Below are 144,179 nucleotides of genomic sequence, written 5' to 3'. Positions count from 1 at the left end.
GTGGGCTCTGCTGCGGCAGACGTGCACAGAGATCCAACGCACTCACACTCAAATCTGACCTGCTTCCCCAAAATAGATCTTCATCACCTTTACAGAGCCATCATTGTCTAATTACAGATCCCCAGGCATGGAAGAACATGGGGATGGGTAACTTGGTGGTTGTAGTTAGTGTGACCAGAGGGAAAGGCTGGGGAATGAGGTGGGGGACACTTCCATAGCCAAGTTGTGCAGGAGGGGGTCCTCAGCAAGGAGCCTAAACCTCATTGTCCATGTTACTTCCTCTCATCATGCCATCGGAATAAATCTATCCTGGCTGGCTACTAGCAGTTGCCCACCCCTGCAGGGTTAGCTGACAGGGGGCTGGATTTGTTCCTTGAACTTCCCACCACAAATGTCAGGAAGAGATCAAGATGTTTGTCGTTGACTGTTTTTCACATTGGTACAAACTTAAGAAATAGAGACTGTCTTGTTTGTAAATTTTTCTCCTTTAAAAAAAGAAAAAAGTAAGACAGGAATCCTGCAAACCCCTCACAGGTCGTGTCTTTGCCAGCCTCTAGGCGAGGCAAAGTTAAAGCACAAATAGTTTCCTAGAATCATGGACATTGAAATATGCACAGAGAAATGCTGCTAGTGCTGGACCCAGCCTTTCTTTTCTGCTCTCTCCTCCATTGAAAGTTGCTCACATCTAATAGTCTTTAAAAAACAGATATGTGAGATCAACAGGAAGCCTCAGCTAACAGACAATCAATATTCAACATGTGACAAGGCCACTATCCCTTAGGTAGCACCAGTGCTTGGCCTGCAAGAACTAACATTTTCCTTGCCATTACAATGATTTTCATAGAACACACATTTCTCAGTGAAAGCAGCTTCCCCACAATAGCTCCGGCAATGGTCTTCAGCAATAAAAATGTTCTTTTCTTTGTGTTTTTCTGAGCCCTGATCCAAGACTACAGTTCAACACAAGGCTACCTTTAAGAATGCTTCTGATTGAGAGACTGTAACTAAGAGGACTGCAAGTGGCCGCCCTGTGACAAGGACTCTGGGTTTCCAAAGCTCCATAATCAGGTTTCTTAGAAATAAATATTTCTTGGAGCCTTGACTCTGAACACAATCTTACATATTTTGACTAATAAGACTTGTGTCTGTGAGTATGCTCAAGTACTTCAATACTCCAAGACCTTATTCAGTGCAGGAGTTACACTCAGGTTGAAAAACCCCAAATCTTTTCCTACATCTCAAAGTTCTGACAAGAATAGCAGTAGGTAGTTCTGATGGGTGCAACCATGTTAAACTGACTCATTATCCCACAGGCTCAAGTCTGCAGAGATTCTTAAAACCACAATGACCAAACTTCTGGTCTCCAGCAGAGGTGTCCAACCAAGCTAAAGCTGGAAAAAGGGTTTGGGGAAACCCATTTCACTCAACTGCCACCTCTTCTCAAAACAAAATTCCCAGAAGACCAGCTGAGTTTTTATGGAAAAGTCATTTGCAATTTCCTCGGCTGTGGAAAAATATTTGTCAGCATATCACAACTACAAGGGGTAAGGATGAAACTAATTGCTTAGAAAATTACTTCACAAAATTATATAAAGGCATTTGTTTCAACTCAGTGAGCACAAACTGCCTCTTGAACGAACCATCTTCTGTTTTCTTCTTTCTGGTTAATGACTGACCAAATTGGCTTGTTTTTCAGTATGTAGCCAACAGCTGTAAATCATCATGGTCCCTTGAACTAAGTCTTTACTCTCTGTATTTCAGCCCAGAAATCGATGACAAATTAAGTCTTATTTTCTTACAGGTGGCTGCAAATCCTTTGACAAGAGATTTATTCACTGAGATATCCTTGGTCTCTCTCTAAAGCTGCCTTGGACTCTAGTGGTACAAGTGTCTACTTAACAGATCTGTTTTATTGTCTGCTGCTTGGTTCCATATGCAAAAGTGGTTTGTAACATGCAAATGCACCTGCTAAAATACAGCAGACATTGAAGAAGGTGAAAAGATTCACACAGAAATAGTTATAACATCAAAAAAGTTTTAGGTGCAAGTGGGACACATACCATTTGGGGGTTGAGAGCCCTTCCTGACTTGTCTCTGCTGGCAGGGGGTGATGTATTGCTGGAAGGTGTGATGACAGACATTGTTAACAACCCTGTGCTGGGGTCACAATTTTGACCATCCATGTCTCTTCCAAATGGGGAGTGCTGCAATGCTAGACTGTTCCTGGAATTACCAAGAAACCCCTTTTCTCCCAGTGGCCAACATGGGTTTAGGGGTTTTTCCTAATAATTTTAAGGTGTGCACAGATGACCCATATAGACATAGACACCTTGTCATCAATAGAAAACTACTTATCTGATCCAGTAAGTGCTGTGTGAAAGTCGAGGAAAGCCAACTGGGATCACTAGGGTGTTTTGGGTGGGCTGGCAAGTCAGGAAGTGCACTTGGACTTCTGCTGACAGATTTTGGTTGAGCTGACAGGTGTTAGCTGTAAGATGAGGAGGTGGCAGCAGTCAGGAACAGTTGATCAAGAAGTGTTTACTGCTTAGAAACAAAATACAATAGGGTAGGTAGGCCTAAACACTTGAAAACCCCAATCCTTTTTAACTTTCATTGAGAACAAAGGCAAATTTTAATGTAAAAACAGACCCACAACCCAGTCAGAACTTGTGTTGGTGTTACTAGCACAGAAGTGAGGCCACATTTCTCCCACTCAATCCCTGCTCGGAGTACATCTATACATGATAGGTGTTTTACCATGCCAGACTTTTGGGTTGGGGTCATCCAAACCCAAAACATCCATACAAAGTGTGAGGGATCTGGACACTGATGGAACACATACTGCCTGAAATTTCTGCTGCCTCCACAGCTGACAGGCAGCATCCCAGCAGTGGCAGCTCAGTCCCCATGTCCACTGGGGGAGGGCATCAGTTCTCACTCATCAGCTCTGCATTTCTGTCCCACCTGCTTGCAGAGCAGCACTTGAAAACATGCTCTTACCCCCACCCCAAAAAGAGCCAGGCATTTAGTATTGTTTTCTTGCTGAGGAGATTAGGATGTTTTTATGGTGTAACAACAACTCATAGTTTCAGGCAAAGGATGGGCTGCCTCACGACTTTGAACTCTGGGAGCTGGCAAGGTGGCGAGGGTGAAGAAGCTGGCAGCTAACTCTGAGAAATCAGCTGCCTTTTCCCCTCCTCCCCTCCCACTCATTCCCTGCACCAGATGTCAACTGCTACATGCTGAAATGCCTGCCATCCTCCCAACTCTCTGCCTGCTGGCTTATGGCACAGCCTTACCAGCTTCCCAGCACTACCTGCCAGCAGGTCTTCTCCAGAGACAGCACTCAGTGCATTCTGAAAAGGCATCTGTGCTTGTTCCTCCCTGCCTGTTATATACTGCAGAGGTGACTTTCAGATGTGATAGCAGATACGCAAAGAGCGCATTAAAAACATGCTAAATGGAAATCCTGACAGGGAGGAAGAGCCCCAGAGGAGCTATAGCAACAAGGGAATATTAATCATTTCCAATTAAATAAAGCCCAATGAAATCCTGACTTCCTTGCAAAGCAGCAGGGTTTCCCCTTTTCTCCTTCCTGCTTTAAACATTGTACAGTTGGGTTGCTTTCCTACCAATAGAAGTGCCATGCTCAAGGACACCTTCAAACCCTCCCCAGCCCACATGAAGGTGGGCATGTTCAACAACTTTATAGGGCAACCCATGAGAGCCTGATGTTAATTGAAAATATTTCAGCCAAACAGTGAGCCTTCCATGCTGTTTTGGACACAGGGAGCCTCAGCAGCAGTGTTGGGCAGAGCCCATTCAGCCACACCAGCCTTGCATCATCCAGGGCTGAGCTCTTGCCACGCTTCATGGAGAGAAGCACATAACCCACCAGCCTCAAGCATTTCTCTACCATGGGGACCACAGGTTCCTCACTACTCTTAGACTGGGAAGGCTTTGAGGATTTTCCATGATGAACAGAGATGCCCACAACTAGATAGTTTTAAAGGAGTGGGATTTTCCAAAACTGCTGGGCACTGGCCCAATACTGTCTCCAGAAAGGTCAGCTGGAGTTACACACCTGACTCCAGTGGAACCTGCCAATGGTTTGTGCTTTCCAGACTCCTTCCTTGAGGTTAAAAACATGCTATCCTCCTGCCTCAACACCCCAAATATGGGGAACTCTGCACAGCATGGCACTCAGAGGATGGGATTTATTCCCTTCCTCCAAGGCAGGGAGAAGTTAAACTGCTGAATTCCTCTGGGACCAAAGCCTAGATTGAAGCTTTGGCTTGTGAGCCAGCCCAAACCCAGCACCAGAAATACCAGCGAGGGAAAAGCTGAGTTTGACAGACAGTATACATGGTCTGTGGCTGAGGAACTTTAGTGCCTTTGTCCTTTTGTCTTAAGGGAACAAGCCAGACTTAGTGCACAGCTCTGAAGGCACAAGGGGAGAAAGCAATCTGAGCATGCTTCATAACAGTATTCTGCACACAGGGAGTTCAAAAAAACCCCCAGCAAGCAGAGCAGGGAGAGAAAGTCCATCTCTGAGCTCACCCGAGATGGGGGTTATGCTAAGGCACCTCTCAGCATTTTGTCTAGGTTTCCTACTCACTCTGAATTAAGTTGGAAGTCCAAGCCTGGATAACAACACAGAATGAAGAAATAGCTTCCCCACCAGATGTCAGAGGGTGACAGAATTGCAGAGAAAGTCCAGCACTTTCTCTCCAGCTGTCATCACTGGTGCCTAAAAACAAAACTTCCCTGCACTCTACAGTTTTCGGAGTTTACTGTCATACAACCTGTATCTCCACCTACAGCTTCTTCAGCCTTTCTTGCCATGCAGTTTTATTCTAAGAAAATTATTTAATCATTCTTGTTAGAGATTGGTTTTAATTATTGTATTTATTAAAGATTATTATTTCTGAAGAGAAAATAGACCAGAATGTGATTTTGAGCAGGAATCATATTCAGTAGGAACATTTCTCCATCAGCTACTGAGGTCACCCCGGTATGCCCTGTACCTGAAGGCAGCCTGAGACAAAAACATTTGTCTGGCAAATGCACAGAACGAGGAACAGCTCAATTCACTCACACATCTAAGAGGTCAAGATCTGCCAGCCACAAAACACCACCACACTGAAGGAATACCATATATACTGTTTGTTATCTAAATGCCTCACAAGGGAAAAATAACAGAGAGAGGGAGAAAGCCTCTGTGTTTTGCCATTTTGTCCAGAAAGAGGAAGCACAGCCTTGCTGGGGCTGCTTTTCCCCACAAGCAGCAACTTAAGAGCTTTGCACCTTGTGCCCAGCAAAAGCCCAGTTCTATCCATGCAGGGGTGTGGGACAGGGACCTGGTCCATGGACAGAAAGGCCTCGCGTTGCAAGCTCTTCCTTTTGCCAGGAGCAAATTGTCACTTCAGAGAGTCACGGTGTGCAAGGACAAAATATTAAATGGATCCCATCAAATTCTGCCTGCCTCCATCCCACCCTGCACAAGTTAGTGGAGAAGAGCAAGGAGAAAGTGGGAGAAGCAGAGGGGCTCTGGAGGGAGGCTGGTACTGGTTACTGTGCCTGCTGTCTCTGCCAACCACCACAGCTTGGCCCTCGTGTTTCAAAGCTGTGATTTAAGAAGATGCCATTTTGGGGGATGCCCAGCATAAACACTGCAAAAAGATCAAAGTTTCAGGGGGTTCTTAGTGTTTTGAGAAAGCCTCCAGATGGCTGCCCAAATGAGAAACTGCAGTGTTTTCTCTTTTCTTACTTCATCTTCACTCCTGGCTACCTGGCAAGATCATGCAAGGAACAGATGCACAGAAAAATGAAAAACAGTTGGGAAAACACATATAAAAATAGCAGCAGTGTCCATTTTGCAATACAGAGAGCACAGCTATGTGAGGAATACATTTTGATGCCAGCAAAGAAACTCAGACAATCCTGTTAATTAAGAAACATCAATACCCAACTCCACTCTCTTGCTCCCATGACAGGCAACAGCTGCTCTGGCTCTAGAGCAGCACCCAGCAGAGGAGCCCACCCAGCAGAGTAGAGAGACACAGGAGGGACAAGTTTAGTGGCCCTTGAGCACCAGCACTGCTGCCTGCTTCAGCTTTCCCATCTGTGAGATACTCCTCTGTGCTGCAGCACCTCTGAGCTCTGCTGCTGCAGAGCTACACACAGCTAGTAACTCTGGAGGATCACCGTAGTAGCAGCGACAATGCAGGTAGGTCTGGTGAGTTCCTAGCTTATTTCTCAGACAGCACACATTTTTTGAAATAAAGACTCCTGAAACACAATCTCACTAAACCTTGCCACAGGCATCTGGCTTCTCCCATAGCTTTAAGTCAGCTCAGAAGGGCCTTTGCTTCCCTGCATCATGTTTGCAAACCCAGTATCTCACTGCTTCTGATCCAGTCTGTTGGGAAGCACAAGCTGTCCCAGCTCTGCCAGCTGTGCTCAGAAAGAAACCTCCTAAGGCAAAGCCAGCAGCTCTGCCTTTTGGGTCTGGCTGTCCCTGCACTTTTGGTTATGCCAGTCATGCACCACCTTGTGCAGGGCTGAGCTTTCCCTGCATAAATGGTAAATAATGCTCTGGCCAGTCACCAAGTGGCACATTTATCTCCCTAACAGCTCATTCATCAGCTGCAGCTGAGCACTGGCAATGCTCCAGACCAAGGACAACAACCTCCCTGCAAGAGGTACTGCAAGAGCTCCAGTTATCTATTCACTGTAGGGTACCTCAAGTGTGGTTATGTGGGAGGTGGGAAGCACATCCCTGGCAAGCCCTGGGGCGCTAATGATAGCCTGACCAACCACCTCCATGCTCCCTGCCTCAGCTACTGATGGGGAACAAGGCCCAACACCTGGAGTCTTCGGTCCTGGAGAGAGGGGACAGCATAGGCTGGCTTTTGCTGCTGTCTCTGCAGGAACCAGACCCCCCCCAGCTGAATCATTGCACTTCGCTTCTTTTATTAGTCTCTTAAAATCATTCAAGCTTTTCCTCTCTGAAGCAGCACTTTGGGATGCTATTCCCTTTCCTACTCTGCAGAAGTAGTAAACCACACCATGATGCTGGCTGGACACAAGCAGCTCTGCTCATGAAGAAGGGTTGCAATACTCCCTTGAGAAATGCCTTGTTCCTCTTCCCAAATCACACCATAGCTTGGGTTTGCCATATCCTTACACACAGGAAAAGTCGAAGGATGAAATGACAGTTCACTTCACCACCGCGGCCACAGAGGAGGTGACAAGGGCAGCAGGTGGAAGCAAAAATAGCAAGTTTTCCTCAGCACAGCAAGCCTGGTGATGGCTGCTACTAAACCCCACACAATCAAAGCAGCCTTGCTGACAGCCCTGCTGACAGCCCTGCCAGTGCATTGCCCCATACATCCCCCCACGCTCCCTGCCAGGACTGCCTGGGGGTGTGTGCGTGTCCCTGCATGGGGATGGAGGTAGACAGGTGTACTCCAGCTCCCTCTCTCCTTTCCTAGAAAGGTTTTTAGAAGCCCCCAAATTCAATTTTGTCTGGAATGATTGAGGGTATGATGTGAGTCAACATGAGTGAAACAAGTAAATGAGATTTGTCAAGGAAAAGACAAGCCAGGAAGACAGGAACAAAGTGCTTGGTGAGAATAAAGAGAAAGCCTCAGATCAGGCAATAAATTGGTAAATGAGGCACAAAGGACAGGGGACAACAACTAGCCTATTGTTGCTAATCCAGTCATAGTTTTCAAAGCAAGATCACGAGTAACCAGCCCTGTCAAGGCTGGAACAGAAAGCCCAACTTACCACATGCAAGAGCAGAACATCCTTTCTTTGGCAAAGCCAAGGGTACCTCATCTGTGGTCCTGTTCTTGGCATGTGGTGGCTGAAGGTCTGGAGTTAAATGCTAAATGGAGCTAAATGTTAAATGCATGTAGGTACATGCATATGCTATGGACACAGCAGGAAAGCTGGCTGGACTCACTTGCAGGACCCTCACTGCATGGAGGGATGCTCTGGGGGATAGAGGCTCCCCTGCCAGTTCAGTGCTGGGCAATGAGCCAGGCTGGGGCTGTGCTGTGCATGTTAGGGTTTCAGTCTTGCTAGAAAAAAATCCAGGACTTTTTCTGGGGCTTTCAATGAGGTGAGTGTTCACGTCACTTCCTTCTTGCTCCAGCAAGACTCAGCACAGCCTGAGCTCCCACCCAGCCAATGGTTTGGACTCTTTCCACAGCCCCAGGTCGTGGTGAAGGCTCTGATCCTGCCACTGGTGGCATGGGGAGATCTGTGCATACTCCAGGTCTGTCAAGGCCATCCCACAGGAGCCAGCAACATCTTCCAAATTATTCTTTGCCCGTCACAGGCACCTCACAGGCACTTCCAGGGAGGAAAGGGGCCTGTGCAGCTTCTGCCCTGTTTTGACACTTCCTTAAGGAAGTTCTGCTTTTGTGTTGCACCATGTGGAAAACCTAAAAACACATAGGCCATAACACTGCAGATGGTACAAAGAGGTGCCTGCAAAGATGCTGCCATTCCACTGCTTCATGAACCCAAAAGGAAGCTGTGAGCAAAGAGTGTTGGCCAGCCAGGAGGGCTGTACAGGCTTAGGGTTTGTTTCTCCCCTACTGTGCATGGCATGTTTTGGGTCCCTGAGCAGGACAGGGGAGCAGTGCTACTTGGCACAGTGCAAAGCAGAAATTTTGGCTTGCTCCAACAAAAGCCAGAGGTCTGTCTCCAGGCCTCAAGAACCCAGGCTGCTGCAGCAGGAGATGTGTTCGTATGCATGTGGAAGTGTAGGCGTCTGAGAAAGCAGCCACCACAAGGAAACGAAACCCTAGAGATGCACTGAAGATAATTTTGGGAAGCCAAACATCCTCTTGTCATGCAAATCAGTTAAGCAGCCAGGCAGTGCTCAGGGCAGGTAGTCTCTCACTTTTCAGCCATGGAGCATAACTCCCAATTTGGGCTCTGCAGTGTGGCTGGGGTGCACAGGGGCTGCCAACCTGTCAAACACCTCTTGTCAGCCAACAAGTTATACTACACCAGCAAAGCTGTGTGGATGGCTGCCCAGCAGAGCCTGCCAGTTTCAGGTGGATACCTTTTATTTTAAGCCCAGAAGTCATCATCATCAGGGCTCTGCTAGTTATAAACTGGAAGCAAACAGAAGCCTTGACTGTGTGCTCTGAGAGATGCTGTTGTGCCCTTTTTGGGGTGAAACAGAAGGACGGCAGGACAACACCTCACCAGTCCTAAAGCTGCCTGACCTCTAAGAAGTAGCAAGAGCTCTCAGCAAAATTATACATCTATAAAGAGTAAACACCCACCTGTTGGACATTTCCATTGCATGGATAAAGATGTTTCATTTGGTCTCTCACCCTGTGTCTCAGAAAAAGCCCTGACCTGAGTATCCCTACATACCTGGCAGAGGTTTTATTTCTGTCCTGGAAGATGGGATAAAAGAGATTTCCTCCAGATTTTAAAGGCTGCTGAGTGAGACATGGAGAGCCACAAGACCCAGAAGGAATCAGTCTCAGCTAGGGAACAAGGAGAGAGATCCTCCAGTCATGATTCTGGCACAAGCCTCTCCTGCCTGCAAATGCCCAATGGTGCTGCTTGTCACCATCTCTAAAGCAGCTTTGTTTAGGATAAAAACACCCAACTGTTACAGAGCCTTTGGAGACAGGTCACGACCACAAAACCTTGTCCTTCCCTGGCACCCCAAGGCCGAATTCTCTGCCCCATTGCTGCAGGGCGGGCATGGAGGCACAGCTCCTGATGCCTGGGAAATGGACAGGCCAGGGAGACGAGCTTTCTTTTTAGAAGTCACCCCATATGTCAGGAGAGATACAGGGTTCATTGACTCATTAAACAGGGTGAAGCTAAGCTCATCTTGCATCACCCACAGCTGGCCAATACCCTGTGGAGGCAAAAGTGGGGAGACTGATGTTTATTCTCTAACCCCACAGCTATTCAGCTTTGAACAAATGACCCCTCTGAGCGGCACGACAGTAAATTGCTTAAACAAATGCAAAGTTCAGATAGTTGCAAAGAACTTGTCCCAGTTGCCAAAAAAATTACAAAACACCAGTGTTTTCTGAAAAGCAAGGCTGTGCAGCTCGCTTGTGAGAGAAGCAACAAGATGCCAGGAGCCAGGGAGCAGGGCAGATGTGGAAGGACTCTGGTTCTTGCTCAGACAATACCTTTTGGAGCAGGGACTGATTTTGTGTTATTGCTCCTAAGAACAGGTACAAGGTCCCCTGTAGCCCTGCACATGACGTGTTTGTAAGGAGCAGGGCAGCAGAAATCCCATGGGCACAACAGGTGAGATAATGTTCGATCAGAGTCTCCCTGAGCAGATTTGAGGGCAGCTCATTTCATCACCCTCTCAAGCCAGGAAGTTACTCACCTCAGCATGGGGTATTTCAAAGTCCCTTGTCCTCAAATCAGTAGCAACTTTCCATACAGTGATCCCAAACCTCTTGAAGGAAAGAGCCAGTAACCTGGCCAGCATCTCCAAGCTGTATGAAACAACCTGTATGTGCTCTTGTTCCCTGTGGACAGGCACGTGAGCTTCACCTACTGCAGCACCAAGCTTTGCCATTGCAATGTTTGAATAGAGAGACTGCTGCTCCTTTTTCTTTCCATGAAGACTGGAAAGAGGCATTCTTTTTTTCCCCCTCTGCACAACACCTAAGCAGCTGGTAGCTGTTGCTGTTCCAAAAGCAGCTTAAAAATATCACCCCAAGCCAGAGTCTAGAAGCTGTGCTGTGCACAAGCCTAGTAATTGAAAACTTTGCTAGTCAAAGAGTCACAGCCATCAACTCCAGCACAACTGCTTGTGTTCAAAGGCTCAAACCAGTAAGAGAATTTCACTCCAAAATCTCACCCACCCTTCACCATTCAAAGTATTACGCTGGAAGCTCTTCTTTTACTCGTTTAATGTGAGGAAAGAAATAAAGAAGGGAATAATGAAGCCTCCAGAGGCCAGAAGGCCACCAAGAGTTTGCACAGCTGCATGAATCAGCTGGGCCAGATTCAGGTGAAGTACTGGCTTCCTGAGTTCAGCTGCACAGAATTAAGCACCCAGGTACACAGCTCTTGCACACCCCTCACTCAGGAGTGCTGCACTCTTCAAGTGCTCCTCCAGTCAAACTGCATTCCTAGGGTTCCATACATCCTCCCAAGGCTGTTTTCTGAAAAATTATTTTCAGCCCATTTTGCATGCAGAAAATTGTCACCCTTTACATCCTTGTGAAATGGTTTCCAGGTAAGCCACAAAACATCTCACCACACCATCCTGCCCTCCCTCCCAATACCTGCCTAGACAAACCTTTCTAAGCCATGTGCCAGCTAACCCACAGCAGGAGAGATTTAAAACCTTAACCCTCACCACTTCAATTTACCACCAGACTTCATAATCTTCTTTTTTGGTTTCCACTGCAGTGATAACAACCCACAGGTATATTTAGAAGGTAAGCATGCTGTGAGAGGAGATCTAACACAACAGCTTACAGCCCAAATCTTTCACAAATAAGCACTTACAATAAGAACATGAGCACCTAAAATTTTAGGGTTTAATCTACAGGAAACAAAAATGGGAAACAGCATGCTTTGTTTAAAACCTTACTTTTCTTTCTTCTCTGGAGCATGATTTACCTGCCATCCCTGCTCTCAGATACTGAATGTCTTCTGAGGTCCCTGGTACAATATGGAACAAACCAGAAACACATCTACAGCAACAAAACAACCTCAAACTCCTTACCTGGCAAAGGGCCCTATATTACTTGGCCCCACAACTGGCAGCTGCTAGGGATTAAGCCCCAGCTGAAGGAAATCAGCAGTAACTCACTATTACCACTCCAGGAAGGTGCTGGGGTCTCTGTGCCAGGAGAGGATGGATGCACTGAGCCAGAAAGCAGCAGGAGAACACCCTGACCCCACCAGGATGGAATGGGGCTGGGTTTCTCTGTGCCCTAAATCTGCTTAGTCCCTCTGTAGCCCCTAGAGCAAAGCCCATTAGGAGGCAAGGTCAGCCTGTGCTACCTGATCAGTAAAACCAGGTAGATGGTAAAATGGCAAATCATGACTGACATTGTGATACTCTGAAAGATCTGATCTGTGTGCTAGGCTGGGAGCCTAGCTGCCCTACTGCTGCCCTCATGAGTTGAGGACGTATTTGAGTGTCCTGTTGTGCCAGGGATGGGTGTATGTGGGTTTTCTCAGCCCTGCCAGAAAGGGAGAGGGGAAGCAGAAAGGGCTGGTAGAGGGGGAAGGCAAGGCTGGCTATTGCCTGCCAGTGTAGGGAAAGCAGGAACATCATCCTGCTGCCTGGTGTGCTCCCTGCCAGCTCTTGGGTGCAAAGGCTTTGTTGAGCCCAGAAAAGGTGATGTACGAGGCTTGTGAATGCCATCTCTTTCCCACTGCTGAGCAGGTGGGCTAATTAAACAGGCTGCTAAATGTGCTGCTAAATGGTAGGAGCACATTGAAGTTGCATGATTTGGATCAGCCTGACAGATGCCCAGCGGGGCCCAACACATCATAAAATTGCAATTGCTTTTCCACTTCTGCCTGGAGAGAACATCTTCATGGAGCATCCCCTGTGGCACCTGCCACCAGTGACTGAGGGCCAGCGCATGAGCAGCTCCTGCCACCAGCACTGCTTTGGCCCGCTCCCTCTTACAGGCAGGTGGAGACAGAGATTTGGGAACATTTACAATTCCAGAGGGATGATTTGAACTCTCAGCAATGTCTGACTTAAGGAAAGCATCACCAAGGATTAAGCCATTCAGGCTAAGCATGGGCATATAAAAGATGGAAGCATCCCAAACCAGTAACCATGGCAGAACCTCTCATCCCACACCTCCCCCGGCCAGGCAAGGGCTTGTTCAGTACTTTGCATCCGCTTGTAGGTTACGCTGACTGAAGCTGTAACACCAGTGAGAAGGAAGTCAACAGGAACACAGAAGAAGAGGAGGAAATTCCTGTAAACACCACTGGATACTGCTGTTAAAAATAGATGGGAAGGGTGCTGGTTCCTAATTTACTACTCCTTCCTGTGACTTCCATCCACCAGGCTCATCCCTGCACTGTGAGAGCTGGGATGGGCAACTTTCCGTAGCAGCTATTCCAAGACAGCAGCCAGCTGACGTTGCACAGCCTGTAGATGTGTTTTTGAAGCTATTTGGCTTCCCCTGCCCATGCATGCTAGTTAAGATAACCAGGGCCAGCACTGCTGAGAAACCCCATATCTAAGCACAGAGCAAGATTGTGGTGTTCTCATCCATGATGGGTATCTCAGCTGTCTCCACTGGGCAAAGAGACCATTTCCCTGCATGAGGAGCAGGAAGCTGGGCTCCTGAGGAGGTGATGGAGAGCAGAAGCAGCACTGCTGGGAGCTGGACATGCCACAGCAGTGCCAGCTATGTCCCCAGCTCATTGGAAGGGGAGCTGTGCACTTGCTGGGTGAGGATGGGCAGTGGAAAGCAGCTCTGGTACTCAGCCCAAAGGCTGGTGACTCAAGCTGCATCTTGCTTCACCCAATGATTATCTAGTAATTGGTTTTCAAAGACATTTTTCACAGGCTGTTTCCTCCCTGAGGTAGTAACTCAGCATTCAGAGTTGCCAAGAAAATGGCATTCACCACATTATTCCCTTGGCTGCAGCCCTGCTGGCTAGGGAGAGGGACACACTCCTCTTCCAGGAGTTGATGAGAAGCTGCCTACTAATAGCTCAACCTTCCAATACTTCTCACTGCTCTGTGCTCCCTGTCAAGCCTGGGAAGTGACCACAGCAGGGGTTCAACAGCAATCACTGGTGTGGGGCAGCACTGTCAAGAGGCACTTCTTGCCCATGCCTCAGCCACTGGGGTCTCAGCACAACCCAGCTTCTTCAGGGTTTATTTGGCTGCACACCTACCAAATCTGCTTGCATTTATACTGTGGGGAAGCCCAGCTGTAGGGCTCTGAGAAGCCACAGTCAGGGTTTGCAGGGCTGTGGAGAACAACCCCAGCTTTCCCCCCATCATGTTATGTCCTTGAGGATTTCCCTTTGCTACATGCATGGAGCAAATCCATTCAGCCCATGTATGACCATTACAATGCCTTTTCCCCTGTGATGTTCTAAACCAGTATGGGATGGTCCAGCGCTGCCTCTGTTCTGCTCCAGCTAGCCTTATGATTTCAGGGCATCCTCCTTTTGGCCATGAAGGTCTTCTGCCAGGATGTATTAAGGCAGAAAGAAAGTTGGGAAAAGGCTGCTCCACCCATGCATCCTCCAGCATGTAACCCCAGGCAGCACTGCTTTCTTCTAGCCCTAATCCCCCACACCTCCATTTCAGTGCAAAGCCAGGAGAAAGACTAATTATTGAGAGCATTGTCAAGAACCCCAACATGCCCAAAACCATTGTGCTGTTTTTAGCATCTTCCATCCAAGAATCTTGCAAGCGTGTGACTGAGGAAGTATTTTTACCTTCCTCCCTCAGCATTCCAGGCAGGACAGCTGGTGCCTCTGCAGTGTGAGCCACTCACTGGTGGCTGCTGTGAGCCAGGACCAGCAGCTGGGCCTGCTGCCAGGATTTCAAACTTCCAGCTCCCAGCAGCCTGGGACCCTGCCGCTGAACCAACCACTCCATTTCCCCATGGGGTTTCGTCTTTGGGGTCAGAGGCACAGCAGTGTGCTTGAAAATCCTCCCCCAGTGCTTCTGTAAACAACATCAGAGAAGATTAGGAACAGCAAATTTGAATTAAGGACAAAAACTGCAAAATTCTGTGGGGTTTTATTCAGATACAGTATGTGAAGGCTGGCTACAGCTCTCCTACTGTGCAGAGTCTTTTCCATACATGCCCGAGCTCCTATGCCCAGAGCTGGGCTCTTATGGACCCCTCCAGATGCAGAGCTGGCCAATAAAACAGCAAATGAGAGGCAGGGGGTCAGACCTCAGCCAGCACTCAGAGCCTCAAATCCTCCAAATTCAGCCTCCCTGTCCCCATGCTGCTGTCCTTGCTGTGACAGAGAAAGCCATGCATTGCAAGGGTCCTTGCAAGGCTAATTCCTCACAGAAAAATCGGAATAGTGAGGCCAGCAGGACCAGGGCAGTGATTGCTGCCTGTACTCAGCTCTGGTGAGGCCACACCTTGAGCACTGTGTCCATTTCTGGGCCTTGCACTTTAAAAAGGACACCGAGGGGCTGGAGCTTGTCCAGGGAGGGCATCAAGGCTCTGAAAGGTTTAGAAATCATGTCTGTGAGGAATAGCTGAGGGAGCTAGGCTTTTTTAGTCTCAAGAGGAGGAGGCTCTGGGGGCACCTCATCGCTCTCTCCAAGCACCTGAAAGGAGGCTGTGGCCAGGTGGGGGCCGGTCTCTTCTACTGGGCCTGCAGTGAGAGGGCAAGAGGGAATGGCCTTAGGATGAGACAGGGGAAATTCAGATTAGAAAAAAAATTCACTGTTGGGTGGTCAGGCATTGAAATAGGCTGCCCGGGGAGATGGTGGAGTCACCATCCCTGAGGTGTTTAGAAGGCACCTGGATCTGGCTGTGGGTGATGTGGATTAGGTGTTACAGTGGCAGTGCTGGGTGGGCACATGGACTGGATGATCCTAAATGTTTCTTCCAACCTTGACTATTATTCTGTGATTCTGTAAGAGTCTCTCTGCACACCTATTCCTTAGTAGGCACTGCCCAACCCATGCTGGATGCTAGTTCTTTCAGACTGATATGTGGGGAAACAGAATTGGCTTTCTTGAGAGGCATCAAAATAAAGCCAAGGTCTGTGAAAACCCCTGGGGTTTCAGTCAGCCGAAACCCTTCTTTGACAAAGCAATAATCCTGAGGAAAAAGATGCAGCCTCCTGACTCTCATTTGGACAAAGCCAAAGGCCAGCAAGACTGTGGCAGGAAGGATGATGTTTGATGCAAGGGTGACTACATACATTGCTAGAGAACAAGAGCCTTTTCCGTCTTTGGGATATATTAATAAGGATATCTCTATTTTTAAGACATCAGCTAGAGCCACTCGAAGCACTCAGCCTGAACCAGCAGGGAGTTAATATCCCTGACAGAAATCCCTCCTCTGGGAAATCAGCCTTCAATGAAAACACAGCACGCCATCCATCCTTTCATGGCGCGCAGCAAATCGGCTCAGGGCGCTGAAAACCAAGGTGTGTGCCCGTCCTCCGGCTCTCCTCCGGGGCTGGGCACAGCTGGCAGCGCAGCCGGGATGCTGCTGGCGGCACATCCAAGGGCGCAACAGCGGTGCCCCGGGACAAGGTGCCCTGCAGCGGCCTGAACTTGCGGTGATTGCTCCTGCTCTGGCAGCTGCTGCTCTGGGACGCTGGAAGATGTGGCAGGAAGGGCAGGCACCAGCGCCCAGATCTCGAATGAGGTCAGTGGAGTTGTAACATCTGGCCCCGTAGCTGCCTCTCTGCCGGGATTAAGCACAGGCACCACTCAGGCACTGCAACATAAATACGCCGGGCTGCAGCTTTGGGGGCCTGGACATCTGTGCTCTCCCTGTGGCCGAGGGGCTTGGGGGCTCCCTCCCAGGAGAGAGACTGCGTTCACCTGTCCCATGGTCCTGTGCCAGCCATGACTGCTCGGAGGGCACTGCCCTGCCCCGGGCCAGCCGCTGGGTCAGTCACCATTGCAGCACCATGGGAGGAGTTGCAAACGTGAGCAAACATTCCCGGGAAATTGGGAGAAACTGCCAGAAAGGAGGCATTGTCCGAAAGAGCTACACAGGAACTCAGAAAAACTGACTTAGTCACGGGACAAGGCCATGGGCAGGGGGGACACCAGCTGCTGAGGGACATTTGCATTGACCATGCAAAACCAGGGCCAACTTTTTACATCTCATGTATAAACACAGTGTCTCTATATAAACTTACATAAATAAAGACATACAGGACATTGCTCTTGATTAGCATTTTAAGCAGAATCAAATTTCCTTGTTTCTCAGTCATGAGAAGGCAATTAGGCTTTCTGTGTTGTTTTGGTGGTTTGGTTTTTTGGTTTTTTTTTTTTTTTTTTTTGACTGCACAGCAGCAGCAAGCAACACTGTCAGGTGGTCCCTTCTTGACATTCTGCAATGCTCTTGTCAGCCTGGGCTGCTCTGTGTGGCTGTGGATTTCAGGCCAGTTTAGTTCAGGGTTTTGTCTTTGCCACTTCCATTGGAGCAACCTGAGGGGCACAGAGTAAGGCAGATAGGATCATGATTTTATTTCAACCCCCTGCTCAGAGTAGGGTACTCAGTATGCTCTATCCAGCTGGGCTGTAAAACCTCCAGGGATGGTGCCCTCACAGCCCTCTCAACCTCCTGGGCACCTGCACAGCCACCGTGAGGCCTCCCTGAACTCGCTGCAGTCCATTGACATCCATCGGTATCAGTGAAATGTGGAATGTGGTATCCACGTGTGGTCTAACAAAGTGCCAAGTAGAGGCAGAGAACTCCTTCCCTCAACCTACAGGCCGTCGTGCTTCTGCCCACAGGGCTGGGAGGTGCTGCTCTCCATCGCTGCCAGGGCACACTGGGAGCACACACTCAGCTCCTGTCCCACCCCCAGGACCTTCCACAGCACTGCTCCCTGGCCAGTCCTGCCCCAGGTGTGCTGTCCTTGCAACAAGTAGGAAGGAGCAGGTTTAACACCTGCTCCTGCCTTTTCTGAATGTGAAAATTAAATTTCTAAGTACACAAGACCACTTTTTTTGCATGCTTTCTCAATGCAACTGTATTTCTCTAGCTTCATGTGGCTAGGGATTGTCCCTGTAAATGGAAAGACAGGGAGACTATATATAAAAACCTGGAATTTAGGAAGAACAATGGTTAGAGGAGGTTTCAAAAAGGAAAAGTTTAAGGCAAATGGAAAAGAGCAGTATGAATCACACACCAGAAATACAACCACAACAAGAGCAGAAGGTGAAATAGAAAGTGGAAGCAGGTCTATTGCCAATGCCCATAGCAATCCTCACTGCTTACAATCATAAGTTGGCCTCCTCACCCAGATCAAATTAAATCCCCTGAGCTTCCAGGCATTTATTGTTGATCATCTGTCTTTACAGACAGAAATATTTTAGTATCTCTTAAATCAGTGTCACGTGTGTCTCTTCTGCAATTTCCAGGAATTTCTGGGCTGCCTTTACTGTCTGCACAGTTACAGACATAATCTTTGTTGTACCACAGTCTTGTGATCTGACATAATTCTCTGGCTGCTTCTTTCTCCATAATAGACTCACTTCATTTGTTTGTTCCTCTGTGTTTAAAACAATATATAATCTTACCTCTGGCCCTCAAGATTCTCTGTCAATAAGAAGAGTTTGAGAGCAGAGACTGAGTATGCTTCATAAGAGCACAGATGTAAGATGAAGACAGCACATAGAAGAAATTACTGGGGTTCTCTTTGATTCATTAGAAATCATACAATTAAACCACTTGGTCTGGACTCAGGGCCCTCCTATGCCAGGAATATCATAATTTTGGGCTTCTTCGAGCAGCTTTCATTTAAAAATTAGCTTTAGCCTTCCCCACTTAGAGATAAATCCCAAATGTCTGTCCCCATCCCACCAGACTGAGACTGAGCGAGGTGGTGAATGACGCACACAGAAACAAACAGTGAATTGGGTCAGTGGGTCTACAGAACCTTTTTTGAGAAGCTGAGGTTCAAAGATGCCTGAGTTGGGCTGCGGTCTTATGAGTTTGTGGTTCCAAGGACTGCAATAAAGCCACCATATCTCAGGTCTAATCACTGTGATATCAGAGTTGTGCCAGGATATTTCAAGATAGGGCTTGAATTCATATTTACAAGTGTTTTGTTAGTGGCCCACAAAAGACTTTAGAAGCGTACTGAGATTTAGCAGTGGGAGCAGAATGAAAGCAGCAGCAACACCCTTTAAACAAGAGACATGATGCTTCATTAAAGGCAGTATGAACAAGACACATAGAGTCATGCATTAAAACATCATTCAGGAGGGTGCCCAGCTTGTAATCAGATGCATCCCAAACATATGGGACTACAGCTCTGCTACCTCCCTTCTCAGCTTCAGGACCTCTCCCTGCAGGCCAGAGCCAGCCTTGGGAGAGCTGAGCAGTCCCTGTGCCCAACAGCTGGAAAAAGAAGGTGGAGAGCTGGAGTGCATGAGGAGCCATGAACAGGAGCACATGAGGGCTGAGCACTGCTTGCCCAGCACTGCAGTCCACTCCCAGGTGGCTTTCCCTCATTATCCCCTTGCTCACTCGAGCAACAAAACCCTCAGTACAAGGAGCTCTTGCAGGCACAGTGAGGAAAGATGAGGTAATAGCAGGAGAGGACAGTGGGGAGATGGTGGAGAAGAGCAGGATGTGTGGGGAGGAGGCAGCTCAGTGGGGTCTTTTTCCACAGACACATTAGTCACTGTAGGAGCAGGAGAAGAAGAGGCTGGGGCAGGAGAATCAGGGCATGACCACAGGGAAGGCAGCAGGAGGCTGGGGAAACAAGGGCAGGATGAGGAAAGTCCTGGGGCTCATAAAGCTGCTCTGCAGGGAAATGCTGGGAATAGGAAAGCAGAGATGTTTTTCTCAGTTGCTGATTTGAGAAGCCACTACAACATACACCTGCTCACATCCTTGTATTTAGGGAAATCTTTTTTTCTGCATTTTTCCAAAACCTACTAAAGCCACCATGTAGGGAAAGCATTTGTCAGTACACATGGAGGCATTCCTGTGTGCCTTTGCATGATTTCTCCAATTACTAACTGACTTCAAGTTACGCTCAGTGAAGGCCATTCAACCCACAGGGGAAGAAACACCTTCTCTAAACAGGAACTACAACACAAAAGTCCAGATACTTTCCTATTATGCTTCTGCAGACTTTCCTTTGGAGGTACTGGCAAGGTGCTCCCAAGAAAGGCAGAGGCTGCAAACAGAGCCTGAGGTTTCTCTTGTTCCAAAAAAGGGAATAAACCCTTCATAAAAACCTAAGATGGATATCATCAGGCAGAGGATGTTGCCACCTGCTGCTTAAATAAGGGCAGACATCAGTTCCCTATGGTTTGGGTCATTCCTGGGATATGAATTTTTGTGCAGGGACTAATGGGTTATTTTTTTTTTTTTCTGCTCATAACTTAGGTGCTCACTGTACTGTTGGCAAACACAACAGACCACAAAACATTCCTTTCTCTGCACTCTTCACTGTAATCAGGTTTGCATATCAGGTGGGCTACCACATCAAGCAAATATCACCTGAAATGCCTTCAGATGAGCCCAGCTGTGTACTTAGTTGCCACTTTTCCCCTGCTGTCAACCAAGCATGAGTTGCAAACCTTTGGAGAGAGCCAAATTTTGAGCACTCAAAAGCAAATTAAAGACAGAAGTGACTTTTAACATTATTTTCAAAGAGCTGTTAAAAAGTGTATGGCCTACACACACTAGGAATAGGAGTGAAACCACTGCCCTTATTTGCAATTCAAAGAATTAGGCTGTAACATTGGGAATTAGAACATACATTCTTTGTGCAGGATTAAATAAAAATGCTGATATTTCTGTGAGACAGTAGCTTGGCAGACTATGAGAAGTGAAATAAAATGAGCCCGGGTTGCTCTGCAGTCAGAGCTGATGAAAGAGCAGCACTGAATTTCTATTCCCCCTGGTAAAATGCCTCTGGGGAAAAAATCTATTAATCACAACCATCTGGAAGGGAGCCTCAGCTGCAGATGCAGTTGGGATACTGGGGACAGGGCTGAGCAGCCAGACCAGTGGTTGTGGCCAGGAAGGAACAGCAGGGACTATGCTACACCATCTGTGGGGTGAAACCCCACCAGGGTCCAGTGCACAGGAATGGAGATGCAAAGCCTTGGGAATTATGCTGATTAATCTGAATTTAATTTCTGTAAGGTTTCCAGACATGATGAAATTACTCTGCAATGTTTGTTTTCTGGGGGCTCAACCAGTTCCATGCAGGGTCTAAAATCACCAACACAGCAGCAGAAAGGGAAGGGAGCCCATGCCGTGCCAGGTGACCTGACAGTCGTTCACTGGAGCTGGCCAAGTTAGCTTCATCTACTTTGCCAAGACCCGTTTGCCCTAAGTCTCCTACAAGTAAAGAAAATTTTGCTTTTGCAGAGAGGCACAAATCTCTGTTTCCAGAGGGGAAACTGAGGAAAATTACAATTTTAAGTGACTTTCCAAAGTTCTCAGAGGCCTTTACTAGTCATGTGAAGGCCTGAATGCTGTCAACACAGTTCTCAGGCATGGCACATACAAAGTAAGCTTTCCTCTTCACCAGGAACCATAGAATGGTTTGGGTTGGAAGGAAACTTAAAGCCCATCTAGCTCCATCCCCCTTTCACAGGAAGGACCACCTTCCACTAAGCCAGGTTGCTCAGAGCCCCATCCAGCCCGGCCTTGAACACTTCCAGAGACAGGGTACCCACTACTTCTCTGAGCAACCTGTGCCAGTGCCTCACCACCCTCACAGCAAAGAATTTCTTCCTAATACCTAATCTAAACAAAATCAGTTAAAAACCATCACTCCCCCTTGTCCTATCACTCCATGCCCTTGTTAAAAGCCCTCTCCAGCTCTCTTATGGGTACTGGAAGGTGCTCTAAGGTCTCCCTGCAACCTTCTCTTCTCCAGGCTGAGAATCCCCAACTCCCTCAGCCTGTCTTCACAGGAGAGGTGCTCCATCTTTGTGGCATCCTCTGGACTTTCTCCAACAGGTCCATTTCCTTCCTGTGCTGGCATCCCAGAGCTGGATGCAGCACTGCAGGTGGGGTCTCACCAGAGCAAAGGGTCAGAATCCTCTCCCTCTCCCTGCTGGCCACACTGCTTTGGATGCAGCCCAGGAAACGTTTGTTTCCTAATCCTTCTCCTTAGGGCTGCTCCTCTGCCCAGCCTGTATTTTGCTTGGGGCTGCCCCAACACTTGCAGGACTTCAGATGAGTCAAGTCTGGGGAGAAATAATTCCCCAGCTCCCCAAGGAGAGAAAGAAATTCTTAAGGTTTCCAAATGAGAAAGTCTTGAGAGCAGACAAGGGATTCCTCTTGCCCCTCTGTAATCTTGCTGCACTACAAAAATCTGGTCACTGTGACATGACTGCTTTTTCCATTTCCTTTCATTGTGAAAGGCAGACTGGGGCAGGGGGTATCTGAGAAGCCAGAGGAATTATATTCCCTTAGTCAAGCAAAAGCATGAGTTTTATCTCGATCTATGTGGTCGAGCTGTCCCAGGGCAAGCTGAAATATGATCGCCTTCATTAAAAAAAACTGCCTTGTCTGCACAAAGCAAACATCTTGGCTGCCTCAGAAACCTCTCCAGATGACAGTGCAGAAGTGATATGTTACAGAACCAGAGCCTTCTCAACCAGGAGGGGAATGGATAAAAATTTTGACTTTTCTGTCAGCCAGCAGTTCCTTATGATATTGCTCAAAAATCTGTTCCACTGGTCATCCCCTTTTAATAGTGCAAGGGAAGAGAATAGGGTGCAGCATGCAGAAATTATTTGCAGCTGCAGCCACCACAGCAGCACTGCCTGGCACCCCAGGCCACTTGCAGGTCCCCCAGTGCTGCTGCGGGGTCCCCACCTGTGGTCTCAGGTGCCTTCCTGCTCACACAGAGACACCCCAGGCAGCTGTGGATACCCAATGAATGGATCAAACTCTCCAGGCTCACAGCTGGGACCACAGCAAGGGAAGGCCTTCTGTTCACTGGGTTTCCTCTCTGTTGCCCAGAGCCAAAGTACAGCCAATAATCTCCATCAACCCAATAAGATGGGAACAGTGCTTTTTTCCAGCACCAGCAGGCATTAGATCCGGGTGTGGGGGAGGAATCCCATTGGCACCCCCTGAAGGTGACCTGTGCCATTTTTACTGGGATATAACACACGCTTCTAACGATGAACACTTGTGACTAGTTAGAAGCAAGGGAAGCTGCCAAGAGGAACAAACTGAGTAGTTCCTGGGAGAAGTAACTATGTGGTAACAGGAAGGCAGGGTGGGAAAACCCATAGCATAGAGCAAAGCTCCAGAAATGCTTCATTCCTGAAGGTGCTGGCAGGGGCAGCCCATTTGCAGGAAGACTAGCACAGCAGAACCTGCTGTGAGGAGCAGGCTATCCTGATGGTGGCCACCAAACCCACCAGCCACCGAGGAGAACAGGATACTCACCAGAATGTGGGATTGAGGCAGATATGGGTTGTGGAGAAGGGAGCAACTGCCTTTGCTGAGCCTTAAATGGCATAACGTCATGAAACAGAGATGTTGGCAGTGGAGAAGCATCAACTGCATTGAGAGGCTTGTAAACACCAAGGATTGGAAACCCAAGAATTGTGTGCAAAAACAACCTCATCAGGTAATCTGCAGGGAGAAGTACATCCTTCCCTTGGGCACTAACAACAGCCTGCCCTCACTACCCACAGACAAACTGGCCTGACAATGCTACACAGACAGGAAAATAAACCCTTCATGTATTGGCCTGCTCCACAAATTCAGCTACACTTTCTGCTTATTACTCAAAGCATGAACCAGTGATCCAGCCCAGTTCTTGACTTCTATATTGATTTATCTGTATTGAAACCTCTAAAAGCATTATTTTAAGACATTTATATTTAAATTAGATTGAGGGGTTTTTGGCAGCCTGACCACAAGAGCACTCTGGTGAAAGTGTCACCTGACCCAAAGAGGTCCACCATATGGCCTTTCAAGGAGTCAGGGCATCAGCAGCTCACTAGGCTCACTGCCTATCAAATGGGAAAACTGCAGTGAAAGCCAAAAGAACTACATCACTCCCTCAAAACTTTGTATTTCGTGCTGGAAGCAGCAATTTCAGCATCTTGAGTATCAGGATGCTGAACCTCCATTGTGGTCAGCCAGATAAGCTACCCACTGTGGGAATGTATTTTACACCAGAAGAAAATCCTAAGTTTGTAGTCTTTACTCACTTCTTCCTATGTAAAAATATAAATGCATTTTCATACCTGTATCTATCTAAAATGAAATATACCTACCCCCCATATTTACGTGCAATTGCACATTCAACAGGGCTGTTTGCAGTGCCATGCTTGCCAGGAGCAGGATTATTTTATCTCCCTCACTACCTCTTTCACAGAACACACACTAAGCTGAATGGAGATCTTCATTCTCATATGAAAGTAGCAAAATTTCCAGCCCCACAAGTACCTGGTACTATGTTATTGGAACAATTCCCAATACAGAAATGCCCCAACAGATGCACAGAACTGCTCCTTAACAGCTCTCATTCTGTGCCTCTGCAGAGCAGGCGGTGTTTCCTGCACACTTTAAAAGAAACAGGAGACAAGTCCGATACTATCCAGTGACACGTGGATGCAACAGGTTTCTGGCTGATCCACATACACACCCAAAACCTCTGCTGCATGTGCTCAGAGTTATGACACTAATTCAGGGAAATTTTATTACCCAAATATTAGCAAGTAAAATGAGTTTTGGCTTTGCAGAAATAACACATTTAAATTATGTTTTATTCAATGGAAGAAAAAAAAATTCAAACCTGGGCTGTCTCATAGTGCTTCTTTAGCTTACAAATTTTGTACTGGCTATACAGCTACTATTGCAGAGGTTCACACATCATTCTCAATTTTACTTTTTTAATACAAAAGACCTAGTGCAGCCCAAACTCACCATGAAAAGCCAAAGCATCTAAAAAAAAAGTTGAGGTGACAGAAGCCTTCCCCAAAAGGGCAGTGCTGTTTCAGAAGAGAACTCCAAACACATGCTCTGCATTTTCATTCATATACAAATGCTGTGTAATAGATTATATTGCCTGGAGAAGCTGTGGATGCTCCATCCCCGGCAGTGTTCAAGGCCAGGCTGGATGGGCAACCTGGTATAGTGGAAGGTGTTCCTATCCATGATGTGGGAGCTGGAACTAAACTTACAGAACCCTTCCAACCCAAACCATTCCATGATTCTATGACTAATACAGAAGATCTAACGAGCTTATACAAGTTTCTGATCACCCTGAGTGTGTGCGAGAGGCTAGACTGTAAGAGTGAGGAGGAGAATGAACACAAACATAGTGAAACCAAGCTTCCTGATAAATGACATCTCTATTTCGGAGCAAATGGATTCTAAAGTACCAGCATATACTCACATAGAGTGCATCCTCAGTTTTGTTGAGTCCAAAAAGCAGTTCAGAATTCTGTCCTAGATGGTAACTGTTACATGGTTATTAAATTATTCAATTTACTGTATTAAACTGAAACTTGAGGGGTAGATGCAGGCAATGTACATCATCTGAAATGTATCACAGACCAAATTTTGCAATTCTATTTACTTGCAAGGGAAAGAAATGTCCACTTACTGATACTCAGTGTCTTCTCTGAAAAAGAGATAGGCAGAATATCTGAAATGAGTTACAAGGAGGCCTTTATGCAGGCTACTGAAAATGCAATTTCTTTGCGAAGCTAGCGGAATAAATCATATTTCTGTAATCATAACTCATGTAAAAGAAAAATGAACAGAAACAGAGTAATAATAGGGATAATACAGGGAACATCTGCAAAAAATTGAGATATTCTTCATTTTTCCATAGGCAAAGAGACATAAAAAATCCCCATCAATTTTTAACAACTTACAATTGTGTTGTTTCCCACCCATCCACCAGATCCTCCTAAAAGCTTGCAGAAGGCAGTAAGAACAGTGGGAAAAGCAGGACTGCCAGAAGGGGAGCTGGTGGGACACAGCACAGGGTGTGCAAGCACTTGGTGCCCTCTCCTGGGCATGACACAAAGATCCTTGTTTAGCCAATTCAGAGCATGGCCATGGAAATGGGGTCTTCTACACCTTAAACTGATTCCTCAGATGAAATCAAAGACACAGGTCAATCAGAGAGAAAGTTCACACATTTCCAGAGAAGTACTCAGCTGTTCAACTCCATTACAATTCCTGACACAGCAGCGTGTTACATCACAACATTGTTTATTATGTAACTTTTTACAATACAAACAAAAATACAGAAATGCAGTATATGAATACAGCTAAATGCAAAATGGTGATGTTTTTCTCGAGGCCATATTCCCATTTCTAGTAAAATAAAGAAAGACTGCACACAGGTAGAAACAGGTTGGTAGTTAACTCCACAATTTTGCCTAGAAATGACCTATAAATGCGTTTTCCTGCTACTTACCATAAAATGTAAAAAGGGAGTTAAAGGAAAGATTTACTCACTGATTCCTACCATATGAAAGAAGCTATATTCTATTTAGGAGGGCCAATATATGGAAAAATATCTAAATTAAACATTATTACAAAAAATGAAGCAGTAATGAGATCCTTCTGGCTAAAGAAGTTACTAAATGAGAATAGCATATATTTAAAGAATCCAAAACATAAAAGGGTTGTTATAAAAAGCTTAGGTGCACTGTAAGCTTACAACTTTTGTTTTTCCATGTGTCCTTTTAAAGAATGGAAGTGTCAAAAATAGGGTCAACTGTGTTAGACTAAATTACATTATTGTATATGCTGCACTGAATGGAATTTTTATTATAATAATAGAGAAGCATTGTTTGCATCATATTATGGCAATTTATCCTCACTAAAAACCGTCTAGAGTCCTGCATTTTTGATATCCTGTAAACCGTCAAACCACCAGAACATGATTGTACAACAGTAAAATGTTTTCTTTTGCATTAAAATGACACCTGTTTAAAAAAAAAGAATGAAAAAAGGTACTTAGAGCTGTTATTTTTCCAAGTACACAACACCCTAGACAATTCAAGGCATCTCATTCTCCATCAAAATTAACAAAAATTTGTCATGCTGTTAAATCCATTACTATGGATACGACTGGTGCAAAATTGGTCAAACGGATCCAACAAACACTGATGTCCAGGCTGGCATATTGGCAACTAATACATAACTGGTGGTCAAAATGATGCATTTAAAATATCTTCCCTTTCTTCTTATTCTTTTCCAAGGTTCTAAAATGACATTAAAAGTTTGTTAAATAATGCATACAGTTCTGATTTTTTTGAAAAATTATATACACCTTTTAAAACAGGCATTTTAATAAGGCTTTACTGGTTACAACGCAATGGATGAAACTTAATGAGTACACAGTACTTGTAATGTGTGAATCAAGCAATGCAGTTATCACCAGATTTTCCCTCCCAAGGACTGAGGGAATTAAACATTTTAATTCTCAGAACTTTAATTCCTCATCTCCCAGAAGTCTGATGCAACCTATCAATATAAACATTTATTTATTTACATAGATATATTTATGTGTGGGTATTATGTTTTTGCAGGCTAAAACCCACTTTAGAGGCCAATAATCTTCCCACTATTGCTGAAATATCGTCATTTGTAACTAAAAGCAGTTCAAGATTTTTCTTGGTTTTTAAGTGACACCTCCATAGTGGTCAACTACCATGGATGGACCATTACTGTCTCAGAAATCATCTTTGGGCAGAAAGCCACAGAACTTTTACTGTGAACTGCAGGACAAGACTCTAATTTACCTGGAAGAATTCTGTTGTTCCAAAATACGTTGTTGAGCCTCCCAGTTCGCTTTCTCATCCTCAAACTGACGACGCTTTTCCTCCAATTCTTTGTGTTGTGCCTCCAAATTCTTTTTCATTTGCTCATGGCGTCGCTGCAGCTGTAGAAGATTACAAACAGAATCAGTAGGTGCAGAAACACAGCAACTTTTGGAACTGAACAAACATCAGCAACTAAACTTACTAATGCAACAAAATTATGTATTCTATTTTTTTTCAGAGACAGTAGCTCAGACTAAAAACTGTCTGAGGTCATAGGTATTGCCAGTAACAGAAACCAAAAGATTATTAACCTCATAGCTTCATTTTACAGTAAAAAGAAAATACCCCAAATGCTACCCAGTTTACAAACAGAATTTGTAAACAGCTATGTTTATCAAAGAAAAGAAAATTAAAAAATACTTTGGTATTTGACACAAACATTAAGCAGCAAATTGCAGAGCATTTGAGTGTCACTAATGCATAAAAGAGCAGCATCATTGACTTTATGGGGGGGGTGGGGGGAACCCCAAAATACTGGTTTCATGCTATAGTATTAACTATATTGTGGATCTATTTGAAAAAAAAAAAGTAAATTAATTTATTCACTAATTAAATGAATTAGTATTATTGAGGAAGTGAATTGTCTACATTCCAAAACAGAACAAGAATTCTCTCCTGCAAGTTGATGGGACAGACTGATAATCATATGTGTTGTATGTGAGGGTGGAAACACTTGTCAGGAGAAGTGATTCCTTTCCTGTGATGTAATGTTTTTTTGAATTGAGTTAAAATCATAGAATGGTTTGGGTTGGAAGGGACCTTAAAGATCATTTAATCCTATCTCTCCTGCCAAGGGCAGGTACCTGGATGGTCAAAGTCCCATCCAGCCTGGTCTTGAACATGTCCAGGATTGGAGTACCCACAACTTCTCTGGACAATCTGTTCCAGTGCCTCACCACTCTCATAATAAAGAACTTTCTCCTAATATTTGATCTAAACCTACTTTCTTTCAGTTCAGAGCCATTCCCCTTGTCCTGTCACTTCATACCCCTGTAAATAGTCCCTCTCCATCTTTCTTGTTGGGTCCCTTCAATACTGGAAGGCCACAATTAGGCCACCACGAAGCCTCCTCTTTTTCAGGCTAAGCAATTCCAATTCTCTGCACTCTGTATGAGCCTTCACTCATACAAGAGCGGCTCCATCCCTCTAATTGTCTTGGTGGCCTCCTCTGGACTCACTCCAACAGTCCCACTTCCTTCCTGTGCTAGGACCCCAGAGCTGGATGCAGCACTGCAGGTGGGGGTCTCACCACAGCAGAGTAGCGGGGCAGAATCCCCTCCCTCGACCTCATGTCCACACTTCAGAGAAAGTGATATAAAACTTCATCTTTCCTTACTCTCTTGCATGACCCTGGTTTACACAGCCCTTGAAAGCCTATTTCCTTTTACACATTTTTATATGGCACTGTCTGTTGCCTACTTTTCTACATTTAGAAAAATACAACAGCAGTTTACAAAGCCATGAATTGTGAAGAAAAAAGAAGAATGAATTACATGAACATAAACTGGTATCACAGGATACACTCAGTCAAAAAGTCATAAGATAGTACATGAAAACCAGAAATATTTTTGTATTTCACATAACAAGGAGAATGTGGACGCCAGAAGTATTAAAGGGTTCAAAAATATTCAAGACAGAAATCAAAACCATGATCCAGATAAAACATATAGCTTTAAAATCCTCAAATTGCTGACTGGCATATCTTACTATTCATATCCCTATCTATTCAGTTCTCAAAAAAAAAAAAAAAAAAGTCAGGATTTTTCTCCTTTCATCCAGTATGCCTTGGCACTTTACAGTGCCTAGGCTGCCAAGCAGTTTAACTACCCTTCCAAGTTTCCTCATTTTTCCTCAGATTTGGAGACAAACTTTCTTAAGGATCTTTGACAGTTCTGAACTTCTCTATTAGGCTTCTTGTGAGAAACTGTTTTCCCAAAACTTAAAAAATTACTTAATTTTTTACTTTTACTTCAGAAGTTTTACTTAAACTTCTAATTATAATAGTCCCTTAAAAATATAATTTTCAGAGCCCCTCGAAGGCCTGTAAAAAACTGGTTTCACTGTGAGGACTTCACCTGGAGATGACAGAAATTAGAGTTAAATGTCCATAGAACACTGACAAAAACAAATCCGTGACTCTTCCTTAGCCTAGTAATTCTCATTTAGGTGATGCCCTATAGGAATTGTGTCCAGTTCCTGAAATGCTTTTTCAATATACACAACAAATTATCATTATTGCCTAAGCTTATGTAAGCCAAAGAAGTCTCAAGAACTTTTAAAATCACATGGAAGAATAAGCACAAAATATTTGAAAGAAAAAGGAGAAGAAGAGGGTAAGGAAGTTAAGGAGTATTTTAACATGCTATGACTTAAAAATAGAATACATGTGAATGTTAAATTATATTTTAAGTTCAGACTTATACCATTTCAGCAAAGGCAACAAGCTGAGGAAGAAGAACAGTGTTCTTTACACATATAAACCAACTATGGAATCAATTATGTTGCAAAGTCTTGGCAAGAAGTCCCATCTCTACACTTGTTCAGCCTCAAGTTATATTGGTGTTTAAAACATTTTGATTACCTCAGCTTCAGAGTCCTTCAGTTTCTGAACTTTTTCTTTGACTTTCATCTCAAACACCTGTTCCATTTCCATTTCCATTTTTTTCATTTTGGCTACATGCTCCCTCCTTTCCTCCTCCATCTGTGCCAACGGGCTCCTGCCATAAATCCAGAAGAAGCAGTTAGCTAGTAAGAACTTTTTTCCCTGTCTGTTACATTAGGACATCTGGAAAAAGCAAGATAAAAATGCTGAAGCAGTAACAGAAACACATTGCTGTAGGCACTGCTAGCTTAATTTCAATTTACATTATTATATTAACTGTTTAAATAAGCTTTACTCAAAAAGATATTTCATACAATGTCTTTTCCTCCCCCACAATTGGTTTATACTACATTTACGTTAACAGAAACTCTTGACTTTCTATATGTAGAACCACCTGGTCACGGGAAGAGAGGAAATCAATGTTAAAACAAGAAAAAGAAAATTAGCATTTTCCAAGTGATCCTTCAGGCATCTTTTTCTTCCCCATAATTCAAATATATTAAAAAATTAATGTACATAATAAGAAAATTAGGAGCACTACAGACTAAAGTTTTATTTTCTCTCTAAATCTTTGTTGTTCCCAAGTGAGCCCAAGAGACACTTAACATTGCAACTGTGTTGAATGCTCTGATCATAGTTTTGAAAAAAAGGTCTGGGCAACTGAACATCAGTATTTCAAAGTGTTAGTTGGAAGGTTTTCCTTTAGAAAGCTATTAATAAATGTAATGTATAATGTACATTATTTTTAATTTTTTCCATATACTTTATGGTATACTTTCCTGGATTGTACTGAATTTTTAAAGCTGTATAAGCCTGCTATCCATGTTATGGTGATATGGATTTTAAATAGTAGCTTTCACTGTAAACATCTAATAAAACAGGATGATTGAAATCTAGTGATGATTACTACAGAGTTTTGTTAAGACTCTGCTGTTCCACGAAGAGCAACCAAACCAAATCACTGGTCTCTTATTTCAGTTTTGAGTATCTACGGCTTAAAAGGACAAAGTTTTAACTACTGTGTTGGTGAAAATGAAGAACTGATTATATTTGGAATTGTTACAATCAATCAGCAGAGGATATCTAATGTGTATATTAAACTGAATCTGAATTAACAGATGCATGCTTGGACTTGTGAGCAAAATGCTGTATAATATACAGAACTGAAATTAATCTTCAGTTTAATTTTTACTTTAGTCCTTCAAAAGGCCAACTGCTAGCAATCTTTTACAAGGAAAAAATTAATGGTTAAACACAGGTGAGGTACAATAATACTAAGGAAGTGAAAGAAGAGGTGAGTAGCAGTACTTGTGAAAGCTAAGCAGCTGTCAAAACAGTACTATTTTCTTCAGAGATGTAAAGTTCTCAAATGCATCTGCTCTTCAAAAATTCATCTACAAAGTAGAATAAATATTGAGGAATCATCGCTGCAGTTTTAACTTGAAAGGGGTGCAGAACTGTCCTTTGATTGAAAACTTAGTAAATCCAATGGGGATGTCATGCAAGCTGTATTTGAGAAAGTAGTAAAAATCAGTCTGCACAGAAAATCTGATTAACTGACAAGTGAGCATTTACAGCTGAGAGCTTTACAACATAGGTCACAATTGGTTTTATTAGGTCCTAAGTATGTGACACAGGTAAAAGCACATCACACTGTAGTTCAGGACAAAATTATATGAGGGATTTAAACAAAAATGAACAAACAACCATACACACACACAAAAAAAAAAAAAAAAGGAGCTGAAGGGGAAAAATACCACAAACTACTAAATAAAGATGTAAAACATTTAACTAATTTCAGAGGACATGTGCTCTAATAAAAGTCCTCTAAGTTATTCTGCAAAAATAGATATGTGCAAAGGAGAATCTCTGCAAGCAGGTAATAAGATAAAATCATGGTCAGAAATTATTAAAGTTACTAAATCCCCAATTCAATGAAGAATTCTCAGGTATGGATAAAAATTCCACGAATTCTTTATAAGCATCTGTATAAAGATGACTGACCTATGGATAGAAACTGGGGGAATTCCATAATTTATGCACTTCTACTGATTTTTGAAATTTGACCAAATTTGACTTGAATCTTAGCCAAAAGGTTTCTAAAGAGAATGGGTTTTTACAGAGGTATTTGTCACTGTAAGCATTTATAAATGCCTAAAATTTACAGTAGCACAGCTTTAGAAAAAAAAAAAAACCAAACCAGCTGCTAGTGGAAAAAACAATGCCAAGAGCGGGACACCAGGAAATTGTTTTAAATTTGAAACATCAAACAGTGAAATCCTTTTTGTCTTTATAGAATTTTTGTCTTAAGCTTTTTGGAAAAATTTAAATCACCACTTACATGCCTTCAACTGTGTCAAATCTAAAAAACAAAAAATACAGAAGCTTAGCTTAGCATGCTTAAATAAAACCACAAAACCAAAAAGCAATAATTTAAAAAAGTAAATTCAATATTATTAGATGCCTAAAGCTAATTATGTGCTCCCCCAAAAGCAAATTTTTCATACTAAAAGGAAAAATTGTTAGTTAAAGCTTGTTATATTTATTTCAAATTCAGTTAGTTGATCACTACAACATGTCAATATTAACACAGATTTGATGTGCAGATGCTTTCAGGAATAATTTTCCTACAACATCTATGCTTTTAAAAAAGATTTTAAATATTTTAGTAACATGAACCACTGCTTGCTCTATACAAGGTTTTGGAAACCAGTGCCACCTGGAGGCTTATCTCCTCGTTTAGAATTTGTCAGCTAGCAGAGGCCCATGTATGGAACGCCCGGGAAAGTTCTGCCGCTGCAGGAAGAGCACTTGGCTCCCACGGCCACCAGAGGTCTCAGCGCCGGCTCGGCTGCAGTGTCACCTCCCCCGGGCACCGGGTTGCTGCACCCAGCGTGCCTCGGCTCAGCAGAAAACGGGCTGAAAACAAGCTCTCATCTCACCATCCTCTCACATGGGCTTCAGGGCATTAGGGCCGTTTCACAGAAGTCGCCAAGAATACAGGCAAAAGGAGCTGGAAGTGCTCCAGGCTTAGCAGTCGGAGGGACTCGAGCACAGTGTATTTTTTTACCCTGGATCACTGATGGATAAGACCCATCTTTAAGATGTGCAATATAACTTTCAATAAAAATAAGATTTTACTTTTAAATTCACTGAAGATAGCATCTTCGTATAGCAAAGCAAAGTCTTAAATTACAACATCTGAATTTCAGAGCAAATGCCAATTTTCTCACGTCACATAGTACACGTGAAACTACATTGTTTCATGTGAAACAATTACCACATGATTTAAAGAGACAAGTTATCTACATATGTGAAGACTACCTTGATATTTTATTTTTTTAATGGTTAGGATGATATTGAAAATTTGAAAGATCAGACTAAACCTAAAATACAAAAAACCCTCCATAACCTTGGAAAACACATGCATTGGATTGCTCCTAAGTTAACAAGTTACTTACAGAACAGTCATGTTTCACCAAATCAAACGAGGCAAATCAGAGTTAAGATTATTAACTGGACAGAAAAATGCTTCAATTCATCTGCACAGTATTATTAAAACTTGTAGCACATACTTCTATTTGTTTTCACATTAGCATTTTTGTCTAAAGAAATATGTTAACAGCTGCATGAAAAACTGAGAGCTGCTAGGATCATAAAAATACAGCTGTTTTAAAGCTACAAAAGGTCAGTCCAACAGCTCCAACAGCTGCCAGCAGGAGATACTTTTGGAAAAGTACAAGCACCACTGCATGTCTCCTGGTATGTCTGCCCTCCCAGTCTCTCCAAAACCAGCAGCTTAGGAGTTTCCAGAGCCAGGGGGTGTATCTGTGTTTAACCATATGTTTATAATACCACCAGACAGCATCGGAGCACGTCTCCATTCTCACACAGAGATACAGATTCTGTCTCCCATGCAAGAATCAATATTGCCCCAATTCGAGACACAGACAGTTCTTTCAAAAGGCCAGCAGGCAAGCATAAAATTCCTAAGGGGAGGCACAGATAAACTGTTAATATCTGTTCCTCCCCCTCAGTTTCCAGGAGGCACATAGTTATTAGGAAGATTCCTTCTATGCTGTTTCAACTACACTAGATTAAAAACCCAAAAGCTACAAAAACACACTGAAGTCAAAAAACTTGAAAAAAAAAAAAAGCTGCAACTCAACATATGGTTAAGATAAAAACAGAAAAATAGCATCAGCTGCTTCATAACCAGCACACACACTCAAGAATTTCATGTATTTACTTATTAAGTCACTCTGTGTTCTGGGGAATCAACTCTTACAAAATGTCCAAAATAGTCTTTGTAAGTTTGTAATAGATTTTGCCATTGCCATCATGGCTGAATCAAACTGCAATTATTTCCTTATTCTCTTGACCAAAAAAAAAAAGCCTGATAGCAAAGAGCACCAATTGTATTTATTCATCTCTGAGCTGCAGTACTGCAGTGCTCCAAGCAACAGATTTCTAAAGGAGAAAATAGTTCCAGAAGGCACATTCACCTGGAAATATTCAGGTGGGACAGCACAGTGATCTGAAGTGACAGGAGATGCAAAGTAAGCATGCTTCAGAAAGCAAAGTAATTCCAGACCCTCATAGTGGAGGTTCTGACTCAAAAAGAAGTATCAGGAATGCTATCAGAAACTGAGTGGGGTGGAGGGGTGAATGAAGGTCACAAAGAGTTTTGAAACCTACTCACAGATGTATTTTTGTACAAAATAACATCTTATTGTGTCTGCAATATGGGAATAAAAATAATTTAAAATAGTCACTCTGTTATTTTTAAGAATGCAGAATAACCAGTCCTCTTACACGGATGAGGTAACAGACTGAGTTTGTAGGTGCAGACTAACACAAATCTAAGCAGGCACACAACAAAAATGGTGAAAGTGTTGTCACCAAAACTCAGATTTTCCAAAATCTAAGGAAAACATACTAAGATTTTGAAAGGTATATAAGAAACCCCAGTATTTAACAACACACAGAAAAAAATGTTAACAACTTCCTTTGATATTCCAAATAACAATGGGGAAAAAAAGTTTCACTCTTCAGTACAGTAATAGCAAATAATAGTACAGTAAAAAGCACAGTAATAGCAAGTTGGAAGTCCTGGGGAAAATACAGAATTTTCTCTTCTGCACTCCTATTACTACATTTTCACCTGACATACTTGCTGTGTGCACTCAGAAGCCTTGAGTTACGAGTCAGGGATAACATGATGGCAAGAAACATGACAGTGAGAAGTAACCACAGTGTTATGGACACATATATTTGAAAATGAGTATTTTTAAGACTTGACCTCATTATAAACTCTATGTAAGTGCAAGTACACTTCTGAAGAGTTGCTATAACCGACATAAACTATTACATTTTTTGTCAGTGCCGAGCAGGGAAGTCTCACATAGACTCACACCAGATGAAACTAAATGACGTCCACTTAAATCATTCTCTCACAACTTTCAAAGCATTGAGAGTATAGAATAGACATTTCTTTAGTGAAAAATGGCTTTGTAGCTGTCAAATGGATGCAAATAGCAGGAATTTCCAACTAATTTCAGGGATCTTTTTCAGGAAGAACAGCTGTAACTTTGCATACCATTAGCTGAAAAGAATAGTACTCTGTATTTTGATTGAGAAATTTGTACTTAAATATAATACAAAATAAGAGCACCATTAATTAATAATTATTTAATCACTAATTAATGTTGATGCAGTTACTACATGCAGAGCAGGATATGTGAATGTAGCTATTCTCAAATAGCATTATACAATTCAGAATACAGTAGAGCCTATTTTTAAATCTTTCAGTAACTTCATCATGTTGGCAAATAACTTCTTGTCAGAGGTAATAAAAATGGCATATCAGAGTTTGGAAAAAAAGCTACAAAAGCCCCCAAAGACTGCATTGCAACTCCCTTCTCACAAAAGATAATGATGTTGCAATAATTCCCCTGCCATGATAAGCAGCCATATGAGTTGCTAGAGCAGCATTTCAAAGATGACAGTAGGTCTGCTTTTTCAGAGTTTCTAAATAAATATTAACCCATTCCTCTCAAAAACATCCCTGACACAATAGTATTGATCATTCACACAGAAGAACCAAAAATTCCACAAGTAACATATAAACCAAAATAGAAACTAATGCACAAAAACTTTGCAGTACCAGTGAAATAGAACTGAGTAAATGTAACAATTCTCTTCAAAACGAATCTATAATTTAATACATTCAGTGAAACTAGTGTAAACCTTAGTGGAAGAGGGAAAAAAAAACAAATTACAAGTAAACAAGAGGCATGTAGTTTCAGATACAGCAAAGAGACAACTGACTGAAGGTTAGATACATACAAACCCACCAGCACCCCTCCCCAAGAAACTCAAAACCAAAAATACCACCACACATTTCCAAAACCAGTCAACCAAAAAAAAAGGAGAGTAAAAAGATTAAAATTAAAGTGCAATACAGCCTTAACAGGAACTTACTTTGTTAGCTGCCCTTTATTTTTGTTGTTGTCAACACCGTTGTATGTAACAGCTGCCAGTTTTCTGCTTCTGTAGTTCTCATAATGTACATTGTTAGTAACATCCTTCAGGTCCTGCATATGAGTTCTGTCAATAAGTGTAATTTATCAGCTTAGTGCACAAATACAAAATACTATCGGAAGAATCAGTCCCTGTTCATTTTGCAGATTGGCTTGAATTAAATTATATCCCTCCATTAATGTCCCATTACCCACAATGTTTTTACTCTACCATTTAAATCTCAGCTCTCAAGACAGCAAAGGCATAGAAATAGTAGGTTATTTTGCACCAAACTATCTAAAGCCTGTAATATTCCAAACACTAACTTATAGGACCAGTCTTTGGAAAGTTTGAGTTCTGTGGATAAACTTGCAGGTATTTGATAGGCAGATAAGAAAACTGTGTATTACTACTGTAGTAGGTGAGAAAAAGCAGGTCAGGCAAGAAACAACAAGCCAAAACTTCCTAGTTTCTATCTTTTAGTTCTACAAAAGCTGAACATCAAGTTCAAGACTAAGCTAAAAGCATTCACATCTTTTCACGATTTTCCATTGTCAGCCTGGAGAAAAGCAAAGCTTAGGAATCAAACTAACAGTTTTTACAGCAGATGTCACCTAGTGGACTGCTGGGAGCACAGAACTCAGCACATAACACAACAAAGCAGACAGTCTTGCTTTTTTCAGTGTAAAGTTTTTAGAAAATGCCTACAACTAAGTACACATCAGCACTAAGAGATAACTCAGGTTCCTATGGACTAGTAACAAGTAACAGAACAAGTAATCACAAAAAATTCACTACCAACACCACTGCTTGCTAAGTATGTGGTTAAACAAGTTATCATAAAATGTAAGATAACAAAAATATAGGCGTTCATATGAACTCACTATCTCAAATTCCTTTTTCTCCAATATATGACTTCCCAATCTCTCAGATATACCAGAAAACTTAATGTTACCTGTCAGTTACTTACCTTATCAACATGTTCCTCAGAATTGTGAAGTCACAGTGTTCACCATTTTCAACTGCAAGAAGTAAGCTTTTGTTGAGATGTCAACCAAAATCTGTGCTTTACACAGAGATAAGATGTCACCCATCTACATTCATTCCAACAACAAATTACTCCCACAGCCTTGCCTTACTCAAACAACATGTGTGTTAACAGAAGGAAAGCATTAACATAACTATAATAATGTGTCTTACTAGCAGAGTTCCTATGCTCCCCTAAGCCATACTGGCAAACTGTACTCTGAGTCAGTGCAGCAGCATAAGCTACCACAACAGAAGCACAATTTTGCCAGTTTAACTGTTTGATCCTTTGGCTGCCTGATAGCACAGTTGTGTAAGGATCAGACACTAAGTGAAAATTTCAGTCTAAATCCAGCTATATCCAAAAACCTTTAAAAGACAGACTCAACCTGTTTGTCCCTACCCAATAAGTTGCAGAAGTCTTCATTTTAATTTTAACATGGATTTAGTTCTTCATTAATGAAGCAAAGGAAGGTTGTGTACTGAATTTCATGCACCGACCTACAGATCAAGAAAGAGCTGGCAGCTGTCATTAGATGCCACTTATTCCACTGTGCCTATCACCCCACTAAAATAGAAGAGGCTGATGCTGTGAGTGGCATTTCCCTAAGAGATCATGAAATGACACTGGAGAAAAATGCACACTCCAGAACTCTCTGATGTGCAGACAGAGAAGGCAACACACAAAGCTCTTAGCACACACAAAAGAAGGGCATAGGGCAGGTTCCAATGTGCCTCTGAACTAAAGACAGACACTGTCATGGCAAGGAGGGAAAAAAACAAGATGAAGGAATTAAAATAGCCCAAGTAAATTCAGTGAATCCTACAGAAAAATGCAGAACATTGCCACTTTGTGTGTTCATTCTTGTACCTGCACTCCTGCATTATTTTATTCCACAGTTTTACACAGATTGGTAAATTCCGCTCAGATGGTACATGAAGTCATACTCTCAAAAAAGCATCATCTCTGTCCTTAGCTGACAGACTGAAAGCCACTCCAAGAGGCTCCTTTTAGTTAGGCTAGCTCTTCCCTTCCAAAAGTCATATAATCGCGAACATGAAACCTTTCAGAAATTTGTTTTAAAATAAAGAAAAGCAGCACGAGTTTGCACGTCTCCAAATGCCAACAGAAGAGCCTGAAATAAAGCTTGATCGTCTATGATGCAGCTGGTTTTTACTTTCTGCCAAACCTCATTTCCTGCCAGACATGCACTTCAAAGTGTTACAGCATTCCTTTTTAAAGTATTGGTCCATACACTGCTTGTTGGCTGGGGTTTTTTGTCTGTTTTACACTGCATCCAATTTATAGTCCATTGCCCTTGGAAGGTAGAAATAGTGAGGGAAAAAATTTTCCCTTTATTCAATACATGCACAGCAAAGGAAAAAACTCAACGATCGTGGAAAAACAGTCTAATAGCAACTGCTTTACTACAGAGCTTGGTGCAAGTCATGCCATGTGGCATTTGAAATACATGAACGGCATTAAAGCACAAGAAATGGCTGCCAGAAGAACATGCAGTTATCTTCAAGTCTCTACAGCAATAGAAAGTAAGTTTTAAACAAATTTTAAAAAAATTTAGAAGTACTCTATTCATTACCAGGTACCTTTCTGTGCTACACCCTGGCACTTAAGACTCAGATGTTTTGGGAAAAAATTTATTTATGACAACTGAACTGATCAAATTAATATTTATAATGTGAATGCTCTAGAAAGAAGAATTTAATATACAGGTTTTAAATGAAGATAATTAAAGTAAAAAAGCTAGAAAACAACTGTCATTTAAGTCACATCATTGCCTGCAATAAATTACTACAGGTTTTACAATTTCTCACTGAAGCATCAAGAGAAATCTGCTTGCAAAGTCACATGTTGCCGAAACCTTTACCTTGTTCCAATATTGTCAGAATAACAAAATGGTATATTCAATTAATTTCCAGACCAAAGATCATTGAAATTAAGCGTTTCAAACATTTCAAATACAGACTCATGTCTAGTAAGTTTTAAATGGATTAAAAAAATCACAAGAAAGCCTTACCTTCTGCAACACCCCATGGGTACTGCCTTCCTCTAACTCTCTTGCCATTGACTTCAATGATCGTATTACTACCTACCACAGCAAGAGGTAAACGGTCCTACAAGATAAAGTATGACTTTAAAAATCAAAATCTGCTGCCAAAAGATACTGCAAGCATGCCCATCTATCAACTTGACATAAGTTAGGTCACTGCTGCAACACTGCAATGCAGCTAACCCAAAAGTGCAAGAATAGTGGTGTTTATTGACCTCTGCCCAGTTTAATGACTTATGTATACACACACTCCTCCTGAATTCCTTATGCTGCTGCATTCTGTAAATCTAGTTAAGGAACAGACACTACTGTTACTTAGTAAGCTATGCAAGAGGCAAACCATTTCCTATTTATTCAACTGCACCATTATTTACCAAGTCATATACCCACTGGCTACAAGGGCTGCTACTTTGACTGGATCTTGTACCCAGTTTTCAATGGTCTGGCGAAGAATTACGGCAAGTTCTTGTTTTCAGCTGAACTGAGAATGCCTCCAAGTGTAACAAGCAAGAAAGAAGCCAAGAGCAGCTTCAAGGGGCAGAAAGGGACAGACTACTAAGCTCAGTATTTTGCACTTTTGTCTTCACTTTTATTCTGCTCTCCTCCTATGCCAGAGGATCTTCCATTTTTGTCCTATTTGTGTTTATCTATCCTAGGAGATTTCCCCAGTAACAAAAAAATTTAAAAGCTCTTACAAGCTGTTACAGCTACTGAACAAACAGAAGCCAGGCTCAAGAAACATACACAACATGGACTCCAACATGAAAGAACAAACTGAAAACATGAGTAAACTAAGAAAAAGCCTTTCAACAGCCTGACAGTCCTTTTGATTTTCTTTAGTCATTTGTCTCCATTAGGGTTTCAGTGTATCAATCAGCCAGAGAGCTATTAGCTGTAATGCACACACTTTATGCCACTGCATACCTCTGTTTGAAAGAAAACCCTTGCCTCCTTCAAAGCTCAGAACAAAAAAAAAAAAAAAAAAAAAAAAAAAAAAAATAAAAAAAAAAAGGTAGGCTGTGGAGGGTGGATAGAAGTCAAATAAGGATGAATTTTAAAAAATTATCTTTAAGAGTTCATTAATGATCATGTGATCTAGTGCTCTCATTCTGAATTTTAGCCATTGAAGGACTTAGGTGACTTAATAATGTCATTCACTGCTTCTGATAAGGAACACTGACCCTTAGGACAACTTTACATCTGATTTCTATATTCGAAACACTTTGTGGGCTCTTCATTAATGACAGAATGCTTTTCAAACTTGACCTGCCCCCTTGCCCCTCCATAAGCACTTTTTCAAAAGAAAATTTGTTTACCTTTATCTTTTTAACAATCTTATTTTCTTCTTCATCATCTGTTTCTGGAAATTCATATATTTTAATTTTGTGTTCTTGAATTTCTTTCATTATCTAGAAACAAAATTATTATTTGTTTGAGGATTTCATACTTTATAACAGCCTGATTTTTTGCTGCAGTCTCATTTTCTTCCTTTTGTTAGATACGTAAAATCCTTTAGATTACCCTGACTTAAATTACAACATAACTTGCATGTTTAACACCCTCGGGTGACCCCCAAAGTGTTAACAGGGTGACCATCTCTCCTTAGCCAAGAGAAGACACAATGAGAGCTAGAGCCTCCCAGCTACCAGAATATTATTAACCAATACAAGAGAGCAAAAATTAATACAGTTTGCTACAACAAGACAAACCAGAGGTTTACTCTAATGAGAATTCTGCCTGCATATTAATTATAATTAGGAGCAAAACCTAATACAACAGTCAGACAAGTTTTGCAATTGAGTTCCTTAAAAAACAGATACTTGAATAGATAATTACAGGCACATTTTATCCCTTTGAGTTCCCACAACAGCTACTGCTGTCACTCCTATTCTTTTCTGTTTCCATCATACCTGAGCATCACTTGCTTGAAGCAGGATCACCTGCTTATTTTAATAAAGCTTGTGATTGATGGACTAACTCTAGCAGTTAGTACTGTTAAAAAACACTTGCAAGCAATAATGAAAATAAAGTGACTGTCCTGTTTCGATGCTCTATTTGTCTGAAGGGTATTTTTAAAAACAAGCTGATTAGTTTTGCAGAATTTTAGGATGAAAAAATATTAGACCATTTAGCTGACAGCTGCACTGCAGAGCCCTGGAGAATATTTCTGGCTCTCAGGTTTGCAGTCTTAGGAGAAGTTAAGTTTCCAAATCATGCAAGGACTTATTTTCAAAATTTGGTTTGGGAAAGTCTCCCCTATTTAACATCCACTCATTGATAAAGCTGCTTATATATTTAGAAATATTATGTGTCCTACCATTTTTTCCTGTAATCTAATTTTTAATCTTATCTAATTAAATCAAGAGTTTTACACACAACACCTCTTAATGCCACCTTCTTTTCAGAACTCTGCGTTCTTCTAAACTAGGACTGGACAGAGTTCAATAAAACAAACTTTATGTCTTGTCTTGTTCTGGGTCCTCCTTGTCCTCTTCATACAATACTACAAAGCTTAACTGTTCTACTCTGATAATATAATGTAGCTGAAAAGAAAACATAAACCACTTGTAGACATTCACAGCAAATACATTCTACAAATACAAAGACATTATATCAGTTGTATCAATGTTAGAATTACCTCACCATCTTTAAAATGCATTACCACACCCAAGAGTGAATAGGTTTACTGATTCTTATATAATACCTGAGGTATCTTTAATAATTACAGTGCATCAACATGGAAGTGAATACCTCAATGCCATCAGTAAAACTGTGATATTGTTGAATGCCTTTTTTTTAACACACTTCTGTTAGGCACCTATATCCAGAAAGGTTCTTTCCTTCCTTACTGATTTTTATCTTAGCAGTGAATTATTTTACTTGCCAAGAAACATACTATACTTGAAACCACTTCCCCTGAGGACAGAAACAAGATTATTTCACCAAGAATTATAATTAAATCTAGAGATATAAATTACTTAGCTTTGCTGTCTCAAGTTATTGCTTCAGGGTTTAAACTTTGCATGCAAGTTAAATCTCACAACTTCCATAGGGACCAACTTACTAAATCATCCTATGCTGTAAATATTAATTTTTACAACTCACCTGTTTTTTAAATTGTTGGCATTCCTCGGGTGTAAGTGTGTCTGCTTTGGCAATAAGTGGAATGATATTCACTTTTTCATGCAGGCGCTTCATAAACTCTATATCCAAAGGCTTAAGTCTGAAATACAGCATTAGAGCTTTGCAATTTATATTAATTAAACAAGATTGTACAAATGATCAGATTTGTCCAGACAACTACTCTTAAGACACTGATTTATGAGTGACAGATGACTGAAAATGAAAAGGTTACCTGCAATTATTATAGCAAATCCCCTAAATTGTATAATACAAGAGGAATAAGTGGTAAGTTAAAATTGCTAGCAGTCATGAGTCTTCTGCTAGCTGAAAGCACACTCATTTAAGCAAGAGGTAAGAATTTTCCTATGAAGGTAGTAACGTTTGTGTTATTAGCTGGAAGACAATCCCACTTAAAGCCTGACTGGTAAGAGCACAGTTGTGAATTATGGTCTGTTCAGACATACAGTTGCAGGTTCTGAAAGTCAAGTCTCAGTATGGTTCCTCTTGAGAATGGGCTAGGAGACTTTTTCTTTTAAGACTGCTGAAGATGGTAACCTCTGTGGCCTATGTACAAATGAATTAGAAATATCTCTAAATTCGTATGTAAAACAAAAACACAGTTATGAACATGGATGACAGTAACAAAAACTAAAGCATCATATGGGTATAGGGTGGCTGTGTGGTAGTATATTCACTGTCTGTCTGGACTGAAGTCGTCAGTATTTCCTGAAGTAAAACTAGAGAGGTTTAGATTCATTAATGATAGCAAGTTTAGTCAGGCTTAAAGGATTCACTTAGAGATTTAACAAGATTATTCTTCATCTAAAACAAGTTAGTATTACGAACATTAAAACCAGATTCATATTGTACTGATATTTTTGAAAACCATACATAAAATAATTAAGTTCATTTTAACATTTTCTACCTGTCACTAATTTCACCAGTTCTCAATGCTTCAAAAAGCTACCTAGGGCAGCAACACTGGGTTGAAGGGCAGCTGCCAAAGGAGAGTTGTTCAAAAGGTCTGCTCACCTAAGGACCTGAATTTTTACAGTGAAGACTGAAGCAGGAAAGCTTTACATGAAAATTACAAAATTGCAGAAGGAGTGTGAATTCCATCATCACCCCATTCACTTACCTGGAAGGCTCCTCCTGCCTCTCCACTCTCTCCCCCTGCTTCCACAGAAACCAATTCAATCAATTTCAGGTGTTTAGGGAATACTAGCTAAAAATGGTGGGATGCATTAAATGGAAGGACTTTAACTGTTTTGTTATTAATTTCTAAATTTCTAAAGCAGGCTTTTACAAATGTATTAAAACAACAAGTATGAGTAAGTTCACCTACAAATGCTTTAATTCAACATAAATATAATCATGCATTAAGAGTAAAGAAGACACTACTTGGTGGGTTAGATGTGCTGCTGTCTGCACAGGAAACAGGAGTAAAGACTGCATCACCACAAAAACCAGGTAGGAAGTGAGCTCTATCCTTTCAGAGAAGGCAGCATCTTAAAAGAGGAAATGAATGCTAAAAGCAGCTCCAATTTTCTTCATTAACTTCCTTACCGAGATGACAATTTTAAGCATTTACTCCAGGAATTGAAAAACAGCATGAAAACCCAGCATAATTTTACACCTTTTTCTCTCCTAAAAATAACATTAAATACCTGTTCAAGGAATATACTTTTACAGTTTTTAGCATCGCACATTTAGCGACCAAATCTTAATCCATTAGAAATGTTACTTTTCTTTTTCCTTACGAACAATTTGTACTTCCCATTGATTTAGGAAGTTCTAACAGACGTGGGGGTGTGCAGGGAAGACATTTTTTTTTGAAGAATCTGAAAATTAGCTCAGGAACAATTGACTAACACAAGGAATCATCTTCCCTTTATTTAAATTACATTTTGGATTTTGCACACTAGTAACACAGTATGTCAAGAATTCAAGTGTTTGCATTTAAAACTGATGTGCATGTTGAGCAAAACTGGCATTACAGTTTTGCTCAAAAAAAATAAATGTGCCTATTAAACAACAGCAAAATACTTAATAGACGCAAGTCTACATAAAAAAATCTCCACCCTCTGACATTTCTTTCCATATTTGGAAGTATCTGTACAGCTCAAAATTATTAGACTCATTCCAGTACGAGCTACAGAAGCTAAGTATAATAGCTGTCATTTTTTAGTGCCTGAGGAATACTCTTTAAATTCCTTCATCACTCCCTTCAACAAGTTTCACTACTTTTGACCAACACAACAGGCTTACACCTTTCTTTGTTTCCTTCTGGTTTTGAGGGTATAACTCAAGAGTTTGACGAATTTAGTCATGATACCATGATAAAAAGATGCACAACCAGTTTCAGATAGTTAATCTGTACCTAATACACCCTGGAAATGCAGTTCTCCCTGTCTACCACTAGATAGAAGTCTGATCAAGTAAAAACTATACAGAGGTGGAAGATAATATAATAACAAAAAAAATCTGCAATGCCTGTACTGGAATTGCCACTAGACAAAATACTACATACCAAGTGAATTATGGTATGTTTACAAGGATGCATGAAACTTCCCATCTTCAATTTACATTAATGGGAGGGAGGAAGAATGGAAAGGAAAATTTATTTTGCTTGACATGTGAACCACTTTCTCCTAATGTGATCTAAAGACATATAGATCACAAACAGACCTGGCACCTGTAAATGTCTTTGTATTTTTCATTGCTAGAATTCTATTTCTCTTGTTATGCAATTAATGTGCAATTGTATTTTCTGGTATTTGGCTTGCTAATGTTTGACAAGCCAAAGTAAACTCGTATTTGAAATTAAGCATGATCTGCAGGACATTGAGAAAATCCAATTTGGAACTCAGATTGACAAATTTGGATATTTATCTGAGATAAGAGACTGAAAACATAAAATACACTAATACAAACCCATGTCCTGAAGGAGCAATGAAGTATAAACAACACTGCACTCTATTATCCGGCATCTGGCGTCTGTTCACTCGAGATTCTGCATTCAGGTAGTCCTCAAATTTACTGTCAATGTAGTCAATAACTGGCTGCCAGCTGCAGAGATTACATGAATAAAAAATTGTAAGTTACATTATTTACAGAAAGAAACCTGGTTTTGCTAAGAAATCCCCCACAGCTTGGGGTGGGTTTTTTTGCTTTTCATTTGCTTTTCTTTAATTAAGGTACTTCAACACTGCAACTGACCAACTCCTCAAGCTAAAACTGAGTTATATAGTTCTGAAGATACAATGTGTGAGTCCACTGAAAAAAACTTTCAAACACAATCACCTTCATTGTAAAAGCATTAAACAGAACACTTAAGAACTGTAGCTAGAGTAATATGCTTCACTGATCACATCTTGTGAGAGCACAGAAGATGGTTCTGCACACTGCATGTGTGGAGAAAGAGCCAAATGCACCATTCAGTTTAAGGGGGAAAGGCTGACACCACTTCAGTCAAGTTATAAAGGTACTTGGAATTACAGTAATTAGAAGTTTTCAGCTAAATGAAAAGTTTAGAAGTGTTAATATTTTAACTGAATATTGAAGCCTGCATTTTAAAATATGTCACAAGGTATTACATCTCTCACACATACAAAATGCAAGGCAGAATTATCATGGGAGAACATACAAAGAATGTCTTACCAATTACTATTATCCACAGCATCTCCAAATCCTGGTGTGTCAACTATTGTAAGTAGTAACTGAACACCACCCTCTTTGATTAAAACTTTTGACTGCTCAACCTGTAAAATTAATACCGTAAGATTAAATTTTCAGCAGCTTAGTCACCTATCTTAAACACTGGGAAAAGCATTCAATGAATAAGAAGCCTGACAAAGAATTGCTAACTTTTCTGCTTCAGAGGTACACTGTGACTGTGTTCTGCTTATAAAATTCCAGTAATTTCACAATAATGAATATTTTTTTAAAGAAAAAAGTCATTATTTAAATAAAGTCAGTGATAAAAGAACCCTTTAAGTATATGGGATATCTTAATATTTAAATTCCTGATAAACAGAAAAAACCTTAACCAGGCATTAAACTTGATAAAGTTGCAAACTTGGTCACTTCAAAGAAAATTACACTTCTCAAAACTAATCCTCCCCACAAGCACCTTAGACACTTCTAGTCCTCTAGTCCTGTTAATGTATTTTTAAGAATACATTTATTCTTCAGATAGCATAATGGTTGGGAATGGAATCTGAAAGTGATGGTTTCCTATTACAAACAAAGTGAAACAAGTGATACAATCTGGCTGCAATCTGCTGAGCTAGACCTGTGTGACTGTAATGGATTGAGTTAGCTCAAGTCACTGATGGAAACCCGTCTCAGAAGGCAACTGCATCAGCACAAGGAATGAAGCAAGATCAAGGTGTGGGAGTTCATGCCTCCTATTGTGACCACCCATCCACAGCACAGCTCAGGCAGCTTGCAGTGAACATGTCACGCAACAGATTAGGCATGTCATGACAGAGAAGAACTAGGCTAAGCAGCACATGGACTGCTTCCTACTAATAGGAACACCCCCAGCACACCCCCTTCTTCCTACTGGTATTTCAGTAATTATTGATATCACCAATGTCAGGTCCATCTGCCTGGAAAAGTGCTGTACACCACTGTACTATCAGTGAGATGCACAGCAGTATGAAATGACAAACACATGTTGGCTTCTTTCCAATTGCTTAGACATTTAATCATCCTTTTTTTCCCCTGATATTAAACCAATTTGTATTAAATCACGAGTGACACTGTTTTCTAGATGTGGATTCAAGAAATCAGCCATGTAAGCCATTTATCCAGAACCACACGAGAGCCGAAAGACTCAAGGTGATGCCACCTTGTTGCTTAACATTCCTTAAGCATCATAAACCCTAACTGGGGAGAGAAAAGAAAGTTCTATTTATAATAAACCCTATCTGGATGGTCTCTTGACCAGTTCAAGATTTGAGAAATATCATATTAATGCTTCTTAAGCTCTTGCACATCTCTAATTGTTGTGTAAGTGAAGTAGACTCTCTCAACCACACCTGAACATTGTTGCAAACGCTCTGCAATCACTGCTTATGGGATGCAGTGTAAACCCACAAGACAAACTAACACTGCAGAAAGTCGAACTAAATCCCTCTTGCACAACTGACTTCAATTCAGAAGAGAATATCCAGAATCACAGAAAACAGTAACTACCTATAAAGAAAGCTTCATATTTAACCTCTGAGTATGCAGGATGCTGTTTTTATCTACTCATCAGTAGGGATCCTACCCAAGTCATATCAGTCCCTTTTGCTGCTAGTTCTCAAACAGTTAATGGCTACCAGGATACTGGTCACAGAAGTATCCAGGTTGGGCTGGACTTCAAGACCACCCAATTCAAACTCCAACATGAAGATGCCTTACTGCAAGGCTAGGAAGGTGTAAAAAAACAGGAATTAAAACCAAACAAACAAGACTGTACACACACACCAGCCTAAGCCACCACCAAGTTACTCTTTCACAAACTATACAACTCTCATCCTTCCAAAAGTGTGCAGCTGAAAGCCATGAGAACCTAGGAATATATGCACTGCTTTAGAAACGTACGTTTTAATTATGGTGAGTGTACTTCCCCCCATCCTCTGGAGTTCTATCAAGAAATTTTATTGTAAACAATTGATACCAGAACTCAAGACAGTAATCCCTTGCCATAGTCAACTCAGCCAAGAGCTGACTACTCACAAGCTTTAGCACACAAGAGATTAACTTCTGATTCCTTGCATTCTTTTGGCTATCTTGCATATAGTAACCACACAGCCCTCCTATTACCACGTTGTCTGCAAGTATACGAAACCCACAGCACTAGCAAAATACTAGAGATAATAATGTTGAGAGATGTACTCTTGCCAAGAGCTGCAAGGTATCAGCTTTATTCTCCAGCAAAAAAATTCCCAGAAAAAACAATTATTATGGGCTCACAGTGGAATGCTTTCACAAAAGAAGCAATTAATAAAACATTATCTTGAACATATGTTTATAACAAAGGAAAAGAAAGGTCAGGAGACCTCAGAAATGTCACACCAAGCATTCCCCCTGATTCTGCATGCTTGTAAAATCTAAGTGTGGCTGAATTTGTGAAGCCACCTTTTGATAAACTGTCTGCAGCAACTGAATCTCTGCAGACAGTGCTAATACATTACTGGGTTGTGAGGATTTACATTTTTTCTTACTTTTCATAAATTCATGTAGGTATCTTGCTATCAGAGCAGGGTTTTCATAAACCTACTGATAGGAAACAGTAGATGAAGACCCTGCCACAAAGCCTCTGCAAAGTTGCATTTTTCTAACCTAAATGGATGTGTCCATACATGGTCAAAGGCACAGAAAGCAGAAACATCTGGAAAAGATCCAGAAAATCACTGTAAACTAGTGTCATTCACAGTTAAGCATCCAAGTACATCCCATCATCTGATTTACAAGTATTCCCAAGGGATTCATTGAAAACATTAGTTCAAGTCTTGGAATTTAAGACTTTTTAAGAAAAGTCTCCTCCAAACAGCCATTTTCCCATGCACTCCAGTCAGCTGGGTCACACAGGTCTCCTTGGCAGTTATTACACAGTGTTCATCACTTGATGCTTGTTACAGCTTGACTGCTTTTTATTGGATGAAACATGCCTTTGCCATCCTGCATTTAAGGCAGTCAGATAATGATCAGAGAAAACACATTTAATACCCTGTCATTTCTGAGTATGCTTCCTTTGAATTCTTCTGACACCAAATCACTTACTCTCAACTGTTTTTCTGCATTTTCTATGAGATTAATGCAAAGAGCTGCCTCACAAAACAATTCCAAACTGCAATGGTTTTCAAGCCCAAACCACAGTTTGTGTTTACCTATGTGAGAGCCTCTTACACAATTCCTGATCAGTAAATTGTTCCCAACGTATAAGAACAAGTGATTATTACAGCCAAGATTTGAAGATGCTCAAGCGAGGTGGTTTCTCTCATCCCTACCCTACAAAACCCTTTCATCAATCGTCAACTTAAAAAGGTTTTTACTGGCAAAGAGTACAAATCCAGTGGATCCAAATAAGGCTCCCACTGCTTATTCTTTAATATTTGACAGGAAACACCTCCACATCATACACATTGCTACCACACATGATTTTCAAACTTGTAGGGGGAAACAATTTTATCCTCACTTACACTGACAATGAAATAAGATAGTTTCAGTTTCTTTCTTAAAATGCTACACTGACTTTTCATTAATCCCAAGGAACTGAAAGCAAAACTGCATTGTAAGTATATTTTTTAAAAGTACTTATTAGATAAAGTCAGATTTAGTTTCTAGAGGGGAAGACTATCTTTAAATCTATTTCATTCCCACCATATTATTCTCTACGTCATGTCAAACTCCAATTCACTATTGAAAATAGCTTTGGCAAGCTCTTGGCCTCAAGCTTTAGCCCACACAGTAGAAGTAAGAAGAAAATGCAATGACTTTTCAGCCTGAGCTCTGTTCAAGCCCTTTTCTTCCCCTCTCCAGCTTTACATAGGAAAAAAAAAATCATTAAGTGAGGCTTTCTGGAAAGTATGTCTTTTTCTTAAACCAGTAAATCAATACAAATCAAACCACCTCGATGGTCAGAATGAACAGCAGATCATCTAATCTTGCCCCTTAACAGATGAAAGTACTTAACTCAAATTCCAGAAATTCCACACAGATCTTCATATTTTTTCTTACACTGATGCATCTTTAACTAGGAGGGGAGTGTGTTCTCTGAAAGATGTTGCAGTTTGGATTTTTTGTTAGCTTGTGTACAAATTCTTCCAAAGATTTTTCCCAACTGAAAAAACTAAAAATCTTCCAATGACAGGGAATCCATCCCACAGTTATTTAAACTAAAATTCAATGAACATAACCCTGAATTGGTTTAGCTTCTGCTAAACTGAAATGTAATCATCAGTAATGAAATCATGCTACATCTCTCTTCCAGTAAAAAAGTCACCCGTCTATTTGGTTTTCCAACAGTCACTGATTGGCTCAGTAATAAGTATACTGTATGAGAGTTTAACTCTCTGCCCACCTCTTCCATCCCAGTTAACATCTCTTTGAAATAAGCAAGCTGTTTCAAGATCTTATTCAAATAACGGTCTGATGCCCCTAATAACAAGTTTTCAAGTCCGTTTTGTCAGCCGCTATGGTTTTACGTTAAACTGATAAAGCATGAACAGACATGAACAAAGCTCAGAAGCTATTAATATATTGTTAATCAAACTCTGGTTGTTCAAAAGCTTTTCTCAAATAAGAAAAATTGATATTTTGCAATGAATTTCCTTTGTAATAGTATTCAAGTTTTAATGTTGAGCTAACATAAGCAATGCAATTTAAACTTCTCAATATGGACAAAATAACTAACTTTTCCCTTCTACTGTGGTAATTATTCTGTGTTCTGACATTGGATTAAAAATATCTTATCCAAAACCCCAAACAAAAAAACTCAGAGGTCCCACAAAGCAATAAGGACAGTGGTTCATGGCACTGCAGCTTAATTACTTGATTCCAATGAGTAAAAAAGCACTCTATTTTACAGCTTCTGTTTAGCACATTGCACACCCTCCTAACTCAAAACAGGGATTAATCCCTTTATCACAACTCTGCAGTTGCCCAGTCCTTTCAGCCACCGTTGAATTTTGCAGCTGGAGGAACTCTTTTGGACAGTAGAAGCAATGGTGAGCACCCTTGGTCCTCACCTGTACAAAGTTAGATTATCACAAGCTATCTTCGCAAAAGTCTTAAGCAAATGCACATCAAGAGAGGTAAGCAGAGCTCATGCATCCTTATTCAGCTGCTCAGCTGTGAAGGCAGAAAGTACCTCACAAACACAGTGATTTCCTAAACGACCTATAGCATTATTATTTCATAGCATTAGGTAACTTACTTTTAGTAATCTTTTTATAACACAGAAAACATTTTTTTTTTTTTTTTTATGAGAAAATATAATTGATCAGTAGCAAGTTATTACACAAAACAAATGGATCAGCTTCAGTTTTCCAGTCTTTGACTTAATATTTCAGTTGCATCATGCACTTGCAGGAACATCCTCTTTGCCTAAGTCTAGTGCTTAAAGTCAGGCAGGCTCACCCTAGTCCCTGACGTCTCAGAATAACAACTTGTAACAGGTCAACAAGGTACCACTATGGATACAGGCTGCAGAAGATTCACAGATACTTTCATACCCAGGTCCCTGCCCTTCTGTCAAATAATTTAATATTAGGTCTCTAAAAGCCTGCCTTAGATAGATTTGCACATGTATGTATTTCTACAGATTTACTCACTATTTTAATTAATAATAAACACTACATTTTCAAAAAGTTCTGCACATATATGTGCTTTTTAATCTACAGGCAAAACCCAAAACACTTCATGGCTCCCACATTTCTACAGGCTACAGGTTTGAGAACCTGGAAGGTTTGCTGTTCAGATACACTGAAAGACACACTGAATATTTCTTAGTGGTTCATATCATGACTAAATGTATCTTGAAACTCAGGTGTTTATGTGACAACTGTACATCACCATACATTACTAAATTGCATGTTACAATATTCAGGCTGTACCTTTTTTTCCCCAGACATACCTGTACGGTCTTTTTAATTCTGTGTGAAGGACCTGGATACTCTGGGGAATACAATTCAGTTAAGAATAATGAGTTGATTAATGTTGATTTTCCCAGTCCAGATTCACCTAGAAGAAAACAGAACAGTTTCGGTAAAACCACAAGTATCACGTCAACTATAAACATTTAGATCCACATTTCAAACACTCTCTAAACATAGTACCTGAAAACATGCACTACACTCTAAGACTTTGAGAATCTATAATCTTTTCCAATTTCAAGGAAAACCTTTCAAATCCAACTGTCACTGTTGGGCTCTATAGACATTAATTTTTCTGATCATATTAAGTATTGAGTGCATTCAGCACTTTTGTCCATTTCTCCCATCACAACATACAAAGATGATATTACACTGGATTTTATACGTATACAAGCTATCTTCCTGGTATAACTCACCATAATGCCAAAGCAGATTAAGTTCTCACCTTTATTTCAAATATTATTTGAGAGTCTTTATTACCAGGGAGGGGAAAAAGAATGGGGGTGGGAGGGGGGGGGGGGGGGAGGGAGAAAGACTGAGACTAGATTTCTATAACTATTAAAGCCACAAGAGATAAAATGAAGTTTCAAACTACATGGCTTGCCTGGGAATTTTGTTGTTGTTGGGGTACAGAAGGGGCCTGGATTTTATTGGGCAGTTTTTTGATAATTTTTTCACAAGCAACAGTAGATCAGCTTTGCGGAACAATCTGGAGACACGACTGCCATGACAATCCAAGCAAATACAGCTAAACACACCACAGCAAAGATTACCCTCCATTCACAGCTGTACAGAGACAAGGGCAAGAATTTCAGATCAACTATTTATTATTTAAAATAAAAGTCTTTTGCTTAGCTTTTTTTTTTTTGTTGTTGTTAAGAAACAACTTCAACACAACAATTCACTCTGGCATGAGAGTAATGAAAAAGGTATTAAAAAAATGCTTTTTTTCTGTTTAGGTTTCATATGCAGTCTGTCAGTACATTGACCTAAACAGAAACAGACAGAAATTTGCTTTCAAACCAACAAATTTGAGGGCAAACCATGTACTTTCACTGAGGGAGGAAAATGAGCTGAACTGGGCCCATAATTGAAAGGCAATGCTTAACTAAATCACTGATCAGTCCAGCCCCAACAAACATTGCATTGATTTAGAGACTGAACTGAGAAAACTTCCAACCCTGTCTTGAGGTAAATGTCCTGGGTTAATGCAAGAGAGTTATGTAACAGAAAGTAGTTAGGAACTGTCTCCCCTGTAATAGGTATCTGGGTTTCCTACACGAGCTGGCTCATACACAGCAGCCATCTCGATTACAGTGGTGTAGCACAGAGTGTCTGCAGCACCGAGCAGAGCAATCTCATTAGCTACACGGTAAACGGATTAGCAGCTGATGAAACACTGCAACCAGAGCTCCTGCCGGCTGTCTGCGCTCTCAGTAGTGCTTGCTCTTCAAACCCCACCCTTTCAGACAGATGAGCTAACCCGCGCTGCGAGCAGCGGCTGCCCACAGCCAGGCTGATGGAAAGGGAGATAGATACTCAAAGTAGGATGTCAAGATAGCAATGAACACTAACCCCACCGGGACAGGTTTATGCAAGCCAGCAGGGGGACATGACTGCTGACAAGATTTCATCACTGCCCTGCAGATTTTGCCTTTTTCCGTGGTCAGATGCATGAGACACCTACAAACTATGCAGTAAACACAGTGCCTCCGAGTCTGGTTACAAAGGACACAGAATTTCTACTGGTTTGGACACAGGTTTTCTACTCTGCATTTGCAAGATTTAAAGGGCAGGGGTCAGCTGCAGCCGAGAGGCCTCCCCACCAATTCTGCAACAAAAAGAAGCTTCTGAAATGCCCAACTTTCCATTCTCATAGATGCATCTTCGTTAAAGCTTAACCTCCATGTCACAATCCTGCTCAAGAGATAGACATCATTCCAGTTAAATTGAAGGTCTTTATTCCACTCTACTGAAGCTCTCAAGAGGGTGGCTCTGGTTTTGAAATGGGCAAGTCATATCCTTTCAGATATCTTCATTTTTCAACTTGACCATAATCTTGTAAAAGGCACCCTACTACAGTATCGAAGGAAGATTTTAGCATCAGATTCTACTTAAGTATACAAGAAGGGTTGCCCCTTCTTTCACCCTTCTATTAGGGTTACTGCCAGTCTTAATATGCTGAAGAATTTCAGGTGAAAAACACCGTAAACAACCACTTCTCCTGAAAATGAGTGCCTGTCAAGCTGTTGAAATTCAACATATGGAAATAAGATTTTCTGCTTCAAAAGAGTGTAATGGAAAACCAGCAGTTTGCCCTAGATGGCTTGGGCATCTGTGGAACTCCATACCAAGCAGTCCCTGAACTGCTGAAGCATTACACCCTGAGAGATCTGAGGTTTGCTCCCCTCCTCACCCTTCACCGCCCTCACAGCTGCAAGGAAGTGAAGAAATTTTGAGCTGAAATTAGTGAAAAGAAACTATGCTAAGGATATTTATGCTCAATCTTGTTCCCAAAGGTGCCCAGCATCCTGGATAGCCTTACCCATCATGCTAACTTTAATCAACCAGTGCAGATTATAACAGTTTAAACTGCTTAACCGCTAGCAGCAATCACATGTAAGAGTGATACCTCAATTCAATGCACCAATCCTGGATGCAGTTGTGCCTTATATCATGTAAGGGTCAACATCTGCAACAGCAGTAAGAGGCTATAACATCAGATAAAACAATTGCACTGAAACTGTAGGCAAAAAACCTCTTAACTGGAACATTTAATATTGTACTGTAGGAAATCATGCTGCTTCCATTGTAATAAAACAAGAGTTTCTCTGTGAAAGAAGAATTTGAGAGATCAGCTGTAAGTGAACACTCTAGCACCCTATCTGGACACATGAAAATATTCTAATTTTCATTAGAAATATGGTAAGTAGTTAAAAAAATTCAAATTCCAACCAAAACAACCCCCTGAACAAACACACACAAAACACCCTTAACTCCACAGCCAAACAAAATCCTCTGTCCTTCCCAAAACTACCTAAAAGGATTGCCTACTGGAAAGGCTTCTAGGAAATTAGCTTCCACAGATGCAACAGGCTATGAATACGACTAACAAAACCACAAGGGAGAAGGGAAAACAAGTAAAATTTCATTTGCCCTTACAGAAACAAAATGATACATCTCAAATAAAATGCATCTTCCCATTTTCAGCAAGTACTTCTGATGATATTTTGCCCTTTGACCACTGCATGAACTGGCAAAAGGATGCAATGTAATAGAAACTTTTCAACAGCAATAACTCCCAATCACATAATGAATTATGTTGCAGTTAGACCTAGGTGCCTAATTTAGAGTGAGCAATTTTTAGAAATGTGTTTTTAAAAGAAGAAAACAAGGAAAACATTTATTTTGTAAAGTAATCTTGAATCCACTGTGTTAATTATTTCTGGTATCCAGGCACTGCCTTTTACCTTGCCCTCTCTCTCCCACTAAATATTTCACATAGGCTTCAAATTCTTCTGAATATTGTTCTTTTTCTTCATTATTTTGTGTCCTATATTTATGAGTAACTTAGTGTTTCCAAATGCTAACATTTTAGTAAGCTGTTTTTATAGTCACATTCAAACACATGGAGCTGGCCACCCTTGTTGGTAGAAATAAGCACATACTTTTACTAACATACTTTTGTGAAGGAATACCTTTTGTGAGCCCTCACAAGACTAGCAAAGTTCTAACTCTTCTCAAGTCCATAAATTTCTAAACAGCTGTACAAATAGAGTGGAACTCTTCTTTTACACTTGGGTTAACGATCACATCTTGACCATTAGCATATTTATGAAGATGGCTCATAGCACATCACTTTAAATTAACCTTGGATACCTGTGAACAAAACACTGATCTTCCTTCCTTTTTTCCTACACATATAAGACTAGCTGTTAACATAAGAAAAACCAAGAAAAAAAACCCAAAAACCAATACATTCAGTCTCCTCTTTAATATATAAAGCATATAGATCTCAAATATATTTCTGGGGATCAGAGGAGACCACTGAGATGGTTTGCAAACCATGTAAATAGTCTCCAGAATAGCACTAAAGCATGTTAGTAAAGGAAGTGAACAACTGAAAAACTGGAACAATGGTGTACAATCCATGTGAATGGGGGAAAGCAGTGCTCAGGTAAAAAAATAAGTAACTAGGTTGATTGAGCTACATAAATCTTTCACCTTCATTTCCAAATCCCTCCTCATAAATGAACCAGAAATCCTAATCTGTGATAATCAGCTAGAAAATCTACTCACAGCTAACTTTCTTCTATCAGTTCTTGCTATGACTTTATTACTACAAAAAGTCTCAAATTGCCAGCATCTGCTCCCTGTGATAACAGAAGTGAATTGATACCCTTAATGATGCTTTTTTCACTGTTCACTGCTGTGGCACATTAAGAATGTGGCATATTTCCAACCTCCTCCAACTTTCCAGCCTCTGCCAATCACACTCATATCTATGAGAAAAATGGACAAGAAGTCCAGTCCAACCAGCTTTATTTGTAACTTCTGGTGGAGACCACAGTTTCCTCATTCATGTATTGCCCCTCTCAATAATACATCACACTACATCTTCCAGATACCACATCATTCTAAAAATCCAGGATCAGTTTTCTTCTATATTTTTAGGATCTTGTTTTCTAAAACTCAAGCCCCAAAGAAAGCATGACTTGCATTCTTAGATTTATGACCTCACGTGAGAGCTCATTAAACATATCAAGTGATCAAGGTGAGTAACCAATCTTGAACATTCTCAGCATGCTCTCTGCATGATTTCCTACCTCTTCATTATAAGTTACTCTTGCAGAAATGACCAGAAGTTTTCTACTCGTCACTAACAATTACTTGGCTGTCTACCAGTGAAACAGTATTTCATGCTTATGCCCTGTGACAGTCAACTGCACCACTGGGAACATGACCACAAGTGCTACGTGTATTTCGGAATTTCAAGTTGCTTTCCCAAGCTCCAGGTGGGACTACAAGACTGCCAAGGAACCAGCCACCAGCAAGAAAAATGTTTTGCAGCACTGGAAGCCAAGACTTCAGTTAAACTGCTCAAAGTGATTTGCTTCATGCATCATCACCAAGAAGACGGCCCAGTCTTTCTCTTATGGTCTCTATTAACCAGACACAGCGAGAACTGCAGATAGAAAAGAAGCATTAACGACCAATTCTGATGGCTGAGAGAAGGTAACTCATCCCAGTGGGACTTGTAGCTCATCAGAGAAAAGCTGCCAGTAAGTCCCATGGTAACCAGGTTTCTACAATTTGCACAGGGTTTTTGGAAGCTTCCATGGCATTTTAAGTAGACATCTTTATTTCAAGTTCCTTGATACAGTCAAGCATAAGCTGCAGTTGCTTCACTGCTTTTTCAGAATGAAGATATCCAACAACACATTTCTTCTGTGATGAAGGGCAATTGATAGCACATTTGATATCCACAAAGAGTTATTGCAAGGGGATCAAATTCAACAGAAAAATGCTGTACTTCTCTGCAACCTACTTATACAGAATGTTTACATCAAAGCATATTTTATTTTTAGCTGTTGAGCAAGTTTTTTCATGGAATTTTTCGATTTTATAAATTCTAATTATTGTGACAGTTTTTGCTTAAAATACAATCCCATTGGTTTGATGCTGGTGACTCAAAGAAGGGTAAAAAGCTTATCAGAAGGTATAAAAAAATTGTATTGCATCTTCTTTCATCCTTGTACAATTCACAGTTTATGTGCACGACAGCACCTGCAGCTTTATGCAAATGTGCAATGGCTTTGATGGCACTGTAACATGCAGGCTTTTGCTTTCATGCAGAAATGCAGAAGAGAAGCTACAGGAATAATCAGAGAGCCTGAACTATGGCGAATGGTATGAAAGAACCATCCTCTTGCCGAGGGGAAATGACGCTCTGCCATGTCATTATAGACAACCACAAAAATGGAGACTACAAGATGCTTTTAATTTCAAGTCTGATTTTAGAAGCTTTCGTAAAGGCTAGTTCCTGCCTTCAGTGCTCTACAAAATACAAACCAACAGTCCAATAAACATGTAAGAACATCCAGATGAAACCCGTCAGGAGGAGGATGAGAGCAGGACCATGCTGCTACCACATATCTACTTTTCCATGTAGGATGGTGTCATGTGAAATCTTGCAAATTATCAACTCTGTCTTTTATAGGCATTTATAAGGGGAAGAAAGTCAAAGCTCCACCATTTCACAACTTGAATGTGAAGCATAAATTATGGAAGCAACATATGTTAGAGCCACAAAGATGCTCCTAGCAAAACAGAAGAACAGGGAAGTCTAGCAGCAATAAATCCATTTCTGCCTGTCAGCAACAGCATCAACAGCAGCATAATTTCTGCATTTAGGATACAGCAAGACAATTTAATCTATTTTCTTAGAGCAGAATTTAAAGTGCAATAACTGAGGGCAGACTCTTGGTATATCATTCTTGTCAGAGATGACATGTTTAAATAATTCAGAAAAGCCATTAGCACGGATGGAAAATATCTCAGAAGAATATTGCAGAAGATTCTACACAGCATTTTCCAAGTACTATTGTTTTTCCTCAAAGCAGAAGCAGGTCTAGCTTTCTACAACTGACAGATTAAAGCTGCCATGAAACAATGGTTTAACTTCACAGGTGAAATTTTGGCTACTGCCAAGAAAAATGGTCTCCTACTCCCAATCCAACTCTTGCACTAGAATTCACAATGCAGCATGTGAAGCAAGAAGCGATAACTAGGGCACATAGGGCTTCAGGATGGGAAAATGAGGGGGAGATGACATCAGATAGATTAGCTAAGTCAAATACTCTCCTCTCTTATTGGAAACAAGGATAAGTGTAAAAATCTGCATTTAAAACTAGACCTCTGTCACAAAAGAATCATCAACAATTCACAAGTCAAAGAATTTGTGGCACTTTCTGAAGAAAGTCTTATTTCCTCTAATTGCATATACAGGCTTTGCTCCTGATATTTAAAACAGGACATCTTAACATGAGGCATGGAAAGCAATCTTTCAGCACTTTGGACAAAAACTTGCAGCCCAGTAAAACCATGGAACCAAACCCACAAGTTTCTCTTCACTTTTAGTTCTTCAACATTACTGCAGATGACAAAAACACTGCATGGCATTGGTCCACTCATATCTGGTACCAAGAACAGCTGAAATGCAACAATCTGAGCTTCAGAGTTACAAGCCCACCATTAGCAGCTGCATTCCAGGCTCACCAAAGCTTACCATGCTTTGTTTTCTTTGTTAGGTGAAATAAAACTCCTATATCTGATTAAGCTGTACTCATACTGCAATGCAGCTTCAGAGACATTACAAGCAATAAGAAGTTGTAAAAACTGACCTACATGGGCAATCTCAATGTAGAAGGTCTCTATGAAATAACTAGGTTAAAGAATTCAACTGGAAATGACAGAAGCTGCAGAATTCCAGGACAAATCTTCTATGCTGAAACCTCATAACCAGGATACACCTTCAATTTTCACAGGCTTTGACAAAGCAAAAATAAAGATCCTTCACAAGAGAAGAAAAAAAACCTTATTACTTCAAAAATCAAATCAAGAGGAACAGAAACTGTTGTGAAAATGATAAAGTAGGGTGCTCTGTATAAGGCAAGAAAGCAAACATCTGAGACCACCATTGATGCAGAGCTGGACTTACTCTCTGGAGGCATAAATAGAGATAAAGGGCATAAGGGATAAATAGAATTGTATTCCCTGATTATATGAATTATAAAAAAAAGAGGGGAAGATTATAGGAACATGAAATGTGTCATCTCTATGTTACTGCTGACAACTAATTGTACAGTAGAACTGCTAACATCTGCTGACTAAAGAATAAAAAGTATATTAATGAACAGAGATTGCAGATTAGTCACAGCAGGCTCTTTCATTACTTGGACAGAAACAAAACTGACACAGCTATCGAAATGCTAATGAAAAAATAAGAAAGAGTGATGGGGTTTACTTAATCATTAAGATTAAAACACTTGGTACAGATAAAGGGTCAACATCTGAATATGGCATGCATGCAACTCAAGTAAAAGAAGCTCTACACATCAACTTGAGTAAAAGGAGAGAAAGGTGAAGCACTTTAAGCAACATCTTCCTCAAAACACCACCCAATTGATACATCTAAGGCATGAGTATCACAGAAAATTTCAGAAGGACAAAAAACGAAATTATTTTTATTTAAATGGAACCTAATGACTCTCTACAGAAGAGTACAAAGAGCACTTTGATTGACTTACTCAATTCTTCATCATATCTTCCCTTGAAAATTTACACTATAACAGAATAAAAGCTACTGAAGTATATTGAGTGCTCTCAAAATATCCCAGATGGGACACTCTGCTATTAAGCAAATCCACAAAACTTTGTCAGAAGACTTAACTTAGAATATTTCTTGCGGTAGGAAAAATTTCTTTCAATACCTTATACCTTCCCTCTTGCTGCCTTCTCTCTTTAATATCCTTGGAGGCACATTTTTTAACAGAAAACTGTGTTATGACAAACCCCTTAACAGGCACAAGTGACAAGAGGAAGATACAGATAGATAGACAGAATTCTGAAAATACACCCCCAGTGATATGATTCTTGTGGCAATAAGGAATGAGAAATTAGGGCAATGTTGTTTGCAAATTATGATAATTCTGCTTCTTTGGTCTGGTGTTAGCCAACCAAGGAGCAAGAGGATCACAGAGATATGCTCTCCTGGATACACTGCTGCCACTTTTAGGCAACCTTGGCAAAACATGCTTTTGTTTCCCTAAGACAGCCTCCACTGGAATTGTAAAAATGGGTATTTTAGCTCTAAAAAAGGGTGTGAAATAAGCTTGTGTTGTCAAGACTACACCCTTTTTAATATGGCAACAACTGTTCTGCTTAAGTGCAAAGCCTTTGTTTCCAAATTGCTGCCACCACTGTTCAGTTTTCTAATAATGACTTAGAAGAAAACTGAGCTGCTTTTGTAGCCAACAGAAGCATCCGTTTACAAAGTGGAAAGGAAAACAGACAGGTCTGATAAGGTCATATCCTAAGACCTGTCTAGAATGCTTGCTATATTTTGCAGTGGATAAGTCTGAAGGACAGACATGGGAGGTGGACCAGGAATTCTTGTGGACTTCCTGCCAGCTACAGAGGACACAGCCCAGAGCCAAGGACACTGCATCTGGTAAGGGATAGACTTGTCCTTTACAGAAGGTGAGAATGAGTTTAGTTAAGAGATACAAATAATAATTCTTAAAATATTTTTTGCACATACATTCTTAAATCATTCAGTCAAATACAATGCAAAAGAACCCTCTAACATGTAAGTGAAAATCTGACATGCTCTTTTCTGTCTCAATGCCTGCTGAGTTGCAGCTAGTGTTTTTTGCTCTGCCTGGCACTGACGTAGCAGAAAAGTGGTGAACAGATACTTGTCAATAGTCAATTTCCTTTAAGTTAGCAACTTCACATATATTCCACATTTTTACCAACAGTATATGTCTCCAAGACCTCAAAAATAAAGAAATCTTGCAATTTCTTCTCCACCACAATGTAATGGTATCCCTCTAAAATAACCTTTTTATACAAAACATCACAGTTTCACCTCATCTTTTATTTCAATATTTATGCTATGCTAAGGCTGAGTTGCACTGTGGATTTCAAAGTTATTTGCCTCTATAGGGCTAGAAGGACATGAAACAATCTCATTATTTCTGTATTCCTTAAATTAGAATATGGTATCACCCTTACAGTACTATGCATTTTTGTTTTATCTGAACTTCAAAATCTGAATTGAAGAAGTCTAATGTTGCTCTCCCATAGCAAAAATCTTCCCACATCTAATGTGCCATCTTTAAAAATTCATTTGAACAATTATCATATTCCTGTTCAAGTTTGTTGTCCAAAATGATACATCAGATACACATTTCTCCTGAAATAGTCATTTTATTAATGAGACTTAAAAAAAAAAAAAAAAAGAAATGAAATTAAATTTCAGTGAGGCATGGAAGTCCAAGTGAGATAGACCTGATTAACATGTAGTTATTTACAGTTTGTATGTGAAAGATCCCCATTTTGGGAGCCATCTGAAAATGCATACTACTAAGATTTCTATATTCCACAAATGTTTCATTTGGAAACACACAACTAATTTAAAGCTAAGACTGCACTATGCTAAAGGATGTGCCATTTACAAACATTTAAGTTGTACTTTTAAAACCAACAACAAATATTTGCCTTCATCCTACAGCACACCGGGCAGCAGCCGCAAAACCAGTGCTTAAAAGAAGTGTCAACTCAAAAGCATGTTGCCAAAGTTACCTACATCCACTAACATCAGCTGACCTGATGTGTGACTTAAGCTGAGCAGTGCTACAGGTTGTGATCTTACCCTGAGCTCTCAAAAATTTCAGATGCATAAAGAGTTCACAAAATAGAGTTTTTAAATATTTATCTAGTAAGGTTTTTCAGTTTGACCCTACAAGACTGACTTTTGCATAGCCTCATTTAGTATTTTTAGTACGAAGTTATCCATAGGATAAGCTCCTCTTCCAATTAGAAAAGTCAAAATTCTTCAGGGAAAAATATCTCGGGCATAAACACAGATCCTTCGTTACAACCACAACATTACATCATGCTGAAGATTTTTAGTCAAAACATTAGTTCAATGCAACCAAGGCTCAGTTTGACAATTTTCTGAAACAAATGCCTCATGACTGTCATATCAACCAGTACTGCCACTGAAAAAAAAATTAAATCCCAGCCTCCAAACCATTCCTCCTTTGTGCTGACACAAGATTTTCCTTAGCTGTGCTGCAAGCAGACTGAAGACTAAACTTCCTTGCAGCTCCCAGAAGCACTCCAGCTGGATTTACACACTAATCCAATTTGGGCCAAGCGCTATTAGTTCTTTCAAGAGCAGCACAGACTTAGGCCAGGTTAAAATCTGAACTTCAGCCTAGAAGAACAGCTGCTATTGCTGGATCACAGTTTTTCTAATTAAACCAGAAGGACACTTTATAAATGCCACTGAGGATACTATGATTTTTCCAGTACTTAAAAATTATGAAGAATCATTTCCATTCTCTTACTCATGCCACTGACACCCTCTATATCAACTAAATTTTCCCATCCAAGCATCTTTAAAGAGTTGTCCTCTATATTAATAAACAGCATGAAAAGAGAATTCCAGCATCTGTAACAAAAATTGGGGACTTAAAAAAAAAAAAAGCTCCACAGAAAAACTAGTCAAAAGTAGGCTAACCACATATGGAATGCGCAGTATAATTTTTCCCCCTTCACTTTGTTCTGTTTTTCATAAAACAAGCAAACCTTTTATGTTTTGGGGTGGTTTTATGTGGGTTGGTTTGTTTTTGTTTTGTGTATGTTTGTATTTTTTTATGTTTGTGTTTTGGGTTTGTAGTTCTTTTGGCAATGGAAAGTACTCAAGTCTCATTCTCCTAAAAGCCACCATAACATGGTCTAGGAAAAGCAGCTGACAAGCACTCGATACTTAAATGAAAATATGCATCCAGGTTTAATAGTTTTTAAAGATGTGCAATTATTGAAAAGCTAGGAGAAAATGAGAAGAACACGGACCCTGAAATAAACAAGTCTAACAGTGAGCCCAGTGCCACAATAAAAAAGTAGTTTTCTTTCTTCACAGTGTTTTCTCCATTATCATCCGTGATGCTCATCATCCTTGCCATGTTCTGATGGGAAACCTCTCAAAGGACCCAGCAGTCTCAAAGACAGCAGCTCTGGTTATTTTCCAGTGGTAACTTTATGCTGGTCACATTACAGATCTACCAACATTGAAGTGATTGAAGGAAGCCTAGAAATAGTTTGTCACCATCCCATTAGTTGGTGGAAAAAACCAGCCATGTCAAAGAAATCCACAGGTATTGATATTAAAATGAAAAAAGCAGCCAGATGACATATAGAACTCCAAAACAGAGCTGTATCGAAGTCACTGACTGACAAGTACTTTCCACTGAATCTAATACTTTTGAAAAGGAAGATCCAGTTCTGGAGTTTTCGTAGCCATTTCCAAATGCTACCACTAGTAGTATAACAGCCTTACAAAAAGAGTGGGGAATAGGGAGGCTTTTACCATTTCAGTAACATCAGCTATTGTTCAAATTTACTATGATGAAAAAAACAGCATGGCTTTTGTACTTGAATAACTATAGTGTTATTGGGAACTCCATTCTCAGGCAAAACAACAGCCAAGTCAGCATCACAAAAATGAAAATGTAACTAAGCACCTTAAAGGATAGGGAATTAAAAGGATGAAGCCAGCAGATAAAGTCATTATGTTGCACTGTAAGGTGTCTCAAACATCAATACCCATCCAAAGGTAAACCAGCATGCAGGCAAATACCAGAATCAACAGAAAACCTGGGGCTGGAATGAGGAGAACAGAGAAGAGAAAGTTGGTAAGTGTTCAAACAGTACAAGACAGTTTGAATAAAACTGAAAAATAAACTGCTAACTTTATCTGAAAACAGCAGTTACACATAGGCAGCCCAAATCTATCTGCTTCTGAACAAGACTTCTCAACAATGAAGCACCCAAGTCATGCACAGTGGTCAGAGAAAAAACATGTACAGAGTCCCAAATCAAATATAATACCGGGAAATCAGCACCAGTCACCCCAGCATCCAGTTATATGCTGCAGTGAGACAGTCTGCAGAAAAATCAATTGAAAAGCTATGGAAAATGGTTTTCGGCAAGATTCAGACTTCAGCAAAAATATGTTGTGCTGAGCTGCGTACATCAGTGTACATCAGTAAGCCCTCTGCTCCCAATAGCATTCTTTCCAAAAATAAACTCACCATAAAAAACCACAACAAACCTCCTCTTTCTATAATGTGTTTCAGGTTAACTAGTTTTTACAGTTTGATCTTAATTCTTCTATTCTGTAAAATAAAGACCAAGGTTGGCACTATCACCCCTGCAAAACATCATCTTTTCTTCCAAATTTCCATTAGGATTTATTTTTTCCTCCCCACTCATCTGTAATAATGCTTCATTTGAATTATAGGCCTCAATTGCTCCAGAAATAATTCAGGTACTGAAGTGGCCAACAGAACTTACTTGTAATTGGACCCAACTTACTACTTGTACACCAGAGTTACATTTCACAAGACATTCTACCCCCTCAATTGGAGATGCAGGGCTGTAACCTCTGTCACGATGCTGCACTGTTTCTTTCAACCATACCAGCTAATCCAAAAAGAAGTAAAAATTATCATTCTCTCTTAGTTGACTGCCCAATTACTGGAAAAGGAGTATCCAGGGGGTCCCTAGCTCCCTGTAAAAACAACATGAGATGTGTATTCCTGTCCTCCCCATCATGATCACAGCGGTGCCTTTTCTACTGCTTGAAACAATCCTGTAGGACTGGATGCAATCCTGGCATATTCCTGCGTTAAAATTTTTCCTAAAACTTAGCCAGTTCTGATTCTGAAAGGGCCATTTAAAAGATAAACAATGAAGATTTAAACGGAAATGGTTCTTGAAAAATAAAGTACTTCAACTACCTCTCCCTGAAGTCCTTGTACCAACTGTACTAAAGGTACTCCAACAAAGTATATTTTCCCAGGCTGGGTATTTTGGGATTGTTTTTTCTTGGTGAGAGGGGCCCACAGTGTTTTTTAACTTGAAAAGCTTAATTTCAATGATTAAAAGAGATAATTACCATGATTGGGGGAAACCACAAAGTGACCTGGATGGCATCTCCAAGTCCCCAGATATGTCTTTTTTAAACTTCTTATTTAAGTATAAATAGCCCACAAAAAGCTATATTAAGATCTCTAATGTGATAAACAACAGTGATGTCTGCATCACAGGAAGAAATAGAAAAACCATTTTCTGCTATAGTGACTCTGATACAAGATACTCTTTTAGCATTAAATTTGTTATTTCAAATCAGGTCAGATCTGCTCCATGCTACATTCATTTCACAGCATTTGTACAGTAGCACAAAATAAACTGGTCACATTTTTAATACCAACTAGATTTTTAAGAGCTTTTCACTGGCTTTTTTGCTGTTAGAATCAATTTCCTTATCTTAAAGATCATTATGATTATACAAATATCACTCAACAAATATTTGTAAGCTCCAGGTCTACTGCAGGTCTACTGCACACCACACCTATGTTCCTGCATCCGTCTTCATGCTTACTCAAGCGTCTTGAAACGTCACAAATGGGAACAGCCTGGGACTGGCGGAATCATTAAAATCCCACCATCCATCTGAGGAGACTATTGGCTAATTTCCTCACTAGGAAAAGCAGATGCAGCAAACCCATAGCAAACCTTGAAGTGTTAACCTGTTTTACACTAAGCACCTTGACATTTATTGCATTAAGATGAACAAGCTTGAAGCTTTTACCACTGCAAAGTTTGCAACACTTGACAAAGTTATCTATCAATAAAATGCAGTCAGAACTTCTTTGGCTAATTCAATCTAGCTTACAACCTGCATGTTAAACATGTGATGTGCTTTTATGGTTTCTCAGAGTTTTTACACGTAAAAATCCCCCAGACTTCTAAAGCTTGTATTAGACACCTTATTTCCTTATATCCTTTCTAAGAAATTAGCCTCACCTAACAGAAAATACAAACTACTTCTTACATACAAGAAAGTCAAACACTGCAAAATTTGCATAAGAAGTTGTACTACAGGAACTAAGACTTTACTACTACACCTAAGGCCACACTTTTACTTTTACTGGAAATACTTTTACTTTTACTGGAAATAGCTATGCCCAGAAAAATTGCCCTCATTTGTAAGCAGTTATTATGGGCTTAACTGCAAATATAGACTTATAAAAAGGTTTATAAATTCTATTATTGCACATGTTATTCTACAACTGACAAAACCAAGTTTGGTTTTCTAGACACCAGTGGCCATCCCTTCCTCCCAGGCAGTTAGCAGAGGTTCCTCTTTTAGCCCTCTTGACTTTCTCTTTCTGGATGAAAGCCTCAAGGCAGATGGACTGAACTCTAATCAGCAAACTGACCCTATTACCTGTAATCCTTGACAGAACTTTCTGATTTAATATTTGTTCTGAAAGAAAGAGTCACATGCTGCCAGGCTGCATGATTTTTTCATTCATGGTATGAATGAAAGCCCAGTAAATGGGAACAACTGAGAGATCTACTTAAAAGATGAATTTACATCTCAGCTAAAACTGAATTGCACATGCAACCATCTAGCACACAAGCAAGACTTGCAAGCCAGTAACACTTGTGCTAATTGTCCAACTAACACCAAAAGTAGAATAGAAAAATCTTATTTATATTCTCTCCCAGGGAGACAAAGTCACACAATTCTACAAAAAAATGTGCAGTAACAGTGTCTATCTAATTACCTGCCGTTTCTAGTCTTCAGCAACTTTTTAAATACTTGGAAAGTCATCGAGAGGTAGTAGAATAGAACAGATGTGAGAACAGGAAGCTTGACCACTGTGACTTCCATCCAAAGGAATAACAAGTATTCTGGTACCAGACAAAAAGTATAGGGAGAAAACAGCTCCAATACTTCATACAAACATCTATAATCCTGAATTAGGCAATCAAAGCAGTAATTTTAAAACGTGAATGCAGAATACTTCCCCAGTCTCAAGGAGCTGTTTTGCATGACCACTGTTGCTTGCCTTAGTGATCTCAAAAGCTTTTTTTGTAGATAAAGTATCTAATTATAGGGGCATAATTTATATACAATCCAGAAAGGAAACAAACCTCCCTTCTTCCCTTTTCCTCAAAACTTTAGGGTCTGTCTTCCCACATCCAGAATTGGGAGTGAGGAAGTAAGCTTTATTCAACCAAACAGGAACACACCCAAAACAGTTTTTTCCTTATATTCTATTTCATATATGTCTGTATTAATGCTTTTGACTCCAGCTTCCTTACATAGAGCCTTGCTGTTGGTGTTTACCTTTTTCCCCAACAGGTGCAGAAGCATTGTCTCATTTACAGCAGAACAGCACTTTTTAGTCTTCAACCCTTCAGACAGCCTAAAGCAGCCACCAGTGAGTCAAAAGATACTCTACTGACCCCATCAAAACACAGTGCTGGTCTGCCAACCAAAGCAGCAGCATTCACACAAAATAGCAGAGATGCTCTCTTTTCCAGAGCCAAAGCTGAGAACTCTAATATTAGTGCCTTGGAATATAATTACTGGGAGCAACCCATTGACTGCTATTAGGGAGGGATAAGAAATTAGTTCTATTCATTAATGAATCCCACTCAAGAAAATAAACCTGAAAGAGTCTACGTAAAACTATGCAATTTTTGCAACCACTCTTCTACCCTCAGAGATTTTGTAACCCACTGAATACATTTCATTTACAAGTCTAACATTGGTCCATTGACCCAGGCAGCAATATGCTGCAGAATATGGTTAGGCTATTTTGAGTAGTATTTTGGCAAGTATACATGTATGTCTTAAAAGAAACTGAATTTAGTACTTCTGGATCTTAAAATTCTGAAAAAGAAGGATGACAGAGTATATAGCAAGCATACTCCTACACTAAATGCTTCATTATATAACAGATCTCATGAAACTTCATAATAAACAACACATTTGAGCACCCTTTTGCATACAAGTTTTATATAAAAGTAGATGTATCAGTATTACTGAAAAAATAAAATAAAAAAATCCCACAACACTGCAGCTTTTAAGTCATCAATCTTTTTCACTTGCTTCTTTCAATAATCACTGTTGGACCTAGAGCATAGGAGAAACACTGTTTTACAACTTCAGTGCATTTAACTGAGAAGGATCAACATTAGACAGCTAGTACATTTCATATATCCTGAAACAAGAAGCGCCAAGGAAAACATGCCTGTGACAAGGCAGAAAGCTTTTTTAGTTCATCCTGTTCAGAACATACACAATAGTACTTAGTTTTGATTTATGGTCAATGCTGACTACTAATTAGCAGGATCAGAACAGAGATATTAAAAAGCCTGTTTTGAAAGGCAAGCTAGAGTAGTTTCAACAAGCTTGAGTAGATAAATTATCAACATAGTACAAGTCATAGTCATTACGCATAAACTCAAATATGCCCAAGAGCAAATGGAGACATGCTGAAAAAAATCCTAAAAACTACCCAAAAGCCTTCAAAAACAGCATTACACAACAACTTATATAAGCAAGTAAAAAAGGGAAGGTTTTACTGCATTTTAGCCAAACTTACATTTTATATCAAAAAGGTTACCAACAAAGTATTCAAAATTTTCTTTGCTTTGTTAAGACTCTTTAAAAACAGCCGAAGCACACAACCATAATTTGCATATCCAGATTTTGTTTATTAAAAAAATTACAAAATCCAGATCCTTCTCTCAAGGTCTCTACAGCTAAATGAGATTGGGATTACATGTCTCAAGAGAGCTAATGAGGGCAAAGAGCTTCAGAATAGCTTCCATATATTCTTTTGCATTCTTTTCAGCCATCTGTATGTAGTTTTAGACAGACTTCAGATTCAAGCACCCTTTGAAAGCAGTAAACTGAATCAACTTCTCAGCGAGTTACAAGGCAAGAAGTGAGAAAACCGTTCAGAATGGCAGCAGCCAGCACATCCATAGAATGACCGGGAGCCAATGGATCACTACATCTGTGCAAGAAAATTCTGCACTTGTTTTAACAGTGCCTGTCTTTGTAAGACATGAATCACACGAGTCAGATAAGAGTCACTTTGAGGATTATTGCATGGATTTAGTGGTACTTGATGACAGAAAGGGCAAGACCAAAACACATCTAAGGCTTCAACAGCAACACCCACCAGCTCACAAGTAACAAAAGCAGCAAAAAAAAAATCTTCTGATAAAAGAGGTAGCGAGAATTCATGCTTTCAAAAATTCCCCATGATACAATATTCAGAGCATTTCCAAAAAGCTTAAGTAGAATTTAGGGAATTGCATTAATTCTGAACAGTGCCTATGCACAGTGTCCCAGGCACACCTGACTGAAGACAGGCTCCGAGCCTCCCCTTACAAATCTGCTTTGTAACAACCTGTTAAGTGGCAACTCATTCATCCTAATCTTTTAGGGAAACACAGAAAATACCACCTCTACACTTCACGAAATTTTGTGATTCTGAAGTGATCTCATCTCAAAGTTTGATGAAAAAATGCTGTGGTATTTAGCAGATTCAAGATAAGAAATCCTTGTGGGGCATGAGGTACCATCTGACAACCCCTTTTGGCATATTGCCAGAGGCTGAACAGAAATTTACCTATTAGTAGATTCAGCCAAAGAAGAAGGCTCTCCATGAGCCACAGCTCTCTGCTGTTCCTGCCCACCTTATCACCAGCCAGTCACATGGTTTCCAGTTCTTCAGCAGCACCCAATGCTAAATCTGAATCACAGGATTCAAACCAAGGGAACAGCACACAGCAGGTATATCTGTCCCAGTCACATTTTTTCACCTTTTTATCCATGGAAATTCAATTACTAATTATTTTTGCAAATCAAAATTTACATCTCAACACTAAGGACAATACAAGAAATTTCCTTTGTCTCCTGTTTTCACCTTCCCCTTCGGTACTTTCCCACCTTCACACCCAGCATATAAAGTCCGCACTTTCTCCAAGAATAGCTCAAAGAAACACAGCTTTTGCTTGCTGCTAGGAGCAGATAACTCTGAAGCTATACATATGTTTTGACATATGCAGTCACTTTGTCAGAATACGTGGAAAAAGCTAAAAATGCTTTTTGAACAGTAAGTAATAAAAAGCCTTCCGGAAAAGGTTCAAAGTGCATCAACAAAAAAGCTGCAGCCAGAAATACCAGAAACAAGAGAGCTACAATTTACTGGGCATGAAAGAATACTAAATATATTCAACAGTACTCTTATGACACAGCAGCTTGAACTAAACAGGTAGAAAGGCATGCAAAAGATAGCCCTTGATCTTCCATTCTCAGAAGCATAAAGATATTCAAGATACAATTTAACCAAGAAGTCACATGTGAATACCTACAGAAACAAAAACAGTCTTTCTAGTTATCTTAAGTCTTAGCTGGAAAATAAAAATTCCTCAGTTTTTAAGGTTTATTTTTAATAATTATTTTAATGACACATCATTTAAAGCTTGTCTCTATATGAAGAAAACCCAACTGAGTTTACATCTTTTTGCACCTCCATGTAGCAGAATTTACCATAGAACTTCATCTACTAAGAGGCTTTATACAAAGACCAAAAAAGGCACGTAAGCAGATTGAGGCTGCAGATTATTACAAGTAAGAGAAACTACACATTTATGCTTCTTTGTAACCTTAACTGAGTTGTCCATGTCACTCAGATAATACTATTCATATATGCCACAGCAATATCTGATATGAAAAACCCCATGTGTTTTAACATGATAGATACTTTATGGGGAAATATACAGCAATTACTGCCAATCTAAATTGGGCTTATACACCCACCTCTCTAAAAAACACCGCAATCTGCAGTATTTCTGTGTCAAAGTTGATCTTTTATCTTTCTGTTGAGTTAAAAGGGCTAAGAGACTCTCTCCTCTTACCCAAGAAGAGCCAGCCTCAAGCTTCATCTAAAGTGCATGGATAGTAGGTTTATTAGAACAGTACATTTGGGTTTTTTGCATGAACAAAAACAAGCAGCTTAAGATGTGACACTTCTCCAGGATGTGACTCTTCTACTTCACTTGCAAAGGTGTAGTTCCCAGCAGCTGGAGAATTAGGAAGCAGTATCCTGCTCCATATCAAAACCCTACAAATAACAACATGAAAAAAGCAAAGCAAAAAAAAAAAAATACCATTACTTTATTAATGTTTGGATATGGGCACTTTCTCAAGAAGGAGCACAATCCATAAGTGTTCTGTCAAGCACAAATATGAAGAGCACATAGAAGTTATGAAAAGTCTCCCCAAAACCATCAAATGCAGTAAGAAAAGAACCATCTTTACTGAGGCTAGAGCTCTAACCTGAGTAATTATTTTTGCATTTAGCAAGTTGAGGGTATCCTTAGTGATGACCTTAGTGTGATATATCTACATCAAACCACTAAGAAATATGCAAATAAGTAAAAAACACAACAGGTTTCGTGAAGTAGTGAAGCATTGCTACTGGGCTTTTTAAAATATTATTATTTCATTGTAATAATTTACTTATTTAAATATTAATCACATTCAACATGCATTAAACTGATTTTTTTAAGCTGACAGCAGAAGTTTTAAGGAAACTGGTTAAGTACACATATTGACAAACACAGCCTTATTTGAGTAAGCAGAAAAAGTTCTCTGTATCTGCCAGCAGTTCCTCTTGCTAGTAACAGGGAAGCCTTTGTATCCCTGCTTTTCAGCAACACAAAAAAAAAAACCAAAAAAAAAAAACCAAAAAAAAAAAAACCAAACAAACCCAAGAGAAGATGCAATAATATGCCAGTTTAGATGAAGATGCTAGAAGAATAAGATAATCAACTACAGATTTATTCACTAATTGCATTATCTTTTCTGTAGCAGTTTATTAAAAAGACAAATACCAAGAAATATCTTCACAATCTGCATATTCAAATTAGTGTAATTCAAATAAGAACTGTAATTTTATGCCATTTAATCAAATGCCAATTTCTATTCATTTTCTTCTATTTTGAGGCAACTCAATTTCATCTTTGGCTAAAATATTTTCGCTTTCTCATTAACCTGATACTGTGAGTGGCCTAACTTCACCTGATTAGCAACTGCGAAACATGTCAGGACACAAATTTAACCACAGACCAATTCTAAAAGGTATTAGATTCACAAAAACTTCAGAGTCCTATCAACATCTTGTATCTTCCTGAGCTCTGCTTCCGGTTGAAATGGTATAAAAGCATTTTTGCAGTTCAGCCTTTTTTGAGCCAAAACAAACCACCTCAATGGCAAAATGACAAAGCTGAATGGCCAAGATAGCTTTGCAGCATCTCATCCATATGATGAATCTCTACATGACAATGCTGTCTTTGGAAAGGCTTGGACTACTGAGTCCTTAAACTGATTTGACAGAAACATTTGTCAAGTAATTTTAATAATCAGACTCGAGAGCCTACATTTCACCACAAGTTCAAGAAGGCAACTGACACCAGACTACTATCATCAAGTGTGACTCCAAAATGGGACCGTGCTTGTTTTATCCAGTCCAACATCCTCCTCCTGAGAGAAGACAAAAGCAGATGTTCAAGAGAAACCACATGAAAGTACCTTGAACAGTGGTTGGACCAGATGACTTTTGAGAGATTCCATACAAACAAACTATTCCATGATTCTGTAAAAAGGCATGCAAGCAAACAGTGGTGCTTCCGTGAAATATCACTTACCTCCCAAAGTTTATGGTGCTGTGGTTGACAGTAATCTTTATTTTGACCTCTTCACAACATGTGTTTTTGAAAAGTTATAAATAGTAAACAAGAAACTATGAACAGCCAGGTCCACACGCTATTAAACTCAACATTTGTTCCTCAAAAACCAAAGGCACGGACTTCAGCAAAGCACAAACTTCAAGCACAAAATGGCTGCTTCACATTTATTTGCGGGAGGGGTATTTTGAAGCCTTTTAAAAGAGCTCTATAGATGAAGAGTCAAGAAACTGCAGGAGGCACAAAACTGGAGACCTCTTCATCCATCTCTACAGAGAGCAGTTTTCTCTAAATTAGTGACATGATTTCAGTTACTCTCATTATGATGATCCTCCTTCTGATTTCCTACTTACCCTGCTGTCTGTATCTTTGCCTGGTCTTAGTCAGCCACTCAACTCCATTTAATAGGCACTAGAAATACAATTAGAGCACTCTACACTGTGCCCTAAAAGCAAATTACTTCTTATAAATGAAATTTATTTATAGAAAAAAGACCAAATAGAAAACTTCAGATGAGGGCCAAAATAGGGAACAAGAATGAACATATATATATATATATATACACACACACACAATGCCTAGAAGTTTGTCTGTTGATTACATAGCACAGCTGCTGCCTTGAATGGTAGGTCTCAACTCCTTTCTAATTAGACAGGTATATAAAAATGTTATGCAACTAGTTGTAGAATAAATGCATTTACTGTCATTTAAAGCAGAAGCTGTTTTTGAGTAGAACCTCAAACCATCCAAGTATCTGCAAAGCTCATAAAATACTTCCTCTGAGTCACTTTTACTTTATTCAGCTATCTGAATGCTTGCCATTTGACATCAATCAACCACAGCAGATAAATTCACAGTCAAAAATCTGGACACTGTCCTCAGTTCAAACCACAGCCAAACAGTATATAAAAATCACATTCTTTTACTTATTGTAGACTGAAATAGCTGTGACAATTCAAGCCAAACTGTTTCAATTTGACAAATATTTAAAGCTAAAATCTGACCCAATCATCCAGGTCTCAACTAATTTCTCTGCAGTCACAAAAAAATATCTGATCATAGAATGACTTCACTACTAAACAACAGGGGCTAAAAGGATCAAATTGTACAGACCAAGAACAGTATTTCAGAAACACAGCGTGTTCTCCTTCTTAACACGGATTCACTTTTTTAACCACTAGACAGTGTTAGACTATTAAGTGGATTAGTAAACACCGTGCGTTATTGGATTAAGGTCTACCTGTATTGAAACAGAAGTGGGTATTGTAAAATCACTGAAAGAAGACATTGTCCTGCAGTGGTAATTGGTTTAGTTTTTTAGTTTCAGTTACTCAGAGATAAATAGGAGACAAGATATATCCTTGAAATAATAATTCAAATAAAAATTTTACTTACTCTAAGATAGTAATAGAATAAAAATTGAAAAATTCCAGCACAACTTTACAGAATAAGCAAATATAAAATGCTGTTTTTATTGATACAGTAACCTACATATAGGAGGAGTTTTGACAGAGAAACTAAGATCCCACTCTTCAAGGTTTGACTTGGCTGGAGTTTCACTCAAGTTAATCAATGTCACACAAATGCTGCCATGAAACATAGGTGTGGGGTGTGGGATAAGTGGCTTCTTTTATCCTGCTCAAACCAACCTCTGCACCAGTTCCCTCATAGGCTTCAGAGTACATGGAAACAAGGTGGCTGTGATTTTGTTTAAAGCTACTTTTTTCTGCATCAGAAATTTGTACTAACAAGGTTACCTCTGGCTTTTTTAGAGCTGGGAACGTCATACACTGGACTTATATAAAGAGATTATATGATTTCTTTTCATAACTACCATTGCTGAGAGCACTGAAGAATGCTTAGTCATAAACCTGTGCAAACATCAAAAAGATTTTTACATTCCCCAAGTTTTTGGTCAGAAGTCTGGAGCTACAAGGTCAGAATCTGGTGACCAAAACGTTTAGAAGGGACATCCCCTTAAAAATAATTACAATAAACTTGAACATTACTTTATGTTGCTAAGCTACCAAGGAAAGCACCATCACACTTCATCCAAGAGCCAAGAAAACTCATCTTCAGGTCCGTAAAAATCCCCTTGTGTTATTTTTGTTATTCAGTCCTACGTGAACAGAGATTTTTACTTCAGGGTATTACATTAATTGCTCAAAGGCTTCTTTGACAGACTGTGCCAACGTCATGTAAGGCATTTTCTTGGATGACTCAAAGAAAACAAACCAAATAATCTTCATCAATGTCAGATGAAAATAGCTAATAAGGAAAATAGCAGAGAAAAAGTAACTGGAAACTGACAATAAATTGTCTCCATCCATCAAATCAAGGAAGAACAGATGGTAAAAGAGAATTGCTGACTTTTGAGAAAAAGAAGTTGCCTCTCAGAAAACCTACGGCTCCCTTTAAACTGTATGGCGTGGGATAGAAACTTCAACAAATATCTTGTCATCAGAAAAATCATGTAGATGTGAAGGCAAATTAATGGATCACAGTTTAACAAAGAGAGAAAGTAAATGTTTTACAGATTTACATCATAGGGCCCAAGGAGATAGTTATAGATGAAATATCAACCAGCTCTTTACCAGATTATTATATCACAGGTGAACCACTCGTATCTTTCATGGCCAAATTTGGAATATTCCGGAGATTCCTCCCTATCATACTTGTGAATATAACACATAATATTTCCATCTTGAAAGACAGACAGGTAATGTGCATGAAGGCAAGAACAACTGATGGAAGTGTGCAGTGAATGCCCTTTGTTACTCCATGCCATTTGATCAGATCAAGCATCAGCAACTGCTTATCTGATAATTATATACTTCAGCAGTGGTTTGTTTCACAGTTTTTCAGTTTAACACAATGCTCATGATCCTGTACTGAAAAGTGTTCCACAGACATCCAACAACTTCCTTCCACTTCAGACCACTGAATTACTACTTTTTTCACTATCTGAGGAACAGAAAACAGACCCACGATTCTGGCTTTGCCCATGAATTCAAAAATCAACATATAACGACCTCAGACTACTATTTTAAAATGCACGCCTGCTTGCAGTTTGAGATGTCACCTGGGAATGCTCCAGATTCTTTTCACAAGCTGTCATCTTAGACAGAAAGCAACATCACTTCACATATCCCAAGCAGTAAAACAGCATAGCCAGATGCTGTTAGAACTGACACTTGATGTTTTTATCCATTTATCTGCGTCCTACCATTGCATTACTTCTCACTCCACAGAAGGCTGAGTTTAATCCCCTCAAATCACAGACCTTTTTTGCCCTTCTGAGGAAGCCCCTGCCCCATGAAACACATTTGTTTAGCCTTCACAGGAGAAGTTTCATGAGAAGGACCAGAATGATGCACTTTGCATTAACTTTGACAGACACGTGGTGCCAGTCTGAAGATATCAGCACAATTCTGGCTTAAGGTTCCATCTATGACCAAAACCAAAATTTCACGGATAAAAACCTAAAAGTGACTGTGAAATTAGGAAATCAGGACCCTCTAAAAAAACTTTCACTTCAAGTTTAACAGAGGGAAGGAACTATATCAAATGGCATTACAAACTTAACATAGCTTAAATCAACACTGACAGAAAATTAGCACTAGTCCAAGGCAGAGTGTAAGAGTTCTCAAATTTGTGCTCTTGGTAAACTACCTACAAAGAAAAATCAGGACGAAAGTAAAGGATGACAAGAACTCAAACAGAAAAAAAATAATTTGATTAAACAGCTTCAGGAGCCTTTCTTCCCTTGAGCCACCGATAAATCTAAATAGTCTGCCTTAAGTATTGCATTATGGTAAAAATTAATGGAAAATACCATCAGATACACCATAAGAAGTGAGAAAAAATATTATTAGAAGATGCTCATTCTATTTAATAAGAAAAATTCAAGACAAGAGTATGGTATAAGCTCTGATTTATCACTAAATGTGCTCAGAACCTCAACAGAACAATATCCAAAACCCAAAATGAAGCAGTTGCATATAAGACCCATACTACATACAGAAAAATACTGGAAGAAAACCTGTTTCAAATGGATTGACAAGGAAGATCTGAACTGACTGTTGTAAAATCAGCCAGAGGGAAAATCATATTGAATTACATTTAATGGATCACATGAGCTTTACTACAACTGGATATTTAGATCACAAATACTCCATCCAAAAATATCACTTCGGTTACAATATGAACCTATTCCTCTAAAAAGTTGTCAGCATTTCTTGATACAGCAGGCAAGACTAACGTTTTCAGCCAAGAAGAAATGAGAAGCAATTTTAAATTCATCCTGCATATTTATCTATACAAAAAACTGGCTCCTACTTTCAATCTCACTCTGGGCTTGCAGCAATGATGGTGTCAGAAACCAGTGCTGCAGTATGGCTTCACCTGATTATCCACAGCTAAGGAACTGGAAACAGTATTAATGTGATTTCTAACACGTCACTGCTTACAAGATGTGCAACATTTAGTTCACACTCTGCTCATGCACATGACAGCTCAGGACAGAATATCTGTTGAGTATTATCAAAACAAGTGTTGCCACCTGATAATCAATTTAAGAAATAAAACATCCATTAGTTTGGTACCTTCTCTAAGATGTATTCAAGTTCACACATTACTAAATATCCTTATTCTAAAATCAAAATCCCAGACACATTAATTTCAGCTAAATTGTGACTGACAATTGTGTCATCAACAGAAACAAGGACCAGGTTCAAATGCTGATCTCACCACAATGAACAAGCTTACAACACAAAAATAAGTATCAACTTATCAAAAAATAGTGTATTTGTGTGCAGGTGCGCACATATTTGGATGTGTAAAATCAGCAAGCACATTTTTATTTAGAAATAAAACAAAAAAAAATGGTAAGGTAGGAGAAGAAAAAAACACCTGGAAAAAAAATTTATGTGGTTAGGAATACAGCAAAGATGGACTGAAGACAGCTAGTACTATGATAAAATTGATTAAGCAGGGAACCACCAAAAAAATCCTCAAAGCTTCAGAAGTGAAGATGACACCTACACAATGCAGAGCACAGTCTCTCGTTAGATGGTTTTTATGAAATTTCCTGAATTAATTTATTAGAAATCCAGTAAAATAATTCACAGCATTTGTTATGACACTGACAAGAAAACAATATATGAAATAGAAAAAAAAATTGTCTGCAACAAAATCACCACTTTTTAGAAAAAATAAAAGTAATTTAGATTGCAGGCAGATTTTTGCCAAATTATGGGTTCACATCTACACACTTGGACATATAAGTCTCTTCACATAAAAAACTTTGCCAGTAAACAAAGAATTTTAATAGATAATTTAGGATCTGACCAAAATATTGCCACATGAGAAACAGACCAGTTACATTTACTGTCACCAAAGCTTTACAAAAATATATTTTTTCAAAGTAATATTTTAATATACTAATACTTGGCACTTAAGGTTAGTTGTCAGAACTTGAGTCATGTAACAGCAAGCATCCAATAAGAAGTACCTTACTGTAGTTGGCTTTCATATAATCTACTCAAGAAGCTTTGCATCCAAACACTTAATAAGAAAACAAAAATCCAAAGGCTCTTTACAAGTTATCCAGTAAGCACTACAATTCCAATTAATGTTGTAATTGCAAACAATTAAAAAATGAGAATTGAAGATCAATCCTATTAAATGCCAACTTTAGTTCTGTTCATTAGAACCTTTAAGCTACTGCACAGAGAGGAAAATGTTTAAAATGAGCTTAACAAAAATTAAGATTCATTTCTTTTTCCACAGAGTGATTAAAAGCCACTCTGCTATAAGCAACTTGTGAAAGTATTTGAAAAGCTATGGTTTCTAGATAAGCTCAAAGAGGTAGATTAACTGAATTTCCCTGACAATAAGTTTCAACAATAACCCACTGCAAAAAGTTTCTCTTTTCCATCGGGTTGTAGACTTTGTGCAGGTTTCTTTTCCCAGCAACAGAAAAAACAAACAGCAAAATACTACAAAAGAGGCAGGAGCAGCCTCAAGTATGTTGCCAACTGTAGTTCACTGCATTACAAAAGAAAGAGAAGGGGGAAAAATGAGAAAAAATCCAACCATAAGCCAACAAAAAAGTATGAGAGAAGATTTTCTAAACTGAAGCCAAGTACTCACATGAATATGTACTTCAAGGTCCCATCTGAAAGTAACTCACTGGAAAATCACGCAGGCCAGTAAACTCACTGTTAAGCTGCTGATCTTTCTTGGAGAGACACTTATTTCTTCATTAAAGATTTTCAGAGTTCATTTATTCTGCCCTCTCAAAAATTTTTTATCAACCTCTTTCCACAAAAAGGAGTGACAGATGAGGCATTACTCCAAAACAGAGACTACTCCAGAGGAGCATGTCATCTGTGGGCATCCACTGACTTCATTCTGAGTTCCACCAGTTTCCAATTTCCTTTGGTTTTACCTCTGCCAATTCTCCTACGTTCAACCTATTTTGCTTCAGCATCCCCAGCAGGTATGTGTTAAAGTATTCAGCCATCAATTTCTACACTTTGTAGGCATCATCCGTGGAATACAATAAATTACTTATTTAAAGAACTCTGTAACCTTAAAAACAACCTTATCTATATCTGTACCTCATGGAAACCTCATGAACAGAATCCATGTAACTTAATTTTATTTTTTATCTAGTTTTCTAAAAGATCTATTTCCATGATATGACAATAGTTGAACCCAGACTTCAACACTTCTTTGGAGAAGAAGTACCTTGAGAACTGGAGAATTGCTAATCTAGCCCCAGCTGTACCAGGCAGTTGCCATGCAAGCAGCCCAAAACAGGCTGCAGCCAAAGACACCCAATAGCAAAGAGCAGTTTTCAGAGGATGAGAGAACTACAGGAATTCAGGTATTCTGAAGAAAGGAACTTACAGGGGGAATGGAGGCAGGATACCTGCAAGAAATCTTGCTCATTCTTTTCCATCACATGCTTCTTCTTTGTAAAAACAAGAAGACTCTACCCCAGTCCTGTACACGAAACTGTACTCCCCTGACTGTATGCACAAGGCACTGCACACTCAGAAATGGCAGTGCAGGATCCACACCAGCCAGGTAATGAAGGTCACACCAAAGGCCAAACACCCGCTCAGATACTGTGGTAGAGACACAACTGAAACCTTAACTAGGAGCATTTCAAATCACAGCAGAGCAACATGAATTGGCAACATCCCAAAACTCTTCCTATTCAGTTGTACTGCCCACACACAGGTTTACTTTTCATTTAATTATTGTTCCTATCCTGTGATAAATGATCTTGTTCCTGGCATTAAAATTGACAGCAAGTAAAGAATAAGTATCTGTGAGTAGCTAAGTGTCTTAGTACCACTGGTTGGTTTGATAAATAAATTGCTTCAGAAAGGGAACAAGTGAAGGGGGTAATTCTCATCAGAACATGAGCCATCACCAGAAGATACAAGTATTAAACCAATCCAAGCTTTCTTCAGTGAACAATAAAAGCATTTTAAAATCAGGGTGTGCTGCTTTTTTAATGTAACTTCAAGTCTTGCAAAATACAGTCCTTTTCTTTGCATCCATGCCAAAAAACCATGTTTAAACCAAAACCCTTGAGTATTCATATAATTACAAATGAAGGACTCCAACAATATTGCATGGCATTTTCCTCCCAGTTGCAATCTACAGGTGATCTACAAGGCTAAAGGAACGATTTGGAAACAAAACAGGCAATTTACTATGGGAGAGGTTTCAAAAACAGCTTTCAAAGTCAAAGCTACCAAACAGTTGCTCAAGAACTAGGAACTGCGTAGAAAGGTCCTGTGGACAGCCACTCAACTGTAAGTGTTCTGTACTTTGGAAATCAGATGACTTAAAAAAAACCCCAAACTTAAAAGTCCAACTTCTAATGTGACTCATGAAGCCTGAACACTTTGAAATACACAGCTCTAGGAAAAGTTACCACAAATACATGTTCTTAAGTACATAAGGTCTATAGGAGAAAGGAATTTTTAAGAATTATGACTTTGCATCTACTTGGGCATTGGTTCAAATCCCATTACCAGCGTCATTTCAGTGCAAGAACAACAAAAGAGGGATTTCCTGACTCAGTGTTTAGAAGGAAGACCCACTGAAAAATAACTATTTGTGCCACACCTCATGCACACTAAAGCAAAAACACACACCCACTATTTAAGCAAGTGTAATTATATTAACAAACAGACAGAACTACAATTCCACAATTAAGACTTTCTTTAATTGTGAGTTACTAACCACAGTGGTATTACTTTTGGAAGTTTTCTTTTCTTAAGCATCTGACTTAAATATGTACTTTCCTCCAAAAAACCCATACAGTAGAGAAACACAGGGAATACTCTTTGGATTTCATACAGACTAAATATTTATGTTGGGTTCTCAAGTGTTTCAACAACTATCTTATATTTGAAGAGATTACACAAGATTATGAAGGAAGCAGGCTACTAAGGTAAACTTGACATTTTTTCCACTGCTGAGCTTTAATGCTTCAAATGTAGAATCAGTTGCTTTAAACACCTACTTAAATGTCTTACTTTGAAAGCAACAAGAATGGAGCCCAGTTAAATGTATATTTCTGCTCACTTTATGTCATAACCTGAGAGGAGGTTCTTTGGAGTTTTTATTCTGCAAAACCAACTTGTTGCAGAAACAGCATGATGAAAACTACTGCTTAGCCTTTGAGAATATAACTAATATGAAACAGCCTCATGAAGATTAAAGACAAATCAATGAAAACTGATTAATAAGGAAAACAAAGGGCTATCTCAGTCTTCAATTTCTCAAGAAAAGTTTATAAACACTTACAAAAGAATCAATACTATTTAGAGAAAAGAAACAGAAATAGAAATGTCAAAATGTTTATTATGGCTAAATATTATAGAGTAATACCAGTTTCTATTAAGGCTTACTTTTCAATGATTCTTAAAACATTTGATATAAAAAAGGTATTTTGACATCCTCTTTTTATACCTGTATTTGTGTAGTTCATAATCACTTCACCCATTAGTTATATTTAATGTAAACACCATAACACCTGGAAATCATCTATTATACTTACAGAAAAGAGCTCGCTAACATTACAAGCCTCAAATACATCAATCCTACCAAGTCCTGACTCAAAAGACCAAGTTACAAGACAGAAAACTGTCCACATGGGTCCAAAGCAACGCCAAAAATCAGCTTAGGTCAGGAGGAGAAAACCTGCCCCAGAAACCATTCTCTAGGCGATTCAGCAACTACTCGGCATTATGCATGCCCATATTTAAAAGCCCACTCTGCAACTTCACTAGCACAAAGAAGAGCAGGAAGCCACCACACACTGCTATGGGCAGCTCCATCATTCCAGGGCAATGACAATAACTGGGGAAATAAGCATTTCATGTACTCACATTCACGCTTTAGGCACAGGAAATATTCTGCAAAACTAAACTATTTCTCTTCAAAAATTCTTACTGGAAACATCAGATCTGTTTGGTGCTGTACTTACTACTTGCTCACACACACAAATCTTACACTGTTAAACTGAAAAGAGAATTGATTCTACAACAGTAGAAACACACACAATAGTACAACCATATTGGCAAATTCTCCCCAAATACTGCTCTAGTGACTTTTCATACTATACATTCCAAAGACAAAAAAGCCAGATATAACACTATGCACATCTATTAAGTTTAACTGATATTTCCAGACTAAATGTACAACAGGAAAATAGTTTCAATACAAATGCATTAGCTGTGATATCAAACCTTATGGACACCTGAAAATGGCTGGACACGGATCCCAGATCCCAATTTGTTTTCTTTGTTGTACCTGTTTAGCAACCACAAGCATTGTTTTTCTCTTTTTGCCTTTCAGAACAAATGGGTAACACACTGACACTGACTACCTCCAAATAAAGCAGAGCCAGTAGATCAGTAGTTGTGCAATATGCAGTAAAAGGTAGCCATGCACACATGACTCTTAGTAGTAGAGAGATCAAGAGAATATTTTAGATAATTTACAAGATATAATACATGCAGTATTCTTATTTTTCCAGCACTGACCATACACAGATAAACACTACATTCTAATTAAACATTACCAAGAAGATTATAGATAATTCCATTTACTATTACTATTCTAATTCTATTTACTATTAATTCAATTTACTATTAGATTTGTATCATTATGTCAGCTAAAGACCTCAAACCAAGTTAGAGTACACTACCTCACAGGATGAATACAGCAACAAATAATTACAATCCTAACAACCTACTTGCAGATTACATTACAGTGTTTACCAACACAAGTGATCAATAATATACAAACTATTTCATCTTCATATTTAAAAACAAACATTTTTTCAGGGCACGCTAGCACCAGGCACTTAACTTTTAAACAAAATAATTTCTCTACCCCACCCCTCCCCAAATGTTCCCAGAGTACTAAAAGATCAGCCATCATTTTGTTTGAACACTCACTTTCAAGTATCTGATTTCTATACTTGGGGGTCAAAAGGAGAGAATTTGTGGCATTTTTAATTTAGGAAAATACTGCCACCTCTCCCAGTAAGCTTCCAGAGAGTGGCACAAATTTCCATGCAAACAAATGAAGTCTTAGTAGTAAGCACAAATATAGTAAAACTAGTCAACATCTCCTTTTCAATCTAATTTTGGACTAATTTTTATTCTTGAGGGTCTTCCATCTTCTACAGCTTTCCTAAATGTAATCACTTTAAACTGTACTACAGGGAAACAAGAGAACACTGATGTAATTTTGCAGACATTCTCCAGTTCTATCACATCCCTACATCTACCACTTATGAGTTTCATCCCTTCCTCCTTTTTATTACCTGTAGATAGCAGAAAATCAAATTTTACTCTAGACTTAACAAGTTTGTACTGAATCATTAATTATGTACTTGGATGCTAGACTATAAAGGAACCTGTCATCAAGTTCCAAAACAAAAAAGCAACCCTCAAATTTTAAAATTCTAGCTCACTTTTGTAATCAAAAGAAAAATATATATGAACTATACAATGACTTTGCACCAATTTGCCCTTGATTTCTAACTGTCACTAGTACTATTATATTACACCCTACATGCTCATAAAGTCTGCACAAGAAATCCATTGTGTCAATGACAAAGCACTATCAAGCTAGCCAAACTACAAAAGACAGAACTAGATAACAAAGTGACAGATGGCTATTATAAAACACTTTCTAAACTATTATTATTATGATGATTAGCATGCCAAAACAGGGTCACATATTCACTAGCATCAGTTACACACAAATGTACCCAACTTTACTAACAGTCTATTATCATAAAAGTACTCAAAAGAACAAGAAAAAAGAAAGAAATGAGATTCCCTAGCAGGAAAGATGACAAATTTGGGTCATCACTGAAGCCTAAATGAACTGTTCTGAATGGTATTACTCATTCAAACTAACAATAATTCCCCATTTACTGTAGTCCATAGGGAACAAACTGTTTACATTTGGTTTTCTTTGCAACCATACAAACTAGAAAGGTTTGTTCAAATTAAAGCTTTGATTTTGTAGCATAGTTTTGTGGTCACAGAAGTGCAGGATAGACAGGATCCTACCGCCTGGTTATAAACAAGGTTTGCCGTGTTGCACTCAACCATAAAAACGGTTCTTTTTTATTCAAATGAAAATCAAGTTCAAATTACTTCAGTCATACTTGCAAGCAGCATTTTACACCAGATCCACACCAAACTGTATGAATGATACAGTTTTCATCATTTATTCGTCTCCTCATTAACTTGCAGACCAGAAATGTTCTTTTTAATCAACCTAAATTTATCAGTCTAGCAGGGGAAGATCCATGTTTTCTCCTGAGATCATGCAAAACATATTTATATCACCATCACAGATTTTAAGAACTTCGTCAAAATACTTCTAACTATCAACACTAAAAACAAAGAAAGGAACTTACCAACTACCATGAGCGTGAACTCAAATCCTCTCTTCACAGACTTTCGGTAAACTTGATTTGGAAGATTTGCAAACCCCACATATCCTTCAAGGTTCTTCTGTTGCTAAAGCAAGGGATATTTAGAAAAAAAAAAGTTAAAAGGAAAGCAAGTAATTTCTTAATCTGCTTGTATTCTTAGTTATTGAAATGTTAACTTCATTTTCACATTTGTAGAAAAGTGATATCTACCCAACTTCTCAACAACCCAAGCTGTCTACATTCAAGACAGTATAATGAACTGCAGCAAAAAAATAAAAAAAAAAATTTTTTTGACTGGATGGCCAAAAAACTGGCGCAGAAACTCAGGTATACTAGGAGTATTTTAGGCAAATGCAATTGCCATATTATGACTGTTTGTATAAACACAACAGTGCAAAATTAAAACATCATCAACTTGGTACCAATGCACATTTGAAACACAGGCCAGCAGTATAAATGCACCTTTCCTATATTTCCAAGTCATGGTGGTACTGCCTCAACATGATGGGAACCAACTTGAGACCTCTGCTTCTGTGTCACTCAAATGGAGGCCTTCATGTTAAAGCCAGACTTACAGTAATACAGCATGCCTTGCAACACATCCTCCATACAGGCAAAACTTCAGTTGTCTTGTACTCTGAAAAGCTTACCCAAAATAGTGCCTACTGTGAAACAAGAGAAGAATTCTGGATGCTAGACATTACTTCTTCTCACCACATTAATGAGAATGCTGGAGGTGCTTAAAATGCCTCCTCTTCACTATACTAGACCCAGCAATCTTTCAAAGCTTAATTGTGCTACCTTTACACCACTCTTCCAGCACAATCCTACAACTGTTTGTTTATTAATACAGCAGCTCTGAGGATTGTCTTATATATTGTTTACAAATATTCTGAAAACACTTTCTTGAGACAACTGTCTACTAAAAACAACACAAGGCACTGCTTGTCATGGAGCAATGATTTCAGCCTTTAGGCGCTATGTCCATGCAAAGTTGAGAGGATGTCATGTGATGTTGGTACTGACTCAGTTTCAGAGTTTGAGAGCTGTACATACCCACACAGCTGAAGTGCTATCTACAAGTTCAAATTCTACTCCCTAAAATTATCTTTATGAGCATAGAGGAATTCTAAAAAATAATTTGTAAAAAGATTTTCTACTGCAGGCACTCTTGGCTCAAAACTTCTCTGTATGGGATACGGTATGGTTAATTCAAGTTTGGTATGTGGCTGACTCATTTATTTTGAATTTTTTTCTTTCTAAAACTGACAGAATAAGTTCAATGCAGTATTAACTCAGAATTTTGAAATTAAAAATATTTATTTAATTAAAACAAGGCTATAAACCACTATCACCTTTAAAGTATTGAATGCAAGAAGAACTAACCTCTTGGCAGACCAACAGCACTAGTCAATAAATGGACTCTGTTTTAAGTCACCCAACTGATTTCTCCATTTGAAAAATAAACTATTCATCTCAAACAAAACTACACCATTGCAAAGACTAAGTTAGAGGCTCAAGTTTAAATACTCATAATGCAACAAATGTTACTACTTCCCTAAATGTAGGAATCGTTGCATTGTGTCATCAAGGAACTTCTTTAAAGATGCTTTTTGTTTCAATATAGCCTTTGGTGCAGCTATAATCTCATCTGAAAGGCTTTAAACTATTTTAAAAATCAACCAGGAATTTAAAATCCAAATATTTGTTCTAATTTTCCTATCTATTACTACACGTAAGGAATGGAATTTATCACAATCTAAAACTCTGAGCTGGAGCCAATGCTTCAGAGATATTGCATGACATACAGGTCAGTGCTGTTTAAGATATTAAAGAGTTCCTTAACAGTGCAGGTCCCTAATAACCACTAAGGAAATGGAACTCCTATTCATCCTACCAGATATGAAATATTTAATCACAGTCAGACACTCCTAATAGTTCTACTTGTCAGCCAACTGTATTTTTTAGTATCTACATACCATTTAATGTGTGTCATGTTTATCAGAAACAGCTCACCCCCTCATTAGCTAATTCTTTTGCTTAAAATAATGGGTTTCCATGTAATTCTTTTTTCAAACTAAAGTTATTTCTCTTCCCATTTATAAAGAGCTCCACACTTCAGACAGTTTTACCCCTATGAACTTTTTAGATCACTGAGTATGAAATGCTAAAAAAGAATAGATGGCAAATTTTGGGTTGTTTGCTTTATTAAGTGGGTCTACATCAATTACAATTTTAGATAATGAAATATAAATCATAGTAACCAGAAAAATGAAGATGCATGAAATGTTACACTGGGCATTTATGCTGTGTCTAATGTGAGCACTTGATGTCAATAGGAAAGAGCCTTTTAAAAAAACTGCCAGATTCATATTTCTGGTATACCAATTAAAACTGAAGATTTCAACATATTGGTTTTTAAATGGTTGCCTTTGTTCATAACTTGCCACTTCTAAAGAGACCAAAACAAATTAGGAAATTAGCTTCTTTAATTCCTGCAACAGCTTTTAAAAGAACTTAGTACTTTTTTGAAAAAGAATTGGCTTCCACTGTCTTGAACACGGTGCCAAATGAGATCTCATGTTTCTAATACTTACAATACCTTCCCCTTGATTTTTATCCCTTTGTGATTTTCAACCAGCTGCTACCTAAGCTCAATTTTAGTTCAGCTACTAAAAACCAAATGCTGCTTCAATTCCTGTATTAGCTGTAAAACATCTGCATCAATGTAATACTTACAGCTACTTTGTAAACAACACGTTTCCATCATTTTCACAATTGAAGATATCAAGAGAATACATCCAGAAGTAGTCCAATAAAATGATGAATTTGAACCATTGCAGCAATGAGTCCATACAGGTGCAGCCGCAATCCAGAGAGAGGAACAGGGCAGTGTGAGAAAGAAAAGAAGAAAAAGTTACTTACATTTGATCAAAGTAATCCACAGTATTTTCCAGCTAGTATGCTCAAGACGCAGCATTTTAAAGAGAATCACAGAATGGTTTTGGAATGGAAGGGGTATTGAGGAACATCTACTTCTAAACCCCCCGCCATGGGCATGGACACCTTCCACTAGGTCAACTTGCTCTAAGCCCCATCAAACCTCATCTTGAACACTTCCAGGGATGGGGTATCCACAACTTCTCTGGACAATCAGTTCCAGTGCCTCACCACCCTCACAATAAAGAATTTTTTCCTAACAGCTAATCTGAACCTATCCCCTGTCAGTTGAAGGCCATTTCCCCTTGTCCTCTCACTTCATACCCTTGTTAAAATTCCCTCTTCACCTTTCTTGCTGGCCTCATTAATTTACTTTGTTAGTAGCCTTAATTTAGTTTGGATTATACTTGAGACAACCTAATTTCATGGTAATATACTACATGAACTCCAGCCATTTTATGATCAATACAGGCAGCTGTACAATAGCTCTTTTTACTTCAATTATTCAGCATGTTTTTTGTTTGCCATATGCTACCTAAACCTGTAATGGGTTCAGGAGTGTTTCTTCTTCTGAGGTGTTCATTAGAATATGCCATCTCATTTCACCACACTACCACATAGCATCTTTATTGTGGAAAAGGTACAAAGATCAAAGCCATCATCCCAGCAAATGTCTCCCAGCATTCTGTATTTCTAAGTCACTTTACACATTCAGTGAACAGTGTCAATTCACTTCATTTGCAACACTGAGCATTAGAGCACTGCTGCAACCTTGGGTACAACTGTCACAGTTCAACAGCCAGAAAATAAAGAACAAAGCAGGGAGCACAAGCTAAGTGTCTGTTCAACAGCATCTAACTCTGTGCATGACAAGAGGTCTACAACAGTTCTCCAACATACCACTTAGAATACCTTAACTAAAAGCTGTATCACAAAGATCCTGTTTATCACTAAACATCTTCCCGTGCTTGAGTATTTCAAGACATTGGTACCAAAAAAGTAAGTAAAAAAAAAAATCTTAATAGCAAATTCTAGGCCAGCAGTTAAGACACTTTTGCACCTTAATACCTAATTTTTAATCAATTCCATAGTCCCAGAGTCTGAATTTATTTTTAGAAACTTTATACTGTGATGGAAACTGCAGTTCAAAGTGGCACTGAAGTCCCCTTCTGCTTTTCTACCTAATGCAATATAAGCTTTCTGTTTCTACAGCCCCCTTCATGTTCTATCAGCATCAAGAACCATACCAGCTCAGCACACTGGGTACACTGCTGCTGTACTCTTCTGAGAGGACAAATAAGCAAAGTACTGCTGATCAATGCCAGTCCTTCTCTGTGCCTCACAGAAAGGTGGCACAAGATGCTCTGGAAGGAAGCTCCCTTTGTTTTGGGAGGAAGGGAGATCATATGCAGCAGAACTGGAGCAAACTGTACAGGCTGGAACATAACTAATACTACAGTTCCCGCAGCAGTCCCAATACTCCAAGATTTTAATATCAACCACCTTAAGTACTACATTACTATCAGGTATCATATTGCACATCACTACTTTCTACTGTGAAACAAGGTAACATCATCGAGCACTAACTAGTTCACCAAGTGCACATAGGGGCCTCCTTCCCTGAACAAAAGCGGTACTATTTCAAATTCTGTCATCCAGGAAGAACAGCCACATGGGTCACACCAAAGTTCCTGCCTTCAACAGTAGCCAGAAACATACATCTAAGGTAGCACATACAGCAGAATAAACAGAGCAGTGTTTCTCTTAACACCTCCGCAGTCACCAAAGATCTACCTCACAAGCATTTAGGATGGAGTATTTCTTCACTTAAATAGCTTTTGACCAATTTCTCTTCCATGCACACTCTTCTTATAATCACAGAAACAGCATCCACAGAAGTCTCTGTAGCAAGGACTCCCTCTGTACATTGTTAAAAGGATGACTTTATAATTTCAAAATTACCTCCTGTTAGCTTACTGCTGCACAGTAGTATCTTCATTGGAAAACAGCCCTTATCATCTAATGTACTGCATTCAAAAGAAGCATTTCATGTCTCTGATTGCTCCTGCTGCTCATATGTTACTCTACTGTAGCTCTGTACTCTTCTGAAGAAACCAGGGCAAGAGCTACACACAGTATCCAAGAGGCAAAACACAGATCCTATGTCTGATCACGTACTGTCTCTTACTCTCTGATCCTTTTACCGATTCCCAACATGTAACTTATTTGACTCCTTCCAAGCACTGAGCTGATGACACTGTGAACTGTACACAAGACCTCACTCCTGAGCCCTAAAAAATGTTCACAGCTTGTCACTGAGCATACAGCACAGCAGACCATGTGTATCACTTTACATTCACCCAAGATGCATTCCAGGTATTACTTTATATCAAGTCTTCTAATATTTTCATGTTGTTGTAGTTGTCAGCCATCTCCAGTCTAACTTAGCACAAATGAAGGCAAGCCATACAATTATAAATTTGGCCTTAGATGACTTTCAGTGCATCTACTCTGCGTACTCAACGTTGCTTTAATGTACATCTCCCTCAAGCAAAATGTCACAGCCCAGCTGCAGAGCTGGTGTTTTTGGATCCATCATCTGAATCAATGAATTAATAGCCAGCAGCAAACTGCTCTAACTATGCAAATGACTGAAAAGACAAACAGGGCATCAGTGGCTTCCCAAGCATCTCTAAAGGAGATTACTGATTTAAAAAAAAAAAAAAAAAAAAAAAAAAAGTAGTTTCTTTTTAAATAAGTCTATCATCTTAGTTATTGCCCAGACACTGTAATTTACATTTCTCCTATATTCGGGATGACTGTGTTCAGGAATGATAAATTTAAAGTCATTCTTCAGGTATTAGTATCTGGGCCAAAAGATGAGAGTCTCTGGCCTAAGGTCCAGTGCCTGACAAAAGAGCACACCTTATCCCTATGATCAAAAGGAGATCAAAGTCCAAGATGAGCTAAAGCCATTTTTTACCTCTATGATGTGCAACCTGAGAGTTCAGCTCATACTCAACACAGGTAAGTGCAGCTTCTGTGCACTGATAACAACCAACAGCCTGTAATATGATGTTATGAAAATTCTTTGAGGATTTATGACACAACCAAACTAGCAGCAAATATTAATGGAGACAGCTGGAGAGAAAATAAACGACCAAACTGAAAAGCAGTGTGACATTGGGGAGTCACTGTCCTTTCCAATCAAAGTTGGCTTTAGCACTTCTCAAACTTACTCTAAGAGAAATACTTATTTTTCCTCTAGCCACCTCCTAGGAAATACTGTTTTTAAAAGTACCCAGGAATATCACAGAAAACCCAAAAAATCGTTGAAATCTGACCACAACACAAAGTGATATTAGAAAGAGCGGATACCCTCTGCATTTGGCATATGATAGCAATGTTTGTTGTCATCAACAAAGAAAAGAAAAGCTGATCATTCTTCATGCATTTCACACAGCTGGAATCAGGAGCACCCTATGAACACAGTATTTTTTTCTACAATCTACATTTGCTATGGTGTCAATTTATTTTGGGAAGGTAACTAGATGCAGGGCAAGTTTTCTTTATACACAGTTTACTCAGTGCTGCTAAAACACAAGAATTTGCACCTGCTCTAACAATGACTTCAAGAATGAAAATAATATTTTTAGAACTTTTAGCTGAATTTCTGCAAACCCTTTAGCCACAGTATTTCTATGCAATATCCTATCACCATGCTGTGAGTATGACCAGTTTGACAGTTTCTGGTTCTATGCATAATAACTGGTCTATAAGCACTGTTTACTTCTATTTCCTCCACTATCCCTGACATGGTAACTTGTTATTTTCTTCTTTACAGCACTGCTAGTTATTTGAAGTCTCAACATCAATACAGAGAAGCCTCCAAAACCGCAATAAGTCTTTACCAACATCTTCAAAACCCCTTCAAATTTTCTACAGTTTATCTAACTTTGCATTTATTCAACCTATCAATATAGAGGCAATACGTAAAGAAAACAAGTAAGACATCTCCCCATCTTGTCCTCCCACATCTCAGAGACACAACTGCATATCTTGCAAGATATCTTGCAGAGTTTTTGTTACTCTATTCTTAAAATAGAGGCTTCGGGAAGCAGTATTTAGTGTAATAATGCTTCTACAATCCATGAGCACTTGTTAAGATAATATGTAGTATCTCAGCATTGACTTTTTCTCTGCAAAAATCCTTAAGATAAACACAATCATACTAAGAAAAAAAACAACCAACAGAAAAAAATACAAAGAACAAAAGAACAAAGTATGGAAATAATATAAAAGGGAAACCCATCAGATCTATTTGCAAATTTAAACTTAAGTTGAGCATCTGTGAACACATTTGTCCTTTCACTATTCAAAGTAAAGTAAAAATATTTGCTGGGTCAGTAACATCTGCTGTAATCTGCATGGCAGGAGTCTAGCACTGAAATGGAAAGGAAATGAGCACTTCTGTTCCCTCAAACAGACATCAGCTGCAGCCTTTCTTTGCAAGACAACAACTTGATTTCCAAGTATGAACTGAGGGTATGGCCTACATTAGGAAAAAAAAAAATTTCATGAAGGATTGAAAAAATTAAAATCCTTTCAGTGCACAACCACAATTAAGAAAGGAGTACCTCTTTCAGTCTCTAGTAGCAAGCTGAATAAGTCAATAGTACTAATTCCAAGCACTGATCCACTGAATGCATTAATTCCGCTTTTTAGTTCCTCAAAATCACACTAGGCATAGTGAGTGAGCAGGTGAAGAATGAGCTTTAGGCATCCCTCTTTTTTCCCATATCTAACACCATCAACTGGCTTATTAAAAATTATGCTGAGATACATGTGATGTCTAAGAGCTAAAGGACTCTGCACTGTAAAGACCAGAAATAGTAGATGATAGCATAAGCTGTCTGTTGAGCTACAGGCAGCACGTCCAGAAGGAAAGCAGAAAACTCCAAAGAAAAACAAACAGGATGTAGCAGGCACACTACTAAACCTTAAGTTGTCTAGTAAAAAGAAATCCCAGACACTTCAGAGCCAGTGTACAATAAATATGCACAGCAGCTACAGCCAACACAGCCAGTGCTGCACTTCTTTGAGCAGCCAAAGTGCAAGAAAGCAGACAACTACAGGAAAATAAGGCAGTTAAGTAGTAACTAATTATAGTTATAGAAAGGGCAGGGAGGGAGGGAAGTTGTCAAACTATAAAAGCAGGACTGTATAACTAAAACATGCAGTATTAAAAAGTTCTACCCATTATGACTCTATAGAATAATTCAGGCCAGCCACATATGTTGACATTTTTTTGTAATAGTTCAACCTCCACCAGAATTAGCTAGGCAATTAATTCCTTGAAAATCAAGTAAACCTTTTTTGCATTTTAGATGAAATTTAGAATACTATTTTAAAGTGTCTCGAGTGTTTGTACATTTTCCCCTTTATTCTGGCTTTAAAAAACCCCTTAGTCTGCCTGCAGAGAGCAGCACACAAACCACCATCAGACAGCAACTTGCATCCAACTGAAATGACCAACTCAAAATCACATTTGACAGTGAAGTGACCGATTATCTTCCACTCTATAAAGTCGGGGTCGAAATGAAATGGCAGCTGCGGACTTTCTGTCAAGAACAGCATCAACCACACATCACTCGGTGCGCCGATCACCACCATTAACCTCTCTTCTTCCTCAGTTTTGCTGTCCTTGAATGTTTATTCCAATACAAACACTGAACCAAGGGCTGAAGATGAAAGATACAAAAGAAAAAAAAAAATTATTAAAAACCACCAAAAAAACCAAACCCAAGTATGGGAGAACCCTGGATACAAATCCTCCAAGGGAAAAAAAAAAAAAACAAAACATTAAACACAAACAAACAACTCCAACAAGAATGAAAACAAACTATCTGTTATTCCACTTCCTATTTAACATGTCTCATATCTATTTAGCTTGCAGATATTTCCCAAAAGACATCTAAATAAAAGATTTTAAAATAACTTTAAAAAACGCCAAAAAACCCTACCAATCAATATCAAAATGGTGGCATCTTTCAGAAAGTTTTATGTCCCACTACTTTCATCTCCTATGACATCAACTAAACAAGGGTTTTGAAAAGAGCCATTTTTAAGGAAATGGAAATTCTCCCCCAAGTAGGTCAGTGCCTCTACATGGAGACCACTTCGAAAGTCTCACTTAGCACTGGAAACACAGAAGGAAAAAAGCACTGTAAGTACTAAGAAACAAACTAACATGTCATGCTGCAATGTATCATTTAGTTCCTTTGTCTTATCCTTTTTCAGTTCCTTCAGGTTTACCATAACCATAACAAAATTTGCATACAGATTGATCAGTTAACTGAAAGATTCAGCAGAGGATCATCAAAAAAAAACAAAACAAAACAAACAAACAAAAAAACCCAAAAAAAAACCCAAAAAAAAAAAAGCCCAAAAAAACCCCAAGAACAAACCCAAACTAACTGATTCCCACACCAAATCTCTGGGTGAAGCAGCAACAGCACAGTATCTCATGTAAGCCCAAGCACAGAAGATAGTTTCCCAGGAAGAGTAGATTGCTGCAATCCAGTTGGCAGTATTTCAGTCAAGGGACTCTGAAAAAGGCATTTGCAGGTGTGCACTTTGCACTTCCTTCTGTTCAATGCCTGGAATCTCCACAGAAGTGAACTCCCCAGCAACACATCCCATTCTCCCTCCTCATCAAGCAGCTCTAAGATGGCAGGACAAGAAATAGCATTATTACAGTTCTAGCCCAAAGGGTTACTATCAAATCTAGTAAAATTTCTTGAACATGTAGGTGCAGAAATGCTAATGAGAGATGAATCATTCATGCAAAAATACTCATACATTCAACATCATCTAAATGAAGCGTGCTCCCCTCAAAGAGAGAAACTAGAGTATTTCATCCTGATTCTTCTGTCAACGTGGACAATTCTCATTTGAGAAGTAACTAGGGTGAAGGGCTTTTACCATACATTTCTGTACGGTGGATGCAAATCATTCCAATATGGAAGTCACTTGGTCTTCTGTATATTCATATTTTCCTATACTAGTTTCTATGCTGAACTCCTTACCCTCTGCCACAGAGAATCTTTCAAAAGTCCTGCTGGTTTCACCATGACAGATATTTTGAGCTAAAATTTTAAGGCACACGTCCCCGTTCCCCCTACAAGAGCATATTTTAATGATACCAAAACACAGAATTTAGGCTTTTTAATTCTCATTTTCATGATATGCTGAAATCGTATTTTTGTGTTTCAATATTTCTACTACAAGGTTCATCAAACCTTGAGAGGGGTCCATAGGGATATTATTACATTACTAATACTTCCGAGAATTTTACCTTTTAACTATTTCCACACTGAGTTCTCTATTTAAAATATAAAGAATTCTAATGAGACCAAGATGATTAAAAAAAGACCCAGGTGTTATTTCAAAGAATTATGCCAAGCCAAGCATTAAAAACCACTTCATGTGTTAAATTTAGATGTTATGAAACACAGCTGGCTGGCTGCATTGTTTTTAATTATCTTTATTTTTACGCTAGAAAGATACCACAGAAAGATAGCTCCCATTATAATTACTGTGTAAAGAAGATAGTAAGTAAAAGTTAAGACTGTTTCCTTGTGAGTTGCAATGGCAACTGATATAAAGGATGGTCTATATCTACAGTAAAATTTATCATCCAGGTTTAATATTAAGACTATTACAATATATAGTTGATAGAACTACCATTCATCTGTAAAATAGGTCAGCATTTTGAAATCCTGAAGTTTTATTTAATTTACTCTATGTCAAAGATTTAATTTTTAACTTGGTGTTTACTGCGTATGTTTTTCAAAGAGGAAGGCAACACATATGAGAGCAACCAAATCACCAGCAGTCAAACTGCTTTGTATGACAAAACTAAAGATTGTGAGGAGTGAAGCCACAGCTGGATTGCAAACCATCCCAGCGATTAACAGCACCAAAGCTGTTGGTTTCTCAACTTCCCAAACCCTTTTGTTTTTGGCTTTAGTGAGGAAGCTGGCTGTGAAGAGTATGCACTACATGGTCTGACATGTACACCAGCTGAACAGCTATCCTGCATGATTAGCCCTGCCAAATTTTCAAGTGGGAGTTAAATCCTCTCCACACCTTGCTGCCACACCAGAGTACTCAGCAGGCAAGATGCACAGCCAGAAACACAATTCACAGCAACAGGAAACCCAGGATCATTGTTGATGCCCACAGCCACAAAGAACTGAACATACCAAAAAACAGTCACGTTTACCTACGGGGACACTGGAAGCCTTGCAGGCCGATTGCAAGGCCAGGGGCAAATGAAAATCATTCTGCGACCAGGTTAGAGGCCATCCATTAATACTTCTTTGCAGAAGCTGTATCTTAATCACTGTCAAAGTCTTCTTCAAATTAACTCTTGCATGTGTTTGGACGAACAACACATCAGTGACCCTTCATTACTAACATACTGACATTCATATAACTTAGTCTGTATAAAATACTGAGTATTAATAAAATTCTAAACTCCCCAGCAGAAAATTTCCACTGTTCAAGAATTCTGAACACAACAAACCTCAAACAACCTTTTACAGATTCCCTGTTATTAAAGACATTAAATGGAACACCACCACCCAGCTCAAAAATTAACCTGCTAAATTTGAAACTGCTGGTAAGGAAAAATTCCCTGCCGAAATTCCCAGCTTTCCTTGCCAAATGTTTATGGGATGGGGCCTCATTACCCCTACCTTCTCCTCCCTTCTAGCATCTAGTCTTCAGCATTGTTTTGAACTTGTAATATTTAGCCATTTTTTCTTTAACTGATTGAAATGGAGATTATTTTTCTCACAATCCTAAACTGTACAACAAACAACCATATACTATGGTTTTTGCCCCAGTCACTTTAAGGTCTTGTTCCTCATTGTTTCAGTCTCTCAGATAGAAACTGCAGGTTCTTTCCACTGCTCTGAGAACTTACTGGTTTGCAGATGCCCACAGAACTGCAAATAAGAGCACTGAAGGTCAATATTTGGCACAGCTGAAGAGCAGGAGGTGACTGCGAATTTCAGTACCATACTGCAGGAGTTTGCAATCTATTCTCCTCTAAGTTCTCCCTCAACTAAGTGCTACAAAAATACAGAACACAGAAGGTAACAGGATGGCTTCCCTTTACCCATCATCAAGGGATTACTCAGACCTTGATTTCACACCATCTGGCAAAGCCTCCCAAGAAGAAACTAATAATCTTGAATATCTTGGTTTGTTAATACAACTTTACTAACTACAATTAGGATGTGTTTGTTCCCAGAAGCAAGGGATGGGAAGAAACAAGAGGATGGGTTTCTTGGCATCAGCCTACTTCGGAAATTTTCACTGTCCAAAATGTAAAAGCATTAAATTACATTTAAGCCAGCATTTGGAATTTTACTACAATGCATATTGGTAAGATCACACATATAAAGAAGCCTCTGCTGTCAGAAAGCTTCCAGAGAATTACATTTCTCCAGCAACAGTTTTTAATGCCTCAGAACTGCCTTTTTTTTTTTTTTTTTTTTTTTTTTTTTTTCCTCCTCTTTTGTAACAGAAAGTCTGTGATACCACAGAAAACAGAAAACTGTGATACCACCACAGTCAGGATCTGGTCATGACTACAAGACCCTCTGAACTGTGAGATTTCTGCAGCCACCATTAATGAGTGCCTTAGTTTTGCATATCACTCTAGAAAAGCCTTAATGCTAATACAATATTACCATAAATGTCATAGGCAATGATTCAACAGCTTGTAATAAAAAGCCTCACCTCACCCATTCCGTAATCAAGGAGTGAGCGACAGGAGCTGAAATAAAAGCCATTAAACTTTGCCCACTTGTGTTTATTCTCAGGTAAGTTACCAGCCCTCACCAAGGGGAGAGTACTATACTCTCAACCACTAGCACTAATTCCTACAACAGGATACAGTCTTCCTCCTTCCCTATCTCAACCACTGCCAGAGTGGAACTAAACAAGCTGTACAACTAGATCAACTACGACGTATCTCTGCTGCCTTGGGCACACTGACACAGTAACTGCTGGCCTACGTTAAGATTCAGTGTTTGGGTGGGAACAGCAAATCAAGCTCTCTTCTCTTCACAGCAGTGCTGTGTTACACCAGTCTAAAGCACACACTAAACCAAGGCTTCATGTAGCTCTCTACTACCCAAGTGGTCGACTGAAGTTCCAGCTCTTACTTCGACCCCACTTGCATTTCTTTTTCCATGCCAACACTTCTGTGATCACATAGTATGAAAGGTTCAGGGAGCTCAACTAGTAGAAAGAAAAACTATTTTGAGGAAGAAAGAACAGGCAGACCCTGTGAGCTGAGCTCCATGAACTGACTCATTATTGGGGTGGAGAGGCACCAGGGTGGGCAGAGCAGCAGAACTGCCTCCTTTCAAGCAGCTGGCCAAGATTCACCCAGGAACTGCACCACCAGGGCAAGCTCAGGCCACCCTCCTATCAGTTCTGATAACTGCACATCGAACAAGTGAGATTAGCTCACACGCCCAGTTGGAAACTACTCTACTGTGAGGTTAACTTTCCATTGCATCAGCAAGCTCATCTAATCACACTACCATATGAACACTCCAAGTTTTCCTACACTGTGTGCAGAAAACACATAAAATCAAGACAGGATTTTTCAACTGCAGTGCAGTTACATATCAGTCTAGGCTATAAATCATATGGTAAGGTTTTTACGAAAGAACAAAAAGGAAAGCAGAGGACACTGCTGGGCACACTAGAATTTCCTGCACACTGTAACAGAATTACACATAAATTAAATTGAAACATTGCAACCAGCCAACACTGGAAAATGTTTGATTTAAGCGTTATGTTAATGTTAACTTAAGTATTCTTGGCAATTTTGACCACCTCACTAGGTCAAGTTTCATTTTATTTAAAGTTCAGTATGAATTATTACATGAATGGTCTTTTAAATGTACAAGATATAAAACCAGGCAATATTTAATGCATTATTCTTCTAAGAATCTATCTGCCCATGATTCAGTGACAATCACTGGTAGCAGTACCAACCTTCATGCCATCTTACATTTTTATCAGCATCAACTCCAATGACCTACAATGCTTTTTCAGACAAATGTCACTCCAGAAATTTTGCCATCAAGGACTTCAGCTGCCTTTCTGAAAGGTTTATTTGTAATAACATTGCTGTATGATAGGCTGATTTCTGCATATATTGAGACTGCTTTGATTAGAATTTGATAAACTACTACTTTGTAGCTCAACATTCACCAACGATGTTGCAGAGCACACCTAATATACCTAGTTTGTATTTCTATTTTTCTGGTCATTCTCCTGTCAGGATTTACCCCACAGCACTGGAAAAAATCCTCATATGGGACATTCTCTGCTTTAAGAGCACACTTCTAATGACCACTGTCATCCTTTGATCTTTTTCATCAAACAAAAGAGCAGTGTAAAGTAATTTTTCTTTTCTTCAGGTCTCACATCTTTTTTGAGTATGATGCAATCTTTCCATTTAAAAAGCTCTATAGCTCTATTTTAAAAGTGTCAGACCAATACTATGTGCTGTATCTTAATATTGATCCCCCTAGAATTACAATGAGTCATGGGAGGAAGCAATCCACCTAACATTTTAATCAATCCTCCCCCCTGGTTGTAAGTCAACACCTTAAGTATTCAGATTAAAAAATAAGAAGCACACAATTATTAATAGCTTTAAGTAAGAAGAGCAGTAATACTAATAAGCAAAAAAAACCAAACAAACAAAAAAAAAACAATTAAGAAAAGCTGTATCTGGAGATGTTATTGTCAATGTTTACCAAAAAAAATTTCTAAATCTTCTGTGCCACTAAGAAATAATTCAGTTCTATTTTAGTTTAAGTGCTTTTGAATGTAGCACCAATAGTGATATTGTTCAGCAATACTGCTTCCAAAATTATTTTCAAATGCGTACTGAGCTATCACTGTGTTAAATGACAGAAATGTGGCGTGAAAACAGCCACACAAAGAGCCATCTGAAAATAAGATACAGAAGTATTCTGTTCCCCATGAGTGGCTTTAAGAAGGGTTGCTGGGCAGTGACTCTGAGCAGCAGCCCTGCCAGCCCATGAGACCAGCAGGTTGCTGTAAGGCACATCTGAAGCATGGAATTGCACTGATGCACAAGAAGCAGAAGATTAAGTGGCTTTTGGAGGAAGAAGTCCAGCATATACATCAGAACAGGTTTAAGTCAAGTGTGTGTTTTACATTGCTCTAACTCAAACTTTGTCAAAAGGAAAGTGGATACATATCGGCTTCTGAAGTGCTTATGAACCTACTCGCTACTTTTTGATTTTTAATGTAAAGTAAGGATGCCATGGCTTACAGGAGTTTCACAGCCACGTCCACAAAATAAAGCCAATACCTGGTTTTACAGGGCTGCTGCATTAAACTAAAGTTATGAAAGTAAATACTGACCTGAGTGTTTCCTATTTAAAAATCCTGCAGAATAGAAAAGAACTACCTGATGACATTACAGAGTTATCAATATGCAGCCATTAAACCAGGGCTGAAAATATTTTGACTCATCCCTGACATACATGAAACTCACTCTGGCAAGGTGAACAGGAAATCACTGGTTTCTGTGAGCTGAGTTCCTGGCCCTTGCAGTTGAGAAATGCCTTCACCTGCTTGTGCCACCATCCACACCTCTGCAAGACATCTACTCCACAAACATCAGCTCAAGATGTTCAAACCCTCCTAGGGAATAGTTTGCAACCGCCTACAGTTTAGCAGTCCCCCAAATTTGAATTACTAATTTAAACGAGGCTTAACTAAACTACTTAAATGGTGACTAAATGCCATTCTAATTACAGAGCACACATTTGCAATTAACTAGCTCATTTCAGGAGCTAGAGCACCAACTTAAGAGAAAACAGAACATCACTCATACATACACATCTCTGGTCTAGACAGGTTAAGTGAACAGTCTGGCAATAAACTGAAGCTAAAAATGTGTCTCATACTACAGTCCTCTCTCCTACACATTCTCCGAGGCAAATTTTCCTTCACTGACTTTATGCTTAAAATGAGGTTTTGAAACTGCAGCCATTGTATTTTGCAACTATTTGTTGTTTTAATGGATATTTTAAGGTAGTAATAAAAAAACCACTACAGCAGCACTGAGTTACTAGAACTGAAGAAAATAAAGCACACGAAGTATGAGCCTGCCCCATGAAAGAGACCAAATACCACTAAGTTGACAGCCAGTTGAAGAAAAAAAAAAATCTGCTGTGCACATTTAGACATTTCTATGCAAGAAAAAAATCAAAACATCTTGAATTTCAGCTTACAAAGCAGACAAACAGACCTTTAATTTCTGCACAAGATAAACAATCAAGTTTTTAGCCATATACACAGAAACACACGTGCACTGAGTACGTATCTGAAGCACTGTTTTAAATGAGACCAACTACTTGTCCTTATGGGTAAGCAGAAGGAAATGCTGTGAGTTATTATCAGTGCATGGATGATATGCACAGCTCTTGTTACATCTGCTTCAATTTCAAAATGACTTAAGTAACAACCCTTTCTTCCATAGCAGCAAACACAGAACAGGTGACACTCTTGGATTCCAATTGAGATTTCAACACAGACAAGGTAGTAATTAACCTTTAAAGCAATGGCTTCTTGAAACTCACTCTTTTAAGGTAAAAAATGTCTATTTATTGGGTTTTGTTATTTGCGAGTTATCTCAAAAAAAAATGCAGTCATCCAAAGTCAAATTGAATTACTGCTCTTGTGTCCACAAATCAACAGCTAAAAATACTAGTAATCCCACAAACTAAGCAGGTATCAAGTGAGAGATGCTAAACACTACACAAAAATACATCTCCCTTTATTTCCTAACATTTCAGCAGGTAAAAACTTTATTATATATATATAGAATCATAAAGAAGAAATAATATTAGTTTGATACCTCAGTGAAAGTTCTAGACATAAGTTAAATTATCATTTAGTACTGAGCAGCTATTACTACAAAAAAATCTCACTTCCATAAGAAGGTATGGTATTTTAAGCCCAGATATATAGCAGTGGCCCATCTAACTTTCATGGGAACTAAACCTGCATATTTTACACAAACTGACATTTTTTTGGTCATGATATTAATACAAACCATAGGTATTTCTGCATATAGAAGCATTTCTTTCAGTGGGCACAACCTAAAGCCACTGCCAATCAGAGGGAGATTACAATGGCCAGGAAAAAACATTCAGTGAATGGGTAGTTCTGACAGTCTTCTGTTCCGCGATATTTCATCTGCAGGAGGCGGCACACAAACTGCACGCAGAAAATTCCTGAACGCTGTCTTTTCTTGGAATTACATTTGCACATAACTGGTTCAGCGTGAAGCTAACAACTTCACGCTAAAATAAGTTTAGCTGCTTTTCCTTAACTCGCCCATTAAAACAATCTTCGTGCATAATCGCCCCTTTTCCCAGCCACCCTCCTGAAACACTAAGCACCCCTCCAATTTATTCTGCAAGACTTCGCTAAGCGAGCGGATCAAACAGAAACTGCTCAAAAAGGCGTTTCATACAGACTCCCGGGGCAGCTGTTCGAAAACTGTAATTTCTACTTTCTCCTTTTTACAAACGACCGGCCGAGGACCCCTCGGGCTGCAGGGGCACCGGCTGGGCAGCGCAGGCGGGCGCCCGTGCGTAGGCCAATAAAAGCCAGACCCAAGCGAGATACAGCCCTCCAAAAATACCCTAAGGAGGAGGGAAAAAAAAAAAAAAAAAAAAAAAGAAAAAAAAAGAAAAAGAAAAAAAAAAAAAAAGGTGGGGAAAAAAGGCAGGAGAAGGTAGCAAGCGAGGCAGGCAGGCGACTGGCGGGCTCCCGCTGCCACACACGCTCCCATCCGCGCACGGGCGCCCCCTTCCTTCCTTCCCCCTCCTCCCGCGATCCCAGTCCCACCCGCTCCTCTCCCGCATATTTGAAAGGCTGCTTTAATTCCTGCAGCAGCAAATTCCTCCCTCCCAAATTTGGGCGCAAAAGGAGAAAAAGGGGAGGAGGGACCGGGATGGAGGGGGAAGGGGAGAAAAACGAGGGAGAAGAAATATCTCCGGCATTCTCGCCGCCCGGCTCCCCAAGCCCCGCGCAGGCATTATACAATTTCGGCGAGGCAGGAAGTGACTGGGGGGGGGTAGGGGGGAGAGGCGGCGGCGAGGGGGGCTGGAGCCGCATCTGAGGAGGAGGACGAGGAAGGCGGGGGGCGGCCAAAGGGACGGGGGGCCCCGCGGCGGGGCCGCCGGGATGGGAGCCTCGGCGGTGCCCGCTGTATCCCCCCGCGCCGCCTCTCAGCCCACCCATCGCGGAGACCCCAGGGCCGCAGGCTCGCACTGTCACGGCCCCCCCACCGCGCCTCGGCCCCGGGCTGGAGACTCACCCATGGCGCTGGCCGGCGGCGGTGCGGCTGCCGCTACTGACACTGGGCTCCGGCTGGCTGCTCGTCCTCCCGCCCTGCCTCCCTCAGCCGCGGCGGCACCGAGCGGGCCGCCTCCTCCTCCCCGAGCGCCTCCCGCCAGCCAACCCGGCGGCGATTCTCCAACGCCCCCTACGCCGATTCCGCCGAGGGGCCGCGGCCCTTCCGCACACAGCGCCTACGCGCTCCCGCGGCCGGACGGACTTAGCGGCTCGGCTCCCGCCGCCGCCTCTGCCTGCTCCTCCTCCTTCTCCCTCGCCGCCTCCGCCCAGCTCCTCACACGCTCCCCGCCCGCCTCTACGAGCACACAGCGGCTTCCGGCTCAGCCCCTCCGCCCGGCGCTGTCCCCACGTCTCTCTCCCGCCCCTCCCAGCCCGAGGTCGGTCACGCTGTTATTTCCTCCCGCGCCGTGCAGGAGAACAGAGGCACCGCTGGGAGGCCATTTTGGAACCGGGCGCACGCTGCGGGAGCGCGAAGGCCGCGCGGCGGGCGGGCCGGGCTCTGCCCGCATCAAAGATGTCCGCCGGGCTTGACGCGCGGGGCGAGGCGGTCGCGCCGCCCCCGCCTTGCGCCGGGGCCATGCTCGGAGCGGCGCCGCGCCGTGCGCGCCTGGCGGGCCGGGGCCCCTGCGCCGCCTGCGGCTGCCCACGCAGGCACCGGGATGGGCAGAGCGAGCGAGGCCCTCAGCCGTGCTTAGCGCCGGGGAGCCTCGGGTTGCGGCACTGCAGCGCTCGACTCGCTGCTCTCCCACATAGTCATGATTGGGTGCCCAAGTCCCCCGTAATGAATGAGGACTCAGTGAGAAAACACCAACCAAAACACAGCCAAACCATTTGAATGCAGCTGTTGGCAGGCACTAGGTAAAATCCTTCTAGGGGGCCGAGGGGATGGATGCTTGGTTGTCCTGGGAATCCCAGTGCCCTGCCACCTGGGCTGCTCTAGTAGGTCCCTGAGACCCTGCATTGGCTCCTCGGAAAAGCTGCTGCCAGCCGAGATAAACGTCCACTGCAGTACAGAAGTGACATGGGAAAACATGGATTCCAAGAGAGGCAGAAACTTGCCTTTTGCCTTTCCTATTCCAATAGAGCTCTCAACGTTGCATTTCTGTTTTACGTTTTGGACAGGTATCTGTCCAAAGGCTCCAAGAGCCTTTTAAAATCTGGGATATTTTATGCCCAAACTGGAATAGTGGAGACCTGTATTTATGATGTGTGATTTGAAACTTAGCATACTTTCTTTTGTGTGAGGGATTTTCAAGTATGGTCCATTCCTGGCCTTTTCTTTCACATGAGACACAGTGCACTTCTCTAATCAGGAAAGTGTTTAGCAAAAAAGTAAACATACATTAATTTACTGTTTATTATATAATTCGTTGCTGCCATTATTAAAAGTGCACCTTAACATCATGCCCCGGTACTGGGAGGATGAAAATAGCAATTTTCATTTCAGCAGCCAAAGAAAATTTTTCCATAATACAGTATTTCTGTAGGCAGTCATAGACAGGCAGGCAGGAGCAACAATGAAGACAAAGTCTGCCTTTGTTTCTCACAGAGTTCCATCCAATTCTTTCCTGCCTAGTGTTTTTTTGGTTTGGTTTGGTTTGTTTGTTTTTTTTTTTTTTTTTGTGCATTTGACAAACATTTGACAAGGAAAATGCATAATCTTTTCAGAAAGGTATGCAGCCCTTCACAATGTGATTCAGCCCTCTTTAAGAACTGGAAATGTTACAATATACTGTGGTTCTTGGGTGCCCAAGGGAAAGAGATTTTTGTTATCGTTGGTCACAGGACTGCCAAATGTTATCTCATAAATCCGTGTCTTTCACAATGGATGAGGTAAGAAATAACCTTTTTTTCATTCTGGTTGGTTTAGGTGGTAATGTCCATGGCAATGAGATAGAGCTACATTGCTCTTATGGTCATTCAAATACCAAAGAGAGATATTTTATACCACAGAAGTTGTTCACTGAATGCAAAATATGGTCCCCACAGCTCTCCCATAAAAATACGTTGTGGGAAAACAAACAATATGAATAATACTTGTTTTCTCTCTTGTAGTAAGGGCTTCACATTGCTTAAAAACATTTGTCTTGGTTTTCAGATATGTAATGTTAAGAAAATAGCATGTAACTGATGGGGATATCTTCACGTAAAAAATAATGATTTTGGGGAATTTCTTTTAAGTAAAACATTACTTTGTGGATTGATTGTTGGAAAAACAAAAGTGAGCTTGCACCTTTGAAACTTACTGCAAAACTGGCACAGGGTTAATGAGGAAACAAGATGCAAGCCAATGGGTTTTATGTGAGGTTAATGTCCCATTTTTCTGGGTTGTGAATAGCAGTGTGGGGGGTGTCTCTATTCATACAGCAATTCACAGGATTCAGAAGATTCTGCAAAATTGTGTTCATTTTGAGAAATAAAGCAAATGCAAATGGGTCCCTGAGGTTTGAAAAATACTGTGTTCTGTGTACAATATAATAAATCCAAACTTTTTGCATTCCTGTAGCGATCTGCTGCTCCTCTTCAAAAGCAAAGGCTTTATTAAATATGTCATTGAACTTTAAGAAACTGAACTCAATAAGTAAATTTCAGGATTCTGTAGATTGTATTTATTTGATTCAAATTTAGAAGATACAATTTTGTGACTGCTTTTTGTGAAATTAATAAAAAGCTTTGCAAATTAAATGCAAAACCTGCCATAGCACAACCCCCATCTCTGTCCCTCTTGTCTTCAGATACAGAAACAAAAGCCACTCACCTTATTTAGAAAATCTACTAAGTAGGCTTGCCTCCAGGTTGGTTCCCAACCAGCCTAGCCAGTTTCAGTTTCTCCTTGCCACTGAGACATAGGAAGACTATTTTGTTTTTGTATTTCTCTTAATGCAAGCAGAGGTGACTCACTAGGTGAATTTGCACACAGCATTAGCTCCAGCATGAGATGTGGTGGCATAACTGCGCTTGTAGTCTCCTGACTTGCTCCTGCATGGCAACTCCAGCCCGTCCTGGGTTTGTAGGGCACATGGTGCATCTCCAGACTGAATCATGCTTGCTCAGTCAGTCCAAAGTATGCAGCATCCTTTGGTGCTGTTGTGCAAGTGTGACAGATCTCTGTGTACCAAGCAATGTCTTGCCGAAACAACAGTTTTTTTACATCAACTGGATGAAGTCCCAAATTCCTGCTCCTATCTACAGTCTACCTCTTGCTGAGATAGGAGGCTGAGGATACTCAGTGGGGAATAGTGAGCACAGCATCCTCCTTCAAACCCATCCTTAAATTTCAGATTTGTAGTAATGCCTACCAGCATCTTGACCACTCTTTGACCCCTGCTTGTCATGTTGACCAGAAGTGTCTCTTGTCCTTGTACTGCATTGCCTCTTGGACACCTGTTGCCCCTTGACACCTGTTGTTGGATGATCTCTTTGTAAATGCTGCCATTTTACTTGGTTCTCTAGCACAAGAAACAGCAGTAATACAAATGCTAACAGTAATGTGAGGCATCAGGTGTCACATCTGTCTTGTCTGTCGACCTTGTCCTTTGGGGACATACCAAGTCAGTATGGTCATTTGCCTGAATAAATGTTTCCAGAGTCAGGCCTGTATTTATGGCACTTTTCTGCTCTAAAAGGAGGAGGGCTGTCATGAAACAACCCTTGCAAACTCACAAGCAGCACAGTAACCAGCTAGAGGGATGGAGCACCTCTCCTGTGAGGAAAGGCTGAGAGAATTGGTATTTTTCAGCCTAGAGAAGAGAAGGCTTCAGGGTGACCTGTTTGTAGCCTTCAATACTTGAAAAGAACCTGCAAGGAAGAAGATGGACTTTTCACTGGAGCATGTAGTGACAGGACAAGGGGGAATGGCTTCAAACTGAAAGTAGGTTTAAATTAGATAATATGGAAAAAAATATTTTCTGTGAGGGTGGTGAGGTACTGTACTGGAACAAGCTGCCCAGGGAAATTGTGGCCACCCCATCCCTGGAAGTGTTCAAAGCCAGATTGGATGGGGTTCTGAGCAACCCAGTCTAGTGGAACCCAGTCTACGCTCATGGCAGGCAGTTTAGAACTAGATGATCTTCAAAAACCTCTTCTAACCCAGGCCATTCTATTATTCTACCCTATCTATCATTACTGTTGCATCATGACTGTCATCTCTGGCTGCCACCTACAAGATTATTCTGCAGATATGCAAATGAAGGAAGATAAAATGTTCACCTCTTGCCCCCCTTTTGAATTTTTCCATTTGCTTTTTTTAAAAATTGCTCTGCAGCAATGAGAAAGAGCCACATTCACCAGCAAGTGAACGCTGTAAAAGTTATGAACACAGGCTTCTATTGAACAATTGCTACAGGAAAAATACAGCATCTCTTGTTTTGTAGTGTGTTTACTGTATCGTCCTGGTATACATCCATTACTTCAATTATCTAAAGAAAGAGGCTTTGATAGATTACGACCCAATGATGTGATCTTTGTGAGAGGCACACACATGCACTTATTGTTTAAGGTAGAAAATGGTTGCTTTGTGTAGTTATATTGGTGTACCAGGGAATATAGCTCAGTAGAAGCAGGAAGGCAGCCTAACCCTTAGCCCGGCACTCACACCAACAACTATTACTTCCTTAAGTGAGGTGAGATACAGCCTTCATGGCAGTTTCCTTCATCCATGTGAAAGACTCATGTCTTGGGAGACATAGGAGGTTTCAAGTGGTGTTAAGCTATTTGAAAAATGCACCATCTGATGCATTGTTTGTACAAGAATCACAGATGCAAGCTGGTGAGCTTGAAAAATACATTTCCTACACCAGGGAATCAGAGCCTTGAGCAAAGGCCCCTCTCACCCTTCCACCTCTCCACTTGCAGGCAGTAGCAGCAACTGCTGGTATGACCAGGAGCAAGGCCACGTGTCCTGTAATTCCAGTCTCCGTCTGATTATTTGTTAATAAGTAAACCCCACTGGGGTTGGGCAGGTCTGGGTAGATCCTTGTGAGGCTTTCCCTATAGCCAGATGTGTAATCGTTCATGAGCAGTGCTGCAGCTGTGTGTGGCTGATGGGCCGCTGTGTCTGAGCAGGGCACGAAGGGGCTGCTCAGGCTGCCACTGCTGCGAGAGCCAGGCCTTTGGGCAGCTGGGCTCACTGCCTATTTACATTAGCAAGTGCTTCCTAGCCTACAATAAGGTACTGCTGTCATACTTTGCATATTAGGTTAGGGAGAAAAAAATCCTTAAACATGCAATGCAATGTGACATTTTATTGTCTTTTTTTTTTTCTTTTAATTTCAGGAAAGGAGTTATGCTTTCCCAAAGAAAAGTGTTTTTCCTTAAAATGAATTAATGAGCTAAAAATTAATTTCCTGCATAAGTGCTAGACAGTGGGTTATTTTTTAATTCCAGAAGGAAAATATTAGAGAATAAACCAAATATTACAGAACTAATAAAAACATCAGTTCTGTATGTACAGTAGTCAGCTCTTTATTCTCTTTACTCATATCAGGACATTGTTTCTATAAAAAGTAAAGTGAATGACAGGTTCTAATGGGAAACAAGTACTGTGTATCCTGTGCCACTGTGGCCCCAGCAGTCTGGCTTTGTGTTTTGCAGTTGTCCCATTTTGATTAAAAGACATCTATATCAGCCTAGGAGCATTGAATTGGGCTTTGTCTTCGCACATACTAAAGCAGCAGTACATCTAGTACTTGACATTAGACTTGAGGTAGCAGTATGCACATCAAGGCCTTGGGTAGAAATGCTGAACAGCTGAAGCCAAGTGTTGCAGATTGTGCCACTTACTGGCATTTTAATCATTTTGTCATTTCATTCTGTTTACCTGTAAAAATGTGACTGTAATTTCTGTTATAGTTACTGGCATGCCTAGAATCTGGAATCCTCTCCAAATTCATTCCAACGTGACAAGTCTCTCCATTTGTGCCTCAGGTTGGACCAGCCTGGACTCTGTTCCCTCTGAGTAGGCAGGTCCTGAGTCCACCAGTATACTTACCCTTGTGCCACTGTGCTTACTCAGCACGTGACTTGGCTCCCAGATCTGCCCTTGGAGGCTACACCTGGCACTTAAATGAATTGATTAAGCAAAATTAATTGCTTGGCAAGACCTTTAGGAGCAAAGGGTTTCACACAGAACAGGACTTGTACCACCACTCCTGTCTAATCTGCCACACAAAAACACGTGTAATTTGTCCAAGGTAGTCAGACAATCCTTCCTGGTTTTTCTGAGTAGCTCCTCTGTATGAACAAATTTATTGGTGTCTCGGCACCAGAGCATCAACCCTACAAAACCTCCTGAAAGTCACTTTTTAGACACTCAGTTGCAAATTTCAGGTACTCCTTATGCATGTGATCTCTAGGTTCCAGCCTAAACCCAGATATTGAACCCCTGGGCTAGAATCAATGAATAGAAGCTTTTATAGTTCACTGCTTGGTTTTGTCTCCTGCTTTTGTCAGAGGATGACTTATTTATCCCTGTCTTTTGGGCTTTGCTGATAGTTTATTTAGTGGCAGTCATTAAGGTGAACACACCTATGCATACAGCTCTAGTTAATCCAGTAGAGCTACTCACTTGTCTTTTGCAACAGAAGGTGATATAGAATACTTAGCAGTAAGTAAAAAGCAAACTATTTTTTATTTTTTACTTAAACCATGTGTGACAGTTGGCATCTGATTACACGTAGGTCTGACTGAATGCTACTGCCATTGGTGGTAGTGGGAATTTTGCAATTTAAGGGTTATTCAATGTTATATAGTCAAAGCTCACTATTAACAGAAAAAAATCTCAAAACTATATTTTGTAAGAAAACCACAAACTACTAAAATATGAATATAACTTTCATAGAAAATATTTCACTATAGAAATACTCTAAATACATTATGGTTCAATCCACTTAGTTAAATTATTGGTGCATAATGTGGGAAAAAGCCCTAGAAATACAGAATAAGGAAAATGCTGCAACTTAATTCAGATTACTTCTTTGTGTTTATATTCTGAATTGCAACATTCTGAACTTCTGTTTTACATAAGGAGAAAAATACTTAGTGATTTTGCTATGATGACTGAGCAATACTAGAAATAGAGCACAGTTCTGAAAAAATCAGTTACATAGACATTTGGAATTCATAATGGGAGATAATGGTCTTTTTGATGGTGAATACACTATATAAGCCAAGAATATTTCAAGAGCTTGTTTCAAAGTAGATCCATTAGCATAATCCAAAACTTATCCCTAGTCTTCCAGATAAGGAAAGTTCTTGTGTTGTTGTAATAACAGAAAGTTAGAGTGTTAGAGAGTTTTTGAAGAAATTATGTGCTTGTTACAGAGCTAGACTTCAGACACACTCCTTACAGTGTGTAAACTTAAATGCAAAACACATAATCTGCATGGAAGTGTGGAAAAATAAGGGTTTGGCTTATTTGCATAATATCATAAATATATTTTTTGAAACAACTTCTGTGTCATGAGCTCAATAAGTGTCCTTCTTGGATAAACTGGCAGCATGAACTCTTCCTACACAGGATGTTTCTAAACGCCTTGCCAACATTTTTTTTTTTTTCCCTAACAGTCCAATATAATGCCGAAAGTCCTGTAAAAACCATGGTAAAAAAACTGTGGTCAAATACATGAGAAGCATATACTGTTTGGTTTTACATTGATAGCACCTTTTGATAGTTAATCTTGTGCTCATGGAGTGCATGGGAACACCTCTGTTATATAATATACTAAATGATAGATAGATAGATAGATAGATAGATAGATAGATAGATAGACAGACCGACAGGAAATGCTTAGATGTATGACTTAATGTTTTATGAATTTAGTACTATTTGTAATGGCCATGCCTGTCTTCAGATATTACTAACTTTCACCAAAGATATTGTGATAGAAATAGTCTATTGGACTGATGCTTACATGCCAGTTCTTGTGTGTTCTTTATTTCCTTGAAATACCTAGCTGGAAAATTGAATGTTATTGAAAGAGGGTTCAGTTGTGTAGGAAGCAAATACTTGCTCACATTATCTTTCTTTAAAAAAGTATTTTGGCTCTTTATTGCAGAAAGAATGTCGTATTGTTCTACCTGTAGTGTATTATTAAGCAGCTTGTGCATTTACTGTTGAGTTGCCTAGCTTGTTCAAAAATGCAGTGTATTTCATTCTAGTTCATTAGCCAGTGATCACCTAGTTAATATCAACTTATTTCTTGGTGTTTTTTCTAGTTTATTTTATTTATCTCAATTATTTAAAATGTCTGCAAATGTCCCCATGGTAATGGAATTCACTTGGCAGCACTATATAGTTATATGAATCATTACAAGACAGTAAATAAATGGCTTAAGGCATAACTAAATACCAAATGGAAGTCGATCAGTTTGGTAACAGCCGAAAGAGTTTATTGTGAAGATACCTCAACACCATTACTATTTTTTCCTGGAAACCCGTACTTCTTGAAAGAGTTGGTTTGGACAGACTTGAACGTTTGGTCCTGATGTTTTAGGGGATGTCCCCCAAAAGAAAAGCTTTCTCTACAGATGGCTGGATCACCCCATAACTCTGTTGTGCCTGAGTTCAGATAGCACAGCTGGCTGTTGGAATCTGTATGAAAGAATTCTGATCACTTAATTTTGGGGTCAAGCATCTCTTAGTGCTATGGTCTGTCCATTGTGAGAAGTAATGGAGAAGTAATCCTTTGGAAAAGTTCTTAGCTTGAGCCCATGCCTCTGACAGAAAGCAGGCTAAAGCAGTATTTATGGACTGTCAAAAGATGTAGTGTATGTGCATTAACTTCCAATGAATAAACAAGTCACTGTTTTTCGTAATGGCATGTAATGGAATAAGATGGCTGAATACTTGCAGAGCATTTTTGCAGAGAACAGTATTCAATTTTCTTGAGCTACAACTGGCAAAGCAGCCTTTTTCAGCGTATTCATAATTACCACAGCTCTGAAAAAATTGTCCATTCAACTCAATGTCTTAGATAGACCCATTAGCTACTGTTGTCTTCTTGCATAAATGCAGTTGCAAAAGTGACAGGGTTTTAAAGTAGGATGTCTTAATCCATTGTGATAGCTTCTTCTTTGAATATAAAGGAAGACTGTGCAGTCAAGCGTATTTTAATTCCATATCTATAGTTCAGCAAATGGCAGAGAGAACATTGAAAGCCTTAAACAAACCACAGTGTGATAAATCATAATGAAGTATAAAATGAAAACATTCTGTTTATTTAGAGAATGTTTCAAAGAATGGAATACATCAGTCTTGAACCAAAGCATACATTTATGTAGACTGTTGTTATTTCATGGTTTATTTATAAAATGATTCCATTTTTGATAACATCTGTATATGGCAAGGTGCCTAACCTCTGGGGCACAATGGGGAGAAGTTATAAAGTTAGCATCCTCCTTCCTCTTGATGTACAAGCAAAGAAGCTGGAAGGAATCACAGTGTTACTCTGCTGACTGAACTCAGGCAGCAGCATCTGCTGGGTCTTACTAACTTCCACTCATTGGAGAAAAGACAGAACTGCTCTAAAATGGAGGCAACAGGAAATCTTGGTAGGAGGCTCTCAGAACACCCAACCAAGGCAAGGTAGATACAAGGCTGCAGACCTGTTGTGGTACAGAGTGAACACTTACTTTAGTCATGGTGCAAACTAGACAAAATCACACAAAGTGACAAAAATAAATCAGAAGTTACCTAACTCCAGCTGTTTACACAAAGCACAAAACTCATGGCTATTATACCTCTGCTTTTCTCTTTGGCTACTTGACTGGGAAGCTATTAAAATATAATTTCTTTTTGAGCAAATTTTTGAAATAGCAGTGAATACTTTTGAATAATGCACTTATTAGGTAAAGTACTGATCTGGATGGAAACAAAGGTCCTAAACTACATCTTTGTGTACAGAAATTCCACTTGCTGTACATCACTGAAAAATTGTGTCAGAAAAAATAAATCTGATTGGCCATAAAATGTTTTGTTCTGTAATAGTTATGACCTAAAATGTATTTTTAATGTTGGAAAAAATAACATATTGTTCATTTTGTCTGATAGATTTTACCACTTCCTCACTGATTATTGAGGAATTCTGAATGTTTTGGCCAACAAGAAGTGTGTCCACACTAGGGAATTTCTTGCTCTCTTTTCAGGAAACATAGCTACATTACTGCTATCAATGCAAGCTTTCTCACCACCATTTATCTCATGCTGTCTGGCCTCCGTCATTTTTCTAGATCTCTCTTATCTGTTCCGCAGTGGGACTCTATCCTGCAATTAATTCCACTTGGTGAAGAGGTTGGCAGTGCAGTCCCAGCCATTACAAATACCTGTAGTAAACACAGAGGAGATTGCAGTACCTGTGCTGGCAAATACCAAGCCAGCAACTTTCTCACATTTCCTTTCCATTGCCTGCTCCCATCTCCTCTCAGCTTGAACTCTCTACTCTCACTTGCTTGTTTCCTTTTTTTTAAATGATGCTTAAACATTCTAAAACAAACAAAAAATCTATTTAATAAGAAAAATACATTAGCAAATGGAAGGGTGTTTTTAAGACTTTTCGCCTCAGCAAACTGTCTTTCATTGAGCATTACATGTATCTGTGGTAAATAAATTAGAAGATAAATAGCATTAAACTCATAAAACAATTGCTGTATTTTGCTGATGGTTGGCATCTCTGCAGTACAGCTGCTTCTCCCAGCCTCCTGGGAGTAGAAAAAGGGACAATAGTGAGCTATGCAGTGTGACTGACATCTCTTCCAATCTAAAGGCACACACACACACACACACACACACACACACACATATTTACCCATACTCACCATCAAATCAGAGTAATTTCTATAGGTTTGGTAGCATCTTGAAAGGCTTTCTGTCACCCAACCAGGAGCCAGCAAATGGTCAATGCAGGAGGTCACACAGGATGGTCTTAACAAACTCTTTTGCCCATGCAATCCATGAGTCTGACAATGCCTTTGTATCTCTCAGAACACATCTCTTTTCTTAGCATCTATTCTAGCAGGTGCAGTTCTGCATGTCAGCCACCCCAAACAGCCAGCTGTGCTTGCAGTGAAACATTACAGTCTGCAGCCATCAGAGGAGAGGAGTCATCACCAAAGGCTGTAAATAAAAGGGGAAGAATGTAGTGGCTTTGGGACTTCTGCCCAAACAGATAAACTTTGACTGCTGTTGTGCCTTTGCTGTCTTAAGAAGCCCCAAGTGCTATTTCTGACCAGAGAAGAAAGAAGTCTGCCACCATGACCCTCATCAGGGTCAACTGTTCCAAACTGGAGTTCACACTCCAGCATTGCCAGGACTGTGTTGCTCAACTATAAGTGCAATCCCCCATGCTGTATTCCACATAGATTCCCTGATTCCTCTTGTGGGTCCTACATGTTTCTACCTCCTCTGCTGATTTATGAAAGTTTTTCATTAGTTCTCTGTTCCCCACTGCCTATGTCCAATGAGAAGTCCTCTACATTAAAGCAGGTCTTGAAAACACAAGGGGGAACAGGAAGATTATAAGTAACTGGGTAATGGGTAATTCAGTTAGTCTTCCAGAGACTAAAAGACAAGAAGACTTACTCTAAGGAGAAATCACTCCTCAGGAAATCCTTATGGATCATTGTTCCTATGGAGCAGGAAAACAAGCCTCTCACAATAGAAAATATCTTCCCATCAGCAGCATTAGAAAATGATAGAGCAACCAAGCTCTGGTAGAGTGAGTCATCACTCAGCAATTTTTCTTCAGCGCTTTCCCACTGATTGCTAGCAAAGGTCATGGGTTGCTAAGCCAGAGTCTGGAGGCTGTAAGATGGGAAGGGCCATCAGGAAGCCCTGATGCTGACAAAGATGTTTACTTCTAAATTTCAGTCAAGCTCAGAATTAGAGTATCAGGGGAAGATCCATCTTCTTTCATTTAAATTCAAGATTTGCATTTTAGTAAATCTGAGGGAAGTGTTGTTGTTGCTATGGATAAGATATATGTAGGGTCCAAAACTCAGAATTCATTCTTTTAGTAGACAGAGAGCAAAGAAGACAGGAGAAATTAGAATGTGTCAGGTCCCCTGCTGAGACATCCAGTTCAGGGTTAGCTCCAGATTATGACACAGAAAGTAGCTTTGTGACAGAAGTCACTCACCTCTGAAAGGTCTTCAATCCATCATTTAGCTCCTTCTCCATTCCTTATTTGTACTGCCCAAGTGATTAATTTACTGCCTGTAAATCTGTGATAGGAGGAGGAATTGCATTCGAAAAAGGAAAATAATTGCTTTCTGCTTCATTTATCTTAAAACTAAATCCCTAACGAGGTGTCACATTCCCTTCCTTCCTGCACATGTAAGCTTGTCTAAAATAGCCACCCTCCCCTAACATTCAGTTATCTCTACTGTAGCATCATTGCCTGTAGCAACACTGAGAATAGTTAAGATAAGTGTTTTATCACTGTTTGGTCTAACCTTACTTAATGCAAGTCTGATGATAGAATAATAATAAAAATACCAGCACCTTAAAGGACCTCTCCTGCCCTAAAGCTATTATTTCTATCAACAATGCAGCCACAGAAGAAGTCCCAACAATGGAAGACATGGAGGAAGGACCCAAGTTTTAGGGTTACATTGGGAAGCAGGTATAAGGAGAGGTAAAAACCTGGAGCCACATTTTCATGTCCATTGTATTCTCATATTTCTGCAATATCACTGTGAAAAATGAGAAAAAAGTGCTTCAGTAGTGTTAATTAACCATTAGTGACATCCTGAGCTCTATAAAATTTATGGCCTTCATGGAGGTCTCTGGCTCTTTTTTTCAAGACTGCAGGGAGACTGTTTAAATTTTGCATTTCATGGTGGTTTGGTTCCCTGTGATTTCCCCCTGCAAGGGTAAAGTGACAGGCTGTGCTTGGGTAGAGCTTCTATCCTGAGAATGTCCAGAAGTGCCCCATTCCCCTAATGAGATTATTTTTACTCTGTCTTAAGGGTATTTTAGGTCTTCACAGAAGTCAAGTTTTAGCTGCATACCTTACAGGCATATATATATATATATATATATATATATATATATATATATATATATATAAAGACTGGTGTTGGTTGCATACTGTACTGCTCAAAGTACGTCAGAAATATGTAATGTATGGTAAACAGAAAGATGGGCTTGGGGTTTCAATCATCTTTCTTCTAAGTGAGGTATTTCAGGACTTCAGCGAAATGCACGTCTTACATTAGAGAAGCTTAGTAGGCTCAGAATATGTATATCCCCATTTCCCTTCAGCCTGTGAAGCTGCCTTACTACCAAAGCTGAGTAAAGTATCTTTATTGATTTAGTGTAAACAGCTTCTATTCAGCTCTCAGCGCTGCAATCACATACTGGCTGATTTTTTTTTCTCCCCTGCCGCATTTTTCTTTTTTGGAAATAAGAACTTTCTCATGCCTGTTGATTTCATCATACAGGAATTTAATTCAGCAGTCACCTTAAAAGGCCATTCATTTAGATTTAGGGAGGAGCACATTTGCTTCCTTTGCAAAATATGATGTCAAGGCTTGTATTTTTTGCCCCCTCAATTCATCTTTGAATAGGAAATGCAGAAAGAGGAGGGTACACAGTAGAGCACAGCACACATTTATATGGTCATCTAAATGAACAGAGCTGAAAGACTCATAAGCAATGCCTCTTTCACTGAACGTGAGTACACTGGTTGTTCTTTCTGAGGGTCACAGGTATGGAAAAAAGGCACAACCTATTTTGGCAGGATGCTGATTCAAGCTTCTTAATTAGCCAGCTAAGAGATCAAAGAGCAGAAAGAAGTCAGATGAAAGCTAGGTGCTGGTGTGGCTGCAATTCCTTTCCTAACTATCTGTTTCCCAGATTGCAATGATGTCAGGCTGTATCTGTCACAATTAACATGGGGAGGAGGAAGATAAAACAAAAGCTTGTTTACTGTAGGCTGTACCAAAACAGTTTTTGTATAGATTTCTCCAAATGAAATCAGTTATTGTAGGTGAGTCTGGTAGCTCCAGGTATTATTAAAATTGTCTGCACACCTCACAAAGCCCTGTTTACAGCCAGTTATAATTTCTTCTGAATTCAGCTCCCAGAACTGAGCTGTTCAGAGCCGTCTGGCTCTACTAGGTACACCTACGTACGTGTGGCTGTAATTTTCAGGCACAGCCTAAAAGGCTTGGTCAGGTCAAAGGCGTTTGGAGTGGAGATTTGGCCTTTGCTGTCAGGAGGGCTGGGGGGAGGAGGGAGAAGTGGTCTTGCTGAAAGAGCTCTCTCTTTTACACTCCTTCAGCAAACGCAGCTACAGTTCGCTCAGTCAGAGGGAGGCCCTTGAAGGCTTGTCACTCACAAATGTTCAACAGAAACCTTCATGGTTTTAGCAGCTTACCTCCCAGATGACTTGTCTTCCCTGAGCACACTCCAATCCAAATTTAAGATAACTTTTCCCCCAGTACAGTTGTTACAAGGCTGGCTCTGTGGCAGGTCACACCTAATGCTGAGATCTGAACTGAGAGAGGGGCACAGCCTGGTTTTCAGCCAGCTTCCCCTGGCTAGCACTATGGAGGAAAGGGGAAGCTGCTGCACAGCAGAAGCCTCAGAATAGTGGAAAGTGATCCTGGAGGTGGCAGGAGGAAGGATGAAAGTTTTAAACCAGAATCAGAGAAGGGGGAGAACACTGGTGATGAAGTAAAGTGGAAGGCAGAAGCTGGAAGGGACCATCAGAGCTTGGGAATACCCACAAAGAGAACTTGTGGTTGAACCTGGCTGAGTTGACACAGGAGAAAGGGAGAAAGGCAATGGGAACACTGATGCTGAGACAAGGAGAGGGGGAACAGTGCTGGTCTAATAAACAAGCTGTACATGGGACTGATGCCTGTGGTCCATTAATCTTGGATTTACTAAGGTCTAGGTTTTGCTGTGCAAGAAGATTAGGACTGGTTGGAGAGTGGAGGTAAGGACTGGATCAATCAGAAGTACAGGACTTACAGCAGAGGGCAAAGAGAAGATATGGTATGGATAAATGGCCCTGGGGTTTAAATGCTGCCTTGGACTCTGTCCCACTGCTCAGAACTCCTTGCATTCCAGGCACTTTGTATATGTTTACCTGGAAGCTCCTAATTTCCCTGGTGGTCAATGTGACTCCTAAAGTGAGAAAGTTCTGTGTTCAGAGCTGTGACCAAAGTCAATGGGGGCTGTGTTTTTTGTATGTGGAAAAAAAAAAAATCCCAAACATTAAGTGCTTAAAAGGATCAGGTTTTAATACCTCACATTGGTTGCCAAGATTATTTTATTTTCCCGCCGTTTTTTTATCCACTCACATCACAGGTTTTCTTTAAAAATATTTGTGAAATACTTAGATTTTATACTGTTAAATGCCAATAAGCAAGCATCTTGGGAAACAAAAAAATCCTTCCTTCATTACAAAAGAATACAGCAAAGTAAAGTCTGAAGCCCCACTAAACAACCAGTAGAACAGAAATCATTAAAGAGCTGCTAATTCCATAATCAGGTCTTGTTCTGTGTACTAGCTGAAGCAAAGATACTCTGAAAATATAGTTTTGTATCATCTAGTAGGAGCTGAGCCATCCATGGAAGTACCAATTGGAAAAATATCATCCATTTCTTCTCATGTAATAGTAATAGTGTAAATGCAAAGATTTTAAGCTTTCTTCACCTGTAGACCCCTGTAACTTTATTTGAGATATGCAGATCCTTGAATAGTGACTAAACAACTGCTTGTTCTTTAGTTATTTCTACTGCAGCCCTTGGAAGTCATCTGTGGAACCCTGGGAGTCTGCAGACCACATGTTTTAGACTGCTGTCTATGACTGTATAGCTCACAAAGGCAAAAAAAAAAAAAGTGTTAAAACAAGAATCATTTTTTCAGTCTGTCCAGTAACATGCTCTGTGTCATAAGAAAGCGTATGAAATATTCAACGCCCTTGCTGCTACCAGTCATCTTGAAAGTAGGGAACAAGTTTGTTCTGATTATGCCATATCAGATGTTCTGCCTAAGACTTGTCTGCTGGTTTTCTTTTTTTCTCCCTCTCCAGTGCCACTGACAAGTCTTGCATTTCTCTAGTTGACCATTGTTATCGTATCCAAGCCCAAGTTAAGACCCCAGCACACTAACTCACCTCTGCCAATCTAGTCCTGCTCCTAACATGCATCATGTAGGGCTGAAATCCAGTTTTAAGGCTCCCATACTTGAATGTTTCCATTCCACTGCAAACTTAGAATGATATTTGATTCTGTAAAAACAAACATTATGAAGGTGTTTTCCCTTGGAGTTTAGTAACTTCTGTCACTGATGTGAAAGGATCTGTAATTACAGCAGTGTTACCTTCCATCCACCACAGCTGTCTCTGGCAATGTTCCCCCTCATTAGGAAACTATCCTATAATTTAAGATTAGACCTTGAGCATAAGGCAGTAATTGCCCCTTTCTGTTTGAATCCTTACAGAATTTACATTGTCAAGCTGAGGCATCTGTTGTGCTTAGACCTTTCCACCTTTCAGAAAGTAGGTCTTCACTTGAACTTCATTTTGCTTTGCCTGGTTTGCAACAGCAGTTCCCCAGTGCAAATGCTGTGAGAGCTGGTTGCAGATAGCCCTCGCTTCAGGAAGGGCAAGCCTCTGATACTCTTGATACTGTTAAAACCACTGAGGAATTTTTCTCACTATCTGACATTCAGCTTTTTATTACATCAGTGACCTGTGTCACTTTCCCATTAAGTTATTCTGGCTGTGAAAATTATGGTAGAAGAATTGAAAGTGACATGAAACGATAGGTTTATTCCGTTCCCCATTCTGAATAGCTGCTCATTTCTGGAGTATGGAGTATCTTTATTCATTACCCTTTAAAACTACACATATTTTAATATTTCGTTAGTTCCATCAATGTGATATATGAGATCTTCCTGAGCTCATAATTTGTCACTGCTGCCTTTGTATAACTTAATAATAAAAATCTTAGTAATGGATGCTGGGATGGTAGCAAAGGATGTAGCTCCTTGCTCCCTTGTTTCTGCTTTTTGATCTTTGAAGCCATGAGCCCTGGATGTTTTCCTGTGAAAAGCTTGGTGTTTGCTAGCTGAATTATAACAACACAGAGATAAAATAAATTTTCCAGCAAGCTACTTTTAGCTATTTATTTATTTTTAATTCAATTTGCAAAACATAAGAAAGGATGAATTCTGAGCTGCAATCACATTTAACAAAGGATTTAAAAGCAGACCAACCCATAAGAGCTTTAGCAAACCACTAGCTTTTTCCCACATGCCAGGGCTCTTCGTCACATTTTTCAAGACTAGCAAAGTGAACAAAAAGGGCTCGGTGTGGGTGGGCTTGGGACAGAGGTCTAACACATGTGAACACGGGCTCAGAGTACTTAAGCTGTTTTCTGCTTCAGTCTTTTGGCCTCTTGCCTCAGTGTCTGCATGGCAAAAGTGTACATGTGCACATCTTGCTCCAGGTATATGTGTAACATCCACACATTGTACATTATGCTTTTTATACTCACTGCCTTCACTTTTCCTGATATTTCCTGTTCCAGCTTTTTTCCTGAACCGCCAGCATTAACTTACTTTCACTTTACTGCCAGAACATGACACAATGCAAGAGATAAATTTCAAAGTTCCACAGATAATTTATAATGATTCCTTTCCAATTACCCCCAGTTAGTGTGGATAAACATTTCCCCAGAAGACAAAACCCTAAACCACATTCTGGTATTCACATTGACTTTTTGGAGGTACTGACTTTCACGAAGTGATATGCTGCTTCATGGGAAGAAGAAAATTCCATTTCTGAAAATCAAGCCTTTGTTTTCAGAGAAACCCATACAGATTGCATTTGCTGACTCTCTTCATGTGTTGCCAATGAGTGGGGATGGCCTGAGCCTGACTTTTCCTTCCTCATTATACATGGTGCATGTTTGCTTCTTTCGTGGGCTGTGTTTTTAGTGTTTGCTTAGTTTCTCACTGTCTGCCATACTGACTTTATTCTTTCACTTCTGAGTTTGCCGCATATTTTATTTCTGACTTGCATCTGCACTCTGCTTGCTTTGCTCAGCTGGATTTAGCATCCTGATTGTATAAGGATGTGTCTTTTTTTGTCATTTTAACCTCTTCTGCCTTAATGCTCTGTTGGAGAGACTGCAGAGGGCAAATAAAAATAATTAAAACCCTAAAATAAAGTTCTACTAACAGCAAGAAGAAAATTTAAAAGCAAAAAAACAGTCTTTGCAAGGTTGAAATTATCAGAACACATACAAAGTTTTAAAATATGTATAATTTCTTCCCTCATACATGATCCAGATGTTACTCAATGAAAGCATCACATTTAAATATAAAAGAGTCTAATTATTGTGTTGCATAATCACTGTATTAAGTTCAAGAAAAATATGAAAAAGCCAGGTTCAGTAATTCGCAGCTTTCACAGGAATGCAAACCTTTCTTAGCATGGTTTATGGCCATCGCAGAATATGATCCTCTTATCCCTGGTAAAAGTCTGCAAGGTTTATCATCAGCTCCCAACACAAATGAACTTCAGATCCGGCTGCTTTTCTACAGAAGCTATCTGGGATCAATGGGGTCATGCTATATCTGCACTCCCTGCAGAAATATCTGAGAGAATCATATTGGTTATCTTCTTGCTTCACATCCCCTCATGGAAAACTGGTTGTCAACATTTGTGTCAATGGGATGTTGCTTGATGAGATACCTCAGATTTCTAAAGTGAACAGCTGTATGTATCTCATAATCTGTAACTGAACATAACAATCACCCAGCTATAGCCAAGCCTGGAAATAGAGAATGTCAGAAGGAAAAAAGAAGCTATCTCAAAATAAGTTTGAAGAAAAGATGAGTAGAGCTGACAGATGGTACAGCACTTCAAGGAAATCACGACTTTCCCCTTCTTCCATCAGTTGCTAAGGAGAGATTATATATAAGAGAGTATCAAGAATACCAGCACCCAGGTAATACTTAATTCTGATAAGGGTTTGAACACCCATGAAGCCATCTTACACACCTTCCATCTTAATCGAACCTGCTTCTTGGGGCTGGGGCATTTATCCCTGTATCTTTGTCTAAAAGGGAAGATGGGAACGCTCTATCTTTTGAAATGTCCAGAAAGCTGTTCAGAAGCATTAGCCAGTCCACTGTGCAGCTATGCATCTCTTGAGCTGCAAAGGCAAAAACATACAGCTCAGAACGTATCTCCCCGCAGCTTAGTGATTCCCCATTCAGTCGCTGCTTTAAACCAGAACAATGATCTTTTTCTTTTTGGCTTTCTGCAGGATAGTGTTTAACCCCATTAATGACTGTATTTCCCTCCTTACCACTCCAGGGATACTTGGCTCAAAAGGGATGATGTAATTGTCTTGACTGAAATGAAACTCAGATCAGTTGAGAGGACTAGTGTGAGGAACACACATTTACTGCAGAAATTAATCTGGGAAAAAATTGCAGATCATTGCTTGCTATTTTAAAAAAGATGGCAAGGTGCATATTTTTTTACTCAAGCTTTAACTGACTGGAGAGTGGAACTGAGAGTGTTGTAGGGAACGAGACTACGTCTGGATAGAGATCAGTCACCATCAGTGCTCCTCAGGGCTTAATCCTAGGAACAGTTATGTTCCATATATTTATCAATTATTTGGGTGCAGGGGTTGAATGCACCCTTAGCAATTTTGCTGATGATACTGAACTGGGAAGTGTTGTTGACTGTTTTGAAGGACAAGTGGCCTTGAAGAGAGATATGGATAGACAAGAACATTGGGTTATGATTAATGGGATGAAATTTAGCCACCTGAAATACCAGATTCTGCACCTGGGAGGGAATACTTCTAAGTGTAAACTAGAAGAGGAGTGGCTGGAGAGCAGCCCCATGGAAAGGGGCCTGGGGGTGCCAATTGACTGGAGGCTCAAAAGGAGTCAGCAGTGTGTGCCCTGGCAGCCAGGAGGGCAAACCTTATCCTGGAGTGCATCAAACTACCAGCCAAGAGGGACAACTATCCTACTATATAGAGCTGCTGCAACCTAATTTTGAGTATATTGTGTATTTCTAGGCCCCAAAACTTAAAAACAATCTGAAGATCCTTAGGAAGGCATATCCTTTGAGTTGCTTATCTCTTCTCCTTGGGATGCAGTGATAGGATGCATGGGAATAGTTCAAAGTTGCACCAGGGAAGGTTTAGTCTGGACATTGGAAAGCAGTTCTTTACCAAGGTGGTCAAACACTGGAATAGGCTTTCTAGAGAGATGGTTGATGTGCCACAGTTGTCAGTGTTCAAGAGGCATTTATTTGGACTAAGCCCTTAATACGATGCTTTAACTTGGTCAGCCCTGAAGTGGTTAGGCAGTTGGACAAGATGATCATTTTAGGTTCCATCCAGCTGAACTATTCTATTCTATCTTCTATATATTCTATATCAAATATTATGTATTCTATTCTAAACCTTCCTTCAATAGAAGCAGGCTAATTTATCTCCCTTGTCTCTTAACTACCTTATATCTACTAATTTCTCAAAACACAAAAGCTGTTGTAGAGGATGAGCCAACATAATTCTTGGATGTAAGAGAAGCCGTGTTTACAACATCTTCCTCTTAAACAACATGCAGAACCTTAAAAAATGGCCCCCTTGTTTTAGTAAAGCAAACTATTTTATGTGGTGGCCATCCACAATCATGACAATTATGAGGGAATTCAGACGAGTTAATGAGAAGCACTCTTACTTGAGAACTGAGACCCACTAATGGAACAGGATCTGCAGGTGTACAGGATGCAGTAACTCACTGTCTCAGAGAAGGAAACTTGTATTTCATGAAGGGCCTTCAGGGAAAGGAAAAGAACCAGGCTTCTACTTTTTTGAAAAGAAAAGCACCAAAGAGAGCCCAAAGCACCCTTAAGTGTTAGTGGGAGAATCCCTTGGGCTGTAGCGTGGGTCAGGTTTGAGTGACTGGCAGCAAAATGTTCTGCAAATTAAGTGCACATGATGGTAATATCCAGAATGGGAGACACAGAAAAAACAAGGGACTGGTAAAGCTAGTAAGGGGACAGAGCCAATGGTGGTATCTGGAGGATATTCATAAATTTTATGGCTGGAAAGGAAGATGATGAGAAGCAAGGCTATAAAAGTGACTAATATGATTTAAGGTCAGTAGGAGAGAGACGAAACAGTCACTGGAGGCAAGTTTTTTTGGTCAGAGCACAGCAGTGGGGGTGAGGATAGACAGATATCACTCAGGTTCATTTCCCAGACCTTCTTATTCCACATAACAAAGACTTAAGAACCTCCTTAAGACTCTTTTTTGGCTTGACCTTGACTTGACTTTAATGAACTAGCTTCCATACTCGTACTCTTCAGCATTGGTCTTTCCCTCGTTTTTTGCTGTGTGGTCTGTAACTATCTCAGTCAGACTGCAGGCTCCACAGTAAATCATTATAGTGCTAAAGTATAAATCACAGAGAAATACAGCACCTGTACAGTAGCTAAATTGCACCTATGGTGTTCTATAAATAAAAAACCACCCAGGAGTTAAAATCACAAAAGGGTAAGATGCAGAACTTGAACTAGTTGTGCTGTAGCTCTGTTCAAATTAAGATGCGGTCAAGAATTTTAAACATTATGCTACATATTTTATCCAAAGCATTAGGTAGCACACAGAAAACCTCTTCACTTAGGAAGAACCTGTGATGTATTTCTAACCCAAGAAATATCACAGACAGAGTGGTCACCAGTGAAAATCACTTTGGACTCAAGTGAAAGAAAGGGTAAAAAATGACAATAGGAAGCCATTATAGGACACTGGGGGAGGATGAGAAAGCAGAACAGGAAATGTTTATGTAGATAAAGGAAGCCTGCAAAATAGCTACAACAAGAATCATAGGAATTTCAATCATCCTGTCACTGAGTGGAATTGTAATTAGGAAATATCAAATAAGTGTGAAAAGCTGAAGACTAACGTAGCTCTGAATTGTCTTTAGAAAGTTTGTGAACACACTCTACATATAGAAGCAACAGCCTCAGAAATCTCACATCCTGGCTTTTATCTCCAAATCCAAAATAGTGCAGATCTGAAAAAATCAGTTTATTGACCTTATGGGTTATACTACTAGCTCTATTTTCTCAGGCCTTCTGCAGATGGTTGGGGGCTGGTATATTCACAGAGGATGTGGTTCATTTAACTTCTGGGGGTTGACTCTTGTCATGTTTGTGGAGGGCGTGAGCTAAAAATTGTTGAGAAGACAACTTTGCAAGCTATGAGATGGTAAAGTGGCTATAGGTTTTTACTACCTGAGTTATTCTTAATTAAAGTTGGTATAAAATATAGGCAATTTCAGGAAATGTAGTCATTTCTGGAAATCACAGTATACACTAAAAAGGTTAAGTCAAATTTGTATTAAAAAAAAAAAAAGTGCAAAATCCATTCTTCTGCCAGCAGTACCATATTGGCTTCTATGAGGTTTAAATTCTTTGCTGCAAAAGTGCATTTAAGAATGGGAGGCATTGGCAAAGCTTCTTTGTGTTGCAGTTTTAAGAAAGATCAGTTAAGTGAAAATTACTTGCTGTTACTCAGGGCCAGCATATAACAGGTGGCAGTTCCCTCTGATACTGGACTTCAAGAGACTTGAGGAACATTGTCTCATACTAATAGGACTGTAGTCAGGAAATAAGAAGAGCTGCAAGAGTAACCACCAAATATTTACGAGAAGTAATTAAAAGTGTATCCTTCTGGGAAGCTGAATCTCTGAAATTTATTGCACTAGACTCAATTTTTGCAAAGATTAATCTGAACAATCATCTGGTATGTTCTAATTCATAGCACATACATCTGCCATTGTATCATTCTGCACAGCAATAATCACTTTAGTATTTAGCTCTGACTTAATTCAGTATTGCTACTATAACACAGAATTTTCCTTGACATCTACAAAAAAGGACAACATAATTTCACAGTATTTTATCTTTCTGGCCTTTATTTGCTCTGGTGAAAGATGATATAGCCTGATATTTCTCAAGACATAACTGTTGTGTCTGGAGTAATCTTTGTTTGTGTAACAGGGATAGCACTTGTGAGACTTGCAGGGGATTAAAATGAGCATTTATTTTATAACATGGTTATAATGTAATTCACTAAGGTTTTGATGAAACTGTGGGAGAAAGTGCATAGTTAATTGCACTTTTCTTTGGCTCCATGTACATTCTGGTCTCCAAAAGTTGCGCAGAGAGTTTCTGAAGAGCAAACTCTAATCAAACCTTTTCATAGGAATTTTTTGTTAGCAGCCTGCAGAAATGCCTGCTTTATTTTAATGAGCATTCTTAGTAGTATCACACAACTGTTTTCATAATCTCAAAACTCTTATTTAAAGAGCTGTGACAATCAAGCCAATTATGCTCCCGTAGACCAATTTTTAGTTATCTTTGGTCAGCTTCCACTAAAAACATATTTGTGTCCCCTTGCTGTCAGCTGAATTTTTTTTTTGTAAATCAGTATTATTTATCTCACTAATTACTCTTTAACTTGCTTTTGCTTATTTTTACAAATTTTCTTTTTTTCCCTCTACTAAATTATTTGCTTTTTTTAGGCTTACTACTTATTGTTTCTCCTGACCTTTGGATCCCTGAGCCTACAAGGCTCTGGGATATTTTTTCCCATTTAAAATACAAAAAGGGACATTTTAGTTTCCTTTTCTTTTCTTTTTTTTTTTCCCAAATATTTTCTGCCAACAATTCCCTTTCATATGACTGCTTGATTTAGTTTCCTCAACTCATAGAAATTCAGGTTAAAATAGGAGTAGAAGAGATTCTTTTGGCAGCCTGCCTGCTGAACTCCAGAAATGCCACTTCACATAGTCCATGCTATGGATGGTTGAGTGAGCTCCAGAGACTATAGCTGGGAAGAAAAACCTGCAGCCTGAAGCCTGTTAATTTGAGGAGAGGGGAAGGTATCCTGTAAAGTGCTTCTTCTCGATCATCACGTCTGTTTTATTCTGAGCACTTCACGTTGGCAAAGCAATTCATTCTCTTTACTGCTCCATTAGTTGGTCACTGTGAGAACTCAGCCAGCAGGCACTAGTGCTTCCCGTGAATTTTGTGCCACTGACACCCATTTATTAATAAGCCATTAAGATATGGCACACAGACAACCATACAGTTATTAGATAGCAATGACTTCAGACCTGTGCGTAACTGAGCATTCTTTAGGACAGGAATCTAGCAGGGAAAGGATGGCTCTGTTGTCACTTCATGGTCATCTTCCAAACATGACATTCCTAATTATATAATTGGGAAGCCCTAAAAGCATTTTGCTCCTTCATAAGTGAAATTAAACTGCCAGTTTACGCTCCATCTTTGCATGGAAAATGTTAGAATTCACAGCAGATTTCCAGACGTCTGCTTCCCAACTGTTTTTAAAATCTAGGTCATTATATATAGGTGGTATCAGATATGTCTCCATGGAAGTCTCAGAATATTTTAAACAGCAAAATGGGTCAGCCTTCTTTAAAGCTTGTAACCATCTAACACAAGTTTTTGTATGTGTACAGTCTAAGAAAGGTTAAATATCTCCCTTGACCCCTCATTGAATACGGATTTTTAACGTTCCATGTTCTCATAGGCAGCATTTTCTAGATAAATTCCTCTGCTATTTCAATCTGTATGATGTTTTTTGCCATCCAGTATGAAATCTATGGCAATATAAATCCTATCTTTTTCCAGACGTTGGTCATTTATTTCCACATGCTGTGCAGTCATTCCTTGACTGCAGGCATTTTCCACAAGTTGCAAATTTGTTTCTTTGATTTTGTGATTATTATTGTCCTCATTACATTGCCCCAGACTGGGACTGAAACTGTGATTCCAAAAGATGTCAGGCTCCCTGTGTGCAATTTTACACATGCTTGCAAACAATTTTCAGACTAGCAGGCAACACACATTACTTTAAGCAGTGTAGAGCAGAGGTATGGGGTAGTACAGTGCTGGAGAGGGTTACTAGATGGATGCTGCTGGGAAGTAGAAAGGAGATTAATGGGAAAAGATGGTCACCAAGCAGGAGGGAAGCACAGAGAACATCAGACCCATGTGGTTCCAGTCCAAAAGGATGATGAATGAGTAAGACATTGCTGGGTGAGAAAATCAGTCAACGCTCTGACTTGGGCTTTCCAGAGGTAGAAGCTACTTTACCTGTGGAACAGAATGTTGAGGATCCTGCCATCACTGACAACAGATGTGTCAGCTTTGGAACCTTTATCCTGGTACCCTTGTCCTGGATCAGGTCCACTGCTTAGGGCCATACTCTGGTTACAGACAGGTCATGATTACACAGGAGTAAAGCCACGGGGGCCCCTAACAGTCCAAAGAAAGAACTACAAGCCAAAAGCCTGACACATTTTCCCACTGCCAGCCCGAGTGCCTGAGAAACCAGCTGAAAGCCAGGCCAGCGTGAGAAGGTCCTCACTGGCCTGAGTGAAATGCACAACATTTGGCAGCTCTATGGGCTATTGAAACCCATAAAAACATTCCCAGTGCTTCCAGAGGACTGCAGATCCTGCCTACAGAACCAGCTTTCCTTGCTCCAGGAGCTCAGATATTACCACCTTCTGCACATTAATCCACCTGCATCTGAAAGTGTTAACTATTTCTTCCTGAACTTTCTACCTCTGCTACTAGTTTTGCTGTATCTTCCCACAACTGCCAAAGAATAAACTTGTCTCTTTTTTCATTTCTTTCCATTGCAGCCAATATAATCTCCTTGTGCCCGTTGCAAATTCTGAGCTCTTCTGGCATCATGCTGGCTTGTGTTTTTAGGACAGAGGGGAAGAGGGTTTTGTGTGGTCATTTAATGCATGAGAAAACTCATTAATAGATTTTCTGGGTAACTGAAATGTTGTTTTTATCTGCAGAATAGAAGAAGCCTAACACTCCAAGTTTCCTCCTGATGCCCTGGCAGTCTCCTGCAATTCCAATTTGGTGTGACTGTTTCTTTGGAAGGGAAGAGTAGCTTGAACTCTGTATTTATTCATTCTCTCTGCTGGAGCTAATCAATGAAGCAATTGTACTTTTTCGGTGATGTGAGTGTTGCCATGTTTTAAGGCGACAGGAAGCCCATCACTTGCACAATTGCTAGGCCACAAGGTGAGAATGAGAAGGAAACAGGACAGTGACTATGAATACACAACTGAAGAATCTCACAGTCCACTTCTAAACACAGTTGAAATAACCTGTTCCTTCCCAGTGGGGCATTTGTAACCTGTTGCTGTGAAATTATGATAATGTCAAGAGCAGATAATTACTTAAGCTAAGCTGTATGAAACAGCAATGCATAGATGGCTCAACCAGAGAGTTACAAAGATTTTGTGCAGCTAACAAACACCTTCAAAAAAATAAATAGATGAACAATACCGTGTGCAAATTGAACCATTTGGAAACAACGAAGTGAAAAGATCTGCGAGCACTGTCAGTGGCTCCTTGTATCGCTGGGGAAGAGCGCTCTCCTTGGCCATGGCAATGCAGTGTTGTTCCCTGAAAGTGGCTAGAAGCAACAGAGCCATCTACTGACTGACAAGGTTAATCACAGCATCTCTGTGTTAACTTGCCACTTCCATCCTAAAATTATGGCCTGTGGAGAACTGGTTTTCAGCAGAAGCTAATTACTGAAGCACACAGTTAAAAGCTGATTAGCAACTTGTTGAGTCTCCCTATTACTCATCACGTTGACATCTGGTTAGGTACCTGGGTGAATAAGCACTCCTAAGCATGTGCCATTTATTTTCCCAAGCATGAGATGGCAACACATCTCGTGGTTGAGAAGCAAACTTGGTGTTTGCCAAACACTGATTACTTTGTAGAAGGCAGAGAAACACTCTGGACATCAACACAATGTTAGTGGAGCAACCTGGCAAAATAAGAGGATGGAAATCTTTGACTTGAGAAATATTGAGGGTCTTTACTTGTGTTTAGGAGCTGTTTGTAGGCTGTGTGCTGATGCAGGTGTTTGAAAATGGAGCCTGACATGCAACACCCTGTGTGCTATGTGACCCAAGGGCTTGCATGTCCTAAGACCACGGAGTCTTGCAGGAAGTCCATGTCTTGCCAAAGACTCTCATTAAAGCAAACAAACAAAGAACCTTTCAAGTTCATGCAATTTAAAATGACAGATGTGAAAATGGAGTGAAAGTGCTTGAAATACTGATTTTAAAGACCGTTTGTGTGACAGTAACATCTAGATCCTGGAAAGATGTCAAGAAGCTCCCTCTTACCAACCTTCTGTTGGTTAATAAACATATAAGGTTCAGCAGGAACAATGTCTGTGCCAGCAAACTGAGAAAATACCTGGCATACTTACTGCACAAGTAGCTGGCTGAACAGTCCAAAAGGCACTCAGGCAAACGCAGTCAAACAGCAGACTTTCAATATAAGAAGTCTGGCATTGTTATGAAATGACTGTAGGGATCAAGACTGGCCAGAGCAACTGACCCTGCCCAAGCACGCTCACGACAGCTTGTAGAACCTGGTCTTCACAAATGGTGCATGAAGTCCCATGATCCCCCTTGGGTATAGGAGGAGCCGTGTAACCTGCAGTGCTCCTGAGGAAGCTCTAAGTGCTCTGCTAGGAAGAAGGCTGATTACATACACACATAGGATTCCTTGCTAGAACTGGAGCACCCAGATTTACACGGCTAAGACTTCTCTTTGAAGTGTCACTATGAGGAAATTGTGTCTTTCTTCCTCTTGCAACCACTTAAGCATGGCTTGAATTAAATTATAACTAGTTTTAATCCCTATTGCTTACACAACCTATAGGCTGAATTCACCCTTTGCAATTTTTAGAAAAAAACAAAAGCCAAGACATCAAGAACTGCAGGCAAAATACCCCTCCTAGGTTATTTAATTGTATCTTGCTATTGTAAATGAGACGTGACTATAGATTCTCAGAACACAGTGTAAAGCTCCACATATATGAGTAAGGAGCCTTTGAAACTTTAAACTGAGACTCAAGACTCTTCTTATGATATTCAAGAACTTGTAAAATCTTTCTTTAAATAAGAGTGTGATGTTTAGTGGACAGAGATAAATGTTATTATAAAATCTTCTAGCTGCAAGAACAGCATTTCAGACTGAGAAGGTTATATTTTTCAGAGTACAGATGTCAGGATGACACCTAAAAAGACAAACAAGAATAGAAAAGCATTTGGAAACAAAATTTTTGGAAGCAAAATCTAAACCAGCTTGTTTCCACTCAAAAATATATGAGAGTGTCATTACAACAGATATGAGACAATGGCTCAGACATAACAAAATATAAATATACAAAATATATGGATTTCCAGGACAACTGGATCTTGTTTCTGTAAATACCTATGCACTGAAATGGATGCATGAAGTTTCGTGGGACTGCTCATGAGTAAAGTTATTAGTTAGTGTCTGTAAGTCTCCAGTCATGTGCTGTGACATCTGCAAACCTGTCAGACTGGAACTTCAAAAATGATAAATCGTTCTGAAGAACAATGGTTTCTTTTCTGTGGACTAGATAAAACTTAGCAAGCATTTGATAATTCTTGTTATAAATAATAATAAGGCATATAAAGACAAGAATTAGGGAAGATAGATATTTTATAATCATTAGACTGCGCCTTCACAAAGACACATTCGCAGCATTTCACATTCTCCTGCCAATTAATGAATTACTTGTGTGGCTATTTTCACCTGTGTAGCACTGACACACAGAGTGTATGGCACAGTGGGAGAGAGAAATCCCGAGGGCATTGCTGCGAGGGATACTGCCAGGAGGTAATGGCTACACCAGAGTTGCAAGCAGGGAGGAGCTGCCTTGCTAATTCCAAGCATTTTCATCACTGAGCCCGCCACACCTTGTTCTCATCATGACAATTCTGCCATAACCACTCTCCCAATTCTATTCCTTGTCCCACAGGTGCCACTGAAAGAACATGCTGGGCCATAGCATGCACGGAGTATGGTGAAGAAGGCTTGGAACTGGCAGTGCTGCACTGCTCTGCCCTTGTAATTCCCTTGAGTGTTCTGGGAACTGGGGAGGCTCTCAGCGACAAACACCTCTGTAGTGGTTAGTGGAGGAGCAATCCCTTCTTTCATGAAAAGCTGGGTATTCACCTACATATCTTAATTCTTTCCATGCATGTCCTTTCTTGCCCTCATCCCCAAAATCTTGTTAACGCAGAAAACCAGGAGTTTGGTCTTAAGTCTGGAATTTCTGTACAGCTAGCAATCTGAGTGGATGCGCAGTAGTGCAGATCAAGTGATGTCTGTCCTGATAACTGGTCAGCACACATACAAAGATCAACTGTCCTTGAAGTGAATAAAAACCCAAGGTATCTGGAGCATGTCACACTTACTGTGCAGGTACCATTCAGCATTTGTCAGGAGATGCCTGCTTCTGCCTGTGTTGTCCTGAGCTGAAATTATAGATGCTGACACAAACTTTACACAAGAAAAGGTAAAACAATTTTAAAATATCTAATAGAGCTTCTGTAATGTAAAACAGGAACCTATTAGGTTTCAGAGAAACTTCTTCTTTGAGCATGAACAATTTTGGCTACCACCAAGTCTCTTAATTTTTTTCCCTTATGTTTTTAGCCCTGAACACACTCAAAGAAAAAAATAAGACTATAGGAAGGAGTGATCTTTTCAGTGGCAGTAAATTTTATATTGATGTTGATTCAGATGAGTCCATTACTGCTTCCTGGAGGTGAAAGGGATTATACTCTTATTGGCAATGCTTCAACATAGCTTGTATGCTATGGAGAATTAAACAGGCATTTTTCCAGGCTGCACTTGCTCTGTTCTTAGCTGGGGGCCAAATTACTCCTTTCCTGCCATGAACTATGCCCTTCCCTAATCAAATGCTTCCTGACACTGCCCTCAAAACTGGGGTTTGGGAGTATCTTTAGATAGGAAGTTCACAGACTAATTATACGCTGTTGTAAAATAACTAGGAAAAAAAGGGTCACACTTTGTTTCTTATTTTAATTAAGTATTGCTTTGTTCTCAAATTATGAGAGATCCTTTCGAGTTTACTGCTTCTATGGTTATGGACCCAGAACTGTGGGGCTGCATGGGCTGTGCCATGATGCACAAAGAAGCCCCAGTTCCTGCAGACAGTTATGCACCTCCCATGTTTCATACATGTCCATAAAGCACAACCAGCTTGTTGCTTGGTCTACAGCCAGGCACTGTGGAGAATAGTCTCTGCTCCAAAGGGCTTATAAACCTCAAAAGGAAGTCGAGCAAGTAGCAGAAAACAAGGAAACATTTAGAGTGAGAAACACTTTTTCAGCTCTCAGTGTCATTTTATCATATACTACCCTATCAGTGTCTTTGTGGGAGCTGACTGCAATTTCTTTCATGTGGGCAGACTGACAGGTCTCTTAATGTTAATGGGGTGTCACATGAGTAAAGAATGCTACTGATGGAAGTAGAAGCTGGATCTCATCAGTAGCTTCTTGTGGGCAGTAAGGTCAGAGGCTTTTTCAAAGTTAAAAATCAATTGTATCAGTAGACTTTCCTGTATTTACTGCCTTGCAAAGAGATTCTTTGTAGAAATGCTGATTTGTCTCCAATTTTTCTTCGTAGTGTCTTAGAATTATTTGAAATTTAAAAAGACAAGGAATTTGTTAAATGGAAATAGTATTTTTTACAAGAAGAAATGCTCTTCTAAAAAATCCTCATGATAATAGCCAGTTTTGATAGATTTCCAATGGCCATTTTAGCAATGGTTTAAATTAAGTATTTGAAATAATTTTTCTTTTTCTTTCAGAAGCCCATTTCCATGTTGCCAAATGTTCACCTGCCACCCCTTGCAGACTTGTGGGGCCTTAAATTGTCTCATTCTTTACATGATTTGCAAGTGAAAACAAGTAATTCTGTATTTCCCTCTCAGTCTGCTCTATTTGAATTCTCTGGTGGCTAGAAAGGAGAAAGATTATTAGCTTTCTTATCAGTGAATATGTTTATAAAGTTTCTCTCTCTCTCTCTCTCTCCTAATAGCCCTGTAGCTCTTGCAGCCTTCAAATAATTTCTGACTGCTACCCCTTGTGATGTTTGATGGAAATTTGCCACTGAGTTAAAAGTTTAGAGGAAGGATCAGCTGGTACATATAGAAATCATAGGTGCATAAGTCCTGACAAAAAAACCTGAAAGCCCATTATTATATTTAAAAAATATGCATTTCAGCTTGTTTGCTTACAGAAATATCAGAAATATCACTAACAAATCACATACTTCTTGTCAAAAGACATGTAGTCAAACCTGTTTGTTAGTGTTGTTAATATAGCAACAAAAAGGCTTACAGAGACATTTTTCCTGATGGAAATCCATTATGGAAATTCCTATAGTACTGTTGGGAATTGTAATATTTCTAATACTGAGGAGATGATACACACTTCCAGAGTGAGAAAACCCATGTGAACATGACCTTTCTCTTAGTTTTCTTAAGGAATAAACCACTCTGGCTGCATGTATACAACTGAACGGAACAAAACCAGCACAAACCCACTCTTTCTTCCCCATCAATCAAGTTTTCCAAGTCATTACCTGAAATGTAAATTCTGTGATTTATGAGAAAAAATCTTGGCAAGGACTAAAATACTGATTTTCTCAGTCATTTGTTCTGGAGAACAAATGTGGGAATCCTTGTGATTGTTTCATGGTAAGGCAGAGTTTTTAAAAAGTCTTGGAGAAAACTGATGTGTCTGAGCATAGAGATTCTCAAGTTCTTTCTGGTTGTCATCCCACATACAGGTCAGACATTTCACATGACCCCTACTATTAGTATAAATAACAGAAGAGGCTGAATTTGTTAGTTGCAACTCAGCTTGTAACTCAGCTTGCAACTGCTGTGATTTTACTTCATGTTACAGTGCATAAGTTGTGCCCTGCTGGCTTCTGCAGAGGAATGAAAGAAAGAAATGATCCAAGTTTTTAGACTGTATACTACCTTATCAGGTGATAAATGAATTAATAAAAATAATCGAGAAACAGAGATGGTATTTTACTGCCAATAACTTGAGATTTTGATCTATTCCAGCATGATAAATGAATATCAGCATGGACTGGAATCACAGAATCACAGAATATCCTGAATTGGAAGGGACCCACAAGGATCATTGAGTCCAACTCCTGCCCCTGCACAGGACACGCCAACAGTCACACCATGTGCCTGAGAGCATTGTCCAGGCACTTCTTGAACTCTGTCAGGCTTGGTGCTGTGACAACTTCCCTGGGGAGCCTGTTCCAGCAACCAACCACCCTCTGGTGGTTGCCCAACCTAAACCTCCCCTGCTACAGCTTCATGCTGTTCCTTCAAGCCCTGTCACTGGTCAGGAAAGAGACCAGTGCCTGCCCCTCTGCTTCCCCTTGTGAGGAAGCTGCTGGCTGCAGTCAGGGCTCCCCTCAGTCTCCTCCAAGCTGAACAAGTCAAGTGACCTCAGCCACTCTCTGTATGAATTCCCCCTCTAGACTGGTCACCATCATCATGGTCCCATTTGGATGTTCTCTAATAATTTTATCATACATGTATCTTCTGTGCGTTAGTTAAGAGCTTGGAGATGCAGGATCTTGTAGGCTATGAATTTCTTCATGGATAGGCTAGTGGCTGTATAAGAAGGCCCAACTCTCAAATCAGGTACCTGCTTTAGACATTTCAAGAGTCAGCAGATGACCCCTCAGTCTTTTATAACCTTTTAATGCATTAATTCCTTTACAAAAAAGAAAATTTTTGGCATTCTTAAAATTTTGCTATAATTTTTCCTCTGAACTACAGAGATGTCACAGATGATATGAATATGTAAAAAGATTACTGTGCATGTGTCAAGATAGGTCAAGCCAGACAAGTATTAAGAATAGCGACATAATTTCTTGCATGTTAAAATATCAAATGGACTCTTGGTGTCATATGATACTTCACAATGTATATTCATAAGACATTTATGCCCCCATGGCAGGGGTTTGGAATGATCTTTAAGGTTCCTTCCAACCCAAATCATTCTATAATTCTATGAGTCTCATTTTCTGGAGCATAAATTAATGCTGAACCATTTTTACAAGGTTTTAACTTTTTGTCCTAAAATGAGATTGTTGCAAGTGTCATACTGTCCCCCGAGGGCCTCTGTACAGCACAGGGATCTGCTCACAGAGCTGGCACACCATGCAGCTTCTAAAATGCCACCACCAAAGAGATCTTACTGTTCTCAGGTTCTAACTCAGGATATTTCTCAGTCATCCCAAGTCTGAAATTTTGTATAGTAGTTAAAATGTGTGCTGTAGAAATACTGTGTGTATTTACAGACCACCAAGTTGTCAAGCTATAAAATTTCAACCACTCTGAATGAAAAATTCTGTGGACTATTTGCCTTGCTTTTTGCATATTAATCCTTCCAAGTCCCCTGATCAGCTAGTTGATCCTTATGTACAAATATTTGCCAAGTGTTTGGAAATTCTAGTTTATTCTTGGAGATTCCCAGGAATTCCAAGTAACACGTTCTGGGAGGGAACTGGGAAGCTGGTATGAGCATGTCAAGCTCATTGTCACTGAAGGTGTTGTCAAGTACCAGTTGTCCACATTTACAATTTGATAAACCATCTCAAAGACAACAGGTGCTGTAGGAACACACCTGAGGTCTCATGCTCCATCTCAGACATACAGAAAGGTAATTAAAGGCATACAGAAAGATAATTAAAAGACAATGAACATAAAAATAAGGACTGTTTCCTCTGCTTCTGCAAATTCTAACATTAGCTGTCTGCATCCGTGTTTTATTTAAACAGGAGAATTAGGTCCTGGGGACTAATGATATTCCTTCAGGCTTTTCTTTTTATCTTTCCCTTCAGAAGCTGGAGTTCCTTATGGTCCTCTCTTCATTAGCAAACTTCTTCATGCTTCTCTCCAGCTTAATTAAAGATCTGAATCTTTGGCATTAAAGGGACACTATCAACTGGAAAAATCAAACCTGTCTGAAACCCTTGAGCCTTCTGTAGCTACATACAGTGTTTGATGACAGAAGGGAATAGAAGGAAACATTGTTTGTTTGTTCAAGAGACAAACTGGGGTTTTATAAGCATTTTTAAATTTCTGTCAAGTGAGTGAGGCCAACTTTTATTGTAAAGATTCAGTGGAAGTATCATGAACTGAACTTTTCCCTTATTCATTGTCATTTTATCCATTCACTTTGAAGGTTATCCTTTAAGGTAATTTCTTCCCAATAACCACATTGACAATTAAAAGTTTGCAGTGCTAACCTGGAAATTCAGAAGCTTTTTTTACGGTTTTAGACAGAATTCTTGAGCAACATTTGGGGTCCATATTGAGACAAGTGTTATTTAATATCTCCATTAATTATATGAATAAAGGGACTGAGTGCACTCTCAGCAAATGTGCAGATGACACCAAGCTGAGTGATGCCGAGATGCCATCCAGAGGGACTTGGACAAGCTTAAGAAGTGGGCCTACAGGAATCTCGTAAGATTTAATAAGACCAAGTGCAAGGCGCTGCACCTGGGTTGGGGCAGCCCTCGGTATCAGCACAAGCTGGGGGATGAACTGATAGAGGACAGCCCTGGGGAGAAGGACTTTGGGGAGCTCATGGATGAGAGGCTGGACAGGACCCAGCAATGTGCATCTGCAGCCCAGAAAGCAAAAGGTGTCCTGGGCTGCACCCAAAGCCAGGGCAAGGGAAGGGATTCTGTTCCTCTGCTCTGCTCTGGTGAGACCCCACCTGCAGTGCTGCATCCAGCTCTGGGGTCCCAGCATAGGAAGGATGTGGACCTGTTGGAGGGAGTCAGAGGAGGCCACCAAGACAATTAGAGGGATGGAGCAGCTCTCCTCAAAAAAATGGCTGATAATGGGGTTGGTCCAGCACGAAGAAGAGACAGCTCAATCTAGGGTCACCTAGTTGCAGCCTTCCAGTATCTGAAGGGAGCCTACAAGAAAGATGGAGAGGGACTATTTACAAGAGCATGTAGTGACAGGACAAGGGGGAATGGATTCAAACAAAAAGAAAGTAGGTTTAGATTAAATACACGAGGAGGAAATTTTTTACTGTGAAGGTGGTGAGGCACTGGCACAAGTTGCCCACGAAAGCTGTGGATGCCACATCCTGGGTACTGCTCAAGGCCAGGCTGGATGGGGCTCTGAGCAACCTGGCCCTACTGCAAGATGTCCCTGCCCTTGGCAAGGAACAAGAATGATCTTTAAGATCATTTTCAACCCAAACTATTCTGTGATTTGGTGATTCTTTGTGATTCAGTGGCCTCCAATCTGGTTATAAAATAGCATTTCCTGACCTCACAAGAACATTTGGGATAACTACACTGCGGCATTCCCACGCAACGGCGACGGAGACAAGACACACAAGCAGCAAAGCTTTAATTCCCATGCTGAGAAGCATTTAAGCTTTCCAGTGGCCGAGACCTTCTTGTGAATGAGCACAGCGACCTGAGCAGCCGGTGAACACCCACACCCCGTAGCGCGACCCACGGCCACAGCCCCCACCCGCCATTGCGGCCCGCGCGCGCCCCCGGGCGCCGCTCGGCGGGAGCGGCGCGGGGCGGGGGCAGCGGCGGCGCCGCTTCCGGCCTCCATTTTACGCGGCGGCAGCGGCCGCAGGCCGAGGCGGTGCCGCGGGTGCAGGGGTTCGGCCTGGACGGGTGTGTTCCGGGTGCCGCGTTGTTTCTTCTTCGGGCGTGGTGGATGAGGTTGTGATCTCCTGTGGCTGCGGTTCCCGGAGTGCCAGCACGGGGATGGGCTCCCCCAGCTCCCCCGGGAAGTTCGCCCCCGGCCGCTGAAACCGCCCGGAGGCCTTTGGACGCCCCCCAAAGGTTGGAGCGGCGTCGTGTCCCCGGGAGGGGGAGAGCGGGGCAGGGCCGGCCGGGCCCCGCGGGCAGCATGGACCAGAGCGTGGTGGAGCACCCGGTGACCCTCATCATCAAGGCCCCCAACCAGAAATACACCGACCAGACCATCAGCTGCTTTCTGGAGTGGACTGTGGGCAAGCTGAAGTCCCACCTCTCCAAGGTGTACCCCAGTAAACCGGTGAGTTGTTGGCCAGCCCTTTTCCCTCGCCTTGTCTGTCGGACTTGGGGACAAGTCCCCTAAGCCTTGTTAAATAAACAAACAAGAGCCCTGCTGCTGAAGAGTGTGACCTGCGTAAAGGCGATGGCCGGCCCTCTGCTTCCAGGGAAGTTGGCAGTGTAACAAATATGAAGCTGCTCTTTTACATCGTGTGAGAAGATCGCAGTGTAGCATCCAGAAGGGCGATATCGCTAAAGATGCTTACTAATGCTTCACTTATCTTTTTTTTTTTTTGGGAACTGAGATTTAGGTATCTCAGTTAACTGAATTTGAGACTGATTTTTGTAAATCTAAGAGCACTGGCTAAGAGTTCTGTCTGTTCTAAAGTGCAAGCAATATACTTAAGGTTAACACGATCTAGGGAGTTCATTGGTATGTGGAGCAGATAGATGTTTATTCATAAAATTACTTGAAATTATGTAGTTGAACAACCTCCGAAATTATTTCCTATTTGAAAAGCCATTTTTCTTGAGATTGTGCTGAAAATTCTGCTGTCAGGTGTTATACAAACTTGTATGACAGCTGTGACTGTATTTTGAAACTTAATACCTACAGCTTTTTGTGTTTCTGAGGGGAATACGGTTTATTTCGGAATTACTCTTAAATTGTAAATGTGGCAATTAAAAGGGGCTATGAAAAAGCATAGGCAATAGATGATAATACTGTATATGTGTAGAACGGCAGTCATGCAGAACAGTATATTTAAAAATTTGTTCCAGAGAACTGTATGAGAACTGCAGCAGTATGTGGGGCCTACAACCAGGCTTTAGAAAATATGAGAAGAAGGTGGCATTTATATTTTAAATTATTTTTCACCTAGTTCAGTAGAAGAATTACTGTCATTGTTGATTTTTTGACATAGGAAAATAAAATGGTTGCTTTGTCTCAAAAAGGGTTCTGCCTTTTGGAGAAAGAAGAAGAAAAGCAGCCAGCAACTTGGGCTGTGTCACTGGTACATTGACATTTGTTAAACAGTTGTGAGAGTTTGTGAATATAGTTACTGCTGTGGGTAATTCTCTGCTGAAAGAGCCTGTCTTCTATGGAAAACAAAAATACCACTCCAGCTGATTCCTACTTTGTCCTCCTCACTAGAATTTCCTCCAGGGAGTGTTTGTGTTTAAACATAGTTTTCTTACTTGTCCTATGAGTGATCCTGCTAAATTGAGCTCCTGAATGGAAAGAACCTTAATGAACAAGAGGTTTTCGTGTTGCACTGTAGGCTTTAAACAGTACTATAGTGTTAAATTTCAGTTTCCTGAAACATCTTTCTTCTGTTGAAAATAGATTCCTCAACATACCTCTCAGTATTGCATGACCAGTTCAGCATACTCAAGTTTGTTCTGGGTTAAAGAATGGGGAGTTTCTTTAATTACTGTCTCAGTAATTCCAATTTAATTTGGATTTACTGCACTTGCAATTAAACCAATAACTAAACACAGTATTTTTATTTCACAGGACCTTTCAAATTAAAGTAGTAACATGGGAGAGGAGAAGGGTGTTTAATAGGATGGCTCCTATGCATAGTAAAATTAAAAAGTATATTTTTGTCTTGATATATTTTGAGTGCTACTGCATTTTTCAAATGTAAGTCCTTTTGCTTTTAGGAGCTCCCCTCCCTTTTTTTTTTTTTTCCCTTTTAAACTAGATCAGTGTTAAAAGCTTGATTTCTCTGTTCCCTCAATATGATAGGTCCTGGAAATAATTTCTATTACAATGCTGTTTTAAGGTGGTGGGAATACACCAGAACGCAGAGACTACAGGCCTTGCAGTGTTCTTGAAGTCAAGAGTGTAAAATAGAAATCAGTTGCTGTCATTGCTATACATAGTATTGCAAGTTTTCTGTGTGACTTGAACCTCATTCCTGTATGTGCATCTGCAAATTAATCAGTAAATTATGATAACTGTAAGTGTCCTAATTAAATTTACAATTTATGTTTTTAGAAAGTGAGGTGGTTAGAATAGGCAAATGAGAAGTTAGGTCTTGAGGCAATGTTGTTTGGGATTTTTCCAGATTATTTTGTGTAAATTAATTGCCTAAATACATACAAATTTCAAATACAGGCAGATTTAGATTGGTTTAGTTGTTATCAAAGTTGATATACTTTGCAAAGTAAGTACTTGAATAAGCTAAATAGGTTCAGAAGAGTGTTAAATTAGTTTGTGAGTCTTTGCTAAGATTCACATTCGTCAATACTTTTGCTTCCTGTCTGAACCAGTTTTCACAGCTAGAGTACTGTAGTTACAATGTCCCTAAATGAAATACTTATGTGGAATATGTCTCAGTCTGGCAGATCCTACCTTCAGTGCATTAGCTGCTGCATTGATTACACCCATAAAGAGTAATTTAAAACTGCTGTTTCTCATTTCCCACAGTACTTGTCATCTAGCATTTGCCTGCAGTTCTAACTAGATGTGGTTGTCTTGATTTTTATTAGCTATGGAAGAATGGGAGTGAGGCTTGGTGAACTAAAATAATACCTGTCTGGTAGCTGCAACTGTATAGGTCAGAGATTGCCTGTGTTCCTACAGAATAGTGCTACACTGACTTAGGTTTGGTGTTTGGTAATGTGCTGGGCATAGCTAGTTTGGACTAAGCATTGCAAAAGAAGTCTTGCATGAAAAATGGAGGAAAAAATTCCAAACCAGTAGCTCTGGTGTTCTTAGTTTTGAATACATACATTTTGGATTTTGATCTGCAAACTGTCTCCCATCTCCCTCTAGGTTCTAGAATATTTTTTTTTCTTATGCCATGTGCTTTCTTCTGAAAATGGGGCTTCTCTAATTATGTGGTTTGAGGTGTTTTTCCATCACAGTTCAGTGTTTCAGCTAGCAGTGAGCATCCTGTTCTTGAAGCAGGAGGTGTGGTAGTGAAATTTCCTCTGGCAGAGGATGAGTTGAGTGCCTTTTCCATTTACTTTGGCATATATGTGAGCTACTGTGTTTCCACATTTATTACCTCTTCTTCCATCTGCATTAAAAAAAATAAACGTCCATTTCAGAATTGCAGGCTTTCAACCTGAGAATTGCAAGTGATAATCCTTTAGTTCTCAGGTAGGTATTTAATTTATGAAGGGAGGCGCATAGGGTTTAAGGCCTCATCTTCCCTATTAAAGTACTCAACATGTGTTTAACCTTTTCTTTTGTGGTTTTGTAGGAAGTTGAAATGCATTACTGAAGGCTGTGTAGTCAGCTTTGAGGGGCTGTTCTAATTTTGCCAGTTTCACCTCTTTAAAATAGTCATATTTAAAAATTACTTGTATCTTGTTTGAGAAGATTCTTTAAGTAGAGGGGATGGAAGAAGGACTGGTTCATGAGGTACTGAAGAGAACAATTGAAAGTAACTATGTAGAAAGCTCCATTAGGAGTGCGGCAGGCCACTAATTAAAAAATCAGAAAAGTGCAGAAGAGTAGAGAAAATTACTCTTAAATAGAAGTGATAAACAGTTCTGTGCAGTATGTGGCAGGTTATTTTTTTTAAAAAACATGTATTTAATCATGAATGGCTAGTATGGTTTGGGAAAAAAGTTAAGGATTCAGATTTCCTGAGTACTTATTAGCATTATTTGCTTTGAGTATCTCTGGTTTGTTCTAATGATATGACCATTTTTTTCCAGGTTAAAAAAAACACAAACAGTTTTGTAACATTTCTGTATTCTGCTAAATTATTTGGGATCTGTAGAAGGCTATTGAAAGAAAAAGTCAAAACTTTTGTGAAA

At 40.0% G+C, this 144,179-nt stretch overlaps 2 protein-coding genes across 4 annotated transcripts in view; one reads left to right on the top strand and one right to left on the bottom strand.

Annotated features, from left to right (window-relative positions):
- Positions 1 to 25,887: 25,887 nt before the first annotated feature.
- Positions 25,888 to 86,012, bottom strand: SEPTIN7 (septin 7). Of its 2 annotated transcripts, XM_053978016.1 has the most exons (13): positions 85,910 to 86,012; positions 52,500 to 52,606; positions 46,529 to 46,629; positions 45,803 to 45,937; positions 42,851 to 42,968; positions 41,062 to 41,154; positions 39,713 to 39,809; positions 37,621 to 37,672; positions 36,612 to 36,737; positions 32,470 to 32,490; positions 30,108 to 30,243; positions 27,446 to 27,585; positions 25,888 to 26,905 (listed from the first exon to the last, which is right to left on the bottom strand). In XM_053978016.1, the coding sequence occupies exons 1-13, from the start codon at positions 85,917 to 85,919 to the stop codon at positions 26,866 to 26,868; spliced, it is 1,176 nt and encodes a 391-aa protein (XP_053833991.1). In that variant the 5' UTR covers positions 85,920 to 86,012; the 3' UTR covers positions 25,888 to 26,865. The 2 variants fall into 2 exon arrangements, with proteins under 2 accessions (XP_053833991.1, XP_053833998.1); XM_053978023.1 differs by lacking the exon at positions 32,470 to 32,490.
- Positions 86,013 to 139,961: 53,949 nt separating this feature from the next.
- The window catches only part of HERPUD2 (HERPUD family member 2), a 19,920-nt gene continuing 15,702 nt past the window's right edge, over positions 139,962 to 144,179 (top strand). For both annotated transcript variants that reach the window (XM_053992477.1, XM_053992466.1), the window contains exon 1: positions 139,962 to 140,424. In XM_053992477.1, the coding sequence (XP_053848452.1) occupies positions 140,278 to 140,424 (147 nt within the window). In that variant the 5' untranslated portion in view covers positions 139,962 to 140,277. The remainder of the gene's footprint in view (positions 140,425 to 144,179) is intronic.

The sequence above is a fragment of the Vidua macroura genome, chromosome 1 (genome assembly GCF_024509145.1).
Source record: "Vidua macroura isolate BioBank_ID:100142 chromosome 1, ASM2450914v1, whole genome shotgun sequence".
In the NCBI taxonomy this organism is placed as follows: Eukaryota; Metazoa; Chordata; class Aves; order Passeriformes; family Viduidae; genus Vidua; species Vidua macroura.
This window is presented reverse-complemented; position numbering and strand designations above follow the sequence as displayed.

What these genes read in the sequence shown, in the direction of transcription:
- SEPTIN7 (XM_053978016.1), bottom strand. An exon ending in GAATTAAAAAGACCGTACAG is followed by an intron (nt 46,630 to 52,499) that starts GTATGTCTGGGG and finishes TTAATTTTACAG; the next exon opens with GTTGAGCAGTCAAAAGTTTT. An exon ending in GAACAACAGAATTCTTCCAG is followed by an intron (nt 26,906 to 27,445) that starts GTAAATTAGAGT and finishes ATGTCATTTTAG; the next exon opens with AACCTTGGAAAAGAATAAGA.